A 144,179-nucleotide genomic window follows, 5' to 3' on the forward strand; every position below is an offset into this window, starting at 1 on the left:
GCCCATGGGAAGATTGTAAGGGGTCATGGTGGATATTGAAGGTGCAAGCACGCAAGCAGATTTTGAAGTGATAGAGATTGTCGATGACAGTAATCCCTATCTCGCACTATTAGGAATAGACTCGGCAACCGATATGAATAGAGTCATAAATTTGAAGAAGCACAAAATGGTTTTTGAAAAATAATCACTACACGTAGTAGTACTGCTAGATCGAGTCGAAGGAGTGCGATACACTGAACTGGTGTGCAATGGTTGTTACACAGTAAATTGTCACTGTCTTCCTACCAGTCTTCCTACTATGTCATGGGTCCAAATCATCCATGCTCATGCTTTCTAATGTTGCCAAATGACCCACTTTTCCAAAGTTTCTGCATCATCGCGACTGTTGTCAAAATAAACGCGCTGATGAGCACTCCAAAATAGACCGAATGCGCTACCGGCACGGAATTACACGTGATTCCCGTGCTGGTCGAATTTCATGAGACAGCGTGTCTGTTATTTATATCTTATCGCACTGATTTGACCTTCTCTGTTATTCAGCAGCGATGTCAGCGCTCCAGTGCAGTTGTGAACCCGCGCTGATCCAGTTTGAGCGAGTTTGTTCTAACAGCTAGCCTTCCAGATGACTCCAGACCTGGTTGTTGGCCTTGTAAATGTTGCCCTCCCTTCTTTGGCATGTCTGTTTCATCATTTGAGCCACCTTCCTTGGAGATAAGCTTATCCCCCCACCTTTCATGGAGACTCCTCCTATTTAAGCTTCTACCATTGCCATGAGATGCTAGTTTTTTTGGAATTAATAGTGCTTGGAGTGTTGCTGCTAGTGTGTGAGCTTGATAGGTAGCTGGTGTCACAAGCGTGGGATTTCTAGAGAGATTAAGGAAGGTTGTGAAGTGTTTCTTTCTTTTGTAAACTTGTGTGAGAGAGAGCTTTTGTCTTGGGAGATCTACCTTCAAGGGTGAATTCTTGAGAGACTTGCTGGCTAGACCCTCTTGAGAAGGATTTGACATCAGAACTATGGTTGTATTCTTCTTTGTTTATTAATAATAGACGACTATCATTATGGTTCCACTCTTATTGTCTTTATGATGGTATTTGAGTTATATCCTTTCTGACTGATATATAGTTACATCTACTGGATTTTATGCTTGTGTTTGTATCGTTCTTTGCATGTGCAGGTGTCCGTGCACGAGGATCGTGAGGATTGTGACCAGCCGGAGCAAAGGAATGGGAGCTTCAACTCTTCTACAAGTATTAGCATTGGAATCCAGGTAGGCCTTCATCATTGGTCTTTTATTTGTAATTAGGAACCTGCTTGTTATCGTTGTTTGATTGTTGCTAGACCTTGTTCGGACTAGTAGGGATTGCCTCTGTCCGCAGAGGGGATTTACCTCCACAACAATTTGCGAATCCACTGGGGATCAATATCCAAGGCAGCAATATTACGGCCAGTCTTACCCAAGACAACCTAGGGGCCCACAAGGACAACCCTATCAGGGACAACCTTCGGCCGCTGGTGGTCCATCTTTTACTTATCTCACTCAACCTTCTGGTAATCCAGGGTAACCTGGTATCCAGCAAGGTTACCCGTCTGGACAACCAAGACAACCTTACATTTAACAAGGTAAACCTGGTGTCCAGCAAGGTTATCCCTCTAGACAAGCAGGACAAACTTATATTCAACAAAGACAACCGGTAGTCCAGCAGGGGTGTTGTGGGGAAAAATGCCTATGCAGGACGATCCTATCCACCTAAGCTGTGACAGAGCCTTAGCAACAAACAGATACAACTATTCTGGTTTCTTCCTTTATGAAATATGAAAGAGGGGAGATTGATGGACTTACCGTTGTCTTCCGTTTGTCCCTCGATCTAGATCCTCTTCCCTTTGGGTGTTCACAGCTACTTGCCTCCTCGCTTGCCCAAGAGAACAACTACTTGATTCTCACGAGATCACAAGAGAACAGCTACCTGTGACAAGAGAACAACTACTTGCGATAAGAGAAGAACACAACACAAAGGCAAATATACATATTCATAAATGATTCAGGATTAGAAGTAAATCAAATACACTAATGCAATCATACAAATACACCAGTATATAGGAGAAAACCAAGATAGCTTTATTGATTGATAACAAGGTTCAAGAAGAGACACAACCCAAAGGGCTCCAATCCAGCATCTCCTTCCCAGCAGAATGGAATTCCTTCTTTAGCTCCCTTCAAAGCATTAAGCACCCAATGTTTCCAGTCTCAAACCAACATCAATTCTTTGCAATGACAAAATTCCAGCCTCTAGATCTCATGGAGGTGAGATCCATATATAGATGTTTGGTGAGAGGATGAGTCAGCTTGAGATCTGACTAGTGTCCTCTCCCTCTATCAGTTCTTGAGTCCACTTGGAGGTTCTTGCTTCCACTTGGAGATTTGGAACCCCTTACTCATCACCAGTCGAATTCCCTGATACAAGTGTCATTTTGGAAGCTTCCTGGGCATTGACACATTGAGGAATGAGCCTGCCACTTGTCCAATTACGCTCAGCGCAGGTAGCCTTTGTTGGAGTTGACATTCAACACAGGTAGATAGTGGAGCAGTTGACATTCAGCGCAGATGCTCAGTGGAGCAGTTGACATGATCCAGAATTGGCTTGTTTTTGAGTGTTTTCAGGTGGAGAACTTCTGTGAATTGTTGTGGTTAGCTGGCCTTGTTCCTCTAGGGGTAGGAATAACATGTTTAGGGACTTTAGATCCCTTGATTATGGACATTTCATGCTCAATGCTGTAAGGCACAAAAATGTCTATAACAGTTGCCCCCTAAAGTATGAGGCCGTTTATCGGGTGAAATGCTTTATCCAGGAGGGTCCGAAGTTCATCCATTTGCCGGGAGGAGACCTGTAATAAGATACAATACAATACATTATGATTCATACTGCTTTCATGATCTAGCTGAGTTGGGCATTCCCATGCTCAGCTTTATAAATTCATTTTTGTACATAGAACAGACGATCGTCTGATGGTAGACTGATAATTTTGGCGAAATTATCATCCTTTGAGTAGGATGGTCATCTGCTGCAATGATGTACATGTCAAATGTCTTTATTTTTCCTGAATATATATCGCAGCCCGGATGGATGAAACTAGATCCAGGGTCTTCAAACTCGTTCGATCTTCACTCTAAGTACAAGTCGATCCATGTGAGAATTGCGCTGAAGTCGAACATGGAAAGACATCGCTTGATTATCGGTCAATGATGTAAACCGTTAACAAGCGCGAGAGGAATCACCGATAATGATAATGACCCTCAAGGTACTGCAGTACAATTCACGTGGTGTGAATAAAGGACTTGGCATCGAACACCACACAAAATCTTCTGGTCGAAGGTCATTGATGTATACCTGTCGCCGAAAGTGAGAAACTTGCCATTGAGGCATGCAAGCTTCAAAGTACTGAAGGGGTTGTTCCTAGATCAACTTCTTGGATAATGAGCTGATGTCGAAAAGAAGCGATCCGTCAAAGGAGGGCCTTAATGAATCCCACATCAGTGACATGGAACAGAGCTAATGATTTTAATGGAGGTGAAAACGATCTGTGACATATGATTCAGGGTGGCGGTCATGAATGGATGAAGGATAATGTATGGCAGTGGATGGGACCCAGTTGACTCTTTCTGAACGACTTCTCTTGAACATATGGCGACACTGATGCGATGGATCAGTAGCATTACCCCAAATATGGATGGTATGGCAAGACCATGGTGATGTGACCGGTGAATGAAACAGCCCATCCCGAATGTGGTACGGAGGAAAAGTGTCATGTTCAAGAGCGACCTGCTACCATCAAAGTTTTCTTGGTTTTCTCCCTATTTTTCCCCAGTCATTGCTGACCAGTACCTCTTTATTTTTGTCAAGCTTGAGGAGGATAACATATGCTTGTTCTATAACCTGCCCTTCGGGCAAGCCAATCACTATGTTTTAACGAGCTTAGCGATAGTGAAACTCGTTCTCGTCTAAAGACAAGTTTGTCGCTATTTAATAATTTTAACGAGTCTAACGACAAGGATAACTCGGTCCTTTTCATTTTTAGAGAGTCTGAAAAGGTACATAAAGTCAACTCCCAAATTCCTTTTTCGTCATCTAATCCCTTAAGTCTGAAAAAGTATAAAACAATACAGAAGGGATGAGTTTTCGATAGTTTTAACGAACCGAACAAAACAAGTGCTCCATCTTTTTGTGCAATAATCCCTCAGGTCCAAAAAGATTAAAATCTAGAGGAGGGATAGCTCTTCCGGTCACTTTAACGAGCTGGAAGGCCAAAACTCGGCAATCTTTTCATATTTTACGAGTCAGTTGAAAAGAGCTCAAAGAAGACTTGTCTTTCAAGGAACGAGTGATAAACAGGGTTAGCAGCAGATTCCAGGTACAAGTTGGAATTTTCCAATCATGGCAGTGTCACAAGGATGGCTAGGTGAAATCACTCTTCACAGCTGTTCCTCAAAATGGGTAAACAATCATATGGAGGTGAACGATCGGCCAAATGAAAAGTGGAGGTGGCAGGTGCAAACATGACCAAGGATTTTATGGCTGATAAATTTACGATCACAGTGGTTATTTACCGAGATAGGTTCATTTTTTAATGAGCTTGAACTCTGGAGGAAACTCTTGCTCGATATCGCTTTTCTATTTTTTAACGAGCATAAATTCCGTGTTAAAACTGCTCGATATCGCTTTTCTATTTTTTAACGAGCATAAATTCCGCGTTAAAACTGCTCGATTTTGCGTTTATTTTTTAATGAGCTTGAACTTTATGCTAAAACTGCTCGATTACCTAGTCATAAGATAAGAGTGTCTCATCAAGATTCTATTTTTTATGGAGCTTCATCTCACTAAGCTTTGCTCCTGATCCTTTCTTTATGCAAGTTAGGAAAAGGCTAACCCAAAAGACAGATAAATAACTGCTCTTTGCTTGCACTCCAAAAGGTTTGCATGCCCCCAGGTATAAAGAATGATTTCAAGGTTACCTCTACTTCTTTTCCTTCAAAACAATTGTTTTAAAGAGAGAAGCTTACCTCTTTCAGGTTACCCAAAGATTGTCTCGTTACTCTTTCAAACAAAACACTTCCTCGGCAATGTCTACCGAAATAGACAAGGGTGAATGACTCTGGCGCCAAACACGTAACTTTGACAAAAGAATCCTATTCCAGAACAACCCCTCTTCCAACCACGGATGGGGTACGAACTAGTCATATTCTCCTGCGGAAACCTACCCTATACCCAAAGTTTCCCTGCCGAAGCAGGCCAGGACGCATGCCCCCTGGGTTCCAGTCATATCCTCCCGGATTACTCGCGCTCATCAGGAGGACAGACCGTGGGTTGAGACAATTCTTGCATGAATAGACCATTTAGGGATGGTACATGACTATTTTCGATGCGTGATACGGGAAACGAAAGTTGGTCTACGAGCTTGATCATTCTTCCTTCATGCGGAAAGCACATTACTCTAAAGAGTGAGGAGACTATAACTCCCATGCAATATATATAGTCTCGTCCAAGGAGTAGGTTATAATCCAAGGGTCCTTGAACGACCATCACGTTCATTTGAACGGTCTTCCCTTTCAATGTTATAGGCACATTGGAGAGGATCCCTAAAGGTCGACTGGTTCCTTTATCAAAGCCTGAGAGACTTCTCATCTCAGGCAAAAGCGCTGGCGAACCAAGCGCTTTCCAAGCAATAGAGGAAAGGATACTCACAGATGCCCCCTCATCAACGATAGTGCCAGCCATTACCATTCTGTATATTTGACAAATAATTCTGAATGGTATACTGGCTGGCAACCGGGGTCTGCCTAGTTGGTTCCAATCAGAGGACACAACCAGGTTGCTTGGTGGTGGGACCGAATACACGGCCGGATATCGCTCTGACGAACTTCCTTCCTGCGATAAAGGAATGGTGGCATTGCCCCCTTGATCATCAGAGTCAGTGCTGATGAAGAGAATCTGGACGGTGTCGTCTTTATTCTCCTCTGTGATGGTGTCATTTGAAGATAGAGCCTCTAAAGGCAAAACCGGGTCAACTACCATATCAACCTTTTGACTTTCGTCAGGCATGGATCCAGACGGTTCATCTTCAATGACAGGTGCTTCGGCTGACCACCTGGGTGGGTCGGCCAGGTTCTCAACTAGTGAGGGACTTGGCAGGAGTCTTTGATATCTAGGAGGGAGATGAGCTCATAAAATCGGGCGATCTTCCAGAACTCTTTTTGCCTCATCTAAGAAGGGACAACGGTGGATGGCGTGATCGCCTTTACACAGTCTGCAGGGAAATTTACCTTTCCCGCTCTGTCCTGGGGCTTCACTCCCACTAGTTGACGGTGAGCAGTGGACATGGCTATCAGAGGTCGATGCTACTGAATTGTGCAAACGGGGGGACCAGTCCCTTAGTATTCGGGGAATACAGGGACAATCTCTATGGAAATGGTCTCCCTTGCATATGACGCATGGCGATTTAGGCCTTACGAGTGCTGTGTGTGGATTTTTGTTAGATGACACTTGTTTGACACCAGTCGCCTTAGGCTCCTTCTTCTTCTTTTCTTTCTTCTTCTTCTCCTTAGGAACCCGGTTTTTTGTTCGACCAGTTCCGTCAAGCGAAGAGGAAGGAGGGGAGGAAGATGAAGTGGAAGGCTGGGAGGCAACTCTTGTCTGATCTAATTGTTGACTCGACTGTTCAGGAATGGTGGTATTCTGAACGACGTTGGTTGAAAAGAGCCAAACTGTTAGGCCAATTGTCAGTCCTGGAAGCGACAATGTGGCCATGTGGGGCGCACCAACATCTCCCCAAGAGGAGAAGGGACTAGGATTTCCAGCAAGAGGAATTCCTTGGTTGGTGTGCTCCATCTTTTCAACCTAAAGATCAACATGGGAATAAAGGGTGATTGTTCCATTTAAAATAAATTGTTAACGACGCTTTAGACACAACTTGCTTTTTCACTTTTAAAGAGTCGAGAAAAAGCTAAAGATGACTCTAGTCTCCTTCGATGTTTTAACGAGCCCGAAGTGACAAATGCTCGGATGGACTTTTTCTGTTATAGAGTCTGAAAAAGGCCAAAAGCAACTTCTCTGGAGATCTAGGCAGAGGGTGTGCCAAGCTTTTCGCAAAACCGCAGAATAATTTTTAGGGTACGGGCGGTCGATCTTCGTGAATGCTGTGTTCACTACATTGCGATCAGTAGGGTGGCCGACACGGCTTCCTAAAGATAAAGGATATATGCCTATAGGGGTCTCCCAATATATACGCGACGGTACGTGGGAGCACAATCCGTATTAGCGCTATCGTCCCTCGGGAGGAATCACCCACCTTCCCCGAGATCGACAGTCACTAGGTTTAACGACGCTGGAACACGTCTCTAGCCTAGACCTCTATGTTGTGCGTTATGTTACAAAGCGTTGTTAGGTTCATTCAGTTTATTTTAGGTTGATCTTTTTAAAGTTTTCCTTTCAAGGTTCACCACGAGATGTATGATACAAATTCCTAAATGCAGTCTAAGATGATAAGCAAGCTTTATTATCTTTTCAACTTTGAAAATCCTAGCTACTAAGGGAAAAGAAAGACACTATCTTTTCTCAAAGAGCAATCAGCACACTCTAATGCACTCTTTCCTAAATCAATCATGCAAACTTATCAAATGAAAAATGCACAATGCAGGTGTTTGTTTTCCACTTTCTTAGTATAAATGCCTACAAAGAAAGCTTTTTGTACAACTTTGAATTTGTTTTTAAAATGATCAATACAAACAAGTTCAATTTTCGAAATCAAAGAAGATAGAAGAGATTACAACACTTAACGATTTTCGAAATAAAGACTTGTTTTGACACTTCAAAAGAAACAAATTCAAACCAATAAGCAAAAGTAAATCTATAATCAATCTGCAAACAGCCAATGAACTCTCTTCTAAGATCACAATCAATCAGATCTGAATAAAAGGCTACAGGATGACTACTTTACTCATGCGAAGGAAGACTGTAAATGATGCCACAAACACATAAAAACATTCACAGTCTTTTTGTACAAAAGGAGGCGGAATCTAAGCAAAGAAAAGGAGTTATCAGACTGGTACCTATGCTGGTTAAAGGCTGCAAAAAACAGAGATCAAAACAGGGCAACAGACAGCAAAGAACCCCAGCTGCACAAGGCTAAACTGGTTCAGCGCAATTCCAACACTGTGGAGTTGACATTCAGTGCAGGTAGCCTTCACGGGACCTATGTTGAAATGCAGACTGCCTTGACAGTGCCTGCGCTGAAAGAGAAACTCTCGTTTCCCTTGGGTTCTGGGTCACAAAATGCCCAAAAATCAATTGTTTCAGGCCAAATCAGAAACACAAGCAAGGTATAAACAAAGGGATGCTTTGAGAGGGTACTAAAGACTATCACAAAGGATCATCAAGTCATTTGTGAGTCCATTGTTCAGATCATAGACAAAATCCAGTGAAGGATCAAGGCAGCAACAGTCTACTTTGCAGAAGCAGTTCGATTGTTGCTGTTGAGTCTATGAAGTAAACAAATGACAGAAACACAAATAAAATGAATAAACAAATTCTTCCCCAGCGGAGTCGCCAATTTGTTGTGGGGAAAAATGCCTATGCAGGACGATCCTATCCACCTAAGGTGTGACAGAGCCTTAGCAACAAACAGATACAGCTATTCTGGTTTCTTCCTTTATGAAATATGAAAGAGGGGAGATTGATGGACTTACCGTTGTCTTCCGTTTGTCCCTCGATCTAGATCCTCTTCCCTTTGGGTGTTCACAGCTACTTGCCTCCTCGCTTGCTCAAAAGAACAGCTACTTGATTCCCACGAGATCATAAGAGAACAGCTACCTGTGACAAGAGAACAACTACTTGTGACAAGAGAAGAACACAACACAAAGGCAAGTATACATATTCATAAATGATTCAAGATTAGAAGTAAATCAAATACACTAATGCAATCATACAAATACACCAGTATATAGGAGAAAACCAAGATAGCTTTATTGATTGATAACAAGGTTCAGGAAGAGATACAACCCAAAGGGCTCCAATCCAGCATCTCCTTCCCAGTAGAATGGAATTCCTTCTTCAGCTCCCTTCAAAGCATTAAGCACCCAATGTTTCCAGTCTCAAACCAACAGCAATTCTTTGCAATGACAAAATTCCAGCCTCTAGATCTCATGGAGGTGAGATCCATATATAGATGTTTGGAGAGAGGATGAGTCAGCTTGAGATCTGACTAGTGTCCTCTCCCTCTGTCAGTTCTTGAGTCCACTTGGAGGTTCTTGCTTCCACTTGGAGATTTGGAACCTCTTACTCATCACCAGTCGAATTCCCTGATACAAGTGTCATTTTGGAAGCTTCCTGGACATTGACACATTGAGGAATGAGCCTGCCACTTGTCCAATTATGCTTAGCGCAGGTAGCCTTTGTTGGAGTTGACATTCAACACAGGTAGACAGTGGAGCAGTTGACATTCAGCGCAGATGCTCAGTGGAGCAGTTGACATGATCCAGAATTGGCTTGTTTTTGAGTGTTTTCAGGTGGAGAACTTCTGTGAATTGTTGTGGTTAGTTGGCCTTGTTCCTCTAGGGGTAGGAACAACATGTTTAGGGACTTTGGATCCCTTGATTATGGAAATTTCATGCTCAGTGCTGTAAGGCACAAAAATGTCTATAACAAGGGGTACCCTTCTGGCCAGGGGGTTCAACCTTACGTACAGTAGGGCCAACCCACTGCCCAGCCTAGTCATCCTTCTGGACAAGTTGGTCAACCTCAAGGTCAATTGGCCGTCCAACCCACTCAACCATCTGTTCCGCAAGGGAAACCCTCGGTTGCACAAGGGAAACCTAATACCCAACAAGCTCGTCCTTCTGGGCAAATGGGTCCATCCCAAACCCAAGCAGGACAACCTTCTAGCCATATGGTCCAATCTCAACCTGTTCAAGGACATCCTTCTGGGCCCCAGACTCAAATTGGTATCCAGATGCAAGGTGGGTTGCAATCCCAACCTTCTTACCAAGCACAGCCTGTTTACCAGGCTCAGTATGGAGCTGAGCAACCATATGGTTACCACCAACCCCAGGGGAAAAATCAGTTAGCCCCCTATCAAAATTATCAACAAATGCAGGTCACCCCTTATCAGAATTATTAGCAACAGTATGTCACGCCTGCAAGTCAAGTTGCTAATCCATGGGGTGTTGGGGGGCAGATCCAGAGTCAGTTGTCTGCTTATGGACAGAACCCCTATGGACAGAATCCCTATGGGCAGAACCCTTATGGGCCAGGCCCATCTGGACAAAGTCCATGGGGGCAACCGCCACCTGGTTGGAACCCTGGTACTACCTCTTTTCCACGGCCACAGATGTCCTTCAATCCTCAGTTACCTTCCTTAGTGACATTGGAACTGCCAGATGTGTCCAAATTGACAAATGATCCCATTCTTCATAATCCATATTGGCCACCAGTTCCGACCTAGATACCTGGTGATTGCCCGAAATTCGATGGCAAAGCTAGCGAGGACCTAGAGGCCCATGTCATGACCTATCACCTTTGGTGCTCATCTAACTCATGGCTTGATGATTCCATCCGGCTTTGCCTCTTCCAAAGGACTCTCACCGGCTCGGGCGCTAAGTGGTATATTGAGTTGAATTGCAGATCCTTTCAAGATTTCAACTCGTTGGCTATGGCATTCCTAAAACATTTTCAGTTACCCATTCGGTATGAGACGGGGACGCATCTCCTTACGTCTCTCAAACAGGACACGGCCACGCATATATCCGATCATATACATGAATGGAGACGACGTTGTCGTTTGATCAAGTTCTAGATTCCTGATCAGCTCCTAACCGATTGGTTTACAACCTCCTTTGTCCCTGCGATCGCGCGAGACATTGCTATGGGAGCTTGTGTAATTGAAGAGCAAGCTATCGTGTGTTCTCAGTATCTCGACTTAGTTTATTCTCAGTCAGGTACTCTATATGATTATTTTCCAGACGCCCCGAGACCTGGAACATCCAAAGCTCCGCCAAAGCCATCTGTTGACGGTGTTATTAGCTTTGTAAATGCATCTTCAAAGAAGTCATCTGCGAACCCTGGGAAGCAAAAACCGAACGCTCCTAGCGAAAACACTTCTCAGGGATAATCTAATTTTGGAAACACTTCCGAGGTTAACGCCATCCAGTCTACCATGGCGGATAAATCCTCAAAAGGAAAGAAGAAAGGGAAAGCCAAGAATAAATCCGAACATCCCAGACAGGACTCCCCTAAACCTCCACCCGAGGAAGGAGCCAACGTAAACCTAAGTATCCTTGTCTTATCTGTGACAAGGATCACTATACTAAACACTACCCCAAGTGGTTCGAAGTTAGTCGATTGTTGAAAGGTGCTCCTGGGACTCCTGCTGTGCTTAAAGAACCTTTCCCTTCGCAGCAAACTCAAATGGTGGTAGATCCATCACAACCCTCTTCTTCATTTGGATCTCAAGCATTTATGGCTAGGACGATTCCCGTCCACATCACTACTCGAGCAAAAGAATATCCGTCACATGCTGGGAAAGAACTTGAGGTCTCCTCCAGCGCTCCTCCGTCCAGTTCTAGTCCACTCCATATCGAGAGACCTAGCACTGAGACGGCTATCTGACCCCCTCCAAAAGGTGTACTCCGGAAGTCTTCCTACAACCCTAATACCCATGTTGCCTAGCACTACAGCATCGTTGAGGACTTAGCTCAGGCCCCGTCTGCTATGTCCGCCTTAGAAGTGCTCCAGTGCTGCCCCTCCCAAAGGAAGTCCTTGCTATCGGCCATCAATGGCATAGACCCGGCTGACTCGGATCTGATTTCTTTTGACCTTGAGGGCCATACGCCAAGACTACCTCACCAAATCACTTTCCTCATACAGGTCATTATCAACACTAAAATGATTCATCGTACAGTCATTGATGAAGGTGCTTCAACATGCATCATGTCTGTTGCCTGTTGGAAAGTTATTGGTTCTCCGACGCTGAGCCAGTTTCCTACCACATTAGAAGCCTTTGACGGAAGAGAGTCCCGTCCTTATGGTATCCTCCAATGATTTCCCATCTCTTTGGAAGGGAAGACGGTCGAAGTTGTCGATGCTAATCTTACCTACAACCTCCTCCTCATACGTAGCTAGACATATGCCATGCAAGCCGTGGCTTCCTCTCTTTTCCGTGTCATTCGTTTCCCTCATCAAGGGAAGATTGTCACTGTGGACCAGCTCTCCTTCTTCGCCTCCTCTTCTGAAGGCAACATGCCTTTCGTGGAGCATACCTCCAAATCTTGTGAGAGTGTGGGAGTCAGACTCTTTAAAGACCCCGCCCTGATGGGTGTCTTTTCCCTCCCACCTCCTAATCTCGCTCCTATTAATATGATTTCCGTGCGCTCTGATCCGTGGGTCCTCCCTCCCGCTAATCAGATAGAATCTTGGGGCGATATGATGCCGTTGAGTCGTGCCGAGCTCAACTATGTTGAAATCATTGCTGCATCGGCTCCCCCGCCCGAACCTGCTCCCCCGAGCATCGTTCCTGACTCGTACGTTCATTCCCCTTGGCTTGGAGATGACGCTACTTTGGATCCATTAAAGGAAATATTTCCTTCTGATGAAGCCATTATAGAGACCATGTCTCTTGAGGAACCTCCTTGGTCTGATCATCACCATTGTTCCTCGTTCCTCCCTGCCCATCAGGAAATGATCACATGTCTCGAACGGTTTGCTTCTCGTATCCCATTTCAGCCCCTTCAAACACCTATTCAAGTTTATCAAGTGTCCTCTAAAGGCAATATGGGAAACATCACGCAGACCCAACCCATCGACATCTCTGTGAAACCAGGGATTGTCGAGCATATTCACAGTGGAGTCACTTACTCCAGAGGAAATTCAGCTCTACACCAATCTTTTCCCCGAATTTGGGGATGTCTTCGCTTGGTCCTACAAAGAAATTCCCGGCGTTGACCCTAACATAGTGGTGCATGAGATACCTATGTATCCGGGTGCTAAGCCTGTTCGTCAACGTCTATGCCCCGTGCACCCCTGAAAGGCTATAGACATTAAAGCAAAAGTTGAAAAGCTTCTCAAGGATGGTTTCATTTACCCCATTCCACTTATGGATTGGGTTTCTACTATTGTCCCTATGAACAAAAAGCAGGGTACCATTCGAGTCTGTATTGATTACCGTGACATCAACCGCGCCTGTCCTAAGGATAACTTCCCCACACCCTTCATCGATCAGCTCATTGATGAGTGTGCAGGAAGAGAAATCTATTCGTTTATGGATGGTTTTTCTGGGTATAACCAGATCAATATTGTGCCCGCTGATCAGCATAAGACTGCTTTTATCTGTCCTTGGGGCACTTTTTCTTACAAGAAGCTCCCTTTCGGTTTGAAGAATGCCGGTGCTACCTTCCAACGTGAAATGTCCTATGCTTTTCATGACATCCGTCACATTGTAGAGCCATATCTGGATGATCTACTAGCTCATTCAGTCAAATGTTGGGACCACCCTTCCCATCTTCGTGAAATCTTTCTCCACTGTCAACACTACCGTATCAGGCTTAATCCTCATAAATGTGTCTTCTGCATTGAATCAGGCCGACTACTCGGGTTTATCGTCTCCCGAGAGGGCATCCGTCTGGATCCCCTCAAAGTCGAAGCTATTATGAATCTTCCTCCCCCTGCTTCTTTGCAGCAGTTGCAGAGCTTGCAGGGCAAAGCAAATTTCCTAAGACGATTCGTTCCGAACTATGCCGAGGTGGCTAAAGGTTTTACATGGTTATTGAAGCGAGATACACCCTTTCATTGGGATGCTATCGCTCAAGAGTCTTTCGAGTGTCTCAAGGGTCTCCTTGTTTCTGCTCCATTATTGTGACCTCTGAATTACCATCACGATTATACTCTGTATTTGGCCGCCGCCGACACCACTATCGGCATGGTTCTCGTGCAAGACGACGATGATGACAATGAGCACGTCATATCTTACCTCAGCCGCAACCTCTTAGACACAGAAACTCGATACGCTTACGTCGAGAAGTTGGCATTAGCTGCTGTTTTTGCCATCCAACGTTTCCGACATTATATCTTGTTGCGCACCACGACCGTCATTTTTGATTGCAACCCGATGACGCACATTTTGTCACGTCAGTTGCTGGGGGGGAAATACTCAAAGTGGATCATCATCCTCCAAGAGTTTGACTTGGAATTCACTGCTGCCAAGTCTAAGAAGTCCCTGGTCTTTACTGAGTTACTTTTCTCTTTGCCATCTCCTTCTGTACCCTCTCACTTAGAGGATCATATCCCGGATGAAACTCTTTTTCTGATCAGCACCCTCGATCCCTGGTACGGGGATATTATTGTATATTTGCAAACGTCCTCTTTCCGTCCTGCTGTATCCAAGGATGCTCGGTGACAGATCTGTCATCAGTCTCAACCCTACTGTATTATCGGGGACACCCTATACCATCTCGGCATTGACTCCGTCCTCCACCGATGTCTAACCCTCGAGGAAGCTGAGAGAGTCCTGAATGACTGCCACTCTAGCACCTGTGGTGGTCACATGTCCGGATATGCCACAACTCAAAAAATCCTTCGCGTTGGTTATTTCTGGCCCTCCATTTTTAAGGACTGCATTCTTGTCGTTCGTTCATGTCATGCGTGCCAGATATACCAGCGGAAGATACGTGTGCCACCAGCTCCGCTGCACCCTGTTGTCACTGTTCGCCCTTTTGCAAAATGGGGCATTGATTATACGACCTGTAAGCCTCGCTCGGCTGGGGGGCATGGGTTTATTATCATTGTCGCCGATTAATTTACAAAATGGGCCGAGGCGATGCCCACATTAATTGAAGACGGTCACACAGCGGCGCAGTTTTTGTTCAACCATGTTATTACACAGTTCGGAGTTCCGCAGGCCATCATAACGGATCACGGGAAGCATTTCCGTAATCACATGATGACCAAACTAACAACCCAACTAGGCTTACGACATGATAGTTTGACCCCGTACTATCCTCAGTCCAACAGCCACGTTGAAGCCATTAACAAAATTTTGGTTACGTTGCTTCAACGTACTATTGACATGCATAAGTCTAATTGGCATCTGATGTTGTTTCCCGCCTTGTGGGCTTACCGAATCTCTGTGAAGGATGCCACCGGTTTCACTCCATTTCAACTAGTTTACGGACTGGAGGCTACCCTTCCTATAGAATGCGAAATCCCTTCGTTAAAAATAGCTGTCGAGTTGCTTCCCAACACTACTCCGGTAGAGGAATGGCTTCTTTACCTAGAACGGCTGGACGAGACCCGTCGCCTAGCCTCTCTAGCTATCGAAGCACAAAAGAAGAGAGTCAAAACTCACTTCAACCATACCATCCATCCTCGTTGCTTTGTTGAGGGAGATCTAGTCCTGCTATACGACCAAGCAAATGACAAGCTGGGGGCAAGCAAACTCGAGCCCATGTGGCTAGGCCCTTATATTGTAAAGAAAGTGTTGCAGAAGGGGGCATATGAGTTAATTGACTATGAAGGCAATCCTCTTGATAAGCCCTGCAAAGGGCTGTACTTGACAAAGCACTATGCACGATTCCATGCACTTCGATTTATACATGCATGTGTTTTAGCAAGTGTGTGTGTGTGTGTTTTCATGTTTTTGGCTTGGTGTGAAGGCGTGATTGCCCCTTATTGTGTTTTTGCTTCTTGTGTAGATGTCGGGTGCACCTTATATTGGTTTAGCTGATGGTGCCTGCTGCAGCACTCGCGATTTGTCCTCTGTGGCGTGGGTGATCTACGATCCTCACGGTGAGTTGATAGATCTTCAAGGTGTGTGTTTAGGCTGTACTACAAACAATGTCGCTTAATATAGTGCTATTATTGAATTATTAGCCAAGGCGATTAATCTAAATATTCGTACATTGGTTGTTAACCTAGACTCTCAACTTGTCATCCATCAGCTCAACGGGGGGTATTCCGTCAGAGACCGTCACATTTTAAGGTTGTATTTACGTGTTAAATTGTTAGAAAGGAATTTTGATTTTATCACATATCAACATATTCCATGACGATTAAACACATTATCTGATGCATTGGCTAATCATGTATTAGATAGACATTTGCATAATTTATAATCAAAAAATCATACAAGCAAGCACATAAAAGCACAATAATAAACCATAGGAATATGTATATATATATATATATATATATCGGGTGGCGCACCAAGGCGCTCAAAAATAAGTGTGCATGTCTAGATAAGGCATGTGTTCTCCATAGATCCTAGACACATGTCTCTCAAAAAACCACCAGTAGGAAATAAAGACCTAGATATCTACTGTGGTGGGTTATGCTCTCTATAATTCATAGCCGCTCGTACCACCTCACTCAAAAGGTGGTGCATCCTAGTTTCTACTCCCACTGAATGGATCTGAGATGCTATGGGGACCTCCTCTATCCCCTGGTAATCTGGAATCCCTCACAGTAAGTCCTCGAGGTTTCCTATCACGGTCTCCATCGTATCAACTCCTGGAGGAGCCAGGGCCAGAGCTCCAATGCCTTGTACATCCCTCCGCACCTCTGGGGCCAAGCCAAGGGGTCTCGTCGGTCCTACATCTGCATACCATAGCATTCATCATTAAGACATGTACATAAAAGCTCAAAAACATCACAAAAATAAAAAATCAAAAAATGAGATCAAGTGGCTTACCACCATCGTCCCACTGCTCTCCAGCAGGCAGCGGCATGTCTGGGTCTCCACAGAAGTCTACGCCAGCATATGGCCAGTCCTCCACAAAAATAGTCTACCTATCCAGCCACTCTCGTAAGTATACTCCCCATGCCACTGGTCAACGGCCACCTCCTCGTGGCATGACATGGCCCCATTGTGTGGCCCTCGTCTCTCGAGGGCCTCTGAGTGGGTCCGCGACCATATCCTGCTGCTGCAATGCTAGTACCCACTCCAGCATGAGCGGGACTAAAATCGACCCGTAGCCAAACTGCTTCGACTCACCACGATGGCAGTTGGTCAGCTGTCTCTTCATACTAGTTGTTACTGCTGCTGCCCCGTTGAATGTGGTAGGATTCAAGCATTCGAGAGCCAATAGGAGATGGGCCTTCGAGGCCTCGTGATTGGCCAGGGAACCCGCTACCCGAGTCACCATGAAGAGTATAGTTCGAAGGACGATGTCCTCCACCGTAGGAATAGCTACTTTCCCGCTCCGCGACTTGCGTGACTGTGGGCACACCTGGGCCATCAACATGTCCAGAGTATCACCGCCGGGTCGCTGCCCCTCCAGAATAGGCATCTCACCTCGACGTGATAACTCGGTCAAAAAATAGATATCTATATAGTGAAACTCAATGTCTTGGCCTCGGATCACAAACTTCCCATCAGTGGGATTCCAGGCTCTGATCAAGAATTCAAGAAGGTTAGGTTGTGCTCGCAGGCGCAGAGTTAAGAAGAATTTAATCAACCCGCACACTCGCATTGCATTTCAGCACCCAGCATCAGCAAATGCCGCTATGTCCTCGTTATCATGAGATCGCTCCTGCCAAACGAATGCCATTTTACCCTGCATGATCAAAAAAATTCATTAGGTCCCTGTCCATAAAGTTTCATACGTTCAATTTGTTAAAAAGCTTGTTGCGCGACATTAGCGCGACTGTTTTTAAAATAGTCGCGTTGATCATGGCACCCTTTGATATTTTTTTCTAGGTCAGCACGGAAGTACATCACTTTTCCGCGCTGATCCGGGGGTGGTTAGTGTAAGTCTTTTTCGATCAGTGTGGACCTGATAAGGAAATCCGCGCTGACCGAGAGCGGAATAAGTTTCAAAAAATCCGCCCAAACCACCACTTCCCACCATTAAAATGCAGCTAAAACACTTCAAAATGGAGCATAAAGGAAGATCAACCTACTTGGAACAGATTGCAGGATGGTTGATGCACGTACAAAGTGGAATTCGGCTTGTTAATCTCACAGCTCCAAGTCGTTCTCCAAAGCTCCAAATGGTAACAATGGTAAAACAATTTGTTTACCCCCCTATTTATGGTAAAATTTCATAATTAAATATTATTTTTCATAAATGTGGGATTTTTATGATGATTTTTACCATGTGCTTGGTTCCAATATAGTGTTACTATGTTTTTATGCATGTGGTCCATATTATTTCGAACAGGTTTATGCGTGCGGTGTTCCTTGTGCAGATTCTCATGCCGGTGGAATTACGATGATTCTATACATACTTGGTCCCGAAACGTCGTCTTTAAGCTCTTTTTCAACATGAAATAAGAAAAGATAGCCGAGCCTCCCTCTCAACTCGTTAAATTAAGCAAGAGGCAGTCGCTTTTAAGCTCTTTTTTCAGCCATTTAAACTTAAAAAGATTGCCGGGTTTTTGTCATTTCGAACTCGTTATTGGCTACAAAACGACATGCTTCTGACCGCTTTTCTACTTTTTCGGGTCGGAGTCACTGTTTGTGAAAAGTACTCCTCGATCATACTGGTCGAGCAGTTCTTTCGAGCATCGTTTTATACTTTTTCGGGCTCAGGAGACACAACTTTACGAAAAAGGACCCCCCTGGAGTTCACTTTTCTACTGTCTTTTCAGACTCTCTAAACAGGAAAAGGCATCGAGTTCTTGCTTTGTCAGACTCGTTAAAACTTAATGACATCGGATTCCATCAAGATGATTCCTTCCAAGCATATGCTATCCCCGTCAAGCTTTTCATCAGAAAATAATTGGGGTACTTGCCAGAAATGGTGGGGAAAATGGAATCATAATCATTGTTGTGTCAGCAGTATGTCGCTCTTGAACATGGCACTTGTCTGCATTCGTGTCTGGGTGGGAACCTCTCATCTTGTTTTACACTGGCCTCCGTGGGTTTGGGTTATCCTGTTCGACCTCTCATCTGCTCATTGCCTTGTCGCCATGACCCTTGATCATTTAATGTCAAATACTGCCAAGTCCACTATCGTGCCGCTGATGTGTTCAAGAGAAGTTGACCTTTGCAAGAATACTCAACCTCCCTCTGATACCTCAAAAAAAATATCTATCCTTCTCTGTCTCATGTGGCTGATGTGGGAAACAGTATGGCCCACCTTCGATCAAGGTCACTTCCTGTCGACTTCAGCTCATTATCCAGGAGGTTGACCTAGAGACTCCCTTCAGGTGCCTTAGAGCTTGCATGCCTCAATGGCAGGTTCTTCGTGTTCGACGCAAGGTTTTCATCATTGGCCTTCGATCAAATGATTCTGCGGGTGTTCGATGCCAGCTCATTGATTCGCACGCCGTAGATTGTACCTATAGTACCTTTAGGACCATTGTCATTATTGGTGGTACCTCTCGCGTCTGTTAACAGTTTTCATCATTGACTGGTAATCAGATGATGTTCTTACATGTTCGACTTCAAATTCCATATTCACATGCTTGAACTTGTACTTTGTTCGGGTCGAGATGGAGCGCAAGACCCTGGATTTTGTCTCTTGAGATCCAGGTTGCACTTTTGTGGATTATTATGATCATTACATGACTCATTGATGGATGGTTGCGCCCATACCTTTACTATCATCATGGTCTCTTTAGCTGCGTGGCTGCGTCCATACCACAGACCTCTTTCGTATGTCTTTTGGATGGCTGCACCCATGGCTAGACTACATGTAATTGATTATCAGAGATATCAGTTGTACTCGCGTGCAGGTTCTTCCCGGTGGTGTTCCAGTTCAGTCGGTTTCATAAAGCATTTCACCCCTCCCACTCTCTCGGGCTTCATGCTTTAGGGGGCATATGTTACACAGTAAATTGTCACTATCTTCCTACGAGTATTCCTACTGTGTCATGGGTCCAAATCATCCATTCTCATGCTCTCTAATGTTGCCAAATGACCCAGTTTGCCAAAGTTTCTGCATCATCGCGACTGTTGTCAAAATAAACACGCTGATGAGCGCTCCAAAACAGATCGAATGCGCTGTCAGCGTGGAAGTACACGTGATTCCCGTGTTGGTCGAATTTCATGAGACAACACGTCCGTTATTTATATCTAATCGCGCTGATATGACCTTCTCTGTTATTCAGCAGCAATGTTCGCACTCCAGTGCAGTTGTGAACCTGCCCTGATCCAGTTTGAGCGAGTTTGTTCTAACAGCCAGCCTTCCAGATGACTCCAGACCTGGTTGTTGGCCTTGTAAATGTCGCCCTCCCTTCTCTGGCATGTCTATTTCGTCATTTGAGCCACCTTCCTTGGAGATAAGCTCATCCTCCCACCATTCATGGAGACTCCTTCTCCTATTTAAGCTTCTACCATTGCCATGAGATGCTAGTTTTTTTGGAATTCATAGTGCTTGGAATGTTGCTGCTAGTGTCTGAGCTTGATAGGTAGTTGGTGTGACAAGTGTGGGATTGCTAGAGAGCTTAAGGAGGGTTGTGAAGTGTTTCTTTCTTGTGTAAACTTGTGTGAGAGAGATCTTTTGTCTTGGGAGATCTACCTTCAAGGGTGAATGCTTGAGAGACTTGCTGGCTGGACCCTCTTAAGAAGGATTTGACATCAGAACTATGGTTGTATTCTTCTTTGTTTATTAATAATAGACAACTATCATTATGCTTCCACTCTTATTGTCTTTATGATGGTATTTGAGTTATATCCTTTCTGACTGATATATAGTTACATCTACTGGATTTTATGCTTGTGTTTGTATCGTTCTTTGCATGTGCAGGTGTCCATGCATGAGGATCGTGAGGATTGTGACCAGACGGATCAAAGGAACGGGAGCTTCAACTCTTCTACAAGTATTAGCATTGGAATCTAGGTAGGCCTTCATCATTGGTCTTTTATTTGTAATTAGGAACCTACGTGTTAGCATTGTTTGATTGTTGCTAGACCTTGTTTGGACTAGTAGGGATCGCCTCTATCCACAGAGGGGATTTACCTCCACAACAACGATGATAGTGATGATGATATTGATTGCATCTACAAGTTAACTGCACAAGAACAGGAGTGGGTGCATATGACTGCAGATGGAAGGATTTCGTGGGAATGCAAAAGCTCCTGCATTTCAAATTCTGATGAAGAAATAGAGCGATGGCAGAATTGGCTGCACGAAGTAACAATGCTTAATTGAAACATGATGGTTAGATCACTACGTTGCATGACAGCAAAGGCAAGGGATCTGCCTATATATGATGGATTGACAGTGGTGGATGACTTCCTGAACAAATTTGAAAGTGCAGTACCAGAACAACAATAGTTCAATGATCTGAAATGGGCACTACATGCAACGCCCGCAAGATGGTGGGGTACACATCAGGGAAGTTTTGAGGATTGGCATGGATGCAAGAGGATGATGTGCCTACGATTTGGAAAACCCCTGCTAAGGATGAGAGCTAGTTACCAGGGGCAGAACAACTTGCGCGCCCACATTTCCCGATGGGTATAGACATATGACAGGCAGCCCGCACAAGCACACACCACTCCCAGAATAGAGAATCGAAACAAAACGTAGTACCTAGAAAGGCGAAGTGTGCCAATGATTATCCATGGAGAAGCATTCAATAGGGTGTGTGAAGTACTGAACAGGGTTCACCAGGTGAAACACACTAATTGGGGCCTGCACGTATCAGTGGTTCAATGGGCCTATAGGACCATGTGCAAAACCCTGACCGCGGAAACAATTCCAAAGGTGCGGAACAGAGTAGGGAATGTAATTTCTGAAGAGAATGCAAAGAGAAATCCACATGTTGTAAGATAATCTTCGGCAAAATCACATAGCGAATCTTTTGTCGACGCGTTTCGAACCAACTAGTGTGGTTCATCGTCAGGACAAGTTGAAGAACCAATCTAGCTTAGCGTGAATAAATAGAGTGTGCAGAGATCCCAACGGCTACATTTCTAACGGCTAATTTGACCAAGAGACCCTGGTCAAACTACTAAAAAATTATTATTCAATTAATATTTCTCTAAAAAGCTAAATATAGGTAAATATTTGGTAAATTTTAAAATAATTAGGTAAATCTACTGGTAAATTTAAAATAATTAGGTGAATTATTCTTATTATGTACCTATTTTAATTAAGATGGTTATTATATCCCTTAATATATCATATTTAAATATTATTCCAATGTAAAGGTACCAAACCCTATTTTTCTACTAGATAGTTGTGTGATAATTAATTCAAGGTCTTTGGTAAGTTAGATCTATACCAAATTTAATATTTTAATTAGATTGGTCATTAAGTCAATCAGCTAAATAACTAAATAATAATCTAAATCTTCTATTATTATTATTAGAGAATTAGCTATATTAGGTGAAAAATATAACTAATATTATGGTAAATCATAATTACCTAATAATAGTTATTCCAAGGTGAACTATTATTACTAATAATTTAAGGTTGATAGTTTATTATTAAAACTAATGTTATTGGTACCTAAAACATTAAAAATATTTTTATTCCAAATTTATTAAGGTTAATAGTGTCATTATTATCTAATATACGTTAGGTCTATATCATATTTATTATTTAAATAGATTGGTCAATAGATTAAAAGTTTATTACATAATCTAAATCATCTTGATAGATCTAAACAGTTTGTTCAACTATAATTCCTAGAATCATAATCCAAATTCTATTCTTACTTATAATCCAAGGTTGATGAGTTTATTACTAAACTACTATTCTGGTATCTTTAAATCTACAGGTTAAACCACTATTTATTAAAAAGAATATTTATTCCAAATTTTTATTAAGGATAATCATATCAATACTGATAATTATTGATATTTATAAGGTTTAAATTTTTTTAATAAGAATTTGTTTAAGGGAAACTTAATTTTTTTTTTTTTTTTTTTTAAGGTTAACCTAGGGATACTTAAATAATATAATACTAATAAGCCCCATATATACAATAATAGCTCGAAACAAACTCAACCGTTCCAAGATCATAGGACAAAACCGACAAAAGAAATTAAAGGAGGTGGAAGACAAAAACCCTAAGACATAACAAAAGGAAAAGAGAAGGCTAAGAAGACAAGGCTGGGACCCAGCAACTGCTAATCTTCCAGCCATCATCCCTATTAAGGTTGACCGGCCTTTTTTCGATCTCCAGGGCCTCCCTAAATTTGCGATGGTGAAAGTGCGCAATTTTGGCAATGACTTGAGCCTCCTCTATACACACATGATGCATAGTCTTTCCCGCATGCTCAGCGAGGGCCGAGGACTTGGTCCTTCCATGTCTTAAGTCAGCCGAATGCTCGCTAATCCGTTGATTAATAGAGCGACCAGTCTCACCAATATAAGGGGTCCCACAGGAACAGGGAATGACATAGACGCCCTTCATGTCCTTAGGGTCAATCGGGTCTTTCACCGACCTGAGGGAACCACGGATAGTGTTGAGAGGTCTAAAGGTCGTGGCCACATCGTACTTCCTCAGAATCCTTGCAATCCTGTCCGTGGTTCCTTGGATGTACGGAAGGTTCACACCCATGATATGATCCTTGGAAACTTTACGAGTGGACGGCTCCTTCTTAGCCTTGAGGAAGGCTTTTTGACCGAGGCGTCTATCATAACCATTCTTCTCAAAGACATCCAGGAGGTGAGCCTTCTCCTTTTCTAGGCTCTCCTCATCCGAAATTCTAACAGCACGGGTGGCAAGCGTGCTAAGAACACCTAACTTTTGAGCAGGGAAATGGTGGGAAGAAGCATCCCACCATTTCCCTGCTCAAAAGTTAGGTGTTCTTAGCACGCTTGCCACCCGTGCTGTTAGAATTTCGGATGAGGAGAGCCTAGAAAAGGAGAAGGCTCACCTCCTGGATGTCTTTGAGAAGAATGGTTATGATAGACGCCTCGGTCAAAAAGCCTTCCTCAAGGCTAAGAAGGAGCCGTCCACTCGTAAAGTTTCCAAGGATCATATCATGGGTGTGAACCTTCCGTACATCCAAGGAACCACGGACAGGATTGCAAGGATTCTGAGGAAGTACGATGTGGCCGCGACCTTTAGACCTCTCAACACTATTCGTGGTTCCCTCAGGTCGGTGAAAGACCCGATTGACCCTAAGGACATGAAGGGCGTCTATGTCATTCCCTGTTCCTGTGGGATCCCTTATATTGGTGAGACTGGTCGCTCTATTAATCAACGGATTAGCGAGCATTCGGCTGACTTAAGACATGGAAGGACCAAGTCCTCGGCCCTGGCTGAGCATGCGGGAAAGACTATGCATCATGTGTGTATAGAGGAGGCTCAAGTCATTGCCAAAATTGCGCACTTTCACCATCGCAAATTTAGGGAGGCCCTGGAGATCGAAAAAAGGCCGGTCAACCTTAATAGGGATGATGGCTGGAAGATTAGCAGTTGCTGGGTCCCAGCCTTGTCTTCTTAGCCTTCTCTTTTCCTTTTGTTAGGTCTTAGGGTTTTTGTCTTCCACCTCCTTTAATTTCTTTTGTCGGTTTTGTCCTATGATCTTGGAACGGTTGAGTTTGTTTCGAGCTATTATTGTATATATGGGGCTTATTAGTATTATATTATTTAAGTATCCCTAGGTTAACCTTAAAAAAAAATAAAAAAAAAATTAAGTTTCCCTTAAACGAATTCTTATTAAAAAAAAAAAAAAAAAAAAAAAAAAAAAATTTAAACCTTATAAATATCAATAATTATCAGTATTGATATGATTATCCTTAATAAAAATTTGGAATAAATATTCTTTTTAATAAATAGTGGTTTAACCTGTAGATTTAAAGATACCAGAATAATAGTTTAGTAATAAACTCATCAACCTTGGATTATAAGTTAGAATAGAATTTGGATTATGATTCTAGGAATTATAGTTGAACAAACTGTTTAGATCTATCAAGATGATTTAGATTATGTAATAAACTTTTAATCTATTGACCAATCTATTTAAATAATAAATATGATATAGACCTAACGTATATTAGATAATAATGACACTATTAACCTTAATAAATTTGGAATAAAAATATTTTTAATGTTTTAGGTACCAATAACATTAGTTTTAATAATAAACTATCGACCTTAAATTATTAGTAATAATAGTTCACCTTGGAATAACTATTATTAGGTAATTATGATTTACCATAATATTAGTTATATTTTTCACCTAATATAGCTAATTCTCTAATAATAATAATAGAAGATTTAGATTATTATTTAGTTATTTAGCTGATTGACTTAATGACCAATCTAATTAAAATATTAAATTTGGTATAGATCTAACTTACCAAAGACCTTGAATTAATTATCACACAACTATCTAGTAGAAAAATAGGGTTTGGTACCTTTACATTGGAATAATATTTAAATATGATATATTAAGGGATATAATAACCATCTTAATTAAAATAGGTACATAATAAGAATAATTCACCTAATTATTTTAAATTTACCAGTAGATTTACCTAATTATTTTAAAATTTACCAAATATTTACCTATATTTAGCTTTTTAGAGAAATATTAATTGAATAATAATTTTTTAGTAGTTTGACCAGGGTCTCTTGGTCAAATTAGCCGTTAGAAATGTAGCCGTTGGGATCTCTGCACACTCTATTTATTCACGCTAAGCTAGATTGGTTCTTCAACTTGTCCTGACGATGAACCACACTAGTTGGTTCGAAACGCGTCGACAAAAGATTCGCTATGTGATTTTGCCGAAGATTATCTTACAATATTATGGATCACAGAAGTCTAAATTCCTCAATAAAATCCACATGTAATAGCACCCATAGATGTGATAGTGTGTGAAGCCTAGGATGAAGAAATCACACAGCTACGTGAGGTCAAACACGTAAGGCTTCAGGAAGCCATTTGATGAGGGAACCTTAGACTTCGCGAACTTGAAAATGACTGGGTACAACTAAGGAAGAAAAGCATTTTGATGGACGGAGAGGTCAAGAGGTTGGAAAATGAGATCAGGCAAGCATATCTCATCGCCAAACCAAGGATGGCAAGGTAAGGTGCGGATGATCATACCACTGAATTAGAAGACTATTGCCAAGAATTTATGACTCTGCTACCATGGCTACAACTGCATCACACCAAACGCAGTAACTAGGGGAGCGCACTACATACGATAGAACACATGGTGCCAGCAGTCGCGAGGGAAATTTAGGATTTTCCACGGACTATACTGGAAGGTGAGTTGAAGCCTCACACAGGTGGTGTGACCACCTGACTAGCTGTAGGAAGCATAGTCTCAGCGCTCTAGGAAGCTGAAAGAGAGCGCATGACTATAAAATAGTCTATTTCGGAGGTGCATGAAAAGGGAGGTGTGCACAGAATTATCATGTCACACGGTTCGCGCCCATGCACAGGGGGCTATGCTGCCACGTGGGTAGGCTGGGAAGTGACCATTGGTGTCACTGTTCATGACGAGATGTCCAGTTTAATGCCAAATGGAGCGAGCAACGGACATTTAAGACAATAGTTATGGGCAATATTTTGGAAAATCTGCTGCCAAGAAAGCATTGATGGCCCGGAATTGGGGGGAATGGTCGAAGTTGAATTCAAAAGGTGTTATAAAACTCTAGGGGTCAGCCACGAGACAACAATTGTTCACTTGAGACTTGAGTGGTTGAATAGAACATAGAGTGTTAAGTGCCGAGTGATATTTGAGCCCCTAAGTTCGTGAAAGACCACATACACTACAAATAAGATAAAAGATACAGGAGATGTTTGGGCTTTGAATAAGGAACTGCTGGTGAGGCTGCGCCAACCCATACAATACATGATATTCCCAAAGATACTGGGATTGAGCCAGAAATCCCGAAATCACCTCAGACACTGAGACCAAAAAATGATAAGCAAGTAATGGGACCAGTCCGCATGTCCCCGAGGAATCCATGGTTCGGTAAGGTATCAACGAAGGAAAAGGGCAAGGCTGTCACCATTGAGATAGATGAAGAGGAGGAGGACTTATAGGCTCTGATTGCCAAGGTAGAGGAAGAAGAAGATGTGGAGGTGGATGTCCAACTAATGTGCTCTATGGCAAAATTACCCGAGTATGTCCCTCCACGAAGGGGGAAAGCTAAGGTACCAAAGGATCTGGATTCAGTGAAGATTGCGATCCAGACCCCACTCCTCCCCGATGGAATTACCTTTGAGGGTCCGCTCCTAGGACGTGTACCCACCCTAAAATTTGAAGACTGGGACCTCATGGATAGCAAGAAGTTCCCACACTTAGAGATAGAGAGCCTGATGAAACAAAATAAGGAGGGGTCGTGATCACATTACAACCACGAAAATGGTTGCACGGTGTGGAGAAGGTCGGGGTGCTTCATCTACTATGGATACCACACTTTCACCACGTTCCCATCGCCATTTTTGTCATTAGGACACTGCTTTGCCTGGGGCATGATGGGTGCTTATGGCTGGAGGAGCCTATTCCCATCACGGCAGATCTCATCCATAGAATTTCTTGGCTTCCCTGTAAGTGAAAGGACCCCATGAAGATAGCAAGAAAAAGTGGTGATTTGGCTCTCACAGAAGTCATGAAGAAAAAATATAAGCTCGAGAAGAAAAAGAGGGGTTACGCCATTAGCAGTATCAAGGATAAAGGGGTGTGCATAGCCACCCAACTCCTGGCCGAGAAGGTAATGAGAAAATGCCATTGCGATGAAGTACCAGCGTCGGTAGTTGCGTTGGCTGAACACTATCCAGAGGGGGTCTAATTCAACTAGGTCAAGTTCCTCTGTGAAGAATTTTTTATCAATTGCAAGGAGGCCCAGGAGTAGGGTAAGGCCTTCCACTACGTATGGTTGCTCTTGTCCATCTTGTTGGTAGTGGGAGAACTACCGGAGGATAGTAAGTTCCCGAGCATTGAGCGTGACTTACCAGAGGCCGCGAAGTACACATCGCTCTGGGATACCAAGGATGTGAAGCGGATTCATGATACAGACTTCAAGGCAGACATGCACAATATTTACATCAAGGCGCGAAAGGATCTGGCGCAACAGTGGACAAAGCTCCCATTCATAGCCACTGATGGCGCGATCTTTACAATCTTAGAATCATGGCCTCCCAAGTGGCGCGCCCCAGATTTGGTGGAGTTGGAGAAGATAATAGTGCGTCAATTAGCCAAGAAAAGGCGCAACAAAAAAGTAGTAGTCAAAGTCAGGGCAGCCCACGAAGCAGCACAGGTAGCCGCGGAGGAGACAAAGGTCGCCGAAGCAGTAGCAGCAGCGCAGACAACAGGGGCCACAACAATGCAGGTAGAGGAGGGCTAGGAATTGTCTACAGGATAGGAGGCAGAGGACACAGACCTTATAGAAGAAGGCACGGATCGAGGCACTACTTCCACCCAACTCAAAAGGCCAAGCTTCACAGAGTGATCAGGTCCAGGGAAAAAGGTAAAGACCTCCAAATTGGCCATCGACCCGATCACGTTAATGGAAGGTGACCTCTACAACATCAGCGAGATGGTTCACGATGTCACCAAGGAAGCACTCCAAGAAGTCATGTCAGAGCAGGAGACTATGTTTGGGGCCCTAAGCGCGTAGCTGCAGGAACTACATGTGTGACCCCCATAGGAAGGAACCATATCCACCTACGTCATAGCAGGCACATTAGAAATAGAAAAGATGCTACGCGCAAGGATGAAAAATACCATAGTGCTACCGGAAGGGGCGCTAGTAGTAGAGAATGAGATCGATAGAGCCGTAGTTGGTAGGATCAAGGGATTTGGCCTTAACTTGGCTACCCTTCCGCGAGACATATTGTATGAACTACAGGATGGGGTAACTGCATAACTCCCCACTAGGGAGGGCCGCATGATACAGGTGCTAAGTGAGCAAAATATCAACATGAAATAGCTCAGCCTGCAACATGACAAACTGGTGTCATAGAACCAGCAGTTAGTGCAGACAGTTGATGAAGCGTGCCGACGCTTCCCAAAGTTTTCCATCATCGCGGACCTATCAACAGAAGTACGGATCCACTGTTTGGCAAGTGGAGTCCAAAACGTACGCAGGGAAACAAAACAAGTACCACTGGAGCCAAATCTCCATATTGTTGAGCTATGGCTGAAGGCGCAGCTTTCCACTCCCCCAAAAGTTAGAGAGCATCACATTAGTGCTATCCAAACAGGGTTGGAAGAAATTGGACAGGAAGTGCAGGATTGTACCGGTATGTTGGACCAAGCCTTTGGCAGACTCACATCCTTACAGGAGGACCCCAACATACAGTGCCTGGAAACAGAGGTGCACGAACTTCAGGAGTAGTACGATAGTGTCTGAGGAACTGCGTAGATAGTCGTCCTCACTCAACAACTCGCAAATATCCAGCAAGCAAGGGCACTGAAAGAGCAAGTGGATGCTGCAAGATAGAAAGAGGAACTTTTCAAAGCACACATGTAGCCATGGATAGATGAGGCCTTCACCATTATGGTAGATATTGAGGGCAAGCTCACATAGATGCAGGGTCTCTACGTGCTAAGGTAGGGATTTGATCCTAATAAAGAAACATCAGAAGAGCGCGTGTAGCAGGTCCAACAAACCGCAAAGTAGTGCATTGTGGACCTTCAAGCAGCGCGGGACTAGTTGGAGGGACTTCGCACCAAGATCGCCGTGCCAACTGAGTGACTCGGGGATGAGTCATGATGTTTGTGTTGGGGGCCTGTTGGGCATTGATTGCCCCCACAACATGTTTTGGGGCTCAAAGCCCAAGTTTTGGTCAAAAATGATGTAATACTCCGCGAATTGTGGGCATGGAGCGCGAAATGTATGTTGAGTCATAGGGTTGTCTGCCCTAAGTGTTGTAATGTAATGTAATGTCTTCTACATTCTCCTCATCCTTTATAGTGTGTGCTACTACATCTGCAAGCACCGAGAGATTGTGAACTACGAGAGAGACTTGGGGCAAGTCGTCAATTACAATTGGGGAGCTCGACTGATTTGTTCCTTGGCCGAAAACTTTCCTCCTTTCCAAGGTCCTAATTTTCCTTGTCTTTGTTGTAGTTGGAGTGTTTTCAACGGCCATTTTCTCTGCTTTCACTGGTGAACCTTTACTTATTTGCTTGGCAGGAGACAATGTCTTTACCTTTCTCTTTTTGCTTGCACTTGCGCTAGCAGGTTATTCTGCATCCTTTCCTCGGAATTCCTTCAGAAATGCCTCCCATGCTATTCCCTTTTTCTCTAACTTCTTCCTGACCAGCATCGTAATGAGTCCATGGTGGTAGAGTTTGGTTGCAACCTGGCTAGCACTCACGCTCTGCACATTTTTCGCCATATTTTTGAGGCTCCTGAGCAAGAAGTGAGGGAAATTAATCAGTTTTCCTGACTCGAAATGTGACAGAAGTAGAAGGTGGTATACTAATGCCAAGGTATAGTGTCCTTTGCCTATGACAAACTTCTGTAATATAAACAGTAAATCTTGCCATTTTCTAACCAAGGCGGTCTATTGCTGTCCCTTTCTCCAATCGACCTCAATCTTCTTATCAACTACGAACCGCTGCCAATGTTTCTTTATCAACTGCTCCTTATTAAACCATCACTCACCTATAAGTGGTAGGCCTATGACTTGTAAAATGAACTCTTTAGTGATTTTAAATTTTAAGGACCCAACCCTAACTTGGCCTTCCTTGAACGTTCTTTCAAAGTCTAGCACTACGCCCATGTCGAATTTGTCAAATTTTTGGAGAAATGGTAGGAACCTAGTTTCTTGCAAAAGTGAAAGACAGATCCTATACTCGGTATTTTGTTCAATCTCCTATAGTGACAGTGGTTCACTCCTCATGGGTGCCATTTCGAACCTCTTCCACTTCACTGATTAGACCTTTAGAAAAATTCCATGGTAACTCCAACATTCACCGAGAATTTTATACTAGAGGTTCCTTGCCTTCTATCTTTATAGACCTGCTTACTTGGCTATGATGGAACTGTCCTTCCACTTCGGATGTAGATCTGTGTCAGCGATCATTATTATAGGTTAATCGCAATGATTGGATGTAGCGGCGACATGGGTGGTAGTGATGCTGCAGATAGAATGCTCTAATCACAAGTAGGTTAATGATGGTAGGATAGTGCGAAATAATTGCAAAGAGGGTGAGTGCAGGTTATTAGACAGAGTACCCTTCCGCAGTCATCATCATAATTCAATCAGACTTATTTTTAGCATTTATTAAAAAAGATTAGATTTCGGCCTTGCATACCTTGCACTTTAAAGATTTATCCCTAGATTAGTAATTAATGAAGCAAAGCATCAATTTAAAACATGGAGTGAGTTATCATATCAACACATGTACAAAAATACAGGCCCATAGATCTTTGATAAACCATTTTAGGACTATGTAAATTGCTCCCACAGTCAATTGTACCTCTGCACCAGACCTGCTTGCACTACATTGTGCTTGCACCAGAGAATTTTTCCAAATAGAAACTCTGATAGGACATACTTCTGTAGCTGGACTTTTAAAAATTTTGCCTCATTATACAAGAAAAAATTAGTCACCATCCTTTGGTGCTTCTCGACATGCCTTTTGAATGACTGCATCAAATTCTGCAATCAACTTATGAGGGAATAAAGAAGTGGGAAAGGGGTGAAAAATTTAGAATGGGAAGGAATATTACAGCAGGGATTTTAGAATGATATCATCAAGACAGATAAACGAAATGGGATGTGGGAAAAAAAATCAAGTGACAAGAGGGATTCTATGAATTGGGTACGGGTGGTTTCTTGGAAGAAAGAGGAAGGTAATTCATTGGTGAATTTAGAAAAGAAACTAGTGGGACATTTCAGAATTGGAAATGGAAGACGATTTTACCTTAAAATCTGCCTGCACTAGTGCAGGAAAAATAATTGCAATGGGAAGTAAGTGTTTACTTGGAAAAAATTTCCATGGTAGTTACCCCAAACTTGGGTAAGGGCTCAGTTTCGTGAACCTGATTCTTCTTGGTGGTAGCCAGAATGTCTAAAATTCAAGTAACATTCCCTTTATATCTTGGATTTTTTTTTGAAAAATGTGTAATATTCACTAAGGTTCCTAGAGCCTCCCATGTTAGTTTCTTCTATTCTAAGAAGATAGGGTTAGTAGATCGAAAAAGAGTGGTATAATTCAAAAAATGTGCCCTAATATCATTATTGGAACACATAAAAATAAATGGGAATTAGATGAACCTGAGCATTTCATTAACAATTGTACATATTAATTTGTCACTAATCCTTGTTTTTCATCTTTCAAGAGGCAACTTGAACTTCAATGACGATCAGAATTCCTTTACACCAAACCTAATGGATTAGGTGTCCTTCCTCTTCTACATTGATGAGTGAGCTTTTATGTGACTGTATGGAAAGTGAAAATTCTTGAGGGAAAATAACTATATGAGCATTGCTACGAACCTCCTTATCAATACATGGTAATGGATTGATGTAATTATTGTTGTTTCCAGTTGAATAAGATGAGCATAACATAAACTACTGAGAACCTAGTGGACTCACAGAGACATATAAGCCACAATTGAAGGACCATACTTGGTTGTAAACAATTAAACAAACTTCTAGTGCAAAGTGGAAGTTCTCCCTAATGATGGATTAAAGATGACCACAAATTGATGTGGAAGAAACCAAATCAATTCCCCCCTTGTCAGATACAATGTGAGAAGATGAAGATATCTTCACCTGCAAGATGTGTTAATACTTGAGACCAAAAGATGAGGTATGATCAATATATCTTTTTGGTCGTTGAAGACTATTGCCAAGAAGTAATACATCCAAGATGGATTTTTTCTCTTGCAAGAGTCTTATGTCTAAAGAATTAGTGTGAATTATGAATGTGTTTTCCATAATTCTTACTAGGGTGAAGATGAAAACACTAATCTTTCAAGTGGTCAACTCAATCACAATGTTGGCCTCTGCAAATTTGAGGTGGATGTGGAGGAGGTGAAGACAAAATTTCCTGAAGAAATGTAACACTATGAAATTGGATTGGTTTGGGATAGTCTTGACTGTGGAAGTGTTTGGTGTGTGTTATATTCTTTCCATGACTAGCCCCACATGCGGGGGGGCGAAAGCCCCTTCTGTTCATTACGCTAGGCACAACAGGGGGTAATAGGGGGGGCGGCAACCCCACCTATTGCGGGGTTTGAGGGGGGGTGTTAACTCCCTCTATGGGATCCAAAGAAATGCCCTAGGGAATCTTTTTTTGGAACCTATATTAGGTGGCTAGACCTACCTATGGTTTTTTGCATGGTTTCCGCACATGGTTTTGGGCATAATGGTTTTTTTCTCATGGTATTGTGTAGATCCGGTCAAGGGAACTACAATTATGTTCTAATCCAATGTTAATGGATGCTTCAGTATGTATATATATGTATTGTAACATTGAAAGGAATATAATGAAAAATCAATCGAGCAGTCTCATTTTGGGATCCAGGGGAAAATCTTTGTGTATATATGTTTCATGTTTTATTCTCTCACCATTTTTTATTTTCTATTTTTACAATTTGTATGCAACTAATTTTTGTACGAGGTTAAAACCTATAGGAAGGACATGTCCTTTGAATATACAATATTGGTTTTGTTCTTATTAATGATGATCTCTTCCCAAGGTTTGATGATGGGCTTGGGAAGTGTAGAATGAACTTTTTCATCTTCATCTGAATCTGTAGTTGAAATGGCCTCACTAATTTGATCAAATTTTTGTTGCCGATGGCAGTCAACTTGAGACTCAATAAGAGAATTGTTTTGAACAAGAACTAGTTTAGAATCATGACTCTTCCATTATAGGTCATCCCACTAAAGTTGTGACTCAATATTGAGAAAGTCAATATTCTCTTGTTCATCTTGTAAATGTGTTCGAATTTCAGTGGGAACAACTTTGTCAACTATAACTATGTTGTCAACTCTAGTGAGTATTAAAGTATTTAGTAACTCTAATAACTCATCAATTTGACCGGTTTTCAAGTTGAACATATGAAAGGTGATGACTTCAAATATCTAATGAATGAGAATGAAATAGATTCAAGAAATCACATGCTTTGTTGTCGATGATTTGTTTTCCAAGGTGGTAAAATCCTATGATCAAGTTCCCTCATGCCTCATGCTTCCTCACAATAGAAACCAAGAACAACTCCAAATCCAAGATCTATGTAGCCAAAATATGGATGAAGCCATTGGAAAAATTCAAATAGTTGAAAAAGAGAAATATTAATTTTCAAAGAATGACAATAATCAGAAAAATTATTCCTATACTCGGAAATGTTGTTATTTTGAATAAATATCTTGCATAGACCTCTCTTATTTTTAATGGTGGAAAATGGTATCATAAGTTATTTTTTTTGGTAGAGTTAGTGATAAGTAGGGTATTTTATTATGAAATAATTTGTATCCCATTAATCATCATGTTATATAGCAAGCACATCTCTACCTCTCCAACTTTTCCTTTAGTAACATTTTGGCATCATTCTAATTGTATTGGAACTTTCTATCATGTTGGTTACTTTATATCCTTCTTATGAACCCTAATCCCTAGCCTTAGCCTCTTCCACATTGAAGTTATGAAACAAACTGAGTGAAATGGGATACCAACAATGAATCTAATAAGAAAATCCCCACCAAAATTCAATATCATTGGATAAGGTGCAAATTCATCGAAAGTCTACTAATTGAGAGAAAATGGGTTAGTCCTAAGTTTGAAACTCACTCCAAATACTCCACACAAAATACATCACACCAGTATGTCGACTATGTAGATAGGCCTACCAGGCAATGGTTGAAAAGTGATATTTTTTATTCTAATAAATGTGTGATGAAATCTAATGTTGGAGCTCATAGTAAGTCCTTGTAGTCACATCGATTGAACCTAAAATATTCAAAGCTAACTAATGAAATAACCACCATAGATATACCTACCATAGAGCATAAGCATTGATTGACCATGGTTGTAAAGAGAAGTGGCAGAGATAGAATGGCCAAAGAATTCCTATGGTTTATTTCACAGTGATGTTGAGAGAACATTCTTGACACAAGTGAAATTGAACCCCTAGCTCTTAGAAGTTGAATTAAATAGCAAGGGAGCGAGTACAATTATAGACTCCTATATGTCGATCATTTTCTCCAACAGAGATATCAACTCCTCAAAATTAATGATTTCCTAAGGAGAACCATTAATCCAGGTGGATATTGATGACCACCTTCCTATTCCACTTCGACCCCCAACATTGTTTCCTTTTAGTTTCCTTAATTCTAGCACAACTTTCTATTTTTGGTAGTTTTTTAACTCCTAAAATTTTGAAGTCATTTTGAGGTCCTAAAAGACATTTTTTGTGGAAACAGAGGAACCAGAAAAGTGAAAAAATTTGTTTCGCACATTCTTCTTGTGCCTCCTAATGGAAATATTTGAAATATGGTATTATTATAGGCAAATGAAGATTGTATGCCAAAGTTACAACCATGGGAAGTTGGCAGTCCAACTTACCCAAACAGGGCCCAAAACCATTGGTGCTTCATCTCCTAGGGTTAGAATTTCACTCTTATTGTTTATGATAAAAAGGCCTTTGAGCCTCATTGTAATATATTTCAAAAGGCATGTAACCATCACATCTCTTCTCAGAGATAAGCTACTATGACCGGAGCTAGTTTGTCCCATTATGCATGTAAACAATTTTCAGTACTTGTTATTAATTAATTGAAGTTGTGTTTTTTCATTGTATCTTTGTGTTCTGTTTAAATATATATTTCATTTCATTCTTTCATAATTATGGATCAGTCGTATCAGAGCAGTGTGCTCTTTCTCTGTTTTTCTATGCATGTCCCCAACAAGTTCGATGTATAAGGAGTTAGGACTTGAACTGGTTGAACCCTTGCAAGACCATCCCTGCCAACACTGACAACGTCCCATGTTAGAAAAAAATAAAGACGAGGGAGAATGATATCCTATAAAGTTGTTCCTCGAAGAAACGCTCTAATGGAAAATGAATGACATGATGGACAAAATTTCCTAAATCCTTCGGTGGATGGCAATAGGCGATGCATCTTGATTCATCATTCACTTTGGAGTCACCACCCCCTTCAAGGTATAAGTTAACTTCAATATCCATATATTCAAAGGTCAGATAGATGAAAATGGTTAAGTCTACTGGAAGGTTATTTTTTAGTCTATATTTTCTTCGATAGGGAAAATATTACTTTTGCACTGCTTAAGGTCACCCCCCATGTTAAGGACTAGTCGGGAACTTATTGTGAGAAAAAGGTTGAGGAACCCTCTCTATTTACATTCACTCCCTCTTGTAATTCTTTCCAAGACGCTATGAAGGAAAAATATTACCTGATTGGGAGCTATGAAGAAACGAACATACAATGTTTTATCACTCAGGTTTTTTCCTTAGCAGTTATTAAAGAAGGAATGGCCCGAGGTAACCACAAACCAATATTTTAGACTCAGGTCTTAGCCAACCTAAGTCTAGAGAGGGCTCTCTCTTTATGATTTAACTTTGTTTGAATACAATTTCAAGTTAGTTCTTAATGTTCAAGGTTGTTTGTTTTGATTGGGTGGTGGAATTAAAAAGATAGATGTGCATAGCAAATATTTAGGCCATTGGGATATGGAGTCAATCAAGAAAGGCTTAACTATATTTGATATATCACCAAGGCAAGAGTCTACAAGGCAAGCTAGCAAAGCAAGAACAAATTTGCAGGTTTCAATGGATGGTAAATTCTAACCAGGGCTAATGGCAATGAAGAATCCTTAACAGGGATTAAGATGAGGAAAGGAAGTATGGCCAGTAGCAAAGGGCAATGAAGAATCGTTTACTATGGACAAAAGGCGGGGGGGGGGAACTACGGAATTAAGGGGCAACTAAGAATCCCCAGACAAACACATTTTAGTAGAAAACATAAAAGAAAGCAAACAGTTAAAACAGAGAGCACTTAAGCTCATTCTGTTGATATCATTCCTATTTGATTTTAAGATTTTATAAGAAACATACATGAATACTTCATAACATAAAGAGAATACAATATTTAAACATGAGAAAATGATACTTATTTGTTCCAAATGTGCACAAGAATCGAGTGAAATGTCCTCAGCTTTATTTCACAATCCAGTAAACCAGTCCAGTCTTGAGTACAATAGCTCCTTAGCTTACAACAAAATGTCTCTAGAAATGCTTATTAATCCACCCCAATTACTTCAACTTGTGAAGTATTTATACGAAATCTAATACAAAATATCTCATAACTATATGAGAATTAATATAGGAAACAAAAGATATCTTCAACACGAAGATAGAGATAGATGGAAATCCGTTTGCTTGTTGTCCCTTTATTTATGAATGTGTTGGCTGCTAAAATTCGGATTTGGCTCTTCTAGTTGCCTTGGTAGTTATATGTTGGATTCACTTTTATCTTTAACCTACTAATACTCTTTACTTGTGCTGATTAATCCTGGATTACTTGTTTTCACCTGGCAGTTATCATTACCTTACAAATTTACTGTAGTAACTTATAGTAAATCTATAAAACTGGTCCACCATTCACTATCTGGTAACTTTATTCTAATCATTTTCCTATAGACTTCATCGGTTTCTATATATTTGGAAAAATTGGGTTTGTTGGTGAACAAGTGTTTGATTTCATGTTCTATATAGAAAAAAAAATTCAGGCCATCATAAAGTACCTTTCCTGTAGGTAATGCTTTTACTCCTGAAGAACTAGCTTGGCTCTCCGACTGTTTGTGCAGTCTATCAATATAATCTTCCTGTGTCATTAATTTGTCATGTATGACCAAAGGACTAGGAAGTCCTTTTTTCTCTCAAAATTCCATATTTTAACATGAAACTGTTGATGTCTACTTGAATGCTTTGACATCTTTTCTCAAAATTGAGCATCAGGTTCCTTTTACTAAGAACCTTCTTTATCTCAAGAATAGTTCTTGTTTTTTCCTGAATTTCTAATTCATCCAGTTGGTACCTATTTCTACTGTTCAGAAAATCTATCAACTGATTTGCTTCCTCAGGCTTGTCTCCCAGCTCTTCCTTTGTCTTTTGTATGGCTTCCATGGCTATTTTGATTAATTCAGGTCGCTCAAAAATAACCTGAATTGAAGGCCAAATATCATTGATGGAATCAATGATATTGGTCCACAGTATATCCTTGATGTCTCCCAATGGATTTTCTAGTGTCAAATCCTTTTCAAGGATTCTTATTCTTTCGACCATCCTTTGGTTTTTTCGTGCTTCTTCTTTATTTTGAATCTGTGCAAGTTCACAATTGGCTTCCAAACTTGTCACTTGGTCTCTGAGCTTCTTCAATTCTGTGGCCTAGATACTCATTTGTTCCATAGTCTTAACCAATTCATCTGTTCCTCCTATTGTTGTTCCTGTACTAGTTGATGTACCTGTAGCTGAAGTAGTACCTACTACTGGCAATGTTGTTACCGTTGGAATTGTTGGTGCCAAGGAAGCTGCCATGGTGGAGGGTACTGCTACAAAAACTGTAGGTATTACAGTCCGAGGAGCGGTGGCCAACTCAGTCTGCTTAAACGGTATCACATTCTCCAACCCTTTCTCAGTTTGTTTTAATTGATCATTCAACTTAAGGACTAGGTCCATAAGTTCTTCCTCCTTTTGTTTTTCTATAACTTCAGCAGTTTGAGGATGGTGAAGAGGAGGGATCTTGAGCTTCTTCTTCAGTGCAACTATGTCATCATTTTTCTTCTTTATTAATTTCTCTGTTGCTTTGACATCCTTGGGATCATGTCCCAGCTCTATGATCAAGTCCTCCAAAGTCTTTATTCTAGTGTCTTTGGCCTGAGAAGAGGCCTTTTCCAATTGAAGCTATGAAGATCTATTATTTAGTGAGTTCTGTAGTTGATGAGCTATGATTGGTTTGTTGGTCAATGTGGAGTAGACCATTTCACCTATTTGTTTATGTAGCTCTATTTGGTCAATAAGATGAATATCCTTTGCCAAAACTTCAAAATTAGTTTTCAAATAGTCAACCATTGATCTTGGTTGTTGCACAGTTGGCTTAAGAAAGCTCATCTGCATTTTTCCTTCTTTTATATCAAAGGCTGACATCAGCCTTGTCTGGTTGGTTGGAGCCATTATGAGATAATGAGCATAGGTTTGAACCTTTAGTTTCTCATTTCTTGCTTTGATTTCTTTATACTTTTCTTTGATGTCCTGGCTATGACTAGAAGGAGCCCTGAAGGAGGATACCTCTGTGCTCTATTTCCTTTCTAATAGCTGGAACTATGAGGTAGATGGTGTACCTCCTGAAGGGACAGTATGCTCACTATCAGTTCTTTATGCAACTGTGTTGCCTGTTGTTTTCTCAATATATTCCTGTTTAGAAAAGGGCTTTAACCTTTTCCTCTTAACAAAGGTTTGATTAACAGGTATGGTGGAAGGAGTGGCCTCCTCTCTGTCTCTTTTTGGATTTCTTTCCTCATTTAGAGGAGTCTGTAAAATGGGGGGATTTCTCATATTATGTTCACTTTGATTGAGCTCCTATAAAATCTCAGGTAGCTCTGAATCTTCTGCCTACTTTGATGATCCTAGTTGGCCTGATGGCCCTGATTTCTCCGAAGTCTATCCACTGTGTTCCTGTGACTGCCTTTGAGATTGAGTTTCTCCATGCACCTGTACAAATAAATCTTTATCAAGCCTCATTTCTAAATCCATCAATACATTGTCAAGTGCAACCTGTGTACTATCCTAATCTACTAATGTGTTTTCTCTCCATTCAGATTGATTGGCATACTATTCAATTTCTGGGATCTGATGGTGGATGTAAGGAGAGAGGTTATTTTTCTACCTCCTTTTACAAATAAAGTTGTGGGGATAATAGGTCCGTACGAAACTTTGTTTTAATCTCAACCTTTGTAGGATTTCATCTGCCTCCTTTCCTGCTTCTCTACTATCACAAATGAATGGGCCAAGATGATCTTCGATTCTTAGTTGGGCCTTCTTCTTGGTTTTAACAAAATGAATCTCATTAGAATTGATCATTTTCCTGTATTACTCCAGAGAAAATAATCTCATGGGGAGATACCTTGGCATTTTGTAAGGTGGCAACTCACGTCCATAGATTCTGATCTCTGTATGGTTTTGGTACAAGTACCAATCCCCTACTTTGTATCATTTTGACAATTGCAAGACCCTCTTGATGTTTGCACTGATCCTGGGAGGAGGTCTTCCTAGCAACATGGTAGCCGCTAGGTGTACAAATAGGTCAATGAAATCTGTATATGAGTAGGGAGAGTTATATCTTTGGAACAGAGGGGTCTAGAAGATGATAGATCTAGGGTTCCCTTTGGTATCAAGTTTTTTGGATAAGGAAGGGAAACTTATCAGTCTGATAGTAAAGAAACAAATGGTACATGATTGATGAATATTTGAACACTCTTTCATTCTCCAACCTCAAAAACAGATCATGCATCTTATCTAAGATGAATTTTTCATTATCAAATTTGACTACAGGAGGCTGGATAGGGGTAAAAATAGACATGTAGGCAAAAATGATATCATCTATATATTCGCTGGTGGTAAAACTTAAAATGCATGATATCATTGATGTGATGTCTTGGCCAAGATCATAAAAGAAGTAGGACATGTAAGGAGGGGGGTCCTTTGGCATGTGTTTTTCTTCAAAAATGAAAGTCTAGAGGATTTGAGTACTTCTGGAACTAGATAGCTTAGAGAATCTGTCAAGCAAGTTGGCAATGGTAAGCAGGGTGAGGTTTTAACTATGTTGTAACTATAATATCTCATTTATGGATTCTACAGTGATAGTGAATAGGACTTTTTGATCTGGGGACATTACAGCTCTCATGATAGGATCATAATTTGCATGACAATAGTGAACAATCTCTGGGAAGACATGAATGCTAGGGAATTGATGCTTGGGCAGGTTGGATTCCCAGAGGAATATCTTATCTGCATGGTTCAAGTAGTTATCTCGATGTCTGCAATGCAATTTCAAAGGGGTTTCTTCAAATATGAGGTATTTAATTTGAAAATCTTTGTCAGCCAGGGGAAGATGGTCTAAATCTCTGTGGGGAGTAGTAATTGGCATGACATTCAAAGAAATTGGGGCTTCCATCTTTGGTTCTTGTGGATTCAAAGATGAGGGCAAAGGATTTCATGGAAATTGGACACAATTGGTCTATTTCAGAGGTTTTTAGGACTATCAAACAACTTAGCTAACTAAATCACTTAATTTTTAAAGAAATTTTAGCTCAGGTTTGGCATGAAAATAGGGTTTCTCAGTCGAAAATAGGATAAATACCTGATTTTGGTTGTTTGAATGATTAAATGGTGGTTGTGCACTGTTCACAAGAAGTGCACAGGTTTGCACAGTGGTCTGGAGTTTAGCAGTTGCGGAAGGTTGACGGTTGGTAATAGGTTGACAACTCAAACGTACTCTGCATTTGCATGGAGAACAGAAGGTTCTTTTCTTGGTAAAAAACAAAAATAATGAGTATTTTTGGTTTATCTACAAATTCAATGATTTTGGTGGGTATAATGGAAAATGACAGCTAACGCCAATTGACAGAGGTGATGTTTTGTCGTGTAGTGGAGGTGGTAAGTGGAATCTATCGCACAACTTTTGGAGACTTGGCGGTATTGGGAGAGGTCTGCCCAATGCCATTCATCAGGCGACACATAGCAGAGGGATGAATAGTAAACCACTCACATTGGGCAGGTAAATGTCGGCATCGGAGGCCGCCCGATATGAGCGATAGTTGTTAGATCTGAAGGGGTCATATCGTACAGTGATCGGGAGTGTGATTTGATCGGGGAGTTAATGGAGGGGCCCATTGGCATTTTAATTGCGGGTTAGAGCGGCTTAATGACGTCAGGGGCGATGTAATTGGAGGAAGGTTATTAATTAATCACTATTTGATCAATTAATCCCTTCTTGTAAGGTGGAGGGGTTATGGCTCTTAATTAGTCACAGATCAACTAATTAATCCATCTAATTTATTTACTTAATATGGTCTATTTTTCAAACCATCAGGGCAAGATATTTAGCATATGGGATTTTAATTAAGTATATGGGGAAGGGTTTATTTTTGTGAATTAATATATAAATAGAATTGGAAGTTAATATGGAAAAAAGGTGGAAAAATGGATTTGCGCTAAGTATAATGTGTTTTTGTAATTCATTTACTTTTCACATGGAAACATTTATAACTTAGGCTAAATGCGCATTTGTGGGTTTTTGTGAAAAAGGGGTTTGCTTGGGGGTGATTACTTTCCCTAGGAAAATGGTGCTTTTACCTTAGGAAAAGGGATTTTTTAGGGGAAAATGAATGAATTGAAGGGGGTGAATTTTCATGAGGGGATTTTAGTACTTAGAACCTATAAGTTATTGGGTCGAGGGTCCGGTCCCTCCAGAAGTCAGAGAAATGCTCTAAGCCCCTTTAACTTAAGGTTTTAGGTGCTTTTGATTTTGCTTATGGGAAATTAGTAAAATTAAGGTTGAAATGAATGGGGAAATTAATCACTTGACTTTGTGTCAATGTTCAATTATCATCCATACTTTAGAAATTTGATGATGAAGGTAAATGATATGATTTTATCTAATCAATCATCATAATTCTGTAACCATTCTTCTACTTACCCACCTACTCATCCTACCATTTTTACTTCTCTTTATTAGGGTGCACTTATGCTAGCAAACCCTTATCAAAACCTTTTTCTTTTCTTTTACAATGGTATTCTAACTAAGTCTAACCTTATTACATCCAAGGGCTTAGATTAAATAGTTGAGCTCCTTTTATTCACTCTACCTAATCTAATTATCTACCAAGGTTAAACAGTTTGGTCAAATTTTCATTCTCTAACTCTAAACATGAAATTCAAATCATGGAATAACCAAGATTAAACTGTTTGGCTACCATGGATTGTGGCAAAGGTAACAAGCTACACACAATCTTTTTACTTTGCATCAAATTGAATGGTAGTGGCATTTTCACTTCCACACTTTCATGGTCTTTTCCTTTTCCTTGGGGTTCATTTTTTCAACTTTTCATTTTGACCTTTTCTCATTCTTTTTGTCCTTTGATTTTTCTTTTAGGACATACCCTCTTTACATTTTTTTATTTTTTTTATTTTTTGAATATGGAAAACATTTGCAGAAAGCAAAGGTATGTACATATTACAGATTTGACCGAGGCATTCCAAAATTATGACACCTATTGGTATAGGAACATAACAGTGGCTCCACTTGGGTATGGCATTTCCTAGTGAAATGTCAAGAACTAGTAGATCACTAGCCTTCTGAATTACTATGATTTTACTCTACAACTTTCCCTTACACTTTACTGCTTTATTGATATTTATTGATAGTAAAACTTTTGAAGATTAGGGCCTTCTCTTCGGGCTTCAACTCCAAAGTTTACCATCCAATCCACACTGAAATTTATGAAGGATATAGTATGTACAAGTGATTAGTAAAATCAATGACTGGGATCTATATAATGATTAGGCATCCGACCATTGACTGGTCCTCCTTCTACTTATGAACCATCCAAATCTTTAAGGAAATAGGCATTATTGCCTCTGAAAGCATAAATAATGTAAAGACCTTTCCATAGGAAGTCAAACTTCCCATGTTTTCCTTTATCTTCCCTTCTTGAGTCCCATTTCAATACTTTTTCTCCTAGATAGAAATCTTCTCCTTTGGTTGTTTTGTCAAATGCTTTCTTGATTTTCTCTTGCACAACTTGGGAGTTGATGTAGACTTGTTCCCTGGTTTTCTACAAATGAATACTCTGGTTCATCCTTCTTTGAATGTCATTGGGCTCGACCTGTGCTTCTTGGAGAATTTCATCATTGGAGTTCCCAAAGAAGATGGGAAGACAACCTCCACTCCATAGACTAAATGATAGGGACTAGTGCTAATAGATTTCTTTGTGGTCAGTCTATCTACCCATAAAGCATTCACTAGTTTTTTGTTCCAGGTCTTCTTATTGTCTTCCAATAATTTCTTGATAATATTCATTAGGCTTTTATTGGATGATTTTGCAAGTCCATTTCCTTGGGGATAGTAGGTTGTGGAATGGCCAAGGGTTATGTGATACTTGTTGAAAAAATCAATCTTCTTTTTTGATTTAAAGGCTACAGCATTATCTATGATAATTTTAGTGGGACAACCAAATCTGGACAGAATGTTGGCCTCAAGAAAACCTATTATGACAGCAGTGGCTTGTCTTGAGGGTATGGCTTCTATCCACTTTATGAAATAATCTATGGCAGTTAAGATCCATCTATGTTGGGCAGAGGAAGGGGGATGAATTTCACCAATGAATTCAAGACCCCACTGCTAAAATGGTGTTTCAGTTGATATAGGTTTCAAAGGTAATGGCAATAATTTTCTCTTTCCTTCCAAAATTTGACATTTGTGACAGGAGGTTACAAACTTTTTGACATCAGCAAATGGAGTAGGCCAGTAAGAACCAACCCTCAAGATCTTATCATCTATTGTCTTCCAATAGAGATGTCCCCACAGTCACCTGCATGAAACTCTTGCAAAATTTTATCAGATTCCTCTTTTAATAAACAATTCAACAATATGCCTTCATGATTTTTCCAAAATAAGGCGTTATCAATTATGCAAAACTTTAAAGATTTCATATTCAAAAACCTACTTTTAGTTCTAGATAGCTCTGGAGGAGCTTGAAGGATTTTTAGAACATATATTATGTCAGCATACCATGGTGAGTCTGTAAAGGCTAGGCTGATCTGTGGAGTTGCCATCTCCTCTTCGTTATCTAGTTTTGCAATGAAGTTTATGTCTAGGGCTTGATAGCTTGATTCATACATTAGCTTAGCCAAACCTTGGCCTTTGATCAATTTGGTAGGTCTAACTTCCAAATCATACTCTAATATTTTAGCTATCCACTTTCCTCTTTTTCCATCAGTTCCATTCTGAGTTAAAATGTCTTTAACCACAGCATTGGGAACATAAGCTAGTATATGGGAGTACAAAATATAAACTTTGAAATCTTTTATGGCTTTAACTAGAGAAAAATCCTATTTCTCCATTATGTTATACTTTAAAGGTGCATCTCTCAAGGCTTTACTGAAGAAGGCTATTGGCTGTTCAAAACCCTGATCATTTTTCTGCAAAAGGACTGCAGCAATGGTGTGTTCTGAAGAAAACGAAAATATGATAAATTCCCTATCAAACATTGGACTGATGAGGACTGGTGTTTGTGTCAAGGCCAAGTTTATATCTTCAAATTACTTTTTAGCCTCTAGAGTCCATTTAACAGTCGAATCTTTCTTTAACATGTTGTTTAGTAATCTAATTAACTTAGCTAAATTAGAGATAAATCTCCTCAAAAAGTTTATCTTTCCTAGAAATGCTTGAAGTTCTTTGATATTCCTGGGATGTGGTATCTGCAAAATAGCTTAAATTCTTGTTGGGTCAATCCTAATACCATCTTTGGAGATAATGTGGCCTAATAATTTCCCTTCTTCCAACCCAAGTAAAGATTTTTTAAGATTTAGAGAAATTCCATATTTCCTGCATTTAATAAAGACCTGCCTAAGATGATCTAGGTGTTGTTGATCTGATTTAGAGAGGACTGTGAGGTCATCAAGGTATATTACTAGGAAGTCATGGATTTCTTTGGCAAAGGCTATATCCATTGCTCTTTGAAATTTGGCGCCTGCATTTCTTAACCCAAATGGAATTTTCACATACATGAAAGTGCCCATGGAGTTGTGAATGTAGTCTTTTCCTGATCATCTAGGTGGACTAGGATTTGGTTATAACCCAAGAACCCATCTAGCAGTGAGATCCTGCAGGAACCCACTACCCTCTATAATATGTGATCCATTTTCGGAAGAGGATAGTTATCCTTAAGTGAAGCTTTATTCAAATGTCTAAGATCAACACACAACCTAATTTCACTCGTTTTCTTTCTAGTGGGTACCAAATTGGAAACCCAGTCAGAGAACCTAATAGGTGCTATGATTCCTGCTTCATAAATTCTCTTAATATCCTTTTCAATAGAGGGTAGTAGAACTTGGTAGATTCTCCTAAGCTTTTGCCTAAAAGGCTTTTGATCTTATTTTAATGGAATAGTGTGTTGTAGTATGCTAGTATCATAGGATTTCAAGTCCCCATAACTCCAAGCAAAAACATCCTGGAATTCTTTCATCAGTTCCATATATTTGAGTTTTTCATTGGGAGGTAATGATTTCAACAGTTTTATTAATTTGGGATTCTCTTCAGATCCTATATTACATTCCTCAATGTCTGATTTCAAGGTTTCCATTTTAGGATTTCTAGGAATATCGTTTGAGTCAAATAATTCCTCCAAAGGAGTTAATCCTTTGGGTAGAAAATTGTCTTTAAGGTTTATGACTTCAGTTTCATCATCAATGACTTCATCAATTTCCATCTGCTTTAGGTTTCGAATATCTGCTTTAGTAAACATTGTAGGGTGAAATCTATCTATTTGATCATCTTCTAGTTTGTTAATTTCTATTTTGTCAGAGCAATCCAAATCTATTGCTATGTCTATGTCTATGTTGGTATTTACAAATTCGTTATCTAAATTTAAAAAAATGTTAATTTGCTGATCATTCTCAAATACTTTCCAGTTCTTTAAATTTTCAGGTATGGAAGGCCTGTGCCTAACCTCAGCAGTGTACTGATGGTTGGGCTGAAAAGGCACCTTACAAGTACTAGCAAACATGGCTAAGCTGTGGGCCTGCATGTTGTGTTTTCTTGGAATAACAACAAGTTTTGTTTCTAAAACGGTATTTAGTATCTCTATGACTGTTCCTCTATAAAATCCTAATATAGGATCCCTAGTCATATAAACAGCACTAGTTTGTTTAATCACTAACTCAGAATCTCTCATGATAGAGACTATAATGGCTCCTAACCTTTTAACAAGTTTCAGACCTAACAGAAGTGCTTCATATTCGGCCATATTATTTGTGCATTTAAAGTTCAACCTGTAGGCATGACCTTCTAAATAATCATTTTCTAAGTTGTAAATCCATACACCTACTCCTACACCTAATTTGTTGACTGACCCATCAAATTCAAGATGCCACAGGATTTCATGCTCATAATTTTCATCTGGGGTAGTGGAATCCTTCTTGATTGGGGTATCTAGATCATCTTTCTTATTTGATGTTTCATGAATTTGGACATTTTGATTTCCCTTTAATACTGCAATTTCTTTTGGTTCTGTTGTTATACTACTTGAAGTATCTTCTTGATTATTTTCATCATTGTAAAGTATGAAGGAATCAATATCAGAATGTACTGAATATATGGGAAAATTCTGAGGTCTCTCTTGGGAACTCACTACATACTTCATCAGAGTCTCTCTATATAGCTTCTTGGGGTGTCCAAAGACTGATATGGTAGCATAGGACATGTCTATTTGAAGAGATCCCTAGAGTTTGGCGCCCTAAGATCTAGACAAAAACATACCATACTTGGGTGGTATGTCAACAACAGCTATGTCCATAAGTATGGTCTTGGCAGGGTACTAAACTAGGGAGACACACAAATCTTTTATGAGACCTAAGCATTTAACTTGGCTTGAATCAAAGGAAAAGAGATCCTTACAAGGACTGGTGATATCCAAGTTAAGATTTTCCATTACAGATTTAGGCATAAGATTATGTGAGGCCCCAGAGTCAAGCATGGCATTATGTAGAATTTTTTCGCGGATGTTAAGGCTGATGTAGAAGGGTGGTATCCCTCCTTCAACTGGCTTTCCATTAACATCTGGTCCAAAAATTAATTCAGGTTGGTCATCATATAGATTCACAGAGTCTTCATTTTCAACGAAGTTCAGAGATTTACTAATTTGAGATCTGTTCATGTTTAACCAATTCTGTTAAAGGCACTGAAATTTTGAGTTTGGCCACCTCTACACCCAAATTGAAAGGCAGAGGGGATTTATCCATTTGAATATTTGTGATTTAGAGCCTAAGTTCTGAGTAGTATGTTTTTCTCTTTCATTCTTAGGAGTGTTTTTATACAGATTTTCTAATAGGATTTCTGGAGGTTGTTCCACTGTTCCTTTGAGGGGACTGAAGTGGAAGGCTGCCCATTAGAAGGTTGGTTATTAGTTACATCTTCAATGGTGGGACTGGGAGGATTTTGATGTGATCTAAAAAGGATTTGTAAGGTTTTTGTAACTTGAAGATTCTGATTTGTAGCTTTTACTTTCTTAGGCTGGTTAGGCATTGCTTTCTTATTCTTATCAGGAACATCAGTGTTCTTCTTGCTTCTCAAGTTGTACTGTTTATGAACTTTGAAACTAGCATAGTCATACCCTTTCTTATAGTCAAAAGATTCTCCTGTTTGAGTTTGTAAATGTTGAAGCATGTACAGTTCTTGATCATCCTGAGTTATAAAAATAGTTTCTTCATTATCTAAACCCATAATGCTAATCTGAGTGTCTATCTCAGGGTCTTCTTGGTGGGAAGTCTCAGCATAATTTTCATGGAAAGGTGGTCTAATGTTCTTATCAGGACCATTTTTACCAGTGTTTTGGTTCTGGTTTTTCCTAAATTTTGGATTCCTCATTGGATTAGCCTGTTGGTTATCCCAGTGAGGTTTCCTTTCAATGAATTATATTCTATCCATCAACCTTTCCATTCCTTTAGCTAAAGAATCCATTTTTTGATCAAAGGGTGAAGATTCATCTTTCAAAGGTGTTCTTCTCTCATTTCTAACTCTAGTCCTTTTGGACATCAGATTAGCTTCTACGCTAACAACTACACTTTGCATGTATTCAAGTGTGGGGGATTCCTTTCTCCAAGTTGAAAAGCCATATCTGTATCAAATCCGTCTGGAAATAAAATCAGGGCTAAACCAGGTGGAGGCCGAAGGTCAAGAGGGATTGCATTATACACATTGTTAAACCTGGTGCAGTAGCGCTGAACCGTTTCGTTGGGTACCCTTTTAAGGTTTTAATATTCAGATAGAATTTGCATGGGGTTCTTCTTTTTCTCCCACCTATTTAAGAACTATTGGTAAAGGACTTCTAAACAATATATGCTCTAAGGGGGGAAAGATCTAAACCATGTTCTCACTTGTCCAACTAAGCTTTGGACAAAGATTCTCATTTGGACATCTCCTATGTCAATCTCATGCAATTCAAAATAATCGGTCATTTTCTTAGCATGCTACTGTGTTGTGTATGTTCCAGTGCCATCAAATGAGGTGATTTTACTCTGATAATCGGTTGGTAAGGCACCTTGAGGGGCAGACATTACAAGGGGGTCATATCTGAGTGCCATGGCTCTGAGTTGCACAGGAATGAGAGTAGGAGTTGGGGTAACTGGAGGATTTGGGACAACAAGGGGAGTTGGTGTAACAGGGGTAATAGGTGTTTGAGGGGTAGTGATAGGCTGATGAGGGATTGAAGGTATGAATGGAGATGAGGTTGAGCGATGATCTTCAGAGGTGTGGGGAAATGATGGTGAGCTAAAAGATGTTGAGGTTGTTTCAGAAAGTTCAGGGAGTCTATTAGTGGTAAGGGATGACTGAGGGGAGTTCAGAAGGTTCTGGTTAATTAACAAGTTGGCTCGTTGGGTTTCAAGTTCTCTGATGAATTCTGGATCCAGGATTAGGTCCAACAGCTCACTATCCGACGTGGTTCTAAATAGAGAGAGACCAAAATACTCATCAAAAGGGATGTCTTCAAGGAATAACCTCTCAACAGGGCATGAATTAGATCTAAAAATAGGCCTAAGGCTTACTGAACTTTCCTGACTTCTGATTATTCTCCGAACAAAATTGGGATTTTCAAATATAGGGGGAGGATTTGGATCAGAGTTGGCCCTAGTATAATGAGTTCTCCCTGAAGCCAGATTTCGAAGTTTTTATGATTGTTTTAAATGTTTATTAAATTTTGGAAATAAGTTCTAATAACCCTTTAATATGCTTAAAAATAAAAATTTGAATTTCTCAAAGGTTTATTAAAACTGAGGGTTTTGAATCCCTAGTATGGTCTCCACTATGTTATCACTCAGGTTTTTTTCCTTAGAAGTTATCAAAGAAGGAATGGCCTGAGGTAACCACAAACCAATCTTTTAGTCTCAGGTCCTAGCCAACCTAAGTCTAGAGAGGGCTCTCTCTTTATGATTTAACTTTGTTTGAATACAATTTCAGTCTAGCTCTTAATGTTCAGGGTTGTTTGTTTTGATTGGGTGGTGGAATTAAGAAGACAGATGGGTAGAGAAAATATTTAGGCCATTAGGCTATGGAGTCAATCAAGAAAGGCTTAATTGGATTTGATCTATCACCAAGGTAAGAGTCCACAAGGTAGGCTAGCACAACAAGAACAAATTTGCAGGTTTCAATGGATGGTAAATCCTAACCAGGGCTAAGGGCAATGCAGAATCCTTAACAAGGATTAGGATGAGGAAAGGAAGTATGGCCAGTAGCAAAGGGCAATGAAGAATCGTTTACTATGGACCAAAGGGGCAGGCAAACTAGGGAAGTAAGGGGGCAACTAAGAATCCCTAGACAAAGGCAATTTAGTAGAAAACATAAAAGAAAGAAAACATTTAAAACAGAGAGCACTTAAGCTAATTATGATGATATCATTCCTATTTGCTTTTAAGATTTTATAAGAAACATACATGAATAATTCATAACATAAAGAGAATACAATATTTAAACATGAGAAAATGATACTTATTTTTTCCAAATGTGCACAAGAATTGAGTGAAATGTCCTCAGCTTTATTTCACAATCCAGTAAACCAGTCCAGTCTTGAGTACAATAGCTCCTTAGCTTACAACAGAATGTCTCCAAAAATTATTTTTAATCCACCCTTCAACTTGTGAAGTATTTATACGAAATTTGATACAAAATATCTCATAACTATATGAGAATTGATCTAGGAAACAAAAAATATCTTCAACATGAAGATAGAGACAGATGGAAATCCATTTGCTTGCTGTCCCTTTATTTGTGAATATGTTGGCTGCTGGAATTTAGATTTGGCACTTGCAGTTGCCTTGGTAGTTATGTGCTAGCTTCACTCTTATCTTTAACCTATTGATACTCTTTACCTGTGCTGATTAATCCTAGATTACCTGTTTTCACCTGGCAGTTATCATTACCTTCTAGATTTACTATAGTAACTTATAGTAAATCTGTAAAACTGGTCCACCATTCACTATCTGGTACTTGTATTCTGATCATTTTCCTGTAGACTTCATCAACTTCTATATATTTGGAAAAATTGGGTTTGCTGGTGAACAAGTGTTTGATTTCATGTTCTATATAGAACAAATTTTCCAGGCCATCATAAAGTACCTTTCCTATAGGTAATGCTTTTACTCCTGAAGGACTAGCTTGGCTCTCGGATTGTTTGTGCAGTATTTCAGTATAATCTTCCTGTGCCATTAATTTGTCATGTATGACCAGAGGACTAGGAAGTCCTTTTTCTCTCAAAATGCCATGAAACTGTCGATGTCTATTTGAATGCTTTGACATCTTTTCTCCAAATTGAGCATTAGGTTCCTTTTACTAAGAACCTTCTTTATCTCAATAATAATTGTTGTTCTATCCTGAATTTCGAATTCATCCAGCTGGTACCTGTTTCTACCGCTCAAAAAATTTATCAACTGATTTGCTTCCTTAGGCTTGTCTCCCAGTTCTTCCTTTGTCTTTTGTATGGCTTCCATGGCTATTTTGATTAATTCAGTTTTCTCAAAAATAACCTGAATGGAAGGCCAAATATCATTGATGGAATCAATGATATTGGTCCACAGTATATCCTTGATGTCTCCCAATGGCTTTTCTAGTGTCAAATCCTTTTCAAGGATTCTTATTCTTTCCACCATCCTTTGGTTTTTTTGTGCTTCTTCTTTATTCTGAATCTATGCAAGTTCACAACTTGTTTCCAAACTTGTCACTTGGTCTTTGAGCTTCTTCAGTTCTGTGGCCTGGATACTCATTTGTTCCATAGCCTTAACCAATTCATCTGTTCTTCCTATTGCTGTCCTTGTACTGGTTGATGTACCTGTGGTTGAAGTAGTACCTGCTATTGGCAATGTTGTTACCATTGGAATCGTTGGTGCCAAGGAAGCTGCCAGGGTGGAGGGTACTGTTGTCGAAACTGTAGGTATTACAGTCTAAGGAGTGGTTGCCAGCTCAGTCTACTTAGACCGTATCACATTCTCCAATTCTTTCTCAGTTTATTTTAATTGATCATTCAACTTAAATACTAGGTCCATAAGTTATTCCTCCTTATGTTTTTCTATAACTTCAGTAGCTTGAGGATGGTGAAGAGGAGGGATCTTGAGCTGCTTCTTCAGTGCAGCTATGTCATCATTTTTATTCTTTATTAATTTCTCTACTGCTTTGACATCCTTGGGATCATGTCCCAACTCTATGATCAAGTCCTCCAAATTCTTTATTCTTGTGTTTTTAGCCTGAGAAGAGGCCTTTTCCAATTGAAGCTATGCAAATGTGTTATTTAGTGAGTTCTGTAGTTGATGAGATGTGATTTCTTTGTTGGCTAATTTGGAGTAGACCATTTCACCTGTTTGTTTATGTAGATATATTTGGTCAATAGGATGCATATCCTTTACCAAAACTTCAAAATCATTTTTCAAATAGTCGGCCATTGATCTCACTTGTTGCACAGTTGGCTTAAGAAATCTCATCTGCATTTTGCCTTCTTTTATATCAAAGGCTGACATCAGCCTTATTTGGTTGGAGATAATGAGCATAGTTTTGAACCTTTAGTTTCTCATTTCTTGCTTTGATTTCTTTATACTTTTCTTTCATATCCTAGCTCTGACTAGAAGGAGCCCTGAAGGAGGATACCTCTGTGCTCTGTTGCCTTTCTAATAGCTGGAACTATGGGGTAGATGGTGTACCTCCTGAAGGGATAGTATGCTCACTATCAGTTCTTTTTTCCATTGTGTTGCCTACTGTTTCCTTGGTATATTCCTATTCAGAAAAGGGGTTTAACCTGTGCCTCCTAACAAAGGTTTGATTAATAGGTACTGTGGAAGGAGTGACCTCCTCTCTGTCTCATTTTGGATTTATTTCCTCATTTAGAGGAGTCTGCAAACTGGGGGGATTTCTCAGATTATGTTCTGTTTGATTAAGCTCCTCTGAAGTCTCAGGTAGCTCTGAATCTTCTGCCTACTCTGATGATCCTCTTTGGCCTAATGGCCCTGCTTTCTCCGAAGTCTGTCCATTGTGTTCCTGTGACTGCCTTTGAGATTGAGTTTCTCTAGGCACCTATACAAATAAATCTTTATGAAGCCTCCTTTCTAAATCCATCAATACATTGTCATCTACAACCTGTGTACTATCTTGATCTACTAATTTGTTTTCTCTCCATTCAGATTGATTGGCATATTGTTCAATTTTTGGGATCCTATGGTGGATATAAGGAGATAGCTTATTTTTCTGCCTCCTATTACAAATAAAGTTGTGGGTATCATAGGTCCATATGCAACTTTGTTTTAATCTCAACCTTTGGAGGATTTCATCTTCCTCCTTTCCTGCTTCTCTACTGTTACAAATGAATGGGCCAAGATGATTTTTGATTCTTAGTTGGGCCTTCTTCTTGGTTTTAACAAAATGAATCTCATCAAAATTGATCATTTTCCTGAAGTACTCAAAAGCAAATAATCTCATGGGGAGATACCTTGGAATTTTGTAAGGTGGCAACTCACATCCATAGATTCTGATCTCTGTATGGTTTTGGTACAAGTACCAATCCCATACTTTGTATTGTTTTGACAATTGCAAGGCCCTCTTGATGTCTGCACTGATCTTGGGAGAAGGGATTCCTAGAAACATGGTAGCCACTAGGAGTACAAATAGCTCAATGAAATCTGTATATGGGTAGGGAGAGTTATATCTATGGAACAGAGGGGTCCAGAAGATGACAGATCTAGGGTTCCCTTCGCTATCAAGTTTTTAGACAGAGAAGGGAAACTTATCAGTCTAATAGTAAAGAAACAAATGGTACATGACTGATGAATATTTGAACACTCTTTCATTCTCCAACCTCAAAAACTGATCATGCATCTTATCTGAGATGAATTTTGCATAATCAAATTTGACTACAGGAGGCTGGCTAAGGGTAAAAATAGACATGTACGAAAAAATGATATCATCTATATATTCACTAGTCATAAAACCTAAAATGCACGATATCATTGATGTGATGTCTTGGCAAAAATCAGAAAAGAAGCAGGACATGTAAGGAGGGGGGTCCTTTGGCATGTGTTTTTCTTTAGAAATGAAAGTCTGGAGGATTTTAGTACTTCTAGGGCTAGATATCTTGGAGAATCTATCAAGCAAGTTGGAAATGGTAAAGGGGGTGAGGTTTTCACCAAGTTTTAACTGTAGTATCTCATTTATGGATTCTGTAGTGATAATGAATGGGACTTTCTGATCTGAGGACATTACATATCTCATGATAGGGTCATAATTTGTATGACAGTAGTGAAAAATCTCCAGGAAGACATGAACCCTAGGGAATTGATACTTGGGCAGGTTGGATTCCTAGAGGCCTATCTTATCTACATGGTTCAAGTAGTTATCTGAGTGTCTACAATGCAATTTCAAAGTGGTTTCTTCAAAGATGAGGTATTTAATCTGAAAATCTTTGTCAGCCAGGGGAAGATGGTCTATATCTCTGTGGGGAGTAGTAATTGGCATGAAATTCAAAGAAATTGGGGCTTCCATCTTTGGTTCTTCTGGATTCAAAGACGGGGGCAAAGGATTTAATGGAAATTGGACACAATTGGTCTATTTCAAAGTTTTTCAGGACTATCAGACAGCTTAGCTAACTAAATTACTTAATTTTTAAAGCAATTTTAGCTCAGATTTGGCACGAAAGAAGGGTTTCTCAGTCAAAAATAGGATAAATACTTGGTTTTGGTTGTTTGAATAGTAAAATGGTGGTTGTGCACTATCTGTAGGAAGCGCATAGGTCTGCACAGTGGTCTGGAGTTCAACAGCTATGGAAGGTTGACGGTTGGTAGCAGGTTGACAATTTGAACGTACTCTGTGTTTGCATGGAGAACAGAAGGTTATTTTCTTGGTAAAAAATGAAAATAATGAGCATTTTTGGTTTATCTACAAAGTCAATGATTTTGGCAGGTATAATGGAAAATGACAGTTGGCGCTAATTGACAGAGGCGACGTTTTGTCATGTAGTGGAGGTGGTAAGCGGAGGCGGTAAGTGAAGGTGGTAAGCGGAAGCTATCGCACCAATTTTGGAGACTTGGTGGTATTGGGAGAGGTCCACCTTATGCCATTCATCGGGTGACACGTAGCAGAGGGATGAATAGTGAAACCGCTCACATCGGGCAGGTAAAGGTCGGCATTGGAGGCCACCCGATATGAGTGATAGCCATTAGATCCGAACGGGTCAGATTGTGCAGTGATCGGGAGTGTGATTTGATTAGGGAGTTAATGGAGGGACCTGTCAGGATTTTAATTGTGGGTTAGGGTGGCTTAATGACATTGGGGGTGATGTGATTGGAGGAAGGTTATTAATTAATCATTGTTTGATCAATTAATCCCTTTTTGTAAGGCAAAGGGGTTATGGCTCTTAATTAGTTGCAGATCGACTAATTAATCCATCTAATTTATTTACTTAATATGGTTTATTTTTCAAACCATCGGGGCAGGATATTTAGCATATGGGATTTTAATTAAGTATACGGGGAAGGGTTTATTTTTGGGGAATTAATATATAAATAGAATTAGAAGTTAATATGGAAAAAAGGCAGAAAAATGGATTTGCGCTAAGTATAATGTGTTTTTGTAATTCATTTACTTTTCACATGGAAACATTTATAACTTAGGCTAAATGCACATTTGTGGGTTTTTGTGAAAAAGGGGTTTGCTTGGGCGTGATTACTTTCCCTAGGAAAATGGTGCTTTTACCTTAGGAAAAGGGATTTTTTAGGGGAACATGAATGAATTGAAGGGGGTTAATTTTCATGAGGGGATTTTAGTACTTCGAACCTATAAGTTATTGGGCCGAGGGTCCGGTCCCTCCAAAAGTTAGAGAAATGCTCTGAGCCCCTTTAACTTAAGGTTTTAGGTACTTTTGACTTTGCTTATGGGAAATTAGTAAAATTAAGGGTGAAATGAATGGGGAAATTAATCACTTGACTTTGTGTAAATGCTCAATTATCATCCATACTTTAGAAATTTGATGATGAAGATAAATGATATGATTTTATCTAATTAATCATCACAATTCTACAACCATTCTTCTACTTACCCACCTACTCATCCTAACATTTTTACTTATCTTTATTAGGGTGCACTTAAGCTGGAAGACCCTTATCAAAATCTTTTTCTTTTCTTTTACAATGGTATTCTAACTAAGTCTAACCTTATTACATTTAAGGGCTCAGATTAAATAGTTCAGCTCTTTCTATTCATTCTACCTAATCTAATTATCTACCAAGGTTAAACAGTTTGGTCAGATTTTCATTCTCTATCTATAAACATGAAATTCAAAACATGGAATAACCAAGATTAAACTGTTTGGTTACTATGGATTGTGGCAAAGGGAACAAGTTTCACACAATCTTTTTATTTTGCATCAAAGTAAATGGTAGTGGAATTTTGACTTTTACACTTTCATGGTCTTTTTCTTTTCCTTGGGGTTCATTTTTTCATCTTTTCTTTTTGACCTTTTTTCATTCTTTTTGTCCTTTGATTTTTCTTTTAGGACATACCCTCTTTACATTTTTTAATTTTTTTGATTTTTTGAATATGGAAAACATTTGTAGAAAGCAAAGGTATGTACATATTACAGATTTGACCTCATCCATTCAAAAATTATTACACTTATTGGTATAGGAACATAACACAAAGGACCAAACTAGGTAGTAAAGGGACTAAGATGTTCATGTAATCACAAATATTTTTCATACTCTATGCACAAAGTTGGGTATGAAAGACTCTGAGTGACATCTAATGCTCATGTACCATGGTTTTCTACACATACATTCAAGGATAAATGGATTTCTTGGGCATCTCCTCACTTGCTGCAACTTACTAATATGCTACCAAGATTGAACACAAATTTAAAAAAAAATAGACATACGTTGAATTTTTGAATCTGAAGTAGGGAAAGAGCACCCGAAAACCAAATAATAAAGGATAGAGCCAAGGTGGAATGAACTATGACAACCCATCAAAGCCACATTAAAATAACGGCACCACAAAGATGAAGAAGAACACATGAGAGTGGTCTGAGTTCCATAAGAACCAAACCCATAACACAAATGAGTGTCACGCTAAGAAGCCATTGGTGGTTGAGATGAAAGCTTCAGAGTCCGATGCATATTATGGTTCTGAGCCAGAACCTGAAAAGGGGAATGACGAGGGAAAGTATATTATTGACACAAAACCCAATGCCATTGTTTCCATCACCAAGGTGTATAATACTAAGCCCGAAGATCCAGAGGAGAGGAAGCGTTTCTTCCACTCACAAATATGGGTGAAGGGTTCTCTATTGCATTTCATTCTCGAAAGTGGGAGCCAAAAGATCATCATATCAATAGAGTTTTTGAAGTAATTGAGCCTATTGACTACACCACACACACAACCATATACCATCGGGTGGCTGCACCAAGGACAAGATCTTCATGTTAGCCAGTAGTGCCACCTTATCAACAACATCAAGCCCTTCGCTGACAAGATACTATGTGATGTTCTCCTCTTGAAGTTTGTGATGTTTTATTAGGAAAAGGATATTTATGGAAGAATCATGATGTGTGTGATTCCAATCCTCACACTATTATTATTACTTTGGATAGAAAACTATAAAGGATACCGGAGGTAGCCTTGCATACCACAATCTCTTTGATCTCTACTAAGAAATGCAATAAGATCATCTCCTAGAGTGGGAATTTTTTTTCTTTCTAATTTGTTCCCAAAGAAAGGGGAATATTTTGGCCACATCCATGGCCCCTGGAAAGGGTCCCTCTGCACAACATAAGCAAGTTTATAAGATCATAAGAATACAGGGAGATCTTCTCCTCACCCACAAGAGTACCCTTGCATTGACAAGTCAAGCACTAGATCAATCTGACTCATGGAGATACTCTACCCAATGGGCCAATATACCACCACTATCTTCTAAAAAAATGAGGAAATAAAGTGTCATATCCAAGAGCTGCTACAAAAATAAACATTTGACCAAGCTTCTCTCACCTTGTAGGAGCCCAATTATACTCATATAGAAGGAGGATGGGACCTAGAGACTCTGCATTGATTATCGAGCACTGAATAAAATAACTGTCACGAATAGATATCTAATCCCATGGATTGATGACGTTCTTTACTAGATTAAGGGGGTTAAGTACTTCAACAATATTGATTTGAAGTCTAGATGTCACCAAGTTCCAATAGAGACCATAGATTTATGGAAGACCACCTTCAAATCCAAGGAGGACCTTTTTGAGAGGTTGGTGATGCCACTTAGGTTGAAAAATTCCCCTGCAACCTTTATGAGGATGACGGATGACATCTTGTGGCCTTTCACCAACTCATTTATGGTTGTATATTTGGATGACATCTTCATCTTCAATAAGATTTGGGAAGAGCACTTGCAACATATTCAATATCTCCTTCAAACCTTGTGGAAACACAAGCTATGTGCCAACTTGGGGAAGTGCTTCTTTGTCATGGACTAGGTCCAATATTTTGGCTACATAATCGATGAGAAAAACATGCATATGCATATGGCTAAGGTACAAGTCATTTGGGATTGGCCAACCTCAAAACTATGACAAAGCTTTGCAACTTATTTGGCCTTGCTAATTTCTACCATAGATTCACGTTGGGGTTCTCTCATATGACTTGGAACTTGAGTTAGGTTACTGAGGGAAGAGAAAGAGAAAAGTATTTTTGGTATGAGGCACAACATAAGGCATTTTTTGAACTGAAACACAACCTTTTCTCTGCACCAGTCCTCACATTTCTAGACCTACAATAACCATTTAGATTGAGACAAATGCCTTATATTATGCTATTGCTACAATCCTCACTTAGCAATGACACCCAATGTCTGATTATAGTGAGACACTTTATGATACTATTCAGAGGTACCTCACCTATGATAAGGATATTTACTATATTATTCAGACCTTCCGACAATGGAAACTTTATATTTTTGGAAGGAGACAATCATCCACACAGACCACTGGCCTCTTCAATTTATGTAGATATAGGGGAAGTTGCAGAATGATTTTTATCTAAAATGATCCATGTACCTACAATAATTCCACTTGAATATAAATTATAAGAAGGTGTTGGCTTAGTGGGGCCTGACCCAGGTTCAGAAGTGATTTAGCTAAGCAAATCTCGTTACTGCTAGCCCTTTCGGCAATAGTCCGCAAAGCGCGAACTGAGGTCTCACCCGAAGTAGTATGCGAGGGTTTTAGAAGCAGGTTTCTGCATCCTTGGGATGTCTGATATGAGGTGATTGGCTTGCGGTCAAACCTTTGCGCTTACTGGGCTACATGCACTAGTGGGCACCCCATGCCCTGCGATACTGTCTTCGCACATCTCTAGCCAGAGTGAGGCCCATTTTAATTACCCAAGTCTTCCTTAATTAGGATCTGTTCACTGATTACTTATAGTATTTTCATATATAAGCATTCATACAATTATTTATCAATTGCGTGTAGTGAATAACCAAGTAAAAGTATAACATCAAAATACAGATTCAAGAACAGATGCACAGAGTAAAATTTCTCTTTATTAACTTTCAATCCAGCTTATAGTCTTGACTCGGCCCTACACACTCAGCTGTAGAGGTCCGCGCACTCAGCTGCAGACTCTTCTAGGCCTTTGCACACTCAGTTGTAGAGCCTCTTCCTACTACTATGACCCAGTACACTTCAAATCCAACTCTACACTCTAACCATGCCTTGGAATTTCTATCTTTTCTCTACTTAGATATCTTTACACTTAGAGCCTTGCTCTATTTATACAATCCCATGGTACGTACACCATGGGTAGGCCAACACAACTTTACCTTAAATTACAATCTTTTAGGGAAAACAACCCTATGGCTCAATTATACAATTCACGCTCCGCGGCCGTACTTTGTGGAGTCTTTACATTATATTAACCAAAACTCGAGCTTTAAGCCCCAAAAACATGTTGTGGGGGATCCGCTTCCCAAGAGCCCCTCAACACAATCATCGTGACTTGTCCCGAGTCACTCTGCTGGTGTAGCGATCTTGGCACGTAGCCCCTCCAACTATGCCTGTGCTGTGCGAAGGACCAAAACACATTGTTCTACCCTTTACTAGATCTGCTCTACTCTTTCAGCCGAATACTCACTGTCAAGGGTAGATCCCTGACTTACAACATGCATCACTTTCATCTTTACAAGCTTTCCTTAGATATCAATAATGATGAGGAAGGCCTCATCAATCCAAGGTTGGATGTGCACTTTAAGTAATGCCTCTTTCTATCATGCGACATCTGCCTGTTCCTTCCAAATCTTTAAGTTTCATGATGGGCACACAGCCTAGAACTGAACCTTCAAACAGAATTCCATCTGGGAGGAGTGGAGTTTGGAGTGTGCTTTTAGCAGCATCCAAATCCTTGGGTACTTTTGCTTTCCCTTTCCGCAGAGGGACATACTCAGGAAATTTTACTGTAGTGCGCACCAGCTAGATGTCTTCTTCCATTTCTTCATCTATCTCTATCTCCTTTATGAAAGCCTAGAGGTCCTCCTCCTCATTACCATTTCCAATGCTTCGGCCTGGGTAGAAATTTTCTATTGTGATAGAGCCGTCCTCAAGTGCGGTGTCAGAGATGCTACAAACCATGTGCGATGCTTTCCATCCGTCAACATCATATTGGCTTCACAGATCATACTCTTTATCTGCTGATCTAAATCCCAGCGAGTCTCGCCCAGGAGCATCGTGATTTCTTTAAACCCAATGATTGATTGTGTTTCTGACTTTGTCCTACTAAATTCCTTGTTCAGTGCAGTCTGGATCTCTGTTATCCCTGTGTTTGGGTGGTCATTAGAGTGCTTGATATACCATGTTAATGCGCGATCCTGCAGTGTGCTCACCATTGTAGCCTTCTTAATATTGTCATCTGTGACACCTTTTGCTTCTCATACTACTCTTATCACGAACCAGAATTGGTCCGGATCTTCATTCCCTACTCCTATGAATACTGGTATTTTGATCGCGCTCGCCATATTGAACTATGGGGGTGGTGGAGGTGGAGTGGGTGGAGATGGAGGTAAGGGAGGTGAAGCGTGTGGTAGTGTGGGTGGAGGTGGTAGTCATGGAATGCGCTGCCTTATCAAACTGACCACGATTCTCGGAGAGACCTTAGCGAGCTCTTCCTTTCTTTTTCATGAGGGTGAAATTAAGGGACTGTTTTCTAATTCTTCACTACTTTTTTAGATCTTTCTGCTCCACGTATTCCCAAACATTAATGTATTCGCATGACCCTTTTTTCACACAATAGCATCTTAATCCAAGTATTCAAAGATTTAATATACTTACCTCGCGGTCCTTTCAAAAAACGTCATTCTACCTCACTATAGCTCATGATCGTCTCTACTGCAAACTCAGTGATAAATCCCCATATTATTCGGTCGAGCCAATGGTCCACAACTTGCGCAATCTTGTCCTGTAATGCTTCTAGTATGCGTACTAATTATGGAGTCCACAATGTTGGTTTGTCTAGCCTACACCTTCCCTGGCTGTTGGCTAACTTCGCAATCCACTCATACAGCTCCGAAGGAAACGATGCAAAGAAAATCTCATGGATTTCTGTATACACGTAGCGCTCCAACCAATTTTCCTTAGATACATGCAGAGTTATATTTTCCTATGTCGTGAACTCTTGAATCTTCTCATCCAACCACTCTTCGATTTCCTTCTTTGTTGGGTTCCAGTGGCATGACACTAGACATCCAGGAAATGGAGCCATTTGTTAGCTTAGTGGGGCATGGCCCAGGTTCAAAAGTGATTTAGTCAATCAAATCCCATCACTATTGGCCCTTTCAGTAACAGTCCGCGAAGTGCAGACTGAGGTCTCACCCAAAGTAGTATGGGAGGGTGCTAGAACTAGGTTTCCGCACCTTGGGGATGTTTGATATGAGGTGATTAGCTCGTGGTCAAACCTTCACGCTTACTGGGCTACGCACACTAGTGGGCACCCCGCGCCTTGCGATACTATCTTTGCACAGCTCTAACTGCAGCGCGACCTATGTTAATTACCCAAGTCTTCCTTAATTAGGCTTTGGTCGCTGATTACTTAGAGTATTTTCATATATAATAATTCATACAAGTATTTATCAATTGTGTGTAGTAAATAACCAAGTAAAAGTATAACATCAAAATATGGATTCAAGAACAGAAGCATACAGTAAAATTTCTCTTTATTAACTTTCAATCCAGTTTACAGTCCTGACTCCGCCGTACGCACTCCACTGCAAGGGTCCGTGCACTCAGCTGCGGGCTCTTCTAGGCCTCTGCGCACTTAGCTATAGAGCCTCTTCCTACTACTATAACCCAGTACACTTCAGATCCAACTCTACACTATAACCATGCCTTCGCATTTCTATCTTTTCTCTACTTAGCTACCTTTAAACTTAGAGCCTCACTCTATTTATACAATCCCATGGTCCACGGACCATGGGTAGGCCGACACAAATTTACATTAAATTACAATATTTTAGGGCAGACAACCCTATGACTCGATTATACAATTCGCACTTCGCACCCATACTTCATGGATTCTTTACATTATATTGACCAAAACTTGAGCTTTAAGCCTGTCACAGGGAAACTGTCAAGGGTGCGGACACGACTGACCTTCCTAGAAGTCTAAGACATTCTAATGACAAACAAGACAAAAAGGAGTGATCTTTCTCTAAATACACCTTTTATAACATGAAAACTACAAGTGTTTAGGCTTACCTTATTCCAAAACGCTGTTGTTGAAGTCCGTTCTTGACGATCCGGATGAGCTCCTCCTTCAAGTCAATTCCTGCAACCACAAACAATCAAACAATTACCAAGCACTTGCATCTCATATAATAAAACATATATCCAACATGCAGACCAAGGAACACATGAAATAACTCATTAACATAAGCTATTGAGAAAAATAAACCAGTTTGTATTAATAACGAAACAAAGAAACTCTTACAACCTGGCCTTGGTGTTGTGCAAGTTCCTCCCAGGGTCCATCAAGGGTTTTCCTCTTCTTTGACAAAGCTCACCCTCTCCCAAGTAGAATCAAGTGAAGACAATCTCTCCTCACAAAGGCTCTAATGGAAGACCTAAATCCTGCAGCATTTACCCAAAGAAAATGTATAGCTCCAACCCCCTTTCCTCCTGGCTCAATGCCTTTATTTATAGTGCTGTAAAGAGGTTATTCTGGTCCACCATCAATGGGATCATCCCCCTCTTTGGGTGGGATAGCTCCCTTATTGATGGGATAAGACTCCCCTTAATAGAGATACATGAACCAACTGGAGGCGCATCCATTTCATCAAACTGACCTCTAGAATGTTCTAGAAGTAACCACAAGTAACTTTTTCAAGATAAAACTCGCGCATTTTGTCTTTTACAGAGGGACGCACCTGTCCCTTTACATACAGAGCGTCCATGGACGCAGCTTTTGTGAACAAGGTCCGCGTCCCCGCAGGTAAGACTAGAGAGAACCTGCGACCCCAGAGATAAACATGATTTTTACAAGACTTTCTCTCTATTTTGAGTTTGAGATGGATAACAGAGGCATAGACTTGCCTAAGAGGGTAGCATGACTGTTGATTTGAGCCATACTAACTGTAAGTAGTCAAGGTGACATTTTTTAGTGTAACAGATTGCCCCCTAAAGTGCGAAGCCTGAAATAGAATAGGGTTTTGTAATTCTAGGAAGGGTGAAGCGCTTTATCATTTCAAGGATTACCTTGTGGATGGCCTGATTGGAACCTGCAATTTTCAACACAAAATACATGGATAAGAATATATCATCCCTGAGGTAGGCATTCCCATACTCAGATTCAAAACTTTAACTAATGGACTAACTACTCTGATACAGGAATGATCTTGCAGTACATCATTTTTATAGACTTTTGTAGACACAGTATGGACGCAGCCATCTGTTTATGATGAGCCTACATAGATAATGAATACAAAACTCCTCGCAGCCTGGATGGTAGAAACTAGATCCAGGGTCTTCACTTCTACTTCTCGAATTGGTACGATTCTAGTCATGTGATTAAATGATTCGATGTCGAACACGGTAGAATCCACTTGATTACCAGTCAATGATGTAAACTGTTAACAAGCGTGAGAGAAACCACCAGTAATGTCAATGGTCCTCAAAGTACCAAGCACAACCCGTGAAATGTGAATAGATGTTTTGATGTCGAACACTTCACGGAATCCTCTGATCGAAAGTCAATGATGTAAACTGACGTCAAAGGCGAGAAACCTGCCATTGATGCATGCAGACTTCAAGGTACTGTCGATTTCTAAGTCATCTTTCTAGATAATGTGTCGATGTCGATAGAAAGCGACCCGTTGCAGGCAAGCCCGCAACACGAAATCATTGTTCAAGTTGAAGAAATGTTGCTGTAAGGACCGACTCAGGGATGGTCAAATGGATGACAAGTATTTTGCAGATGAAAGTTTGTTGTTTGCAGACCTCTTGAACACATAACGACACAACAGATGGCTTGGTGACGAATAACTCAAAGTTAATCCCCGAAACCCGGTTAAAGACTTTCAAAGTGACGTGGTCAACTGTGAGGTGAAAAATTTCCCAACCCAGGTGAATAACAAGTGTCGTGTTCAAGAGCGGTAATAAAGTTTCTCTGAGACAAAAAGTGACAAATAGGTTCATTCTTCTCTTTTTCCCCCACCATTTCTGGCAAGTACCTCTTTATTTTTAACAAGCTTGAGGAGGATAACATATGCTTGATTGTAAGCTCATCCTTCGGACGAGTCCAACCTAGTTTAAATTCGAACCCTAGGAAGGAGTGGTTCGTTCCTGTTTGTAATTGAACAGGTCCTCTACTGTAAAAATTTAACGAGCCCAGTATAGGAGAAACTCGGCGTTTTTCATTTTTAGAGAGTCTGAAAAAACTAAAGGAGACTCCACGTTGAACTTTTTCGTATATTTGTGTCCCTCAAGCCCGAAAAAGTATAAAATAATACCTGGGGGAACCGCTTGATCTTGCGACCAAGGAGTACTTTCATATTAGTGTCGTTAATCTGAAAAGTAAAAAGCGATCAAGGACACGTCGTTTTATTTCCTTATCGAGTTCGAAACGACAAAAACCCGGCAATCTTTTCCTGATTTTGCGGTCAGAAAAGAGCTAAAAGGGGACCGTCTTTTAATTCCGTTTTAACGAGTGAAAAAGAAACACTCGGCGATCTTTTCATTTTTTAGGAGTCAGAAAAGGGCTTAAAAGATGACTCTGCAATTTTGTTTGTGAAAAATTTACAATTTCCCTCGAAATCCCTTTGTCCTGCACAAAAGCGACACATTACTCATACCTGTTTAAAATAGGCAAAAATACATTCAAAAATATCTTTTCATGGTAAAAAATGAACTAATTCATCCAAAAAACCTATAAAAAGACCTTTTACCATGTCATTTTTACCGTTTCACTGTTGAGGTTGAAAAAGGGCTTTTGACAAGAAAACTTCCCGTGGTTGCTGCGGAAAATCTGACCGCTGGAATCGAACGCCGTCTCATCCAGGTATTTTACACATCCTACTCTGCATTTCTATCCGTTTAGAATCAATTTTTAGGTTTTAGTTTTATTTTTTGGGGGGGTTTTGGTTTTGGAATGCGCCTCTCGGCGGACGCAGGTGCCCTTCGGGTGACCTGCGTCCCCCGACTTTTTCTCTTACGGGAAAACGGTCGGAAGACGCAGCCCGCCTTCAGGCCAGCTGCGTCCGGGCGCCCTGTGCAACAAAGCCGGGGTGCGTCCTCCGAGAAACGCGCATTTCAAAACCCCAACTCTCTCAAAAAACCACCAAAAATCCCCAAATTAATTTCTAATGCTATTTTTTGATATGCAGGCACTAATCATGTTAGACTGGAGAGAAAGAGAGCACGTAGAGGAAGATGAAGCTGCAATAAATCATCAACCTTCTCTGGATGCCCTAAGAGCATGCGGTTTATACAAATATTGGACCATACCGGGCATGAGGGGCCAGGTAAGATTCTTGGAATGGCTGGTTGAGCGATGGAACGTACAGGAACAATGCTTTTACATAGGAGGGCACCAGCTCGAGATAGAGCCCTCGGATGTATACTTTCTCACTGGCTTGCCAAACAGAGGTGAGCAACTCAACCTTGCGGGGACTAGGCCGGGTGGCCAATCCCTTGATAGTCTCCGCGAGACTTGGTGCACACCTGGAGCTCACCATTCAAAAGGCATAGAGATAAAACACATCACTCTGCCGGAACTCAAAGTCATAGCGTTCACGGTTACCAGAATTTGCGGCGCGGCCGCTTTACACATTGCTTCCGGATCCCAAATGCGGATGGCAATTGACTGTTACCAAGGCACCATTTTCAACTGGTGTGAAGCTGTGTCGGCTCATATGAAGAGCCAACTGACCAAGGCAAGGAACGGACGACTAAAGACTTTTGGATATGGGCCTATAGTCGTGAGCTTTGCCTTGGAGAGAATTCCATTGCTGATCCCTCAGCAACTCACTGTTGATATCTTGGGTCCTCAGCAGCCAAAGCTGATACGATGGGTTGCGGTGATGGCCCGGCATCCTGACGAGGGCGCGACAGTAGTTCGATTCTCAGATAGTTATTTTGACTGGTTAGAGAGCCAGCTTTTTGTGATACAGGATTTTCCGTATGCCGGAACAGATTTCAGAGGTGATCCGGACATGGTTCTTCCACAGGGAGAACAATGGGATGACAGAGGTACTTTTTATTTTCACAAGTTTTCTAGTTATGTATTTTTTATTTTTTATATATATCGTCTCAAAACTAATAGTAAATTTCTCAAAATGCAGATGTTGGCCCACAGCGTCCAGCCAACCTCCGGCCTTATGATAGACTACATCCAGCTGCACCGGCACCGGCCCCACAGGATGCGACAGCAGAAGTACTAGCCGACTTGGAGCATGATCTAGAGCGTCTCACGGCAGATATACCTGAGACTACTATGGATGATATTCCAATGAGGCTTCAGCGCTTCGTAGTCGCGGTCCCTGGACCATTTAGAGGTTTTTTACGTAAGGTAGCCCGCGCAGTGGTGTCGTACAGAGAGCACCACCAGTGATTGACTAGTCACTTTTGTAGTCACATGTGACATTTTGATTTTTTGTACTATCATTTTGCCGATCATAAGGTGTTTTAAACCTATGATCGAAGACGATGTATATATTTTTTGACACACTTCTATCTATATATATCACTATTTTACCGGCTTATCTTGTTTAACATATGTGATGAAATGTTTTTAAATTTACTTGCATGATTATCGTAAATGTCTGTCCAACATTCGAGAAGCAATTGCATCTGCTAATGTATTCAAAGACCTTGGAATATGTTGATATTCAATGTAATCAAATTCACGTTCCAAGAGACGCACTCTCAAAAACAACCTTAACAACACAGGATTTCTAATGGCATAAACTCTATTAAGCTGTAATACAACAAGTTCAGAATCTAACCTCACTATCAAACGTCGAATTCCAAATGAAATAGATTCGGATAATAATTCAACCACTGCACTGTATTCTGCAATGTTATTCGTTGTTTGACCGAGGCTTACCCCATGCATAGAAACTAACTCGTCAGAGGGCGAATAGATAACCCAAGCTGCGGAAGAGATATTCCGTGTACTACGACAAGCACCATCAGCAAATCCAATGTATGTTTGGAGAGGCGTCGACATCTACAATATCAAGAGTAAAACCAAGATGAGCCAAAATAATGACGAAAAACCACACTTAGCTAAGCTAAGCACACTGACTAAACTAACACACTTGCTAGCTAGAAAGAAAATCTAACCTATCTAAAAATTTCTCCATACCCATCATTTTAAGCATAATACCTCTTTAGGTAAAGTCCATTTCTGGGTTTACCCAAAGAGTCCCCATCAAAATCAACTAACTCATAAGCCCCTTTTGCTAGCTTTCGCTTTACAATGTAGGGCCCATGCCACATAGGAACGAACTTTCCGGCACCTAGCTTATCGTTAGCTTGATCATATAATAATACTAGGTCTCCTTCCGAAAAACTTCGAGGGGTTACATTTTTATCGTACTGAGCTTTCATTCGTTTCGCGTGAGTCTCGATAGCTAAAGTAGCGTCACGTCGAGTCTCATCTAATTTAGCTAAGTATAATAACCGTTTCTCCTCTTCGGAAGTAGCTGGAAGTAATTCGACAGCCATTTGAAGTGATGGGATTTCGCATTCAATAGGTAACACAGCTTCTAAGCCATAAACTAGCTGAAAAGGGGTGAAACCTGTTGAATTTTTCACTGAAGTTCGATATGCCCATAGCGCCGAAAATAACATGTTATGCCAATTCGTTCGATGGATACCAATGATCCGTCGAATCATGACGACTAGAACTTTGTTGATTGACTCAACCAAACCGTTGGCTTGCGGATAATAAGGAGTAGAGCTATCGTGGCGCAAACCAAGCTGGCTTGTAAGCTCAGTCATCATGACATTTCGAAAATGGCTCCCATGGTCAGTAATGATTGCTTGTGGGACACCAAACCTAGTTATGATATGATTGAATACGAAAACTGCAGCTGTCTTGCCGCTTGCGTCGAATGTAGGCATCGCCTCGGCCCATTTTGTAAAATAATCAACCGCGAGGATGATATACGCATGCCCCCCGGCCGAGTGAGGGTTACAAGTAATAAAGTCAATGCCCCATTTGGCGAATGGACCAGCGGCAATTATAGGGTGGAGAGGAGCAGGTGGAGCGCGCATCTTTCGATCAAAAACTTGACAGTTGTGGCACGTTCTGACAGCAAGGATACAATCTTTAAACATAGACGGCCAGAAATAGCCAGCGCGCAACACCTTCTGAGCTGTGGCATACCCAGACATATGACCGCCACATGCTCCAGAGTGACAATCATTCAAAACTCTCTCAGCCTCTTCGTGAGTTAAACAACGTCGAAAAACTAAGTCTGCCCCCCGGCGATAAAGTGTATCTCCAATAATTCTGTATTGCTGGGATCGAAACCGAATTTTTCGACGGTCTTCCTTGGAAGCTTCAGGCCGAAAGGTTTGGGTTTGGAGATAGATGATTATATCCCCATACCACGGATCTAAAGTGCTAATAAGAAACAAAGATTCGTCCACAATGGACTCCTCTGCCACAGTCTCTGTGTCAGCACTCGGGAAATCACACATTAATTCCGCAAAAACTAAAGATTTCTTAGACTTGGACTTCTCGAACTCCAAGTCGAACTCTTGCAGGATAACAATCCATTTAGAGTACTTGCCCCCTAGCAGTTGTTTTGTCAAAATATAAATCATAGGGTTGCAATCCGAAATAACTGTAGTCTTGCGGAGAAGAATGTAGTGACGAAAACGCTGGACAGCTTGAACGGCTGCCAGGGCCAATTTCTCCACATGTGAATATTTTAACTCAGTTGGGTTTAAGGTTCTGCTAAGATAATATATCACATGCTCTGCTTTGAATTCATCTTCTTGAACTAACACCATTCCAATGGTGGAATGCGAAGCTGCGAGGTATAAGAAGTAGTCCTGGTTGTAGTTGGGAGGATGCAATAACGGTGCATGGGTCAACGCGTGTTTCAATGCATCAAAAGATTGTTGGGCAATCTCGTCCCAAAAGAATTGTGCGTTCTGTTTCAACAACCGTGTAAAACCTTTAGTGACCTCGGCGTAGTTCGGGATGAATCGGCGTAAAAAGTTTGCTTTCCCTTGCAAACTTTGGAGTTGGCGCAAACTCGAAGGAGGAGGCAATTTGATGATAGCCTCGACTTTCGAGGGATCGACGCGAATGCCGGTTTTTGAAACAACAAATCCCAGCAATCGACCTGTTTCTATACAGAAAACACATTTGTGGGGATTCAACCGAATTCGATAATGCCTACACCTCATAAAGATTGCTCGTAGGTGGACAAGGTGATCAGCTCGTTGTAAAGAATGAGCAGGCAAATCATCGAGATAGGGTTGCACAATGTGCTTGATGTCATGAAATGCATAAGACATCGCCCGTTGAAAAGTGGCCCCGGCATTCTTAAGTCCAAAAGGTAATTTGCAATAAGCAAATGTCCCCCATGGACAAATGAATGCCGTTTTTGGTTGATCGGCAGGTAGAATATTGATTTGATTATAGCCTGAGAAACCATCCATGAAGGAAAACATCTCACTTCCGGCACAATCATCAATGATTTGATCGATATAAGGCGTAGGATAGTTGTCTTTTGGACAAGCTCGATTGATATCCCTATAATCGATACAGATTCTTATTGTTCCTTGTTTTTTATTGACGGGAACAATATTCGATACCCAATCCGTTAACGGGATCGGATAAATGAAACCTGCTTTCAACAGCTTTTCGACTTCTGCTTTGATTGCAGCCGCTTTCGAGGGTGAATCTGACGCAACCGTTGCCGAATGGGTTTAGCATCCGGGTAGGTTTTGATTTCATGAACAACAATGGCAGGATCAATTCCCGGCATTTCCTCGTAAGACCAGGCAAACACGTCGCGGAATTCTTGGAATAGGGCCTTGTAAGTTTGGATTTCCGTTTCAGTACATGCGGCACCTATATGAATGTTCTCCTCGATTCCGGGCTTCACTGAAATATCAATGGGAATAGTACGAGAAATATTCCCTAAATTCAGCTCTGAATCAGAATGTTTCGTTGGATCCTGAGCGTCTTTGACATATTCAGCGGTAAAGATAGATGAAAAATCATTTTCAAATGCATCATCCTTAGGTAAAAACGAAGATCTGTGATGGAGATCTTCCCATGGTAGATCATCTACACTTAGGATTTCGCGAAGTTGTTCGTCAGATGACACTTCTTCGGGAAACGTTATCCGTTCTAAGGGTGAGGTGAAAAGTGACTCTTCACTGACCACATTCATTTGGTCGGTTGAATGAAAATCGGTAAAAGACATAAGAGCTTCATAAGCAATCTCATACGGACTCAACGGCATAACATCACCGAGTGAGTCTAGCTCAGAGTCAGAGGGAACATACCAAGGATCATCATAAATAATGTTTTCTGACGTGATCATATGAATTGTTGCGAACGAAGGGTCTGCATTGAGTGGAGGGAGAGGAAAAGTTCCCAGTAAACCGGAATCCTTAACTAAACCTACACCAATGTCCCTATAAGGGATTGTCGTTTTCCGACATGCTGGATAGTTTCTAAAGAGGTTGGGTCGGATGAAAAGTATGTCAGCTGATCAATAGTCACGATCTTACCGTTATGTGGAAACTTAATGACTCTGAAGACCGATGAAACGACCGCTGTCATAGCATATGACCAACTTCGACCCAAAAGAAGGTTGTAGTCTAGAGGGGCATCAACCACTTCCACATCCAGACTAACGGTTTTACCTTCGACCCCTATAGGCAATTCTTGTAGAATACCAAACGGACGGAACCCACGGCCATCAAAGGCCTTAAGGATGGTGGGGGATTGGTTCAATGAAGGAGAACCAAGCGATCTCCAACATTGAATCGACATAATACACGTAGAAGCTCCCTCATCAATCACAGTCCGATGAATAGGCCTGTTTTTGACTATCACTGGGATTTGGAAAGCCATTTGATGGGGGAGACGTGGTGTACTATTTTCTAGATCAAAGATCATTAGGTTCGGGTCCTGAACATCGACAGCTCCAATAGCCGACAAAAGCAATTTTCGTTGCGCTGGACATGATTGCAGCACTTCGAGTGCCGACATTGCTGAAGGTGAAACAGCTAAGTCTTCAACAATGTTGTAATTCTGGGCTGCTCTCGCATGTGGATTGAAAGCAGACCTTCGAAGTACACCCTTGGCGGGCGGCTTTATCACTAAGTCTGGGTTAGGTTTTTCGATCTGTAGTGGATCGGAACCAGGAGCTGAGGTTGATGGGTTAGAGTGAGAAGATTCTGCTTCCTTACCATCAACAGGAGCCTTACTACCATAATCTTGCGATCGAGTCGCAATCCTGACATGAGACATCATCAAAATGGGTTCTTCACTGGCATTCGAAGAAGAACCTATCATCTTATTTTCCTGCTCTGGAAATGGATTCTTTAACACAGCAGGAGTCGGAGAACCTTTGACTATTTTTACTACCTCGGCCCGATGAGGGCAGTCTCTCGTAAAATGATCTTCTTCACAAATAAGACAAGGATAGCGAGGTTTACGTTTTTCGTCATTGGTTTCCGACTTTTCCGTTTTCTCCTTTGGAGCCTTGTCTGCTTTAGCCTTCTTCTTTCCTTTCTTCTTTCCACCGTTTTTGGATTTGGCCGTAGATGACTCTACAGCGTGAATGTCGGCGGTAAGTTCAGGAGGAGAAGACTCTCCTGTCGGAGAATCAGGCAAAGTGATAATTGGAGTATTGGAGGCCTTGGAAGACTTCTTCTTACTCTTCGTAGTCACGATACCGATCATGCCATCAGCGGCATGAGATCCCGAAGGAGCAGCAGCGATTTGGTTTGACTTTGGAAGATCCGGAATTTTCTCATGTAACGTACCCGACTGAGTATAAACCAAGTCAAGGTACTGTGCCTGAGCAATGACTTGCTCCTCAGTAACTACTCCGGCCTTAGCGACATCTTCAGTAATTCTTGGTAATAATGATTTGACAAACCATTCAGCTAAGATTTGGTCTGGGATAAAAACTTTCACTAATCTCCTTCGACGTCTCCACTCATGGATGTGATCAGAAATGTACGTGGATGTCGATTGTTTTAGCGAAGTTAATAACTCAGTACCATTATCGTATCTGACTGGTAACTGAAAATGAGTTAAGAACGAGGTAGCTAACTGACTAAAGTTGTAAAAAGAGGCCCGTGGTAACTCAATGTACCACTTGGCCGCGAGACCAATGAGTGTACGCTGGAAAAGACGTAAGCGGATAGAATCATCTATGATGGAATTTGATGCACACCAGAGGTGGTAAGTCATCACGTGATTAGACGGATCCTCTCCAGACTTCCCCTCGAACTTGGGTATATCGCTGGGCAACTTATTTGGCATTGGCGGCCAAAACGGAAGATATTGAATTGGATCGTTCGTTAGGCGCGTCAAGTCGGGTAAATCTAAAGTTGCAATAAATGGTAACTGCCGGTTAGGATCTCTGAAACTCTGAGTCACAATACCAGCCCCAGGAGGAGGATATCCAGGATAACTAGGAACAGGATTCGCATTGGGGATATTATATCCTCCTGGAAAACCAGGATTAACCGGACCGTACTGGGGTTGTTGAGGTGGTTGATAATTGTACCCAGGATACGGTTGATACTGGTAAACCGGTTGTTGGGCAGCTTGCCCAGGTTGATACTGTCCCTGGTACGGAGGTTGAACAAATTGAGGTTGAGTAGTAACAACCGTACTAGTACCAGGTTGGCCTACAGGCATCTGGACTGTGGTTTGAACCGTGGGTCCAGACAACGGTACAGATGTCTGAGGAGTGGTTACAGGGACAGTAGAAACTGGAGCTGCCGATACTCCAGAAGTAAACATGGTAGATGAAGCGGTAGTTGCTACAGCCGTGTGAGGTGGAGTACCTGGTGCAATTGGCGGCTGAGTAACTACCGAAGTTACAGGGGTCTGAACACTTGACTGGACAGGTTGCGGTTGCTGGGATGGACCAGGAACTGCAGGTTGTCCTGCTTGAGGTACCGACTGCATACTTGGTTGCAACATCTGTTGACCCTGTGACGGATCCCATGTTAACATTCCAGGGTATTGACTCGTAACAGGTTGAGGATACTGAGAGCCATAGCCGTATTGAGGATAGGGTTGATAACTGTAAGGTGCAGTCCCATATGATTGCCCTTGAGGTGGTTGATAACCTTGACTAGGGTATTGACCCGTAGGTTGATAACCTTGAGGTAAATACGAATACTGGGGTTGACCTTGACCTTGAGGTTGGTATCTTGAGGTTGATACCCTTGGGGTTGATACCCTTGGGGTTGCCATCCTTGAGGTTGCCATCCTTGAGGTGGATACTGATACTGAGGTTGACTTTGGGGTACAAATTGAGGCTGGGGTTGATACCCTTGGGGTTGCCCCCCAGTCGCAAATGAAGTACCTTGAGGTTGCCCCCCAGGTATAAACGAAGGTTGCCCCCCAGGCGGTAATTGGCCACCTTGAGGTTGGTTAATGGGAGTTGAACCTGACATCATATAAACGTCACCTATACTCAATGGTACATTACCACTGTTTCCAAGTAATAACCCATGATCAACAGGTTTAGGAGATGCTCCCACAAAGGTACCAGAAAGTGATTGATACCCAGTAGGAACAGAAGGACCGCCATGTAAAAATGATTCAGGACTTTGTGAAAACACAGATGACTGACCAGACATATTTACAGGAGAATGAATTCCTCTAGGTGGAACCGGAGTACGAGGTGTAGAAAAACCTACTGAGTTGTCTAAAAAATTGGTTAATGCAAGGTACCAAGGTTCAGTTCTAGGAGGACTGTAAAATATGGATTCACGCTCCCTTAAATCAAGGGTAATTAGATCTTCAGAATTAGAAACGCCTATTTCTTCCTCTGGAACAAGTTCTTCTATGGCAATTAATCCAACAGGAAGATTTTCGGTGATAATTCTTTCTATTCTTGGTGAATCAGGAACACTAGGAGTTGGAGTAACAGGTTCTGAAATTTCAGGTTCTTCGCCTGTTTCACTGGCAGATGAAAAACTACCAGCAAGCTCGGAAACTGTAACAGCTTCGGGATTGTAACCTGTTTCTAAACTTTGGTAATACGGATGGACTACCAAGGAAGATTCTCCTTCTTCAGGTGATCCTACTCTACTGCCACTAGGAGGAGTTACAAGGACCTTTAACCCTTCTAAATGACCTGGGTCGTCTCGAGGAGGGGATCCCCTAAGTCTACGGGATCTTCTCAACAATTCGGCCACAGACACAACTTCAGGAGACTGGCCCGCAATTCGACGGGACCTTCTCGGTGATTCCGCCACAATTAAAGATTTTAACTACAACACACAAAAACAAAATAAAAAAGTTCAAATCAAACCACCTAAAGTCTTCTAAAGAACCAATCAATTTTGAAGCATACGCCTAAATAATCTAGAGCGTCAAACCATACACAAACAGTAGTCTTCCGGACCAAAAACGCTAGTTGGTGATTAAGCCCAACATCGCAGGATTCAGTACAGAAATAGTGGGTGGAACAGTTACCCCGGCAACCTGCTTAATGAATAGACTGGACCAAGTTCCTCCACTTTAACCGTCTCGAAGTGAAGCGAACCCCCCAGAAAATCCAAGTGAGTATAACCGACGTCTGCTCCAGGTACAGTGGGACCTTCCCTCCACCGTCACCTTGGGTAGAATCCTAGATATTATAGCCACTAAGGTTACCAATCACAACAATTACACCTGGGGGAACAGTCTAGGCTCCAACAGCACGCAAGGGCAGAGTAGCAAGCTCCAATCCCCTTACCGGCTCCTTGATAACAATCCAAGGTTTACCGATAAGTGACCCCTGGCTCCTCGACAATGGTTAATCCGAGGTTTACCGTTTGTAATACGTACTGTCTGGCGTCGTTCCCAACGAGGGAGGAATGATCCCCTCACTGGTTCGGACACGAGCTCGTGCTTCTCCTTTAAGAGGAGCTTTCCCAGAATGTAACTGAAACAATTGGATTTGTTCTACTCAAGATAGACTATCTGTTTGGTTTTGTAGTCTTGGAGAGTTAAGTACTCACCTACTCCAAGACCCTAGCCTAAGCTATGTTGGTGCTTCAGAGCCCTAGAAAAATAAAGATTACTAGATTGATTTTAATTTAAGCGTTACTTTTAAGGTTGTTTCTTAAGTCAAAAGGTGATGGAAGTGAAACTAGTGGTGTGTTGACTCGACTCGAAACCACTACAAAATGCACCTAGAATGATTTATCCACTACTTTACTTTTCGATGAATTGCTTTAACTAAAAAGTTGAGAGAATGCAATCTTTATAAAAGCAACCTTTTAATTGAAAACAATCAAAGAAACAATTCGTTTGTCTTTTCCAAGCATAAAAACATAACTTCTCTTTACATGCACGAAAAAACTCTTTTCTTCTTTTGAAAACAAAAAGCTACTTGAAACAAGACTTTTAAGAAGATGTTTTTGTATTTTTCTTTTAATAAGGCAAGTAAATCTAATCCAAACAAAAAATCAATCTTAACAACTCTTAAAATCTATGAAAATGCACTCATAAGCAAACTAAAAGTAAATTTACTTTAAGCAATCTTAATGAGGTCAAAACTAACAATGATTATTTCTAAGGTGTTTTACTTGATTACAATCAAATCAAGGGCTAGCTTATTGCAGAATCAACAACTAGCCAAAACAAAATTCTAATCTTTTTGTTCTTTTTTAAAATGGAAATCAATACTTTATAAACAAGTAATTCGAAATTTGACCCAACACAACTCAAATGGCAAGTTGCACACAAAAGGAGACTTTACGACAGGCCAGACTTCTAAGAAGGTTGACTAACCAGAGATATCTAAGGCTGGACAACTTTCTAATAGCAAAGTCACTACAAAGCCTTTCCAAAAATCAAACCCTAGGTCAAAACTTCGTTGAAAACCACTAAAACACTCAAAGCTCACAAAACTAGTTTAGGTGAAAATTCTTGACAGGGTACTAAAGGATCTGGGCGGAAAACACTAAGGAAAAACAAAATCTAAAAGCAATTTGAAGCAAAAATGGAATTTTCTCAAGTTTTACAGGAAGACGCAGGCAACCTGTTGTCACAGGTGCGGCCCCGCTCTGTACAGACGGCAACAGCGCGTCCAAAGACGCACTGTGCAGTACTAAGAGGGTGCGTCCGTCTGGAAAAATAAAGAAAAACCAAATCTAACTAAATCTAAAGCTAAGCCACCCAAATACTAATTCGCACAGTCAAAAACCAGAAAACAAAAATGATTTTCTCAAAGCAAAGTTCATATAAAGGAAAAAACTTTCTCATTAATGGCTCCCCAGCGGAGTCGCCAATTTGTCACAGGGAAACTGTCAAGGGTGCGGACACGACTGACCTTCCTAGAAGTCTAAGACATTCTAATGACAAACAAGACAAAAGGAGTGATCTTTCTCTAAATACACCTTTTATAACATGAAAACTACAAGTGTTTAGGCTTACCTTATTCCAAAACGCTGTTGTTGAAGTCCGTTCTTGACGATCCGGATGAGCTCCTCCTTCAAGTCAATTCCTGCAACCATAAACAATCAAACAATTACCAAGCACTTGCATCTCATATAATAAAACATATATCCAACATGCAGACCAAGGAACACATGAAATAACTCATTAACATAAGCTATTGAGAAAAATAAACCAGTTTGTATTAATAACGAAACAAAGAAACTCTTACAACCTGGCCTTGGTGTTGTGCAAGTTCCTCCCAGGGTCCATCAAGGGTTTTCCTCTTCTTTGACAAAGCTCACCCTCTCCCAAGTAGAATCAAGTGAAGACAATCTCTCCTCACAAAGGCTCTAATGGAAGACCTAAATCCTGCAGCATTTACCCAAAGAAAATGTATAGCTCCAACCCCCTTTCCTCCTGGCTCAATGCCTTTATTTATAGTGCTATAAAGAGGTTATTCTGGTCCACCATCAATGGGATCATCCCCCTCTTTGGGTGGGATAGCTCCCTTATTGATGGGATAAGACTCCCCTTAATAGAGATACATGAACCAACTGGAGGCGCATCCATTTCATCAAACCGACCTCTAGAATGTTCTAGAAGTAACCACAAGTAACTTTTTCAAGATAAAACTCGTGCATTTTGTCTTTTACAGAGGGACGCACCTGTCCCTTTACATACAGAGCGTCCATGGACGCAGCTTTTGTGAACAAGGTCCGCGTCCCCGCAGGTAAGACTAGAGAGAACCTGCGACCCCAGAGATAAACATGATTTTTACAAGACTTTCTCTCTATTTTGAGTTTGAGATGGATAACAGAGGCATAGACTTGCCTAAGAGGGTAGCATGACTGTTGATTTGAGCCATACTAACTGTAAGTAGTCAAGGTGACATTTTTTAGTGTAACAAAGCCCCAAAAACATGTTGTGGGAATCCACTACCCAATAGAAGGGAAGCACCAATAATGTCGCAATCTGCCTTAGGCGACCTCGAATTGTGGGATTGAGTACAATTCTCAACTCTTGTAGACAAAATACCTTCGAATGGCCACAACTATATGAAAGTGACTCAGAGTTCACTACCACCTACAATATGTTGATGGATGGAAAGCCAATTCCATAATTCCACCTTTAGGATGAATTGTTGTGCTATCTAGGACATATTTTTGTTCCTTTAAGGGAGCATGCCAAGATGATTTGGGAGGTGCAGTAAAACAGGGTCATAGAAAAATTTGGTGTCGAGAAGACAGTGGCAATACTGCAGAAATATTTTTATTGGCCAAAACTCTAAAGGAATGTTGGAAAATATATTAGATCTTGCACTACCTATGCCATCTCTAAGACAAAGCAACGTATGTACACTCATTTACCTACTCCTAGCCGACCTTGGGAATCCATCTCCATGGAATATATGTTTGTCCTCCCTTCTACCAAGCATGGAAATGAATGTGTATTTGTGTTCATAAATAGATTTTCTAAGATGTCTATATTGATGGCCTGCAAGAAGAGAATCACAATAGAAGACACTTCAAAACTCTTCTTTGAACGACTATGGGTTCATTTTTGGATTATGTAGACCATTATATTAGATTGGGATAGCAAGACGCTGAGAAAATTATATTTGAGCCTCTTATCATTATTCCCTATGTGCAACACAACTATCACACAGCTCTCCACAGCTAGACTGGCTACAACCCCTATAAAGTGGGCATGGGATTTCAAGCATTGTGTCCTAATGATGTTGTAATGCCTCTCGCAACCACACAAGAAAAATTTTCACATGTTGCGTTCTAAGATGATAAAGCCACTAAATTTATTGAATGCATCCAACACATATGCCAACATGTCCATAATATCCTAGATAAAGCCAATTCCAAGTACAAACAACGTCATGATCAACATCGGGTGCCACACAAGTTTTAAGTGGGAAACAAAGTTTGGTTACATTTATAGAAGGAACACCTCACTGGTGCCTAACGAAAGCTTTGGCCACTCTAATATCGATCTTACACCATCACCAAGGTTGTTTATAATTTTGTTTTTTGAGCTCAACATTATCCCATTCCCTAGCCTACAACCATTGTTCAATGTGGACTGCCTTCAACCATACTTTTCAAAGTTGTTCGACACATCAGATATTGTTGAGCAGTTGACACCAAAAAAGCTCAACCCAGATTGCATTGAACAAGCCATGACTAACTAGATCATGGACACGTAGATTAAACACATTTTCCAACAGAGGATCCAACTGTATCAAGTTTTCAAAGTCAGCCATCTCCTGCACCAAGGCATGTGGCTCACTAGGGACCAAGTTCAGCAGAAGTTTCCCCATCTCATGGAGGCACTCAAGGTAATGGGGACCATTGCTTCTTAATTGGTGAAGACTGATCTAGGTGGATATTTCTGGACATCCACCTATTAGACTTGGACCCTTAACACTATTTCCTTTCAGTTTCCTTAATTTTAGCACAACTTTCTATTTTTGGCATTTTTTCGGGTCCTAAACTTTCGGAGTCATTTTGAAGTCCTAAAAGATGTTTTCTAGGAAAATAGAGGAGGCCACAAAAGTGCTTAAATATATTTCACACATTATTTTTTTCATCATCATGGATATCTTTGAAATGAGGTATTATGATATTCAAACGAATATTGTATGCCACTGTTATGACCCTAGGAAGTTGGTGGTCCAACTTACCCCAACGAGGCCAAAATCATTGGTGCTTCATCTCCTAGGCTTAGGGTTTCACACTTCTTATTTATGATAAAAATTCCTCCAAGTCTCATTGTAACATAGTTAAGAGGGCATGTAGTCGTCACATCTCTTCTCAAAGATAAAATACCATCACATAAGCTACTTTGTTCCACTATGCATGTAAATAATTTTCAATACTTATTATTAATTAAATGGAGTTTTATATTTCACTATATATTTTTGTTCTATTTAAATCTGTATTTCATTTGGTTCCTTCATAAGTCTAGATCAACCATGACCAATAACAAACTTCCCACTTTAACACATCACTAAAATTGGAATCTATGGGGTAAAAGGAACTACACTTAGAGAAAGAGATAAGTGGTTGTAGATCCATATTGTGGTGGTTTTGTTCATGTACTATGCATTTACTTTGAAAACAATGTTGTGTGTTTAAATATCACAACAAAATCAAACATCAAGTTGGCTTTTTTTATTAATGAACCTGAGGAGGTGAGGACTATAATACTTGTAGTATAGAGTAACTCCCTGTGGTTATTTGCTAAACGAGAGAGAGTGCATTTACAATCTGACTCATAGTATTGGGGGTGTTATTAGTAGAAAAGAGTCATAATGATTCTTAAATAGTGGAATATAAGGATATAGTAAGAGAATCTTTATCTGACTCAAAGACATAAGAAATGACCATGGAAAGAAATGGACCTGACGTGTCATAGACCTTGGAAAGAGTTGGGCCTAATGAGGCACATATTTGACATACTCGCCAACGTAATCAAGTCTAAGGTGGAATATCCATTAGGGTTCTGAGAGACTCATAGGTTTAGGTTATTTTATGCGATTTCTAAAAGGATAGGTTTAGCAAGGTTGCAAACCAGAAAAGGGTGGTAGAACTAGATAAGCAAAAATCATAACACTTGTACTATGCTTTGATATGATATTCATGAATAAAAACAAGAACTAGATGAACGTGAGATGCATTTCATTAACAATATATACATATTAATACATGTCATGGACCCTTGGATTTCATCTTTTAATAAATACTAAATCATGGGGTTTATTAATTCTGCCCTATATGGCTTCTATCTCTAGATTCTCTCACCATTACCTCTACAACAACGGTCGCAAACCTCACACCCAAAAATAAAACCCATATGTAGGATCTTCGCACACCACCAAGTCGGAGGTCAGGGATTTTTTTTTTTGCAGCTAATACCGATAGGATCAAGACCCAAACACCCAAATGGGTCCCACCTAAATCGTCAGTCAAACTCCTCTTTTGAGTTATGGTCTAATTCTCAACTACCTTCTCTCCAAACTTGTCGAGCTCAACTATTTTCTACCTCAGTCCTTATAATTTCCATTTTGATCTCCCTTGAGTTCCACACCCAATTTATATCTCCAAGAAAACACTCTTGTGATAGCACCATTGGCTCAACCATCGACACCTCTTATGAAACATGAAAAAAAACCATACACAGAGCTCACGTAAAAATCAAACACTCTTGTGATAGCACCATTGTCTCAACCATTGACACCTCTTATGAAACATGAAAAAAAACCATCCACGGAGCTCACGTAAACAAAGGAAAACAACATAAATTCACATAGTATGTAGGATGAATATATTTTCAAAATAAATATGATTACATTTGGTGTCTTGACCTAACAACCCTCAACCTAACTCAAAAATCCATGGTCGCAACTCTCGGCCTCATTTATTCATTCGATGAGAACCTCATGACACACTTATAGACTACTCAATTTAAACTAAAGGAAACCATAACAGCATGAGAACTCCATTCTCTACTAGCACACACTTTCTAGAGGCTTACATTTTTAATCAAAATTTACATAAAATTAGAAACATTGTAACCCTTTCCTCAAGCTACCCCACTTCTCCTTCCAGAAGCTACTGAGAATAAAAATTGGTTGGGATGGGGTTGATACTCCTGAACCAAATTCTCACGCTTGAAAATATCCATGATCCCCTGATCATGTATCTCCATCACTACATCTTGTTCATTGTTTCAAACTTGATCCTATTTTCCTCACATATCTAGAGCATTTCCTCGCACTCAATAGTGAACTAAAATTGAGCTTCCACTGGTCCTATTGGAAGCAATGTTTAATAATGAGAGGAGGGGTGGATCAATATTAAGGCTAATTTTAACTTTTGAGCCAATTTATATTTTTATTCAAACTTGGAAACCATCATGTGGGCAACCACCATCACAACATATGAAACAAATGAATATATCAACACATGAATACACACAACATGAGCAACATACACATGAACACTGAGGTTTTATGTGGAAACCCTTCCAGGAGAAAAACCATAAAATCTTGGTTTTATCATGATGTAAATATGAGATCCTAATCGATTACATTATTCTTTGTGAGAACCCAGTCATAGGAAGCTCCAACTCCCTTGGATTGTTTGCTAGCAAGAAGCACCAACTCCTCTTCTTACATAGACACCTGATAATCTTACCAAAAGCACCAAATGAAGCACCAACTTCATGGATTTGATGCAACCACCAACTTTTAGCTTCTTGAATTTATGCAAGCACCAACTTGTCAGAGGCGCCAACCCCCAAGCTCTACTCAGACATCCACTAAGATGGAAGCACCAAGTCCTTGTTTTTGTAGGCTCTAACCCAAAATCAATAATGAACTTGATATCCACTGCAATTGGAAGCCACTTTTCCTATTATCAGAATTGTGTTCTCCTCTAGACCCTTCACCTTACCCTATGATATATTCTCACTCTAATGACACTACAACAACAAACACATCATCACAATTCTCGACCCACATAAGCTCTCAGTCTTCAACATTTTTGCAGCATACTCTAGACATTATTCTCTTCTCTTATCCATCTTATTTTGTACAAGCACTCTCAACCCCTCAGAGTATCTCACCAACACAGAGATCTCTCCACTCAAGTCACTAAACAATACCACATTCCCCTCAAAGAATGATGGTATCCTTGTTGTCAATCACATGCTACCCATGTGCATACTCTTGCATTAATTCCCATATTGTATAAGACATGTTTTCATCACCAATATCATAACTATAGCAGGGTTCTACATTCTGTTGTTGCATTAAATTTCTTGGCCACTTCAGATTTTCCCGTTACGAGAATTAATTCTCAATCAAACTACACACTAAAACAAGGCTTCTCATGATAATTAATTTAACACATAACTCAGATTGTATTTTAAACATGGTGCTCTTGGTATGTTGTTAGATATTCTAGATTCAACAATCTTATCCATTTAATTCTCCATGGTATGCAAGGAAGATTAGGGATGAAAAATTCTACTTGAACCAAGTCCATTAATTGATCTCTAAATTTCATGGTCCTTGTTTCCCTGATCCAATCATCTCTACAGTTGCCATTGACTCCATGAGCCTGAACTATGCATTCAAACAACTGTCGACTCATTCATTTCCTACATAATCCAACTATCGCTAATATCCAATTTTTGGTGTATCTTCCAAATATGGAAAATAAGCCAAATCCAACGGATAGTGATCCGAATTGGATCCACGAAGAAAAGTCATCAACAAACCATGATTGTATACGGTCAGGACAGGCTTCAAATAAATAAAAGCAGTGATCAAAAACACCTCTAAACAGTGGCAGTTAGCAGCCACCATGGAACAAAGAGGACCTCGATCAAAGCACGCTGACCGAGGCCCACGGAGACTGCGCGGGAGGTGAAACTAGCCCCTAGGAGGCCCAGATCGAGAACAGGAGGCATTTTTTGATGTGCAATTAGTGCTTAGTGCTAATCATGCATCACTGGGCAAAACCCATTGAGAAGGAGAGGCCCAGAGCACTCGGTCACATGGAAGCCGAGAAAACTGTGGGGAAAAGGCTAAAGGCTAAGGTAGGACCCGCGCTCCAAAAACCAGCGGTATTTATCGGGGGCACCTTTGGGTGGTAAGAATTTTTAGCGAAAATGGAGCGATTACACTTAGCAGATGATGCATGGCAAGTGGAGGAGAGAGAAAATAGCCGCTCATCGTGGGCTAACGGTCGAGCAAGTCAACCGTGCAAAATGTGCAAATAGCATCGGATCTAGAGGCCCCAGATCTAATGGCTGAGATCGCGCTCGATGGGAAAGCAGGAATCGATAGGGGATTAAGCCACGATCTATAAGAATTTGACATCCGATTTGACCACCAAGGTGGCAGAGGAATCATTCCATGACATAACAGAAAAACTGAACTGACGAAACAAGTTGGTGTAGTTGCAGGAGGACAAGTGGCCACTCCCTGTGAGGCTGATGATGATGCCGAGACAGGGAACTTCAAGCGAAGCTATAACAGGTGATTCGATGGGAAGTGGAAGGGGAATCGAATAGCCATGAGATCGAATGGTTTTAAAGCCATGAGCAGATGAAGTAGAGGACATTGGACACGGGACACCGGACACCGAGAGGGAGACAGAGAGGAAAAGGAAGAAGATAGAGGGCCGATCCTACCAAAGGTAGCATCAAGCACTAGAGAGCTTGAGGGATTCAAGCCACCCCTGAGAGGATTTGTCAGGACTGAGCACCACACTGGGCTCTTTCCATCAAAGACCAGAGAGGTCAAAGAAGCTAGTAAGGAAAAGGGTTTGTGCACTCTAGTGGCCTGGGGAATCCAAGAGCCACCCTGCCAAGCAAATTTTGTTTCAGGAGACTCATATTGAGCTCCTTCATTGTAATTCCCTGCTTTAATACACAATAAAAGAAGGCCACCAATGAGATCTGGACCAGAGATGTAGCCCTGGAGGATAGGGTGAACTCCTTGTTAAATTCTTGTGTTCTTATATTTGCTTACTGTATTTCTCTGTTGTTTTCCATTTCAAGTGTCTGTGTATTTGCAATCTGATCGATGTTGCCTAAATAACATAGACACACACCAACACATGAGTCTGCAATACCTTCAATTAATAATTTTTAACTGAGATCACTCATACGGTGATTATCAGATCAAGTGGTGTTAGAGCTCTAGGCTGTAAAGGTTAGACAAGCTTGTGTTGGTTTATTTTTTGAATTATCACTAGATCAAAGCTCAAATTAGGAGAAGGAGAGTTGGTGGAAACTAATCCTGAAATTGGGAGAGTCTATCCTCGGAAGACAATTTCAGAGAGAGGTTCTATGGGGCTAGACCCTCAATTCATAGAAAGTTTCCTAGCTATAAAGTCCATGGTAGAAGAAATGTATAGGGACTTTAGAAAACATAAGGATGAAGACTCATCAAGCTCTAAACAAGACAAAGAAGAAGATGAGTCTCACTTCCATGACCACTCCAAAGGAAAAGGGAAAGAGGAAAGCTTTCTCACACCTCCTAATAGCCCTGTGCATAACAAGAAAACATCCTTAATCAAACTAGATGTTAAATTTGATTTTCCTATATATGATGGAGACTTAAATGCATAAAAGTTGGACAATTGGATTAGACAAATTGATGTTTATTTCAGAGTATAGAACATCGACTTAGACAAGAGCAAGATTCAGCTGGCAAGCCTACACCTAGGAGGCACTGGCTTGGTTTGGTGGGAAGGCAGAACCCAAGCTGATATGAAAAGGCATGGTAAGACTATCTTTGTCTAGAATGAATTTGTTTCTGCAATAAAAAAGCAGTTCTATCCATTGGCCTACATGTAACAAGCCATGATGAGTTGGCAAACTCTTCAGTAGTCGAAAGGGAAAAGTGTGCAAGGGTACACTCAAGAATTTAGAAAGAGAGCATTGATTCTATGGATCTCATTAGACTCACTAGAGACTCTTTTGAAGTACATTGGTGGTCTACATAGCTACATGAGGCAGACCATCCTCATGTTTAATCCCACTAGTATAGATGATGTATTTGTACAAGCTACTCATCTAGAAGCTAGAGGAAAGAATGGAAATCCAGAAATTGGGGGACCATCCCAACCCACTGCAAGCAAGAGCAAGGAGAAAAGAAAGCAGAAGTGGAAAGCAAGGAAGGCTAACACTGCACAGAAAAGCAAAGCTTCATGCACTCACTGTAAAAAGGATGGGCATGATGATGAATTTTTTTGGATTCTGCATCCAAAGCTGAGGCCTAAGAAGTTTGAGGGAAAGAAGAAGAAGACTGCTATAGCTATTCAAAAAGATTTGGGGGCAGACTCGGGAGATGAAACAACCATTGTAGCCACAAGCATCAAAGGTAAGAATTCTGAAGCATCTACTAGTAATTCTACTCAATTTGTTATAGATGAAGAGAATGAGAGAAAAAGACATGAGCTTTTCCATATTCGAGTTGTTTCCAAATATCAAAAGATTGATAATTTGTTTGATAGTGGCTCACAAGTAAATTTAATTTCTTAAGCAATTGCAAAGAAATTGGGATTTGCAACTACACCTCACAAGAAACCATACCCATTAGGATGGTTGAATGATAAAGCACAACTACCAGTGACTAGACAATGCAAACTTAAGTTTTCTTTTGGGTCAGCATTTGTAGATGAGGTAGAGTTAGACATAATTCCTTTGGATATATGTGGAATTGTTTTAGGAAGTCCTTACTTGTGTGATAGAAAGGCTATTTTCTATAGAGCTGAGAAAAAGTATCTACTTGTTAAATATGGAATCGAATACTTTGTAAGAGCTCATAAGCTCAAGAATAATTATACTCATAAACTCATGGCAGATGAAAAAAATGATAAATTCATGCAAACAATTCTTACTGATGGTTGTAAAGGAAAAGAAACCTGATAAAACCAATGCATTTGAGGGTTGTAATGCTAAAGAACAAGTTGATATAGAAAAGGTTGTTTCAGAGTATGATATCTTATTTCAAGAACCTAAAGCTCTACCACACAAAAAAGAAATAGTACATGATATTATTTTGCAGCAAAATGTTCCATTGCCTAACATTGGAATGTATAGGTTGTCAGCTTTAGAGAATGTTGAAATCAACAAGCAGGTGCAGGAGTTGCTCAAGAAGGGGTTCATTAGGCCTAGCACATCACCATGTGGGTCACCAATCATCATGGTGAAAAAGAAAGATGGCTCGTGGAGAATGTGCATTGACTACCAAGCACTGAATAAGATAACGATAAAAAATCGTTATCCCCTTCCTTGCATAGATGATCTTTTAGATCAATTGAAGGACATTGTTTATTTCACCAAGCTAGACTTGCACAGTGGATACCATTAGGTCAGAGTTGCAGAACAAGGTTCATGGAAGACTGCTTTCAAAACAAAGCAGGGATTGTATCAGTGGCTGGTTATGAATTTTGGTTTAACTAATTCTCCTGCTACTTTCATGAGATTAATGAATGATTTACTCAGACATTTTCTTGATGATTTTGTTATTGTGTATCTGGATGAAATTCTAATTTTTAGTAAAATGTGGGAAGAAAATTTAAGGCATGTTAAGTAGACACTAGATGTTTTGAAAAGAGAAAAACTTTATGTTAAACTCTTAAAATGTGAATTTGGCAAAACATCTCTAAATTACTTGGGTCACATAGTAGCGGGTGGTGAATTGAAGATAGATCCCTCTAAAGTGGTAGTCATTGTAAACTGGCCTAAACCCAAGTCTGCTACAGAAGTGAGAAGCTTCTTAGGAGCAGCACTATATTGGAGGAATTTCATTTCTAACTTTTCCTCAATTGCAGCTCCCTTACATGCTTTAACAATTTTAAACAAGGTGTTTCAGTGGGGAGGCAAACATCAGAAATCCTTTGACACATTGAAAGAAAAAATTAGTACAACACCTATACTAGCACTGCCTGATCTGCAAAGACCATTTGAGATCTAGATTGATGCCAGTGACTATGCCATGGGAGCAGTGTTGACACAGCACGGTAAACCCATATGTTATCATTATGAGACTTTCAATCCTGCAATAGTTAACTATCCTACATATGATAAAGAATTGTATGCATTAGTTCAGAGTGTGAAAAAGTGGAAACATTACTTAATGGGAAAAGAGATAGTAATACATACTAATCATCAACCACTTCAATATCTACACTCCGAAACTAAGTTGCAGCAATCAAGACATTACAGATGGATGGGTTTTCTAGAAAAGTTTCATTTAGTCATCAAATATAAAAAGGGCATACATAACAAAGTTGTAGACATGTTATCTAGAGCCATTATAAATGCATCTACTATACTTAAGCATAATTATGTGCTACATGAAAGCTACATTGAACAATATGCTCAAGATATAGACTTTAAATATGTATATGCAACTTTGAGTCGAGGAAAAAGAGTAGAAGAATTGGATTATCATGTAAAGGACTGAATCTTATACCATTTTGGGAAACTCTGCATTCCACAAACTGAGAGAATAAAGATAATTAGGGAAGCACACACTTCTCTGATTTCAGGTCACTTTGGGGTAAGTAAAACAGTTGCACATCTGCAAAGATTTTGTTATTGGCCAGAAATGAATGAGACAGTTTCTAGATATGTAAGAGGGTGTACTATGTGTGTTAAAAGCAAGCCCAACAACAAAAAACTAGGCTTGTACACTCCATTACCAGTACCTTCTCACCCTTGGGAAAGTGTTTCCATGGATTTCATTGGGGAACTGCCTAAATCTAGAAAAGGTCATGATTATCTATATGTTGTCATGGATAGGTTCAGCAAAATGTGTATTTTGATACCTTGTAATAAACAGATTACAACTGAACAGACTGCAAAACTGTTCTTTGAACATGTATGGGTTCATTTTGGATTACCCACTTCCATTATATGTGATCGAGACACCCGATTTGTGGGGAAGTTTTGGTCAAGTCTGTGGGAATTTATGGACACCAAACTAAAGAAAAGCACAGCTTTTCATCCATAAACTGATGGCTAGATAGAAGTAGTTAATAGGACAGTGATCCAGTTACTCAGAGGATATTGCAGCAAACATCCTAAGCTTTGGGATGAACATTTGTGTTATGTTCAGCATGCTTACAATAGAGCAAAACATTCTTCTACATAAAGATATCCTTTTGAAACTTGTTTTGGTTTCACACCAAGGTCTCCTTTGGATTTTGTCTTTGGTAAATATACCACAGTTGATGGACACAACGATGTGGACAAGGCAACTAGGTTCACACCAGGCAGTACAGGAATAGCTGGAAAAGAGACAAGCTAAATATAAGGCTAGGCATGACAAGCATCGAATGGATCATAGTTTTCAAGTTGGTGACCAGGTCTGGCTATATATCAGCAAGGATAGGATGCAAGGTGAAGGTAAAAAGCTAAATCCTATCAGGTATGGACCTTTCAAAATACTTGAGAATATTGGTGAGAATGCTTTTCGCCTTGATCTATTGGCTTACATGCACATCTACTCAGTCATAAATGCAGATTGCTTAATATTGTTTGAACCTTCAATGATTGAGGATCCTGAAGAGCACAGTCAATTGCCTTCTATTGATGACCTGCTACCTGAATATCTTAATGAATTACAAGAAGACACAGTGCTAGAGAGGAAGGTGAGGATGATGCACATAGGAGATGTTGAGTACCTCAGAGTAGAGCTCAAAGGTTCAAAGCCAAGTAGTGCAAAGTAGATTGAGATTGGGAAAGTGAGAAAACAATACCCTCACTTAGTCGACGCTTGAAAACCAACTTTTGGTGGTCCAAAATCTTTTTAGTGGGAAGTCCGTGATCCGAATTGGATCCATGAAGAAAAGTCATCAACAAAACATGACCGTATCATGTCGGGAAAAGATTCAAAGAATTAAGAGCAGCAATAAAAAACACTTCTAAACAGTGGTAGTTAGCAGCCAACATAGAACGACGAGGACCTCGGTCAAAGTGTGTTGACTGAGACCCATGGAGACTGCGCAGGAGGTGAAACTAGCCCCTGGGGAGTTTGGATTAGGAAAAGGATGAATTTTTTGATGTGCGATTAGCGCATCACTGGGCAAAACCCCTCGAGAAGGAGAGGTCTCGAGTGCTCAGTCGCATGGGAGCCAGGAAAACCATGGGGAAAAGGCTAAAGGCTAAGGCATGACCCGTGCTCCAAAAACCGACGGTATTTATCAGGGGCACCATTGGGCGGTAAGCAGTTTTAGCAAAAACGGAGCGATTCCACTCAGCGGCCGGCATGTGGAAAGTGGAGGAGAGAGAAAACTGCCGCTCATTGCATGCTAATGGTTGAGCAAGTCAACTGTGTGAAATGTGTGAATGGTGTCAGATCTGGAGGCCCCAGATCTAATGGCTGAGATTGCTCCCGATGGGAAAGCTGGAATCGATATGGGATTAAGCCACGATCTATAAGAATTTGACTTCTGATTTTACTGCCCAGGTGGCAGATGAATCATTCCACGACATAACGGAAAAACCGAACCGACGAAGTAAGATAGCGCAGTTGTAGGAAGACAAGTGGCCACTCCCTATGAGACTGATGATGACGTTGAGACAGGGAACTCCAAGCGAAGTTGTAGCAGGCGATTCGACAAGAAGTGGAAGGGGAATTGAATAGCCATGAGATTGAATGGTTTTAAATCCATGAGCAGATGAAGCAGAGGACACCAGAAACGGGACATCAGACACTGAGAGGGAGACGAAAAGGAAAAGGAAGAAGACAAAGGGCCGAACTGACTAAAGGTAGTGTCAAGCACTAGTGAGCTTGAGGGATTCAAGCCACCTCTGAGAAGATCTGTCAGGACTGAGCACCACACTGGGCTCTTTCCATCAAAGACCAGACAGGTTAAAGAAGCTAGTAAGGAAAAGGGTCTGTGCACTCTAGTGGCCTGGGGAATCCAAGAGCCACCATGCCAAGCAAATTCTGTTTCAGGAGACTCATATTGAGCTCCTTCATTGTAATTCTCTGCTTTAAGACACAATAAAAGAAGGCCACCACTGAGAGTTGGACCGGAGATGTAGCCCTGGATGATAGGGTGAAATCCTTGTTAAATTCTTGCGTTCTTATATTTGCTTACTGTATTTCTTTGTTGTTTTCCATTTCAAGTGTTTGTGTATTTGCAATTTGATCAATCCATTGCCTAAATAACATAGGCACGCACTAATACATGAGTTTGCAATACCTTCAATTAATAATTCTTAACTAAGATCACTCATAGGGTGATTATTAGATCAGATAGTGCCAAAGCGTTTTTGACCCATCCATGCTCCATTATCTGTAAATATGGTGCAATGCTATAAATGACACATTAGCCAAAAATAACACAACCATAGTTTCTGACTCATTCATCCCTTAAACTCCAGAGCTCAACCCTGCAACATTTTTACATTCAATCCAAAGGCTTTGTTTACCACATGACCCTTTCCAATTATAATTAGCCCAATGTCCCTTTATAAACTTGCCTGCAATGTTTTCTATTGAAAATGGATCATAGGTCTGTGGCTGCAATAGCATGAAAAAACATCGAAAAACCATTACAAACCCACTCTTGGGTGCCTCTCTTCACTATGACCCTGAGCGCTTAATCTACATGCATCAAACCTATGCACCCTCGGTCACACAGAGTCCTAGGCCAACCTTAGCCTCTAACCTACTTGTCTTGATTCATTTTTCTTTATATAAGGTCTGAAGGCCCTTGGTTGTCTAACACACGAAAACATTCCAAAACCATGACCTGGGCCAACCTTCCACAATTTGACAGAACTATCAAATGTCAACAAAATATCTACCTCCCGACTACATTATCCTGGCCATACCTCCAATGCACCTTTGTTTTCCTCTGGGGTAAGCCTTATGGGATTACATGTCAAGTGGGTGCCTCATGTGCCTTTTCTAATTGGTTCCCAGATCTACTGAAACTACCACTACGTCCCTATGCTTAGTTAGCCTATAGCTATCTTTCTTTTCTTTTTTAAAACATTCTAAGGTAAATCCTTAGGGATGATGTCATGCTTACATCATTATTTCCATGTGATGTCATAGGTTTTGAGCACGTGTAACACATTTTTGGCCCACTTGGGTACCCAAAAATGTCGAATTTTCATCCCACGTATCGCTTTGTATGAACATCATGCTGGTGTCAACCGCCATTGTTGTTTCCAACACATCACTACGAGCCAATCACACTACACCATATGTATCATTCCCTTTCATCCATGTTGTCTTGGGCATGGAGACAGAGGGGGACCAACCCTTTCTTCTGTGCTAAATTCCCTTGTTATTAATTTTAAGAGTCCTAGCCCATTTAATAGTTGCAATGCATTTGCACACTAGCCCCACTGACTTTCTATTGGACCAATATTACTGCTCTACCATGTTCTCCCAAAGATTCCATCCCAACCTTCACCTTTTGTGCAGGCTATGAAACTTTTAGGGTACACCCATCAAGATGATGTCATCCTTGGCTTGTGTCATGCCTAGTGCTCCCTTATGTGCTCAAAAATGAACCTTCCGGGGAAGTGTCTCTCGGGATGATGTGTTCCATGGAGACCTCTCGATTATACTATGCACCAATTATTGTCTGTTGACACATGCTGACTCCTTCTGAACTGATGCCATGCCTAGCCCTTCTCTTTTCACATATTATGATTCTTCTAGGGTATTCCCATCAGGATGAGATGTGCGATGGGCTCCACCGCTAGCTAATGAAAATTGTCTCCATTTTTTCTCTTCCCTCCCATATCCACCTGACTCTCCTTTAGAGGATATGCTTCCTACTCTGCTATATTTGGCAATGCCGCCAAAATAAAGTTGCTCCAAAATGGTCCTCCAAACACTTTTAGCTCTGATAATTTGAATTCGGGGCACTTCAACTTTGACTAGCTATAGCTTTGACTTCAATATACCATTGGAAATATCTTTCAGAGGACTATCCATCTATGCCACTTCCATGAACCTTTAAGATAAAATAATGAGGTAGGAACTAATTCAAATCCTAGACCAACAAACCATCATAGATATAATATTTTATAACTTCTTTTCATATTCTTCTACTATGATGATTCTCTACAAAAGCCTGCAACAACCATGGAACTCCCCCTGAGATTGACACACCATGTACATCAATCCTAGCCCAATTTCCATCACTGCTAGAATAGTTGACATCAATTCCAGCCTAGTTGACATCAATGCCAAAACATTGAATGCCATCATCCATCTAGACAATTCCAACTGTCCAACAATTTCCCCCTTTGGCATTGGTGGAAGCACTTCATCACTTCTCCACACTGATGGCCAATCTTCATGCTACATCCATCAAACACAATGGATGATATTTGAAATTTCTCTCTATTCATGAGCCACCAATGGTGTTTGATCCATCATAGCTTACTCTCCCCTATTGACATCAATGGAAAATTGCTACAAGTTAATTCTTATCTCCCTTTCAATTGCTAACTGGGGTTTTGGATGTAGAAGTGCATTCTTCTCCACCTACTTCTTCCTCCTCAAGGGATTTTATCTTCATGATTGGGAACTTGAAATATTCCATTGAAACTAAACTACAAACATCATGACCAAAGACACCTGCAAGAATATAATGATCAGTAGAAGCATGTTTTTGGATCTTCTTGTAGTTTTTGTTGTTGCTCTACAAACTGGACATATATGATATACTCCCCTTGAACATATACTACCTCTTCTTTGAATTCCTCTAGTTTTGGACACCTTATGACTCCTACCTCAATAATCTCTTTACCAATGCATCTTTTGTACCAATTAAAAAGAAACTCGTAACAATTAAAATTTCTCAAGGTATTGTTGTTGCATGAAAATACCAACCATTAGTGATGTATTTGGGCTTTCTCTTCTCTACTGCTGCTTCTTTAGAGACTGTGCTTTCTTCTCCTGAGTAGCCTAATCAACCAACTCTTCTCCCCCTGAGACCATACTTAAAACAATAGGGATTGTTTCCTAAATAATAGAAATTGCACTAAAATAGTTGATACAAATTGGACAAAGTACCATGCAAACTCTTATAGCTCATTTTCAAAAACAAATTCCCACTTACACAAAAATATTACTCCACGTGAGCCAAAGACAACCAATTAACATAGCGATACCAATTGAAAGTTAAGAGACATTCAAAGCATGCAACAATTCATAACATACACAAATTCACAACTTGAATGAAATAAGGGCATTTCACCCAATATGCAAAACTTTCATTTACTCAACAATCCTTCTTCCTGAGACTAAAAATTGTTTCTTGCTATTGCTACTGCTACTAAAGAAATTCCCCCTGAGCCAATCCTCTCTCTCTTTCTTGATCTAATTGCATCTACATTTTTGCTTCTGCATGGGGATTGATCCTATGGACCTGATTACAACTTTGGTTCTCTTCATGTTCTACAATTCTACTACTGCAACCTCCCTTCTTCTTACACCACAACATATAATATTGTTGTATCCTCCCCCTGAAACCATCTTGGCTACATTTTTCTTAATCCTACAATGTTTATTTGTAAAAAGAAACAAATTTATTCTTATGATCAATCAAGGGACTCAATATCACCTCCAAAATTCATATACACCTCTTCTTTTATTCTATTATGGATGCCTTCATCTGACTTATTTGGCCTCACATAAGGCTATTATCTTCTTTAATGAAGAGAAACTAAATATTTTCTCCTCCTAAGTATAATATCCTCCTGCTTCTTCCAAATCTGCAAAGGCTGAGTCATGTAAAGAGTATTAATGTCCATCTTCTTTCTTTCCCTTGTTTGGATTTTCTCTTCGCTACATAGGGATAGAAGCTACTTATCCTTCACCTCTTCTTTCTTCACCCAAATCCACTTACCTCCTTTTTATTTTATTTGGAACGATGAAATATCAAGGTTTCCACTTTGTTTTTGGGGTTGAGGTGTACTATTATTACTACTTCCATTAATAGAGAAGTTCACAACAGGCGTAAGAAGGTATTTATTCTTAACTCTCTTCTGATTTTTCTTAAATAATGAGTTAAACCTCTATCGATTTCCTTCTCATTTCTTCAAGCTTCCTTTACTTAGAGCACTGAGAGAAACCTCACAATCCTATGATCCATTATCTATTTTCATTTTCAAGGACCGAGCTACTACATTTTCATGCATATGATGAGAAACATATACCATCTTCTTATACCTGCGGCTTGCTGCCTTGTGCCAAAAATTGTCATTGTGGTAGAATTCAACAACACTTAAGAATGGGGAAAAGGAATTTCTATATCTCACATCCTTCTTACCAAGTCCTCTCTTGTTGCTTCCATTCTCAATCTAGAGAATCTCTTGCATTTTTTAGTGGAAGCTGTTATCACTTAGAACTAAAAATTTTTATGCATATAGTTGTTTGTCCTAGTCCAACGACAAAGGTCTGTGTCAAGTTGATTTCGTTTTATATGTCTTACTTAGGATTTGGAGTTTTAAAAGTTTTTGATTTAAACTATACTCGAATCCTATTGGTTCTCCTCCACCCATCATGGTTCCATAGTCATGTCTTGTCTTATCCAAGTCACCGTGTCTTTTACTGATTTCGCAGCGTAATCCCATTTGCCAGTTTCGCAGCGCAATCATGGTTAAGCAATTTCGCAGCGCGTTATGATTAGGCAGTTTCGCAGCGCATCATTAGAATTTAAAACTAACAGCGCTGCGAAATCGTGGATTCGTGCATTTCGCAGCGAATCTTTCCCGAAATGTCAAGTCCGTAGGTGAGTCACCAATTGTGTCCACTCATGTCAGTTTGTGTACCTCTCGTATCACGTTTGAAAGCTCATTTGCCACTACCCCACCAATAGATCTGTTGATATACACAGAAATATCATTCCCAAGAGATTTTACCGTGCATAGACCTTAATGATGGTCGTAAGTGCTGCATGAGTGACAAGTCTGCCTGATTATGTATTGAAGTGTTTCAATGAAACAATTTGAATTTCAAGCGAGCCTGATTTCAAGCGAGGCTGATTTAAAAAAAAAAAAGAGAGCTGAATCACCATTTCATCCAGAGCTGTTAGACTTTGTGTGTGAAGATCTCAAAGGGAAAAATGGAGAGGAAAGAACACAGATCCGGTAAATAAAAGAGGACTGAACCTGAGGGCCTGGATATAGCGTTGAGGGATGAAGGCGTGAAGAAAGCGTTCAAAGATGCTGGGTGCTGGAACTTTTGCAAAAAGCTACAAGGAGGACATGCGCAGGTAACTAAAGAATTTGCGCTAAACTTCACTGGTTTAAATTCAAAGATAGCTATGCTAGAAGTACAAGTTTCTCCAGAAGCAATATCTGCTGTGACAGAGATCCCAAGAGGATGGGAAGAATGGTTTAAAAATTTTAAGTTTGATATGAATCCTTGTAAGGAGTTTTTAAAGGAGGCATATATAAACGAAGACTTAACAAAAGCAGTGCCCAGAAATTATGTCAAGGAACATTATGCTCTTCTTCTCACATGCATACAGAAATATTTGACCTGTGAAGGAAGGTACAATAAGGTTTATTCTTACCATTTCAAACTGCTTTTGCATTTCACTGGGAAAGTCTCCATAGACATTCCTTTTTATTTATTTCGTAGTTTGAGTAAGATGTGTGACAAGGTGCAGTTAAGGAAAGAGGACTGTGAAACCTCTTTGTTTCATCATGGTTTGATCAAGTTGCTAGTTTTGGATGGCCTCCAAAAGATAGGCAGAGACTGGAATTCATTTATTTTCATGGCTGGATTCCAAAGCAAGACTGGACTTACTCCACAACCAGCCAAAGAGTTCACAATAGCTGAGCTCCAAAAAGAAGCAAGAGCTAAAAAGAAAATCAAGTCACAGCAAAGGAAACCAGTGAAGCCACTGATCATTCAAGAACAACCTCAGTAATGAACAAAGGAAAAAACTCAGGATAAGAAGACTGCACCTAAAACAAGCAGATCTGAAGCAGTCTCAAGGGTAAGGACAAGAAGCCAAATAAATAAGGAAAAAGGTAAAGCCATAGCTGTTGAAGAGAGCTGAGTGTCTAAGGCAAGCTTGAAAGATCTATTACAGGCCATTGAATTCGAGCAATCTGAACCAGTTCATATTGATTTGACACAGTCATCACCAGAAGGTGCCAAGAAGTCTAAAGCCTCAAAAAGGCTTAAATTCGATGAGCCAGGTGAAGAATTTATTTTTAAACCTAGAAGACCTATTACAAGGAAGCAAGTAAAGGAAGCGCTGCCCAGAACAGAGGAAACCGAGAAAGTTAGGCAAAAGGATACAAGCAGAACAGTCATCACATCTCAAGGAGACAATATAGCAGCCATAAAGAGCCAATTAGAAGCAGCTAAATATGAGATTGCCAAACTGAAGAAAGCCGCTAGGGAGTATGCAGTCGTGTATGCAAATTATCGTAAAGCTGTGTGGAAAGGAACTGAAACCTATGAAAACCAGTTGAATTCAGTAGTTGATGGCCATGCACAATTTCACACATGGACAGTACCAGCAATTAAAGAGGCCAAATTCATTAGAAAGATAAATATGCACCTAAGAGCTGAGAATAAAGCTATGAAGAAGAAAATTGAAGACTTGAAGGCACAGCTAGGCCAGTTAGCTGCTAAATGAATTTTCTTTTCAAAGAAAGGTTTTTTTCCAAAATTTTGTCAAATTTGCTTAGTCTTATTGTTTTTGAAGACATGTAAATCCCTGCTATATATATGAAAAGTCGAAGGGAGTTTTTGGCAATCAAATGTTTCGGTGATAAAGGTCTCGGGTTAAAGGCAAGCTGTTTCAAATAATTCAGCAGTTTCGTAGCGCGCTACGAAACTGCTGTAGGTGATGATTTTAACACAGACAGGCAGTTTGGTATTATGAGCGGGAATTTTGAAAAGGAGACACCTAAAGGATATGCAAGACATCAGATGGAGCTACCATAGCCATTCAGATCAAGACAGGTGTACGTTTAAAAAGGTGGAATATTTTAACCCAAGTTCAAATTTCTGTTGTAAAGCCCCTTTATCACCGTTCAAAGGGTATTTAATGATTTGCATACAAGGAACTTTTGCCTGCACACATGCTCATCGATGCAGCCTACAACACATCAAAAATGTGGCATTGTTCCATATTTTGGGTCATTAAAGGCTAGAAGACATGCTGCTGTACATTCGAGCAATTTGAGGAAAACTGGAACCGAGAAGCAAGGGACATCTCCTAACACTACTGAGCAGTTAAAGATTCAGCGTTCAAGGTCGATATGGAGTATTAAACATCTAGCTCAGCCAAATTGAAAAAGAGACTAGGTGTCAAAGAACAAGGAGAAGTCATTATGCATAGAAAATAGAGTCAGAGTCATAGTTAATTTAGAACTCTTTACAAATCCAGTCAGCACTTTATTGTATTTAATAGTTAGTTGCATAGCTGATAGGTGTCATTAGAGGTAGTTATCGAATTCCCCTCATGCTGGAGGAGGAAGCTCGAATTAGTTAGAATAAGGGTTCTATATATAGCTAAAATAGCAATGTAATGAGGGTTGGATATTTTATAAAACAGAGGACTGTTTTGGCTTATGTAAAGGCAGTACCATTGTTTACTGAAGTGTGATTGACTCCATAGGCCCAATGGAAACTTATGAAATGTTTGTCCAGCCTTCATATTTGTCAATGTTATTCCACAAGAGTTAGCCATCTTATTATTAGTCAAAATCAATAACCCTTTGAGAGAGCCCTCTCAGGCTAAGGAGGCTAAGCCTTAGTCAAAAGATTGGTTTGAAATAGTTACTTGAAGTCTTCCTGGTTTGCAGCCTTCCAGGGCTTGATTTTGAGATAACATTTTGGTGCGTCTGCCGAGAGCCTGAAGATTACTCATTCCCAAAATTATGAAGCTGAACTTCTGAAGGTAGCAGGAGCTCAGAAAGGTTTTCGAGGCTGCATTCTACCTTGGTGACTCCATTCAATCTTAAAGTTTAAAAGGTGGCTTCGAGAGGAAGATATACAAGGAGTAATCCTGACCAAAACCCACCTAGTCCTGTGGATAATCCCAACATTATCTCAAGGAGCAAGCAAAGATTTTCTGATATACCAGGTACTTCAACCATTTCAAAATCTTTGTTTCCTGAATTTTCTAGAAGTCCTGAAGATAAAATTGTTGATGAAAAAATTCAAGAGGTATTGTTGAGGTCTGAAAACGAAGAAGAGCTTATTGGAATTATTTTAGATTTACAAAAAAGAGGCATTGATACTTCATCTTTCGTGTCACAAAAAGATAAGGAAGAGTTTTGGGAGGTTGTTACTTCGGAATTGCTATTAGAGGAAGAGGACTTAAATCAGCTCAAGGAACTTGATCCTTTTGAAGTTTTTCTCAAATCTAAAACTGGTTTACCTCTCCCAAATTGGAGTTCTTTTGTCAGTGGTTTGAAAAGTCCAAACAGCCCTTTTCGTACCAATACTTTATCTTCTGCCTCTGTGAGTCCAAATAGTCCTCAGACCCTATCTCACACTAGATCTGCTCCCACTGGTCATACAATACCTGTTGTCACTGCTCCTCCTTTCATTATGGCTATACCGGCTAGGTATGCTCCCCTGGCTCTCCCTGCTGTTTTACATGATCTTCCTAGCAAATATGCTGCTAGGATTCCAACATGGGGAGGTGATGAAGATATTACAGCAGAGGAACATGTGGATAGGTTCAATGATTTTGTTGACAGGGAAGAAGTAGATGATGAAGATGTAAAACTAAGATTGTTTGCTCAAACTTTTATTGGGGAAGTTAGAAAATGGTTTAAAGCCCTTAGAGCTGGAAGCATTCATAGTTGGGTAGAGTTTGAAGACAGCTTTCTAAGGAAATGGGGAAACAGAACTAACCCTGTCCAAGCCCTTACTGAATATAACAATCTTAGGAGAGCTCCAGAGGAAACTGTTCAAAATTTCTCTAAGAGGTTTAACAAAGTATATAATTCTATTCCAGCTCATTTGAAACCTCCTGGAGCTTTGGCACAGTTGAGATATGCTGAATCATTTGATTCAGATTTTTCTCTTTTACTCAGAGAAAGGGAGTCTGCCTCTCTTGCTGACATGCAAAATGATGCAATTAAGGTAGAGGTGAATATGCTTGCTGCTAACAAATCAAAGATGGCAAAGTCTAAGTTGAAGGATGAAGAGAAGCCTTCCACATCTGCTCAAGAAGACAAGTTTGAAACAATGATGAAAACCATGGAGAAATTGATGGACATATTAGCTCTTGGGAATGCTTCTGCTCCTCCAGCATAGCAAGAACCTCAATTTAGGAACCCTCAGTTCAGAAGACCTCAAAATCAGCAAAGGCCAAGAGACAACCGAAATCAGCAGGCAGATCCTCCAGTGAGACCTCCTTTCCAGCAAAATTTGGTAGATGAAGAGGATGAACCTGAAGTCCCTGAGGAATCAATTCATTGTTTTGATGAAGAAGGGTCAGGAATTTTCTTGACCAAGGAAGAACATGATGAGTCCAGCATGATAAAATCAGAAGAAGAGCCTTCGGATTTTTTAAAGGGCTATCAGCATGCTATTTTTGAGATGCAAAAGCAGTATAATCTTAGGAATAGAGATGTTCCTATTACAGCAAACAAAGCACAGTTCAAGAAGAATACCTCAAGGACAGCTGATGATAAAAAGGAAAAAGCAAAGGTAGTTGAAAGTAAAGATGATCCTCCTCTTGACAAAAGGGACATTCAAATTCCTTCTCCTCCCAAAGAAATTGACAAGACTACTTCTGTTTTTAATATTGAGAATGAGATTGCAAAAATTAAAATATCAGTCCCTTTTAATGAAATTCTCAAGGTAGACAAATACAGAAGTAAAATTGTTGAAATGCTTAATTCACAACCAGGAGTGGCTGATATCCTAAATGTACAAGAAGATAATCCTATTATCTGTTTGGGTCCAAGACTTGAGGATGAACAAAATGAAGAATTTCCTCCTTTCTACATAAGCATTACCATTCATGACATGACTCTACATAATGCTATGTTAGATTCGGGGGCATCACATAATCTCATGCCTAAAGTAATCATGGAAAGACTGGGGTTAGAGGTTACTAGGCCATATAAGGATTTATTTTCCTTTGATTCAAAGAGAGTCCATTGCATTGGTTTGATAAAAGATGTTGTTGTGGGGCTTACACAAATTCCAGCAAAAACAACTGTTATGGACATTGTTGTTGCAGACATTCCACCGAAGTTTGGAATGCTTCTTTCAAGGTCATGGGAAGCAAAAATCAAGGGCACAATGCAAATGGATCTTACATATGCTACCATTCCAGTGTTTGGTGAACAAAGGAGGTTGTACCGCGAAACAAGGATGGCCTACATGGTGAGCAGCAAAGAAAAGCCTCAGAATTTTCCTATTTACTCATGTGATACTGGTCTTGGTTCAGCTATCCTTTTCAATGAATCAGTTGGGAGAGAATTAGAAGATAAACCTGCAGAAAATCAGAGTCAAGAAGGACAGCAAGGAGATGAAAAGGACATCATGGGCTGTTGGTCATTGTACTTTGATGGATCAGCAGGAAAAGAAGGGGCAGGAGCTGGCATTTGGATCACTAGTCCAACTGAAGAAAGTAAGTTTCTCTCATACAAATTAAACTTTGATTGTACCAACAATATGGCTGAGTACGAATCTCTAGTTTTAGGTTTGGAAGCCTTGATAAAGTTGAAAGCCAAAAATATTGCTGTTTGTGGAGATTCTGAATTGGTAATTAAACAAATAGAAGGTTCATATCAAACCAAGGATGCAAGAATGAGAGCATACAGAAATTTAGTGTTGGAGATGTTAGAAAAATTTCAAACCTACTCTTTTAGCATCAAGACTAGAGACCAAAACTCTGTTGCAGACTCTCTTGCTATTTCAGCTAGCCTATTCATCATTCCTAAGCATTCTTCTAATGGTTATGAAGTGGAGGTTCGCCATAGACCAGTCATACCAGATAATATCATAAATTGGCAAGTTTTTGAGGATGATCAACATGTAAGGAATTTCATTGAATTAAAAGAAGAGTTTGAGCACAATCAGGTAGATCAGCAGAACATGTTAATAGAGTCAAAAGAAAGTGTTGAAGTCTTACAGTTACAAAACAATTTAATCCCTAAAGGCCTCATTCCTTTGGAAAAATTATTTGATCAAAATGATGTGTTCAAAGCACCAAGATTGCAAGCTAATGAGGAGGAAGTAGAAAACTATAATTTAGGTGACTCAGTTGTGCCTAAAATAGTCAAGATTTCAAAGTTCCTTTCAGCTGATATGAAGACCAAATATGTTGAAATGATGAAAAAATTCATTGATGTTTTTGCATGGAGCTATGCTGATTTGAAACAATATGATTCTTCAATCATACAACATACCATCCCTATTGAGCAGAATGAGAAACCTTTGAAGCAGAAGCTAAGAAGGATTAATCCTCTTCTAATGCCACTGGTTGAAAAAGAAGTGAAAAAGCTTTTTGATGCCAAAATTATTGTTCCAATCAGATTCTCAAATTGGCTTGCTAACTTGGTACCAGTCAGGAAAAAGAATGGGGAGATTAGAATTTGTATAGACTTCAGGAACTTAAACAAAGCTTCATTGAAAGATAATTACCCTCTCCCCAAAATGGATTTCATTCTGAAAAACATTGTTGGTTCACAAAGGATGTCTATGCTTGATGGCTTCTCAGGGTACAATCAGATCCTTGTTCACCCAGATGATCAGGAGAAGATAGCTTTCACTACACCATGGGGAACATTCATGTATGCAAAAATGCCCTTTGGCCTCATGAATGCAGGAGAAACTTTCCAGAGAGCAATGGATATTGCTTTTGTTGAAGAAAAGGACAAATCAGTGGTGGTTTATCTTGATGATATCACAATTTTTTCAAAAAAGGAAGAAGACCACTTAAAACACCTTGAAAGGGTCCTACTGAAGTGTAGGAGGTTTGGTATTTCTCTAAACCCAACCAAAAGTATTTTTGCTTTAACTTCAGGCAAACTGCTTGGACATATTATTTCTGAAGAGGGAATTAGGATTGATCCTAATAGAGTCAGTGCAATTCAAAAGCTAGATTTACCAAGGAGTAAGAAGGAGATTCAATCCTTTCTTGGGAAAGTTAACTTTGTTAGAAGATTCATTCCTAACTTTGCTGAAGTGGTTAAGAACATAACAAAGATGTTAAAGAAATGAGCAGATTTTAAATGGACAGCTGAAGCAAAGAAATCATTTGAAGAGATCAAGAAGGCACTTACTCAAGCACCAGTCCTCATCAGCCCGGATTTTACCAAGGAGTTTCTGATCTTCACATTTGGTTCTGAAGACACAATTGCTGGAGTTTTATTGCAAAAAGGAAGTCAAGGTACTGAACAACCCATTTCTTTCTTTAGCAAGACATTGGCTAATGCTGAATTGAAATATAATATCTTAGAGAAACAAGCCTATGCATTGGTGAAAGCAATTAAGGATTTCAGGATTTATGTTTTGCACTCTCACATTGTTGCATACGTGCCAAATGATGTTATAAAAGACATTCTTACACAAGCTAATACAGATGGAAAAGGGGAAAGTGGATAGCAAAACCGTTGGAGTATGACATTGAGATCAAACCCACCAAGTTGGTAAAGGGTCAAGGCCTAGCCAAATTGTTCACTCGGTCAAATCTAGACTGTATTGATATTAATTTAAGCACAGAAATTTCTGAAATTTCTGAAAATGAAGAAGAGTTGGTCCAAATAAATGAGAAGTTCTTGATCTCAGAATGGTATAAGGATATAGCGTTTGTTTTGCAGCATAATAGAGCTCCTGATAACCTTTCAAAATCCAAAGCTCGGTTTACCAAGTTGAAATCTCTCAGATATTTTGTGTATGACCAAAATCTGTTTTGGAAAGATGCAGGAGGAATATTATTAAACTGTCTCATTGAAGAAGAAGCTGATAAATTAATTGATGAGTTTCATAAAGGGGATTGCGGAGGTCATCACTATTGGAAAGCCACTGCAAACAAGGTTTTGAGAGCTAGCTATTTTTGGCCAACTATGTTTAGAGATATTTATAAAAAGATAGCCACATGCCATGAATGTCAACTGTTTGAGGGAAAGAGAAAGCTCATGCCAATGCCCTTGGTTCCAATTTATGTTGAAGCACCTTTCCAGCAGTGGGGATTAGATTTTATAGGGGAAATCCATCCTCCCTCATCAGGACAGCATCGCTGGATTCTCACAGCCACCGATTACTTTACCAAATGGATAGAGGCAATGCCCACAAGGCAAGCAAATGATTCTGTGATTATTTCTTTCTTAGAAAATAACATATTATCAAGGTTTGGTTGCCCAATCAAGATCATTACAGATAATGCTCAGGCTTTCAAGTCCAAAAGAATGATTAATTTTTGTCATCAGTATCACATTTCCCTTGGACATTCCACTGCTTATTATCCACAGGGAAATGGTTTAGCTGAAAGCTCAAACAAGAGTCTTGTGAGAATCATTAAGAAGCTGCTGCAAGAAAATAAAAAGGCTTGGCATTTGAAACTGAAATATGCCTTGTGGGCTGACCGGATTTGCACAAAAAGGTCCATTGGAACATCACCATATGAGCTTGTGTATGGGGCAGAGGCTATATTTCCAACATCTCTCTGATTCAAGGATTAGAAGAGGAACCAAATGCTATACAGCGAAGGATCAATCAGCTAATAGCTTTGCAGGAAAAAAGAAATGAGGTGTTTGACAGTCATCAACAAAACCAGAACAGGATCAAAAGAGCATTTGACAGAAAGATCAAAGAGGTTACATTTCAGATTCATGATAAAGTCCTGAAATGGGAAGCTAGAATTGAAGAGAAAGGTAAACATGGTAAATTCTAAAATTTGTGGAAAGGGCCATATCAAATTTCTGCTTTCCATGGGAATAACACCTACATTCTGCAGGAGATTGATGGAACACCATATGCTGGAGTACCTGTTAATGGCAGGTTCCTAAAGCATTACAATTGATATTATCTCAGCCAAGTGTCTCACAAACATTGTATATAACCGTTTTATTAGTATTTCTTGTTAAAAATAAATGACAAGCTGAACAGGAAGCTTAAGCCCGAGGTGAAGGCCCACAAAGCTAGAAAGGAATGCTTGTCAACTCCGTTTATGTTTTCAGAAATTGAACAAAGCACTGGACCTACGAGTTCTTAGTGTACTACAGGAGCACACTATCCCAAGTGGAGCCACTGTTATCACTTAGAACTAAAAAATTTTATGCATATAGTTGTTTGTCCTAGTCCAACGACAAAGGTCTGTGTCAAGTTGATTTCGTTTTATATGTCTTACTTAGGATTTGGAGTTTTAAAAGTTTTTGATTTAAACTATACTCGAATCCTATTGGTTCTCCTCCACCCATCATGGTTCCATAGTCATGTCTTGTCTTATCCAAGTCACCGTGTCTTTTACTGATTTCACAGCGTAATCCCATTTGCCAGTTTCGCAGCGCAATCATGGTTAAGCAATTTCGCAGCGCGTTATGATTAGGCAGTTTTGCAGCGCATCATTAGAATTTAAAACTAACAGCGCTGCGAAATCGTGGATTCGTGCATTTCACAGCGAATCTTTCCCGAAATGTCAAGTCCGTAGGTGAGTCACCAATTGTGTCCACTCATGTCAGTTTGTGTACCTCTCGTATCACGTTTGAAAGCTCATTTGCCACTACCCCACCAATAGATCTGTTGATATACACAGAAGTATCATTCCCAAGAGATTTTACCGTGCATAGACCTTAATGATGGTCATAAGTGCTGCATGAGTGACAAGTCTGCCTGATTATGTATTGAAGTGTTTCAATGAAACAATTTGAATTTCAAGCGAGCCTGATTTCAAGCGAGCCTGATTTAAAAAAAAAAAGAGAGTTGAATCACCATTTCATCCAGAGCTGTTATACTTTGTGTGTGAAGATCTCAAAGGGAAAAATGGAGAGGAAAGAACACAGATCCGGTAAATGTCAGAGGACTGAACCTGAGGGCCTGGATATAGCGTTGAGGGATGAAGGCGTTAAGAAAGCATTCAAAGATGCCGGGTGCTGGAACTTTTGCAAAAAGCTACAAGGAGGACATGCATAGGTAACTAAAGAATTTGCGCTAAACTTCACTGGTTTAAATTCAAAGATAGCTATGCTAGAAGTACAAGTTTCTCCAGAAGCAATATCTGCTGTGACAGAGATCCCAAGAGGACGGGAAGAATGGTTTAAAAATTTTAAGTTTGATATGAATCCTTGTAAGGAGTTTTTAAAGGAGGCATATATAAATGAAGACTTAACAAAAGCAGTGCCCAGAAATTATGTCAAGGAACATTATGCTCTTCTTCTCACCTGCATACAGAAATATTTGACCTGTGAAGGAAGGTACAATAAGGTTTATTCTTACCATTTCAAACTGCTTTTGCATTTCACTGGGAAAGTCTCCATAGACATTCCTTTTTATTTATTTCGTAGTTTGAGTAAGATGTGTGACAAGGTGCAGTTAAGGAAAGAGGACTGTGAAACCTCTTTGTTTCATCATGGTTTGATCAAGTTGCTAGTTTTGGATGGCCTCCAAAAGATAGGCAGAGACTGGAATTCGTTTATTTTCATGGCTGGATTCCAAAGCAAGACTGGCCTTACTCCACAACCAGCCAAAGAATTCACAATAGCTGAGCTCCAAAAAGAAGCAAGAGCTAAAAAGCAAATCAAGTCACAGCAAAGGAAACCAGTGAAGCCACTGATCATTCAAGAACAACCTCAGCAATCAACAAAGGAAAAAACTCAGGATAAGAACACTGCACCTAAAACAAGCAGATCTGAAGTAGTCTCAAGGGTAAGGACAAGAAGCCAAATAAATAAGGAAAAAGGTAAAGCCATAGCTGTTGAAGAGAGCCGAGTGTCTAAGGCAAGCTTGAAAGATCTATTACAGGCCATTGAATTCGAGCAATCTGAACCAGTTCATATTGATTTGACACAGTCATCACCAGAAGGTGCCAAGAAGTCTAAAGCCTCAAAAAGGCTTAAATTCGATGAGCCAGGTGAAGAATTTATTTTTAAACCTAGAAGACCTATTACAAGGAAGCAAGTAAAGGAAGCGCTGCCCAGAACAGAGGAAACCGAGAAAGTTAGGCAAAAGGATACAAGCAGAATAGTCATCACATATCAAGGAGACAATATAGCAGCCATAAAGAGCCAATTAGAAGCAGCTAAATATGAGATTGCCAAACTGAAGAAAGCCGCTAGGGATTATGCATTCGTGTATGCAAATTATCGTAAAGCTGTGTGGAAAGGAACTGAAACCTATGAAAACCAGTTGAATTCAGTAGTTGATGGCCATGCACAATTTCACACATGGACAGTACCAGCAATTAAAGAGGCCAAATTCATTAGAAAGATAAATATGCACCTAAGAGCTGAGAATAAAGCTATGAAGAAGAAAATTGAAGACTTGAAGGCACAGCTAGGCCAGTTAGCTGCTAAATGAATTTTCTTTTCAAAGAAAGGTTTTGTTCCAAATTTTTGTCAAATTTGCTTAGTCTTATTGTTTTTGAAGACATGTAAATCCCTGCTATATATATGAAAAGTCGAAGGGAGTTTTTGGCAATCAAATGTTTCGGTGATAAAGGTCTCGAGTTAAAGGCAAGCTATTTCAAATAATTCAGCAGTTTCGTAGCGCGCTACGAAACTGCTGTAGGTGATGATTTTAACACAGACAGGCAGTTTGGTATTATGAGTGGGAATTTTGAAAAGGAGACACCTAAAGGATATGCAAGACATCAGACGGAGCTACCATAGCCATTCAGATCAAGACAGGTGTACGTTTAAAAAGGTGGAATATTTTAACCCAAGTTCAAATTTCTATTGTAAAGCCCCTTTATCACCGTTCAAAGGGTATTTAATGATTTGCATACAAGGAACTTTTGCCTGCACACATGCTCATCGATGCAGCCTACAACACATAAAAAACGTGGCAGTGTTCAATATTTTGGGTCATTAAAGGCTAGAATACATGCTGCTGTACATTCGAGCAATTTGAGGAAATCTGGAACCGAGAAGCAAGGGACATCTCCTAACACTACTGAGCAGTTAAAGATTCAGCGTTCAAGGTCGATATGGGGTATTAAACATCCAGCTCAGCCAAATTGAAAAGGAGACCAGGTGTCAAAGAACAAGGAGAAGTCATTATGCATAGAAAATAGAGTTAGAGTCATAGTTAATTTAGAACTCTTTAAAACTCCAGTCAGCACTTTATTGTATTTAATAGTTAGTTGCATAGCTGATAGGTATCATTAGAGGTAGTTATCGAATTCCCCTAAGGCTGGAGGAGGAAGCTCGAATTAGTTAGAATAAGGGTTCTATATATAGCTGAAACAACAATGTAATGAGGGTTGGATATTTTATAAAACAGAGGACTGTTTTGGCTTATGTAAAGGCAGTACCATTGTTTACTGAAGTGTGATTGACTCCATAGACCCAATGGAAACTTATGAAATGTTTGTCCAGCCTTCATATTTGTCAATGTTATTCCACAAGAGTTAGCCATCTTATTATTAGTCAAAATCAATAACCCTTTGAGAGAGCCCTCTCAGGCTAAGGAGGCTAAGCCTTAGTCAAAAGATTGGTTTGAAATAGTTACTTGAAGTCTTCCTGGTTTGCAGCCTTCCAGGGCTTGATTTTGAGATAACAGAAGCTACTCAACACACTTTGTTTTGTTGCGTTCCATTTACATACTATGGATTTATGGCCATAATTGTTACAAGAAAAATAATAACCATAAAAAAAATTTATAATAAATAAATAAATAAAAATAGATAAAAAAAATTGACACCTAATATTTAGGATTAGGAATCCTATATAAATATTGTAAATGGAAAAATAAAAGAAGTTGGAAGACGAAGAGACATTGGGAGATCAAACCCAATAGTCTCCCTTTCCTTATATCTAGTCATATTCTATCTTAATGCAAATGCAATAGATTCATTTAGAATTACCCCTCACCTGACATGTTATCAGATCAAAGCTCCCAAATTTATCTTTATACATTGTAACTCCTACCCGCAGCCAGATTCCCTGCTTTTTTCTTCTTCCATTGAATCATCCATTTCGTTGGTCATGAAGCTAGAAGAATTGATACAATAACTTGCAAACTCTACATTGAAATTCTATGTGTTGGAATGGTTTGTAAACCGTCTCTTGAAATTTTTGCATTGTTATCTATACTAAAGATTTAAAATTTGGTCGAAACTCCATAAATTATGTTGGTTTGTGAGTATTGTTGAAAGGTGTGAATACAACAATGATACACGTATGTTGATGCTTATGAACATCGTATGCACTGTTAGACTGTGAGACCGTAGATCGTCGGTAATCGTGATATTTGTGAGACAGTAGACCATGTCCTCTACATATGGCCACTATGATACCATGTGCACAAACAACACAGTATGAAAATGAAGTGTAGCAGTTTTTTGAAGTTGATGTTTGTTATGGTGCAAGTTGTATAATGTTGAAATTGAATATGTCTAAAGGTCGTGGTATGTTGCATTGACTCAAGGACCTTTGTGCATTGGTTACACCTCTTGGCATTGATTAGAGCTAGTTTGAGGTATGCTTTGATAGCATGTAATGGTTTTTCTCAATATGTTGATTATTTTGTTGAAGACAATGCATTGTAAATGGTGGTTGGTTGCAAATGTGTTGAGTTTTTTTTGTTGAAGGTCATGGTATATAATATAAGGGTCATATATATCATGTATTAAAATGTGTTGAGTTTGATACCATAGATATATCCCGTGTGTGGAAATTCACATATATTTTCTGAACGGATGATGGCATGTGATCTATGTGTTAAAGCTTATAATTCGTATGTGAAGAAGCTTATGGTGTGGAGAATGGTGCATATATGTTCCATTGAGTTAAAAAAAAGGTGTGTGTGTGTGTGTGTATATATATATATAATTCATACGAATTATGTGAGAGGATTTGAATTCCATAGTACTAGAACATATATTATAATGTTAGTGGTATTAAAGCCATAATATAGTGAAGAGTAAATTGTATATATGGAGGTATATTGATGATATTTTGAATATATATTTTGGGCAGAATTTAGATTTTATCATGCATTCACTCATCTCCATTGTGGGTGTAGTTCTCACTCGAAAAGGAAACTATCATTAGTTGTCTCGGAAGATAAACCACACCTTGATTTTAATGAGTTTTAGAAATGGGTTTGTGAAGGAGAAGGACACAATGCACTAGAAAAGCCTACTTCAAACAAGGAGCTTACCATCTGGGAAAATAAGAACAACAAGGCCTATGCCTTGATTGTAGCATTAGTAAATGAACAGTTGACTCATCATGTTTCTCCATTTATAAATTCCTTTGAAGCCTTAATGAAATTGAAGGAATTATATGACTCACAATCTGAACTTTATGTTGTTCGCGTGATGATCAAGTTGTTTTATCTTGAGTTGAAAAATGATGACCCACTTTCCTTAGCATTAGAAGTAAGATTTATTATGCATGAAATAAAATTCATTGGAGTTGAAATGCATATTCCTGTCATAGCTTATGTCAAGGAACTATATACCACTTATTCACATTATCTTGAGTCAAGTAAGTGGAAAACTTAAGGAGACTTCCTTTGACTCCCTTGAGAGGAAGTTTGCTGAAAGAGAAAAGGATTTTTGGAAGAAGAGAACTCTTGAATCTTCTAAGTTGTGTGCCTTGCATAGAAAGAGAAGAATTATCATTATAGCATAATTTTGCACTCTTGTAGACTTGATTCTCTTATATGGCCCTAGGAAGTATTTTCCCATTCAAACTTGAACTTATATTAAAAAACAATATTTAAAATTCCATACGCAACTCTTCCCACACTAAAATGAATACATACATGGGTCCTATAACTCTATACCTATGTATACCTTTTAAAATATGAAAAAATAAAATATTATGCTATTTTTCGAGTAGGTTGATGGGTTTTACCGAGAGACCACCGCAAGGAGCATGTAGCACAACTGAATTAACTAATTTTAGGTAGTATATATACACCACTTGGGTAGGCCTAAAAAACATAAGACAAGGGCTATTGACATTATACCAAATTTTTCTCCCAGATCAAGTATGACTTTCCTGTGACTCTTGCACTCCTAGTCTCTATGAAAACCCTAGTTTCCTTTGCATAGATGTTCATAATCTTTATAGTGTCACCTTGCATTTGTTAGAGAGGTTGTATTTGTGGCTCGAGCTGGAAAGATCAAGAGGAAGGCTTCATCGGTGCTTTGGCTTGGATCAGGTTGTACCTTACTTGTACCTATTGTTGTTAATCAATAAAGAAGCTAATGTCTTGTTCCCGATATGTTATTATCTCATAAGTAGTAATTTATATAATTATATATGATGATCTAACATATCTTTTATGTATGCACATTGAATTATCTATCATGTATATGCTTTTGTGAATTGAATTGCATGTCTGCTCATTTTGGAGGAAGCAGAGGGTTTGGACCCGATGGGAACGTCATCAAATGTACGACCTTTGGGTATGTTTCCAAGTACACATTTAGTAATTCATATGTTTGGCATGCTTTCTTAACTTCTCTTTGTTGATTATCTTGTTCTTCTCTATTGAGGTTGTCAACCCTTACCTTAGGAAAAGTTTCCCACCAATCGAATTGGCGACTTCTCTAGGGAATACCATTAAATATTTCCTAGAAGGGTCATTATTATTTGATCTGGGTTTTTTTCTATTGTTTCTTGACTTTTCCAGCCTTCTTTACTCTTAATAAATCTCGTCATGAAACCTAATCTCTCAGATTAGAGCTGCATTTTTATTTTTTTCTAGTTTTCCATTTATGTGCAACTTTTAATGTGAATAGTAGCATATATACACATTTTCTTCAAAAGAAACCCACATATATGCTAGTCTCTTCAGACACATTTGTGTACATATGTGGCTCTGGAGTCAGATAGTCATGTACATATTTGAAAAATTGATTTTTTCATTTTTGGATTTTGTTGGGGGTTTGACCAAGTTTTCTTGTGTCTTTCTGGTTTGAATGATGCCTGGAATTATATTTTTATCAATTTTTGTTGGTTTCTTCCATATCTTTTGTGAAAATCCTATGTCAACCTAGGGTTTGTAGTTTTTGAATATTTTTATATCTAAAGTTGGGTTTCATACTTTCCTTAAGAAGTGTCTGGTTGTTCTGTGATTTTGGGACAGTTGGGTTTTATTGCTTCTTTTACATTCTTGAAGTTTCCTTGTTTTTTGTTTTTCATTGTTTGTTCATGAAAGGTGTTTGCAGTTCTTGGGTTGGTTATTTGGAATCTTTCTAATTTCTAGAATCATTTGTGTCTTCTTGACCAAATAATTCAAGGTATTTTAGTCTCTTATTCATAGTAGTCTTTTAATCTTTGGGATCATTGATGACTAGTGTGATTTGAGTCTATTTCTTGTTGTTGTTCTTGAATTTGATGCTTTCTTTCACTCTCTGAAATTTTCAGTCTTCAAATATTTTAAATAAAAAGGTAAACAATTTCTTTGGGTTTCTTTTCTTTGGTTTTTTTACTTTTCTATCTTTTGGGTTTTTTACAAGGGTGTGAATTATTGTTTTAGGGCTAAGAGTCTTTCTGCTATGAGTATTTCTTCTTTGAGGTTTTCTTCTTTTTTCTTGATAATTTGGATTTTTCCTTTGAGTTCACCTTTGTTTTTTTTAGCTTTACTTGAATCTTTCATTTGCATTCTAGTGTGCATTAGAGTAAGTTGCATTTTAGACATCATTTCTTTTGTTAGGTGTTGAATGTGTGAGTGCTTAAAAAGGAAAAGGAAAAGAGTTTTTCTTTCTTAGCTTTCTCATAGAACCCATGTAGAAATCGCTTTCATTGAATAAAAATAAGTGTTTCATTTGCATGTACCCTAGGTTTTCTATTCATTTCTTTTGCATCATAACATCATCAGTTGCACTTTTTCTTCCCTTATCCTAAATAAAAACCAATTAAAATAAGCACTTAATTAAAATGAACAAGACTTTTTACTTTCTTCATAGAAACATAAACTACTATAGGGCATTGGGGCCTTGGAATAGGTGTGTGGATAGTAAAATCTCCAAGGCCACTTGTATTGAAAGTATAGAAGTTCACTAAAGAGTGGAAATTTAGTATTTTTATGTTGTCCAGGAAAGAACTTCTAACTTGACTTGATCAAGAGGACGTTTGAAGACAAGGAAAGAGAGATACCTACTCTCCTACTTGTTGGATCACTCACCCACAATTACTTTGCTCGGCTTATGATAATGAGCTAGTGACCTTAGCTTCCTTTCCTAGGTACCACATAGGTGACTATGGAGGGGGGAGTGCTTCATGGAAGGTATCGTTTTCTAACTGGAACATAGGGTAAGATATATCATTTTTCTGTTGCATTATGCATCTTGACTTCATATTGTGATAATTTTCCATAGGTTTGACCACTTTAACTTGCCATCTTGTAAAACCATAACATAGTGGTAGAGCCGTTAATTCCATGGGATTTCTTTTTTCCCCTGGGAAAAAGTCGTAATTTCTATTAAGATTAAGAAATTACATTTTGTATATGCCGAAGCATTCATATATAGGCAGCATTGCCTAACATGATCAGTCTGTAGTACTATATAAACGAAGGTAAAACAGGTTGTCTCCTCGCAGGGAGCAGTCCAAAAAAACTGTACACTATCAGTGTTCAATAAAAGAGTCCATTGCTCTACGCAGAGAGCCATATATAGCTGTTATATCAAAATAGAAGTGCTGTATTGTACTAAACATAGTGTAATCTACAGCTATAGTCAAAAAAACAAAAAGTAGATCTGTAAATGGGCTTTATAGCCCATTATCCATCTGATCATCAAAGGGTCGATGATAATGCTGATAGAATGACCCTTCGATTTCCTCTTGTATCAGCCAATTGTCTCCTTGCCTGTGCGCTGCCTCTTTGGAGAGTTGATCTGCAATGGTGTTCTGTTCCCTGTAGATGTGACGACAAGCAAATGATTCAAAGGAAGCAGTCAGACGCTTTGCCTCATCTAATATATGTCTCAATGAAAAAGCATGACAATGAGATGTATCAGACAGCCAATTGCAAACTATTTTGGAGTCTCCAAACAGCTGGAGATGTCTACATTGTTTTTGTATGGCAAAGTGTATGAGATGCTTGGCAGTGCATAGTTCAGCGTAGTTATTAGTTCCTCTGCCTAAGAAAATTTGAATTTTGTAGCTGTGTGTGTCATTGATATGTAATACAGCTCCTCCCCCACAACCCTCATCTTGTGCAGAACCATCAAAAAAAGCCCATGGTTTGGATTTGTCAATGTCCAAAGGTTTTAGGATACGTACAGGTCCTGAGTTATCATCATCAGGTATCATGTTATAATCCGCAATGGTATGAAGAAGGATAGTAGGCCAATGGGGAGCTCTAAGATTGAAGATAGCCTGATTCCGGGCAATCCAGATTGCCCAGCATGCAAGTAGAGGGATATTGATGGCCTTTCCCGAGTGATCATGAATCCAATTCTCCCACGCTTCCATTAAGCACTGTCCATGCCAATTTTTCAGTTGCGGGAGATGGGATGTGATTCCATGCCAAAGTTGTAAAGCGGTGCAGCAGTTCAAAAATAAGTGAGTAGTGCTTTCTTCCTCCTGGTGACAGAGATGGCAGCGGAAGGGACCGTGGAAGGAACGCTTCATAAGATTGGTGCCCGTAGGTACTTTATCAAATAGGACATTCCACATAAGCAGTCGAGTACGCGGGGGAGATTTGAGTTTCCATAATGCCTTCCATGCGGGATGGATAATCTGGGGCTTATGAGACTCCATGAGCTTTAAATAGCCAAGCTTCGAGGTGTCATGGGATTTCTAGTTAGATCCTCACTAACATATGTCGTCCATGTTGCATGTATTGTGTAATCTCAACAATCGTCTTTATTCCTGCCATGACTTTGCGTTGAAGTCTTGTTCCTCTTGTTCTTCTTCATTGTTTCCTGGCCTTACACCCTAGAGGCTTCCATGTGTTAATTTTTACTACTTCATTTCATTTTGACTACTTGTACCTATATTTTCCTTAAGCCCACTTCATTTGAACTTATGTATAAGCCACTTTTGACCATGACCTTTTGCAAGTTCAAACCATGCATTCATTAGCCTTTATGACTTGACACCTATTTCTCCATGTAGAGAACATCCCCCAAGTGTCGATGAACAACATCTGCCACCTTGCATTGTGCATAGGATTGTTCCAATCCTAGGAAATAGTTCACTTTACCTTGACATTTGTTCTCTCCACTGTACTATAGGAATTATTTTATTCCTTTTTAGGATTAAATATGAGAAATACAAAAAAAATCAATTTTTCCAAAAGGAGTGGGAACATGATAGTTTCTTCATCATTTGATAGCAGCAAGATTCAGTCATATCACCCTTGAAAAAATCACTTAAAATGATTATTTCCTCCATCGGTATGAGAATTAGTATGGCTTTAGGGAATTTTTTTCATGAGTCAGTACTCCTCCAGTTGGTTATCTCTTCCAATCATATGGAGAGTTTTTGAATGCCTCCTGCATTGTAAACTTATACAAAGTTATCTAATGCTGCCATAAAGTCACATTGAGTCATGATTTTGTTCAAGGGAATTAAAAATATTGTCAGTCATTCTACAGTGTCTCTTGACTCATTTTTGTCAGTTATAATTAGTCTATCAAATTATCTTTGGTATCACATCAGTTATTTGGTCCTTCACTCGTGCTAGTTAAGGAGGTCCCCATTGACTTCTTACTAGCATCTCTACTCTTATCGACTCCTAGAGTTACACCCTTGCCCTATTTACATTACTGATAGGTGACCTTGTTGTCAACATAGATCAGTATCATGGATCTTTGACTAAGTGGTTTCCCTTGTGTTCAATGTTAGCTTAGATTATCACATTGGGATTTGTGCAGTACCTTGGTTTCCATTTGACCCTATTGGTGGATTCCTTGCCTATCTGTTAGCTTTCATTATTGGCTAGTTCAGAGGATTTTTGTCATGTGCTAGCCACATATTGTGTACACTAGAAATATACTTCGAAATGGTTACTTCATCTCTCTTCGTCTGAGTTCTTCCAAATTATTAGCCTATGGGTTACACTCACGCTGGTTTATGTGGGATACCTTAATGCCTTCCTTCCAGTAGATATTTCCCATCAACTACGACCCATTGATATGGGAATAAGGTCTAGAGCCCTTTTTTTAGTACCTTAGGGTTTGCAATCATTATTGGCAGACTCCTTCAGTATCAACAATGAGAATACATCAATTTATCTTGATTGGTAGATTCTTTCAAGTGTTCAACTTCAACACATTTATTCTCACTTATTAGATTGTACTGGGGTACCTTGACACTCATTGTCATTATTGGTGAGTTGTCTCACGTATTTTAATGGTATACATCAATTACCAGTAATCAAATGATTTCTCACATGGTTGAGTTCAACTCATTTATTCCCATATTGTAGAAATGTACCCTCTGCGGTCAGTGAATACCTCTGGTTGTGTCAGCATTTTGGTTCACATGGAAGCTCCTTCATTTTTCTGCCAGTGACACCTTCCATCTTTATATGTTGCAGTCCTTCACAACAACATCTTATATGTCAGCACCCGAGTTTATGCACTACCACTATTTGACCTATATGACTTGCTACTTTTATGAGGTTCAGTTATGCAACATCGTTGATCAAAAAATCTTCTAGCATCATTGATCTGATATACTTCTATATGTGATATTGATACATATCTCTGTCGTGTTCTTTTGCATCTATGATATGATGATCCATTATGTATTCTAAAAATCCTTTTGTTCACTTATTTATACATTCTAGATCTGCTTTATACTTGATCAACGGATATGATTTATTACTTCTGAGCATGGGTATGCCCGCCTTAGAAATGAGTTTTATTTTTTACTCCTTCCACAGGTATTTGATGAGATGGAATCTGGTGATTTCCTCTTGGGTTTTCAAATGACTTCTCTCTCTATACATGATATATTTCGACCATCATGTACCCCTTCTGACCTCGTATATTAGGGGGAATCTGTTATAGCATCATTTAGCACTCCTATAGACTTGATACTATTATATGGCCCTGGGAAGCATTTTCTCATCCAGACTTGATCTTATATTAAAAAAAAATATTTCAAATTCCATACATGACTCTGCCCACACTAAAACACATACATATGTGGGTCCTATAAACCTATTCCCTCATATACCTTTTAAAATATGAAAAATTAAAATAATATGATATTTTTCGGGCAGGTTTCATGGGTTTTAACGAGAGCCCACCTAAAGGATCTTGTAGCACAACTGAATTAACTAATTTTAGGTGGTATACATACACCCCTTATGTAGGCCTAAAAGAGATAAGAGAAGGGATATTGACATTATACCCATTTTCCCCCCTAATCAATTTTCATTTTCCCATGCCTCCTCCACTCCCAGTCTCCGTGGCTCAAGTTGGACGAATCCAGAGGAAGGCTTCAATGGTGTTTTGGCTTGGATTAGGATGTACCTTTCCTATACCAATTGTTGTTAATTAATAAAGAAGCTCATGCCCTATTCCTGATATGTTATTATCTCATGAGTAGTAATTTATATACTTATATTTGATGATCTAACATATCTTTTATGTACTCAAAATTAATTATCTGGCATGTATATGCTTTTGTGAATTAACTTGCAGGTCTGCTAGTAGGAAGCAGAGGGTTTGGATCCTACAGGAACATCATCAAACGTAGGACCTCCAGGTATGTTTCCAAGTCCAAATTTATTAATTCATGTGTTTGGCATGCTTTCTTGACTTCTCTTTGTTGATTATCTTGTTATGCTCCCATCGGTTCTAGGGCATGAGATTATGTGGGAGCTCAAAAATCACTAGAAAAGAACAATTCGGTCAAGTCCCAAAGGAAGTGTGAGGTTCATCAATAAGGAAGCATATGAACAAGCAAAGGAAGGTAGAACATAACCAAGGTCTTTTTTTATCTATTTTGGGTGGATACTCTTCACACGTGCAAGGTATAGGGACCACAGAAGAATATGAGTTATTACAGTTCAACCACAGAGAAAGTTAGGGTGATATGCAAGTTGTATTAACATAATAAAACCATCCATCTAGAGCGAAGGAAGTAAGAAAATATAGCCAAGTTAAGGCCTAAATATAAGTCTGAAATATTATAGGCCTAATTCAGGAAGCCAAGAAAGGAATATGAGATCAGAAGGGAAGATGACAAAGGAATCTATGATCTGAAGGGAAGCCGAGAAAGAGGAAGAAGGAAATAGTTTGATAATTGTTGACTCATGTAAGAAGAGGAAGATTTTTTGCTTGGTATTGGAATGGAAAATAGGTCAAGGGTCTTTGTCTTGGTATTCGTCAATTAGAATCTCTATCAGAAGAAGATTTGTTTTGGGTTTTTCCTCTCAAAGAGTGAGAGGTTTTGGCCTTGGATGATAGCTTATATTATGTGTCTCTTGTCTCTTTATGGTTTTTGAATTGGTAGTTGTTTGATGAAGAAGAAGACTAATAACCTAAGTAAAATAATATCTGTTGAAAATGGCAACAAGAAATTTCTAAAAATAGAAGTGCTAAAAATAGCAGTTTGGGTACCAGTGCTGGATTAGGCAACAGGGAATGAAAAATGGAAGTGCTTAAAATAGAAGTTCTATTTTTAGCAGTTCAGGATGGATTCCAATTTTTAATCAGTCCCTGGACCAAAATAGGAAGTAAAATTTGATATTGATATTAACAACAATTTGTAAATTAATTAATTAATTTAGTTTGAGTTAATTAGTTAAGGAATTATGAACTTGAAGTCTATGTGAGGACATGCAATAGTTTCTCTATTAATTGAGGAATTTATCCATGAGTTAAAGAGATAAGGATGAGTTCTAATTTGAGTAGTAATTAGTTGGCTCGGTTAACTGAGTCAAGTCCAGTTATAATTGATTTAAACAATTTGTTTAAATTAATGTGAGTTCAGTTAGTTAATGCTTGCATGCATGTAACTGTTGCACTTCTGATAATTGAATATTCTCTCATAAACAACTCATGCATGTTAGTTTAGAGAAAGACCCAGTTGAAATCAGAGGAGGGATAGTGTACTATCAGTTGGATGGATTTTTCCTATAAAGGAAAATCATCCAAGTAGAAGGATTAAGGTTCCTTGAGGATTGTGCATTTTTATAGGGTGTGAGATTAGTGTGAGAGATCAGTTACACTTGGTAACAGGAGGATCACCCAGGAAAAATTGCACAAGGAAATAGGAGGCTTGGAGGATAGAGGAGAAGGCTTAGGACAAGTCTTGATTGCCTGTGAGCGTCCAGGAGGATTGCACTGAGAGCTAGCTAGCTGTGAGAGCTAAGGCTTTGTGTAATCCTAATGTATTTCCACCTTCATTTGTGAGCATTGTACTGAGAGCTGGCTAGCTGTGTGAGAGCTAAGGCTTTGTATAAATCCTATGTATGATAATAAAGAGAGTGGGGTTTTAGGCTGAGGCTTTCCCTGGATTATATTTCTATGTTATGTGTGATTGCTTTCTCTTCTTAGTTATATGTGTTCTTGGTTGATATTTCTCATATGTGATTAAGCTTCCGCAAAGTTTATGGTAGAACTAGATCTAGTATTATGCTTTAGTACATTGCTTATATCAGTTGATCTACAGGTGAAATTTCTACAATATCCTAATCTAAATAAGTAAAAAGCACTCACAAGTAGTTACTAATAGACGATAAATCACTTAATCTCTATGCCCTAGATTTCTCAACATGGGGTCATCACCTCCTAATCTAGGGAATAAGAATTAGGTGATTTATATATGTTAGATACCTACTTTTAAATGTTTTTAACTTATTTGGTTTGGGTATTCTTTTACTTGTGTTATTATAGTGTTCTTCTTCATCAAACAAATACCAATGCATAAACCATAAAGAAACAATAAACATAAAATGTAGGTGGTCATTTAGGACCAAAACCTCTCCAACTTGAGAGGAAAACTCGAACGAAATCTTCTTCTTATAGAGACTTGAATTGATTAATGCCAAGAACAAGACCTATACCCTTGACACAACAACCTCTCCAACACCAACTCACTTCTTCTCCTTCTTTCACAAGTTCAACTACTTTCATGCACTACTGCTCTCTACCGCTCTAAACTTTTTTGGACTTCTTCCATAGGTCTGCAATTTTGGCTACCTGAAATCACTGTATATACACATATGTGGACTAAATTATGGTTCTTCTTTGTGTGCATTTCATTCATTTATCTTGAGGGATATTCCTTGCTATTTCGACTAGCAATGGTGATGGTTAGAACACTCTTTTCTTATATTTTACCACAAGAGATGTACCCACTACAAAAACCCTAGTTTTTACCACACGTGTGAAGGTATTCACCGAAGAAAAAGTCCCAAATGAGTTTGATCTTCCTTTCCTAATCCTCGTTGTGTATTAGGCTACCTTTCTAGAGATTTTCACACTCCTTTTTTCTTTCTTGTCCTTGACTGAAAATTTGTCTTTCAAATGAGGCTGAGATGCCCTACTTATAGTGGGTTGTGCATCATAATAAGCCAACTTATTCTAGAGCCTAGGCTGACATGCCTTTCTGGAAACATCTTTGGGTTGACTTCAAGGTGACTTTATGAAAAGTTCATGGAGGGTTGAAGACACTAATAAATTTCCTTTTAAAATGTGTAACATACCCATATGGGTCTTATATTTTTGATAGTGACTCTATAGACTTTTATGACTTCATGAAAAAACCTAAAGGATCTAAATGGGAACCCTAACTAAAACAAAATACCTTGATCATGAAACCTGTGATTCAAGCATTACAAAAATAATTTTATTTTCTCCTTTACATCAATTACATAAAATCATATTTACACATGGCATTATGAAGACCAAACCTAGTTACACTTTTCAACACTCCCTCTTAACTAGGGAGGTATTCACAATGGTACTTGGTCATTCTTAATCTAAAGAATTCTCATAAGAAGAGTTGGATTGGTAACCCATCTTTATAGCATCATATCGACTAGAATTGCCACATAGAAAGGACTTAACTAACAACTCTATCTCTCCACAAGATCTGAGCTCAATTCTAGTGAGACCAATGATGTATAGACACCCTCATCATTGTCTCTCTTGAAACATACCCCACCCGAGTTCTTAGGGTGTGTTCCAACAAGACTATTCTTATCTTGGATTCCAAATCCTCAAAGAATATCGGTCCTCTATGACTACTCTTATCTTGGATGCCCTAACTCATCCTCAAAGAGCATCAGATGCCAAATGTTTACTCAATCCACCACTTTGTCTTCCCAACTAAATACAAGAAAGATATGTCTATCTCTCCCTCTTAATTAGGGAGGACATACCTATTCCAATGAAGGAATGTACTCATTCCTATGGAAGGAATGTACCTAAGCTCCCTCTTGTCTTAGGAATTTTTATTCCAAGTTTCTACCAAGTAAGAAACTTTTTTCCAAGCTCCCTCTTAATTAAGGACTTACAATATCTCCTTAAGTGGAGATGATGGGACAACTAGCTACTTGAAGAACACCTCCTCACAATGTCATGAAATTATATTCTTTATTCAGGAACCTTCATGTTTTGGGATTTATTTGTAGGTAAAATACCATTCATCACTTACATCGATGAGTCAATCATGTCTTTAATCCGTTCATCAAAAAGTGACCCATCAGTTCATATATGGCCTTCCTTCGTGCCATGCTACCTTATTCATGCCATGTTTCCTTAAGGATCTTTCATCCTACTACATGAACATCATGGGTGGAAGATATCTATATATATTCCCTTGGAAGGCCTATATAAGCCCATATAGATATAAAAAATAAAGGAATGAACACTAAATCAAAATTACCTTTTTGATGGTCTTTCATCATGACATCTTCTAGTTCGCATCAACATCATGCATACACATTGAAATAAACATCTAATAACTAAAATATCTGACTAGGATATCTCCATGAAAGATATCATGACTATGATATAGTTCGAAAAACAAATGGACCCTTGACAATATATATATTGGGTCCATTTGTTTTTCGAACTATATCATAGTCATGATATCTTTCATGGAGATATCCTAGTCAGATATTTCAGTTATTAGATGTTTATTTCCTTCTTCATAGTTGCATATTTCATGATCTCTTCCTTTCTTCCATCGCACACTTCCTTCCCAGGAACTTTGAATCAAATTTCCTCTAATTATCGTCAACCACCTCATATTTCATATGAGAACATATTATGTTGATTTCATCTAGAAAATGTGTGACCCATGCCTTCCTACATCCTTTCAAGGGAGGATATCCTTTTTTTTTTCTATCATGATTTCAAGATAGAGCATTTATTCATGATACCTGCAACCATATGACATGACTCTACAATATCGAATACAAACATACATACCTCATTTTACTTTAGGTAATCTTAGAAATCCCTTGAGCAGCTTCCTTGATTGAAAAAACTCCAATACCTTGATCTACTTCACTTCTTTTGTCATCTTAACATCATCTCATGAATTCCACAAGTTGGAATTATTGATGAAACCCTTGCTTCCTTTTGGTTAGTGAACCTTCAGACGAATATTCTAATAAAATATATTGAGTATATTTATCCAGAAAATGTTCCCTTTTGAATGATGTATGATGAGCTTTGTACTAGATGAATTTGTCTTCCTTTTCCAATAAGTGCCACTTATGTTTACTAATGAGGTTTCCAAGAGCTATATCCTTCCATGGGTGACTACCTTGGACTTCAATTTCAACCATATTTCATGCCTCTCTCTGATGATGTCACAAGCTATTTATTTCAATGCTTCTATAATGCCATGATGCATCCCATAATTTTTCTTTGTGAATCAACAGAATATTAAGGGTGTCATCAAGTCCTAATCTCTACCGAAGTTGTCGAGGAGAAGATATCTCAAGAGAAGGGAATCAAGTCATAATAAGGGGGTCTTATGCATATGTTAAGGTTTATGAATTAGGATTGTTGACCTAATTCAATTAGGCTGAAAGTCTAAAGCAAAAAGGAAGGCAAAGTTGAAGAGGATCTAAAAAGAAGAAAGAAACAGAAGGTTGACTATTGTTGAATAAGGATATCATCAAGGGAGCTTGTGTCTTGGTCTTGGTATTAGTCAATTGGAATATTTATAAGAAGAATAATTTGTTCAGTTTTTACTCTCAGAAGAAGTGGTTTTGGCCATGGTTGATAGCCTATATTTTGTGTCTCTTGTCTCTTTATGGTTTATGCATTGGTAGCTATTTGATGAAAAATAACACTAATAATATAAGAAAAGGAATATCATACTATAAGAAAGTAAAAATCACATAATATGACTCTTCTTATGAGAAATTCTTTAGATTAAGAATGATCAAGTACCATTATGAAAGCCTCCCTAGTTATGAGAGTGTTGAAAGGTGTAACTAGGTTCAGTCTTCATAATGACATGTGTAATTACAGTTTTATGTAATTGATAAAAATAAGAAAAATGAAATTATTGTAATACTTATCTCATGGATTTCATGAGAAAGGAATTAAATTTTAGTGATGGATCCCATTGTGAGCCTTTAAGATTTGTAATCTACTCATAAAAGTCAATTTGAGTCTATGTCATGTATGAAGGACACTTCTTGGGCATGTTACATTTTGTATGAGTCATTAGATAAGTGTGAAAGCCCTCCAAGACAAGCACAAGGAATATCCATTCAATTCAGCTTCAAGAAAGATAAATATACCTCTCCAAATGACACATCAGTCGAACATACAATCATGGCGGCTTATTTTTATGGGAAACAACTATATATAGGGCACTACGCCTTCATTTCAGGACCCAATTTTGGACAAGTACAAAACTGCAGTAAAAAGTGCGAGGATCACTTGGAAGGAAGTCATATAGATAGTGAAGGGATGGAAGGAAGAGTGAGGTCTATTCATGTCTATTTTAGGGTTATTGATCACTCACACATGCAAGGAAAGGGGATTTTTCTATGTTGGAACAGAGGCTAAAGTATTGCAAGAAGCTCAAAGCAAGAGGAGATAAGGGTATCTCTCTAGCCGAGTTGCCAAGGAAAATATATCTTGAAAGAAGGGAATAAAATCATAATAAGATGTCTTATGCATATGTTAAGGTTTCTAAATAAGGATTGCAAACCTAATTCAAGAAGGCCAAAATTTTGAAGCAAAAATGAAGCCGAAGTTGAGAAGGAGCCAAAAAGAATAAAGAAGAGAAAGGTCGACTATTGTTGACTAAGGATCTCATCAAAGGAGCCTTTTTCTTGGTCTTGGAGTGTCAAGTAGGTCAAGGCTCTTGGTCTTGGTATTCATAAATTGGAATATCTATAAGAAGAAGAATTTGTTCAGGTTCTCTTCTTAATAAGGAGAGGTTTTGGCCTTGGATGATAGCCTATATTCTCTATCTCTCGTCTTTTTATGGTTTATGCATTCGCAGCTATTTGATGAAAAATAACACTAGTAATATAAGTAAATGAAGATCCTAATCTAAGAAATTAAAAATAATTCAGAAGTAGTTACTAATCAAAGAGAAATCGCTTAATCTCTATGCCCTAGATTTCTTAATAAATGACCAGTGAAATCTAGGGCATTGAGATTAGGTGATTTCTCTTTGTTAGATAATTGCTTTTGAATTATTGTTAATTATTTATTAGGATATTATTTTACTTATGTTATTATAATGTTATTCTTGATTAAATGACTGTTGTAGGGATTAATGCATAAGTGGTTGTGAACAGAAAAACCCTCTCGAGTCTCCTAGGACCCAAGGAAGATGGAATTAGATGACCTGCAACTACTCAAAGACACATGCACATATCCATGTTAATCTAGAATTGACAAAGTAAAAGAGAAAAATTACCTCTCAATCTCTAATGTAGTTTTGTTGGAGATCTGAGTGTGAAAAAGGGAGAGTTGCTTCACCCGCTCCTAGAATCAAACCTACACACAGATAAGACAATGACGATGAAAAACATTAACATACAAGAGAATATAAAATTAACATGCATCTAAGAAGACTATCAATCTCAAAATTGCATCAACATATACAAAAAATAAGTCTCAACATCATAAAGTAGATAGAACAAGAGCAGATCTATATTATTTGATGAGAGAAGAATATTATGAAATCACAATGATATAGAAGAAAACAATAATGAAGCAATAAAACAAGACACATGAGACAAAGAAAAGGCTCCATCTAGGTATGTTCAAAAGAATCATCTAGAATGTCAAATTGTCGGAGAGAAGGAATCTGGGGTACAAACAAGAAGAACCCTTCTAGGATATCCTAGTTATCCAGCTTTATTATCAACCATTGAACCAAAAAATGCAAATCAAGCTAGTAATGATGAATGTTGGGTTAAGTCCATTAATGAAGAACTTGATCAAATTGAAAAGAATGATACTTGGGAATTGGTTCCAAGGGCTCATGATAAAAATGTTATTGGGACAAAATGGATATTAAAAAATAAGTTGAATGAAAATGGAGAGGTCATTAGGAGAAGATCTAAGATTGTTTGTAAAGTTTATGCTCAACAAGAAGGTATAGAATTTGAAGAAACATTTCCTCTAGCAGTCAGACTTGAATCCATAAGAATGTTTCTTGCATTGTCAAGTTTTTGACATTTCAAAGTTTATCAAATGGATGTAAAATCTTCTTTCTTTAATGGAGATCTAGAAGAAGAAGTATATATTGAAAAACCCAAAGGATTCATTTTGGGGAATGATGAAAATATTGTTTGAAAAATTAAAAAGGCTTTATATGTGTTAAAACAAGATTCGCGGGCATGGTATTATCGTCTTGACAAATATCTTCAACAACAAGGTTTCACAAAAGGATCTGCAAATAGCAACTTGTACACAAAAATTGAGGATGATAAACTTCTAATTATTGTTGTTTATGTTGATGATATCATCTTTGGCAGTAATGAAGAATTTATGAGTCAAAAATTTGCTTCTGTTATGAAGCAAGAATTTGAAATGTATTTACTTGGGGAACTAACTTATTTTCTTGGTCTACAAGTGCAACAAGAAAAAGATGGCATCTTTCTCTCACAAAAAATTTATCTCAAGAAAATTCTAAAGAAGTATGGGATGGAAGATTACAAACCTATATGTACTCCAGACCAAATATCATGCATGCATTTGGGATTATTGGATGTTTCCAAGCCAATCCAAAGGAATCACATCTTCAGGAAGTAAAGAGAATATTCAAATATCTCCAAGGAACCAAAGACTCTGGTCTATGGTATCCTGGAGATATAGATCCTACCCTTCATGCATACACAGATGTGGATTGGGTTGGAAATGTTGATGACCAGAAAAGCATTAGTGGAGGTGCATTTTACATGGGGCCTCGATTGATATCTTCTTTCAGCAAAAAACAAAGTTCCATGGCCTTATCTACAGTGGAAGCATAATATGTGGTTGCTGCATCTTGTTGCACACAACTTCTCTGGATGATGCAAACATTACAAGATATGCAAATCAAATTTTCTCTACCCATCTCCATCCTATGTGTAATACAAGTGCTCTTAGTATTTCTAAAAATCCATTATGCACTCCAAGACCAAGCATATTCCTATTAAGTATCACTTTCTATGAGAACAAGTGCTTGAGAAAAATATTAAATTGGAGTATGTTCCCTCCAAAGAAGAAATTTTTGATATATTTACTAAATCTCTTCCCAGAGAAGCATTTGAATATCTCAGTCTATAGGTGAAAATTTAGAAGGTTTCTTTCTATACTCGAGTTTCTTGAAGTATAGTCACGTATGTACATGAGTTTCTTTACAGACAATCGTGTTTGTTTTTCTCTGATAGAAAAACAGTGGGACAAACTCAATATGATTCTCTGACATGCTGCTAATAGTTATGATTTGTTTTTTAATTGTCTGGTGTTGATGGGTACAGTCTACTAATATGGTATTGAGTTATGTTATTTTCATTGATATTTATCTTATTGATGAATATGCTTTGATGAATGTGTTGTTGACAATGAACAAGTAGCATAGGTTCAGTGGGAGCATTATCGTTGCAAAGTATAATGCATTATGGTTATTGAATTATGCTACTATTAAGATCTTTTGGTCTCATTTATTAATCTCAAATATGTCATTTGATGTAAAGGTCATGTGGAGATATATGATGTAATAAGTGTCATATTCAGTCATGTATGGAATTTTGAGGTCATGTCAAATATGTAATCTCACTTGGTTGGGTGGTAATGTCAAAAATGTAATCCCACTTGGTTGGGTGGTTGAGTCAAATATGTATCCCCACATGGTTGGGTGGTTGAGTCAAATATGTATCCCCACTTGGTTGGGTGATTGATGTAAGTTTGAGTCCTTGGTGATAGGAAGACCATATTCAGTTGAGTTATAGAGTCATGTTCTTCATTTTGAAAATCTTTCTGAAGATTCCTCATGTGCATAGTGGGAGCATGGACATTATAGTGAAAATTAGATCTAAAGGGGGAGATTTGGTCCACCCTTTACACTTTCTTTCAAAGGGGGAGAGTATCTTGTTGTTTATTTGATATATCTAACAATTTCTATAGGTTGATAGGATCAACACCAACATGGTTTCCATCAACTTCAAAGGGGGAGATTGTTGGCATTATGATGCATGCGTTGTCCTTGATGGCAACTCAGTTATAAGAGAACAAGTATATGGTAACTAGATGAACCCATAGGTCAGTTCAGAGATGACCAAGTGATGGAACATAATAACATAATTATGGGACAAAGGTTTTACAAATCAAAATCAAAAGTTTGATACAGGTGAATATTCGAATATCTATATGCGGGTTCGTCAAGGCCAAGTTGCGTATACACAAAAGTTTAAAGAATAAAAGGTGCATAATTTTCCATACCATGGTATTGTTAATACCAAGGGTACTTACCATGGTATTTCCATGTGGTATTGAGCCCAAAAATGGTTGTTTTAACCCCGTCTAAGAAAACCATTGGCTGGAGTATGTTTTTGACCCGTGGTATTGAAAAAGGATAAACTATATAAGGAGGTGACTATCAAAGTTCTAAGTGTCCATGTGAAATGGTTTTTGATGAATACTTCAACCCAAAGTATATTTGCATTATAAGGGCCATATTTGACTTATAGATCTAAAATAATTATGCACTGATGAATACGATGATGGATCAGGATGATGAGGCCTGAAATGAGTTTCCATTGTATGATATGCTCATGGATTGACTGGATCTAAGTATTGATGCATATTTTTATCTCTAAATATTATGGTCTGGGTCTTTCTAAGGTTTTGAAGAGCTACACAATTTTATGTCAAAATTTGCAGATCTATACACAAGTTGGTCTCGGTGAAGTTGCGTATACATGCAGGTTCATTTCTTCAGAGTCACGTATATAAAGGAAGGGTTTATGTTCATAAATGACTTATCGACCTTATCAGTGTTGTTGTATCTCTGCTATCTATCAATGATGTCTTCATGTTGATATGGATTGAGTGATAATGTCTGAAGTAGAACTGATTGAATGATCAAGTTGAATTTGTTTACATATTGATTAGTTGAATAGATTTTTGATGCTGCTAACTATATGAGGGTTCTATAAGCTAACAAAATATTTCAGTATAACTCTGGTCAACTCTGAATCTGATTCAAAATTTCAAGTTTTTTAGTATATTGAGATTTGTATGTGGGTTTCTCTACAAAAAAACTTGTATACACACAGGTTACCTTAAGTGAAGTAGCATATACATGTTGGCATATGAATGATCGGGCTTGCAGTTGATTCTGTGTGTTGATTCAGTATTCTGAGTTCAGTTCTATGTTCTGGTTATAGTGATCTTATTGTTCTATTTGAATTAAGTTGGTCTTTGCTTCAATTGATCTACAAGTTGTGATGTATTAAAGTAGGTGGATATAGTGTGAAAATTTATGAAACGTGGTCCACAGATGTTGCTTGGGGTTGGACCCTTTAGTGAGGAAGTCTAAGCTTCCTTCCAGTAGTAGTTGCTAATCAAATCAGGGGGTTGGAGTTCCCTTCTAGTAGGAGTTGGAGAATGAGTGATGGTTGTAGCCTTCAGTAGGTGGGTGCCTACTTATTAGCCTGAGTCTGCACTAGTACAAGAATGTAAGAAGTTTTTGAATTTAATAAGTTTGAAGGCTGAGATGACAATAGCGATGGTTTTCTCCCACATTGGGTTTCCACCTTAAATCCTGGTGTTCATGTGTGTGATACTTTATTCTATTCTTACTGCACCTACTTACTACTTATCAAATGTCTTGTAAATCTCTTACACTCTGGTTTAAGTTTAATAGATAAAGAATTAGTTGTTTAATTTACAAGTTTACTAAGCATAAGCTAGTTTCTTTTACAACAGTCGTGTATGTACGCGATTTGGGTTCAGTAAATTCATGTATATGTTTCATAAAAGAAAATCATCTTAATAATCTTGATATGGATCATAGAAGCCTAAAATCAACAAAAAAAATTATTATTGTGAGTTTTTGAAATACTAATTCACCCCCCCCCCCCCCTCTCAGTATTTTTCCCAACAATTGTGTGCAAACAAGGTTTGTTGGTGGATCTCACAAACATAAAAGTCATTGTGAACTTGCCAGCACCAAAAACAATGAGACAACTACACACAACACTTGGACACACTGGCTATTATAGAGATTTCATAAAGGGGTATGCATAGATAACTGTGCCAATGGAGAAGTTATTGAAGAAATATGTCACTTTTAAATGGGACGAAGAATTTCATAAGAGTCTAGATATATTGAAGGAGAAGATGGTAACTACGTCGATCTTAATTTTTCCAAACTAGAATAAGGAATTTCATGTACATGTCGATGGATCTTGCATAGCACTCGGTATAGTGTTGGCATAGCCAGGAGCAGGCGAAGTTGATCATCCCATAGCTTTTGCAAGCAGAAAATTGTCCAAGGCGGAAAAGAACTATACTACAATAGAAAGAGAAGGGTTATCTATTGTTTATGCATTAGATAAGTTCAGAAACTACTTGTTCGGATCACATTTCAAGATGTTCACTAGTCACTCCGTGCTAAAATATTTGGTGATTTTAGGAGGAAAAATTTGTCAATGGTGGTTTTTGTTCTAGGGGTACAATTTTGAGGTTGTAGTCAAGCTAGGAAGATTGAATGTCAAGCCCGATCATTTGTCTAGATTGGAGACAGGAGAAGAACCCACCAGTATCAAAGATAACCTGTCGGCGTGTAGTTTTTCACAATTAGGGTCACGATATTATTTAGTTTCTAGCCACATGAATGGCACCCGCGGAATACAATACACAATAAAAGAAGGAATTGGTGGTAAAAGTAGATGATTTCACATTAATTCTAGGGTACTTGTTCAAAATAGGACCGGTTGAAATACTGCAAAGATATGTCCCAAAATATGAAAGGCATAGTATTCTAGCAAAAGCCCATCGAGGAGTTGTAGGTGGACATTATGTAGGAAAGGCCACTATGAAGAAAGCTTGAGAGTTGGGCTATGGTGGCCCACATTACATAAGAATGCAAAACATTTTTGTCGATCATGTGATATATTTCAAAGAATAGGCAAGCCATCTAAAAGAGACAAAATTCCATTAAATGGTTAGGTGACATTGCAAGCATTTGACAAATGGGATATTGACTTTGTTGGACCTATTAATCCACCATGAAAGAAGACATGTGCAAGATACATAATCACTACAACTGATTATTTGATGAGGTGGGTTGAGGCACAACTAGTGAAGGATTGCAGTGCAAATATTGCCGCAAATTTCATTTTTGAATACATTTTTTCCATATTTGGGTGTCTGAAGATATTAATGAGTGATCAAGGATCACATTTTTTGAATCAGATTATTGAGACGCTAACTGAAGAGTTTCAAGTACACCATTGATCCGAATTTAAATAGGAACACAAAAAATTGTAGATATAACAATAAATATAGAGATGCATCAGAAATAACACTTCATTTCAATAATATTAGATACTGAAATATGCTTACAAATAGAATGGAAATAAGACTAGCTTGGGCGATGGTAGCTTATCTCTAAGAAGAGATGTGGTGGCTACATGCCTATAAACTATTTTATAAGCAGGCCTAAGGACCTATTTATTATTGAGAAACAATGGAAAACCCAAAAAATCCAAAAAACTAACCCTAGGAGATGAAACACCAAACTGTGGGCCCCATTGAGGTAAATTGGTACATCAATTTCCCGGGGTCATAACTTTTGCATACGATCTCTGTTTGATGCACATGATACCTCATTAGAAAGAAATATCCGAGGACTAAAACTGATGATAGAAAATATCAAGTTGAATAGTAATATTATTCACCCGTGATTTTCCAAAAAACGTCGTTTAAGGCCTGAAAACGACTCCGGAAGTTCAGAACCCGAAAAACTACAAAAAAATAGTAAATTGTGCTACAATAAAGGAAACTAAAAAAATGAAAGAAACAATGGTGGGGGTCCAAGTGGAATAGGTGGGTGGCCACCAATATCCACTTGGATAATTCCTCGCCCCTGAGGAAGCAATGCTTCTCATTGCGTTGAGTTCCTCCATGAGATGAGGAAACTTCTGTTGAACTTGGTCCCTGATGAGCCACTTGCCCTAGTGAAGACGCTGGCCCACTTTGACAACTCGATATAATTGGATCCTTTGTTGTCGAGTGTTCTTGACCTATGTGTCTATGATGCGATCAATTGTGGCTTGTTCCATGTAGTTTGGATTTAACTCTATAGTTGTGAACTATTCTACAATGTCTGATGTGTCCAACAATGGTGGGAAGTATAGTCGAAGGCGGTACACATTGAACACAGGGTGTAGGCCAAGGAATGTGGGAATTTCGAGCTCAAATTCATTGTATCCCACAGCCTTGGTAATGGTGTAAGTATTATATTGGAGTGGTTTGAGTTTCCGATAGGCTTTGGTAAGGCATTCTTGCTTGCAAATGAAACCAGACTTTGTCGCCCACCAGAAACTTGTGTGGCACCTAATGTTGATCATGTTGATGCTTGTACTTGGCATTTGGTTTCTCAATAATGTTTTGGAACTGCTCGCAGATGTGTTGGATGCGTTTAATAAATCTAGTCACTTTATCAGCCTTAAACAATACATGTACGGATTCGGTCTGCATAGTCACATGAGGCATGGAAACATCAATCAGACATAATGGTTGAAATCAAGACCCACTTGAAAGGGACTACGACAAATTGAGTTATGGAGAGATATATTATAATTATACTTCACATATGGAAGACTCTCATCCCAGGTTCAAGGATTCTTGGAGTTGTACATGTGGAGTATGTGGACTGTCATCCTATTGACGACCTTCTTCTAGCCATAAGTTTGAGAATGGAAGGCAGTCAATTTTGTGACCTTGGTGTCCAATTGTGTTTAGAGGCTTGACTTGAATGTGCTCAGGAACCTTCTATCCCAATATGATATAATGGTCTGCGGGATCCCAAATGTACCCATACTTGTTCAAATAAGAGTTTGGTAGTGTCCTCTATTGTGATACTCTTCTTGCAGGCCACCAATATAGCCATCTTAGAAAATCTTCCCACAACCACAAATACATAGTCATTACCATGTATGGTAGATAGGAGGCCTGAAATATAGTCCAAGGAGATGGATTCCCATGGTTGGCTGGGAGTAGGTAGAGGAGTGTACATGACTTGATTCTTGATGGTTGTCTTGGAGATGGTACAGGTAGTGCATGATCTAATATATTTCCCAGCATCTAGTCAGAGTTTGGGCCAATAAAAGTACTTTTGTAATACAACCACAGTTTTATCCACACTGAAGTGTCCTGATACCCAACTATAGTGCACCTCCAAAATCAGCTTGGCATGCTTGCTTGAAGGAACACAAATGTGGCCCAGGTAGCATAATAATGTGTCCTTGAGTTGGAAATTAGGAAATTATTTTTGATATACTAGCATTTGGTATGTGGAGGTGAACTCTGGATCATTTTTGTATAGTTACAACCATACAGAGGTTTCATGACGACAAGAGGTGAGAACAGTAGTCAGTGTTGCAACTAGGGGTCAGCTGAGATAGTCTTCAACATGATTGGTGCTTCCCTTTTTGTATTTAATGTTCAACTGGAATTGTTGAAGATATGTAGACCATTTCTTATGGCGATCATTCTACAACTTCCCCTATGTCTGCATAAAATGAAGAGGTCACTGATCGGTGTGGATGACTGTCTCCTTGCCCAGAATGTAGTTCTTCCACTACTGACAAGATTGCACGATGGAATACATATATTTATCATAGGTGGGGTAGTCCTGAATTGTACCAGAAAGTGTCTCACTATGATAATCCAATGGATGCTCATGTTGGGTGAGGACTGCACCAATAGCATAGTCTGAGGCGCCTATCTTGATTTCAAATGGCTGCTGTAGGTCTGGCAGTGTGAGTAGCATAGTCTGAGGCGTCTATCTTGATTTCAAATGGCTGTTGTAGGTCTGGCAGTGTGAGTACCGCTACAGATTAGAGGCGGTGATTCAACTCAATGAACACCTTCTGTTGGGACTCTAACCAGGAGAAATTTGATTTCATCCCACCCTTAGTAATCTGACTCAACGACCAAGTGATATGAGAGAATCCAAACACAAACCTCTTATAAACATTTTCAAGGCCAAAAAGCTACGAATCTTTGTTAGAGTGGTCGGGGATGGCCAATCTTGACTGACTTGGATCTTGGTGAGGTACACATGAATGCCATGCTAATCTATCATGTAACCCAAGTATTAGACTTGTTTCATGCGAGAGATGCATTTATCCAACTTGGCACATAGTTTGTGCTGCCGAAGGGTTTGAAGGACCTACTGAATGTGTGGTAAGTGTTCTTCCCAACTCTTGCTGAATATGATGATGTCATCCAGATAAAGCACCTCGAATGAGTTGGTGAAGGGCTGAAAGATGTCATCCATTAGCCTCATAAAAGTGGCAAGGGAGTTTTTCAACCCGAAGGGCATAACCAACCATTCAAAAATGCCTTCCTTGGATTTAAAGGTTGTCTTACATATATCCGTGGGCTCAATTGGTACCTGGTGATAACTAGACTTCAGATAAATCTTGCTAAAATACTTGGCCACCTTGAGTTGGCCCAAAGGGTCATCAATTCATGGGATTGGATACCTATTCTTGATAGTGATTTTGTTTAGTGCCCAATAATTGATGCAAAGCCTCCAAGTCCCATCCTTATTCTGTACAAGTACAATCGGGCTCCCACAAGGTGAGAAACTTCGTTGGATGTGCCCTTTTTGGAGTAACTCTTGGATTTTCCATTTGATCAATTTGTTTTCTAGAATGGAGTGACAATATATTGGGCTTGTTGATAATATAAGTCACATTTTGATAATATATTGTAAAGTATCTGCATTTTGAGGAGAAGAGTGCGAGTAGCACAGGTTGTTAAGAGTCAAATGGGCTTTTTGGCAAGTCAAATCCCCTTATTTTGTAAAGGGATGAGTTGTATTAAGCTCTGCCAATGTTTCGCAGACCATGGTAATGTAATATAAACACTATAAAAGGGAGTCATTAAGGAGTTAAAATAAGTAAGTTCATTATTATTAATGATGCTTAGAGTCTTAATTGTTCTTTTATATATTTAGGAAAAGGGGAAGGCTCATGCGGTTGTGTGCGCGGAGACTTTGGTAAGTCCGTAGCTGAGAGCATGGACCCCTGCAGCTCTGTGCATAGGGTTAGAATAGTATATCTATTGAAGATCTCGAATAATAAAGAGTATTTGATCAATTTGGTATTCAAATTGTATACTTATGTGTTTTCTACATTTATTCTCAGTTGAATTCCATTTATCTATAAGATTGTCTTAATTACACTGCGAAGATCTTACAGATAAATGGCATTCAATGGAGCATACATACATAAAACACATAAGTATACAGTTCAAACAAAAAATTGCTTCAAATACTCTTTATTATTCTAGATCTTCAATACATATAATGTTATGACCCTGTGCACATAGTTGTAGGGGCCCACGCACTCAACTGCAGACTTACCAAGGCCTCCACACACACAACAGCAGGAGCCTTCCCCTTTACCCAAATATAGAAAATAACAATTCAGACTCGAAGAATCATTCATAACATTGAGATTATGTCTTTTAACTACTTAATGACTCCCTTTTATAATGTTTAAATTACATTACCATGGTCTTGAGCTTAATACAACTCATCCCTTTATAAAATAAGGGGATTTGACTTTCCTTAAAGCCCCTTTGACTCTTAACAATATGAGCTACTCGCACTCCACTGTTGGCTTATGTGGGCATAACCTAGGTTCAGAAGAATTATTTATCCAAGCAAATCCCACAGCTACCAGTCCTTTCAGCAACAATCCGCAGAGTGCACACTAAGGTCTCACCCAAGGTAGCATGGGAGGGTACTAGAACCAGGTTTTTGCACCCTTGGGATGTCTGGATGTGTTATAGACATATTTGGGCACTACAACCCCAAACTCATATGTCCATAAACTAGGGTCTCTCTAAGTCCCTAAAAATGTTGCTTCATACCCTAAAGGATCATGGTCAACTGATTACATCATTTCCCAGAAGTTCCACCTAAAAAACTACTCAGAACTGGACAAAACTAGACCATACAGGCTGCTCCATGGGTAAGGTGTGATGCATACTGACTACCTAATTGGCCAGGTGCGATGCATACTCAAATGGCCTTCTGTGGGGTGCGATGAACGAGAATAGACAAATGGCAGAGACAGTTTGAAGGTGGATGATCATGGAATCTTCTAGAATCTTCTCCTATGACACTTGCCTCTCTGAATTCACCCATGGATGAGTAAGAGATCAATGAAATCTCCAAGTGGAACCAAGAACTATTAGTGGAATGACACTAATCAAAAACCCAGAGCTAACTCACACCCTTGCAAGACATCTATAAATGGATCCCTCATCTAAGAGATCTAGAGGCTGGAATTTTGTATTTTGTAGGGAAGTGTTGTTCGTTTGTTGGTAAGAAGAGACATTACATTGTTGGGTGATTTTCTTGTTCATGAGGTGAAGAGGGCTTCTATAACTGGGAGGATGATGCTGGATCAAATAGATGGGTTGTAATTCTCACTTACATTACTATCAATAAAATTCTTTGAGTTTTCCTCCATATGATCTTGTATTTGTGAATCTTACTGTTTATGAATGCAATTGTATGCTCAATGTGTTTCTGATTCTGCATTGTTTATGATGCTTTAGATAGAGATGATTTGATATTTTGTTGTTACTTTGACCCTACAGGTACTCTTTGAAGCGGGACAAGTAGGAGAGGAGTGGTAAATTCTATCAAGGAAAGGAGAAATCAAGCTAGGATCAAAGCGAAAGATCCAGGTTGGTCCTTTTTTCTTCTCTTCCATCTATCACACTTAAAGGAACTCTTGAAAATATTTCATTGTTTGTTTCTAAGATAGCTACCCATCTCAGTGGGACTAGCAGTTTGAATCAACACTAGTTTTCCCTGTAACAGGATGTGGTCTGGAGGTATCGCGCACCACTTTGCAGTGTCGCGTTTCTATATATTCGAGTAGATCTAGACCCAGAATGATTTTAACTTTCTATGATTGCGTTGTTTACAGATCTAATCTATTTGAAGAAGTATTGTAACTTAGATCTACTTAGAAGGGTCTTTAAGCAAACATCTAATAGATTTAACCAGTTCACACACTTAGAATAAACTTAGATTCACATATATCTATAACATAAGCATATGCGCATAGATTAAATAGTTATATCAACCATTCATATAGTCAGATTCGCGATAACTCAGATCGTAACACAAAATTTGTAGAAGAAACTTATCTTTATTTCCACTTATCACCAATACATCCAAATCCGCCTTGCGAACTCAGCTGCAGGGGTCCGCACACACAACTGTGGACTCTTCTAGGCCTCTGCGCACATAGCTATAGAGCCTCTATCCACTACCCAAATCCCCGACTCGGACTTACAGATGCTTTCAGAGTGCTTCCCTCAAAAACCCATTACATTTTAGATCAAAAACCATACAACAAAACTTAGCTTCCTCTACCCATAGAGCCTCGCTCTATTTATACCTTTCCATGGACCGCGACCCATGGGTGGGCCGACTCAACTTACATTTCTTTACATTATTTTTGGGTGGACTACCCTTTGACTCTAACTTATTACAAATCATGCTCCGCGCATTCTGCGGATTCTTTACCCTATCCTTATCCAAACTTCGGGCTTTATGCCCCATGAGCATTGTGCAGGGCTTTTTCTACCCAACAGTCCCCCAACACAATCATCTTGACTCGTCCCGAGTCACTCAGCTGGTTCGGCCAACTTTGTGCAGAGATCGGTTAGCAGCCTCTGTGCATCGCTTGTGCTGGCAGCAAACTATTCAGTCATTCACTGCATCTGTTCCACGTGTGGTGCCGACACCTTAGTCCCTGTCTCTGCTGTCTCCATAGTGGCATACTCACCCTACATGTGGGCTACCTTGCACTTTATGGTGGTTGAAACTGTAAATGACTCATCTAGCCATGGCTAGAGATGGGCTTTAATCACTACTTCCTTTTTTCTCGTGGCATTAGCTTGGATTTTCAGGTCCTGAGCCTCCCGTACCTTGGCAAAATGCTTCGTAATAGCAACAATTTGCATGGTTCCTCTGATCTGATCGTAAGCTTGCTGGAGCTCCCGGGCCTCGGTTTCTAATCGGCAAAGTGTTAGATCCTCCTGAAGGGAGGTGAGTGTAACAATCGACTGAGTTAGTAGCTCAATACATTCCTCCATTGAACATGTGAGCATCATGCAACCCAAAGTAATAATGTTCCTACATTGCTCTAGGATCTCTGGTGGTGTCGATGGTGGAACCTGTAGTTTTAAGTCCGCGATCTACAAGTTGAGCTCGAGCTGGATCCGCGTGGCCTCCTCCTTTGCGTGTTGGAACCCAATAGCCAATTTATGGATTTGTGTCTCAATAGGAAATTCCATCGCAATCTCTAGCTCATGGGCACTTGAGCAGGCTTCCGCTACTACCTTCTCCACCTATTGCTTCTGTGTAACTGCTTCATCCTGTTGGAGGCACAATTGCTTGATATTAATTTCTATTCTTGGATTACTTGTTCAGTGTGGTTAGCCCTAGCACAGAGGTCCATTGTGGCGCTATCCTATAGGTGTTGCAAACTTTCATGCAGTAGAGTAGCCACGTTTAGTCCCAGCCCTTTAAGTTGTCCTAGCACAGCTCGGTCCTCCGCATCTGTGGTGATCAATGCTCCTACTGGAATCGTGATGGAATGAGCCATTTGGGCCTTCAACAATGGTTCAACGACTGTCATACCAGGAACCCCCTAAGTAGCGCTGGTGCCTATTGGCATGATCCTTGTTCCAAGTTCCTGTAGCTACACACGGAGTTCCCCCAACACAATCTTTTGCTCTAACGTGGCCTCATCGACTGCATCCCGAGGGGCATCCCAAATAATGTTTTCTATGTCATTTAGGTCCCCCTTGGTTAAGGTGGTCACTCCGCTGTCTGTTTTGGACGCCTTTGCCTTCTTTTGTGGCTTCAGTAATTCTGGTTGTGCTAGCTGCTTCAAAGGCGAATTCATGCCAGTTTTTGGTGGCTCATCCGCGGTCATCTCAGTGGGAGGTATTTGACTGCTTTTGGGCATTGTTGACATAGCCCCTCCTGGTGGCGTCTTTCCTGCTGTCGCCAGCTGTTATAGACATATTTGCGCACATCAACCCCAAACTTATATGTTGATAAACTAGGGCTCATTAACCCCTAAAAGAGTTGTTTCATACCCTAAAATAGCTTAGTCATCTCATTACATCATTCTCCAAAAGTTCCACCTGAGAAACCATCTAGAAATGGCCTAAACTGAACCATACTAACTACTCCACTGGAAAAGTGTGATGCATACTGAGTGTTACACTGCCAAGGTGCAATGCAAACTATTTGGACCTTCTATAGGGTGTAATGGGCAAGGATGGACAAATGTCCAAGACAGTTTTCTAGGTGGTTGCTCATGGAATCTTCTAGAAACTTCTCCTATGCCATTTGCCTCTCTGAATTTTCCCAGGGATGGGTAAGAGATCTAAGAAATCTCCAAGTGGAACCAAATGTAACAAGTGGAATGACACTAATCAAACCCCATGGATGACTCACACCCTTGTACATATCTATAAATGGATCCCTCATCCTAGAGATCCAGGGGCTGGAATGTTGTGAATTACAAGGAAGTGCTGATAGTTTCTAATTGAGGAAAGAGAATTGTATTGTTGGTGTGATATTGCTATTTTATGAGGTGAAGAGGGATTGAAGCTACAAGGATAATGCTGGATCAGACAACTGGGTTGTAATTCTCCGTTCTATTAATAAAGTTCTTCAAGTTTTCTTCCATATGATTGTGAAATTGTGAATGTTATCATTTGTGAATGCTATCATTTATTCATTATATATTTGATTCTGTAATGTTTATGTTGTAATAGATCACGATGCTTTGACGGTTCTCTGTTGTTGTACTTGTGCATGTACTCTCCAAGCGTGTTAAGTACGGGGAGGAGTTGCAGGTTCTGTCAAAGGGGAGAGAGATCAAACAATGGATTAAGCGGAAGTTCCAGGTTGGTTCCTTTATCTTTCTCTTATCCGTTACACATAGAAGAAATCGTTGAATTGCTTTAAACTATTGTTTCTAGGGTAGTTGCCAAACCTAGGGGGTTAGTTTTTCGACAAGACACTAGTTTTCCCAGAAACACTAGCGCCGCCTCCCAAACTGCCTGAACCTCCACGGCGACTTGTTCATTTCGCTTTTGTTGTGTGGCACACTCAACTTCCTCCTTTTGCTGCCGGATAGTGGCCTCGTTGCACTCTACTGCCTCTGGTCCATGCCATGCCGGTGACCAGGTATCCACAACCCCATCAACAACGTCATCAATGGCAATAAAGCAAAGTGAGGTCCATGCCCATGCTGGGTCCTTGCACGCCCTGATGTAGATATGATGCATGTCTACTTTAAACTCGGCAATATGCTTCATGCTTTCATAGATCCCATCAGACAGGCGGGGTAGCTCATTAATCCATTAGTGCACAGTCGCGTCCATCAGTATCCAAAAAAATTTGATGTTTCGAATTCATCCCATGTCCCTCGTCACATAGAGGGGAGCATATCTAGCAGCTTCTGGCCACTCCAGGTCGAAGACATGAAACTAGCTGTCTTCTAGTAGGTCATTATTGACCAGCATAATGGGCAGAAGTAGCCACGCATAATGGAAGGTCTTGCCCTCCTCCTGAACCTCTCGACAGTTGGTTAGAAATTCTTCACAAAGGAACTGTGACCAATTGAACCGTACTCTAGCTACACATTCCTCAGCGAGTGCAATGACTACTACCGGAACCTCAGTGCCACGACATTTCCTCATTACTTTCCCGGCCAACAACTGAGTGGTGACACAGACCACGTTATCTGAAATGCTATCAATGATGTACCCTCACTGCCCCTTCGCTAGCTTATACTTCTTTTTCAGGTTCTCTATCATCGCGACATCGCCACTTCTATCAGCAATTTCCTGGGGATCTCTTCCATCATAGGGAAGGTGCAAAACCCGATGAACAAGTTTAGCTGTGATGCAGACGGGTTTTCTGACCCATAATATTTCCTCATGAACCAAACAGAGAAACTACTTTATGACCAACATCATGATAGGGGGCCGGAGAAAGTGAGGAATAGACAAGAGACAGAGAAACCCGGCTTTGTCCACCTTCCGCAGCCACTCCTTTGGCTATAACATTGTCACCATCCCTTCTACACTCTGCTCCATCAGTGCGTCAGTCGCCAGGTGGGGAAATTTTATTGTATTTGCGAGGTCCCAATCTTCGAATTTCATTGTCGCAATTTGGCCAACCACCGATATTTCCAACAGGACTGCTTTTGGAAGAGCCAGGGTATAGTGTCGACTTCATCCAGGTTTGTAGGTACCTTCGCCTTCCCCTTGCTTGGAGACACATACTTGGGTCATCGCACTGGCTGGATGGGATCCTCCTTAGGGTTTACTTCTTCGACATATGTGGGAGAACCTTCTGCTTCCTCGTCGCTTTCAATTGTGACAGTTTTACCCTTTTCCTCCATTGTGAACTTGCTAAAGTGCAGGTGTCACGGCGACCTTCTTACTGGTTCTGGAACCTAAGGGTCCTTCCTGGTCTTTAGTGTCCAGGGTGATTTAGGGAGCTCGACTACTTGCGGCGTGGCTTCTTGTGGACTATCTGTGGTAGGGTTTTTTTCTTTGAGGATTGCTTCCCGATAATGTTTTGGAAATGCCTGAAACCACAGACTTTCTTCGAGTTGCTTGTCACTCATCTTGTGCTTGTCTTGGACCCAAGGCAGCTTTCTTGCAGGATAGTAAAGCATGGTGGTGTGACCCTTACTATGATTATATATGATTTCAAATTTAAAATCAGTTGTTCTCCCCGACGGTAGCTCATAAATGCGATTTTGGCGATTATTCTTCTACCTTAATTTCCCACCACCCACTCCAATGTGCCTTAAATGGGCCATCATATCATGAACAGTACCTACAATGGTCGCTTTCCATCTTTCCTTTGTGGCAGCGAATCCCTAGGGATGCAAGTGCAGTTCTTGTATGTATGTTGTGGCCATGTCGTACAGCTTCGCAACAACCTGTTTTATAGTCTTGTGCCCTCTTCCAACTACGTGGGGAACTGGGACTGGGCCTCCTACGAATAGTGGGTGAACCCCTCGCGTGGGTCTTCCATTTCTCGACTAGCCCGGGCTGTGAGCACCCTTTGCATTCCCTCGATTCTGCTAACGGATTGCAGTGTGTGCATCCTTGTCCTCCCGGGTGCAAGTGCAACCATGCTAGTGGTGTCACTGCTTGTAGTAGGGTAGGAGAGCCAGCCATGTCCATTCCCTTCATTAGTTCCTTCATGTAGGTGACTTCTAACTGTAGCTTATCAATTGCTTCATCTAGCCTCGCACTTTGTGCTCAGAGTCTGGCCCCTATTGCTTCTAACTTTCCAAGTTGTATTTTACCACGCAAAATGGCTACCCAGAGCTGTTGAATCCTTTCGCAGATGTTGTCACGGGTAGGGTGGGCTGTATCTGTGCTGGTTTTTTCAGTTGTAAAGAGACTTCCCTGCCTAGCCATACGAGCCTTTGTTCCACGCAGATCTGGGTGGGTTGATGGTCGCCTGATGTGCACCCATACCCTTCGTCGTTGATGAATGACCATTCTATACCAACTTGGCTATCGCGCACATCCTCCAGTCCATACCTGGAACCACCTCCTATATCTCAGCTTCTGCGGCCCCCCTCCAGGTGTGCGCAACATGTCTTCCGACACACTATGCTGCTCCCGTGCTACGCATAAAGTGCCAAGCTGGACGAGCTACCTTTCATCTGTTGTGTCACTCTCTGCTGGCCACTGTCGTTCCTCGGTGGTTACGCGTCACAATGATTGAATCATCATATTGCAATTCAGTGTCGTAGCTTCCTGCAACTAGTTCTACCATCACTCAGTCTCCTCATCGGAATCCACTGTGCAGGTGCTATCACACTCCCACGAGATTCTTCCACCGTCTGTGGAATGCACCCAATCTTGGTCTTGCACTGTTATTTGATAGATGCAATCCAGTTCGTTGTCACTTTCCTCATCGCGCACGGGTTCGGTGTAGCGTTCTCCTTCTGTTGGGTCCAATAGAACTACTACTCGCAATGACTTCTTTTCGAACATCATTTTCCACCTTTTTAAGTTAATGATCCCTTTCATGTCCATTGCCCAATCGTTTCCGAGAAATGCAGGGTAAGGGTTACTGTCATCAACAATCTCTATGACTTCGAAATCAATCGATGTACTTACACCTTCGATATCTACAGTCACTCCTTGCAATCAGCCCATTAGTAAGATATTTTGTTGGTTGGCCACTCGTAGCTGAATTCGGGACCATTGCAGTGCGGGCTTGCCCAAGCTCTCCCAGGTTTGTTTAGTTATTATGTTCACATCCTTAAGTCTAAGATGACATGATCCATTTCATACTCACTGATTTACGCTGTCAGTCTCATTTCCCATCCGGTGCACAGAGCATGTCTTCTTATTTTCCAGACTACATGCGGCTTGCTCGATTCGGTGCACCTCGTGATCAGCTCCTGTAATCCTTGAATGGATTTACTATCATGCAGCAGTTTCATGCAGGTTTCGAGAAAGGTAGTAATCATGGAGGGGTCCACTCCTGGCTCTGTTTGATCCCTCCTACCTAGAGTAGAGGCTTCCACGAAGCTCCTCTGAGCTTCTCTCAGTGTCTTCATCCTTGGTTTCGGCTCAGAGTTAGGTTCCTTTGTAGGTGTGTCATGCCTCTTTCCACCTTCTGCATGCACCTCTCGCAGATTTCCTTCTGTAGTTGCACCACTCCTCAGTACCATATTTATACTGGGGTCCTCTTCATGAGGTTCTGATCGCATCATCTAGACATTCTGGGTTGGTGGAGATTGTAGCACTCCCTTTTCGTGCATTTGGGCAATTAACATTGGACAGTCTACCATCTCATGATCAAACTACTCACAATAGGGGCATGAAGTCCTGGTCGGGTTAGTACAGTTGCAAGCGTAGTGTCCCAGCCCTCCACAATTATAACAGATCAATTGTCTGCAACCCCACCCGGGCCCCATTCCTCTTCCTCGACCGTGTCCTTAAAATCCCCCTCGCACTTCAGCCTGCATTTGGTAAGTTGGGGTTCTTTCCATCATTAGGTCATAACTTCGACGCGTTCACTCATCATGTCCTACTGATCAAAAAAAATTGCAATACAGCTGCTGCGGGGTCTGGGTATACTTTTGTAATAGGTGGCAGTTATCTGTTGCGTGTTTTCCACCCACTTGACAAATCGCGCACCAGAGCGCAGGTGCAGCACTTGGTCCTGCTTGTACCTCCAATTTTAATGGCATTGGGCCTCCCCTGCCAAATAGTTCATGAAGACAAGGCAATGGTCCTTATCGTGCCCCTGGCTCTTGCATTTAATACAACCTACCTCTGCACGTGCCTCTGGTTGGGACACTCTTTCTTGCTTCAAGATTTGCATTTCTAAACTCAAGTTTTGAAGTTGTGCATGGATTTGCTGAACTCCCAACCTTGGATCCGACATTGGGGTTTTGTGCAACCTCATTGTTGTCTGTAGTGCCTCAACTTGGGTTGAGATCTTT

The sequence above is a fragment of the Pinus tabuliformis genome, chromosome 3_2, assembly GCF_031772625.1.
Source record: "Pinus tabuliformis cultivar Carrire ecotype Pingquan chromosome 3_2, CPIR1, whole genome shotgun sequence".
NCBI classification, from domain to species: Eukaryota; Viridiplantae; Streptophyta; class Pinopsida; order Pinales; family Pinaceae; genus Pinus; species Pinus tabuliformis.